At 39.3% G+C, this 144,179-nt stretch overlaps 1 protein-coding gene and 1 pseudogene across 2 annotated transcripts; one reads left to right on the top strand and one right to left on the bottom strand.

Annotated features, from left to right (window-relative positions):
* The first annotated feature begins 41,204 nt into the window (after positions 1–41,204).
* On the top strand, positions 41,205–74,888 carry Ctsc (cathepsin C). 2 transcript variants are annotated; one of them, XM_052712431.1, is made up of 7 exons: positions 41,213–41,467; positions 43,825–43,976; positions 59,481–59,647; positions 63,195–63,350; positions 66,271–66,386; positions 72,948–73,079; positions 73,989–74,888. In XM_052712431.1, the coding sequence occupies exons 1-7, from the start codon at positions 41,296–41,298 to the stop codon at positions 74,489–74,491; spliced, it is 1,398 nt and encodes a 465-aa protein (XP_052568391.1). In that variant the 5' UTR covers positions 41,213–41,295; the 3' UTR covers positions 74,492–74,888. The 2 variants fall into 2 exon arrangements, with proteins under 2 accessions (XP_052568392.1, XP_052568391.1); XM_052712432.1 differs by lacking the exons at positions 59,481–59,647; positions 63,195–63,350; positions 66,271–66,386; positions 72,948–73,079; positions 73,989–74,888 and adding exons at positions 49,132–49,216; positions 50,841–53,436 and having other exon boundaries at positions 41,205–41,467.
* A 64,410-nt stretch (positions 74,889–139,298) lies between these two features.
* LOC128123936 (charged multivesicular body protein 3-like) lies at positions 139,299–139,987 on the bottom strand (annotated as a pseudogene).
* Between the last annotated feature and the right edge of the window lie 4,192 nt (positions 139,988–144,179).

Below are 144,179 nucleotides of genomic sequence, written 5' to 3'. Positions count from 1 at the left end.
ACAGAAAGTAGTAGATGACACCCAGCACCATCTTCTGCTTTCCACGAACATGTATACATACATGCCTGCATGTACACATGAACATACTCTCACAGATATATACATATACACACATAGAAATTAATAGTCAATTAGTTAATTAAAATATAAAGAGTCCCATGAGATCCAGAGAAAGTGCATATTGAGCAGATGAGAAATTTAGGAAAGGCTTCCTGGAGATGGCAGAAGAATTGCAAAGCTTATTCCCTTATATCATTTGCAAAGCATCAGCAAACACCTTCTAGATACACTTCAGCCTGCACTGGTCTATGTGAAGTCCCTTCTGGCATCAACTAGAATTCAAGATCATGCAACAGCCTCACAGCTTTAGCTGGGTGAGTAGCCAGGTTCTGAGGCTTGTCCTCATTTACTCCTTCCATGCCTCGTTTAATGAGCGTTAATTGTTTTGTTTTTGTTTTCTTTGGGAGAAGGTAGCCTGGTATGAGACAGTACAGGAAAGGTCTGAAGCTGAAGAGCTTAGATTTTAAAGCTGCCTTCACCAGTTGTCTGGCCTGTGACCTTGGGCAATTAAAATAAGCATTTGTAGTTGCTTCCTTAATAAACTGAGAGTAAGTGCATCTTCCCAGCTACTTATGCCATAGAATTAAGCATCACGTAAGCTCAGATCGCTGTGATTTAAATGTTTCATAAGTGTTAGGTTTTTTTAATACAGGGTCTCATGGTGGAGCTCTGGCTAGTCTGGAACTCAGTGTAGAGGGGGATGACCTCAAACTCACAGAGCTCCATCTGCCTCTTGAGTTCATGTTTGAACTTTTTTTACTACAAAATGCATACTTTATCATTAAAATGGTAGATTTTTAATTTTGTCCAAAGAAATGACTGTATGATGTATATGATGCATAGTTCTTGGCAAATGATAAGTGACCAATCTATGTAAAGGTTATTTAGATATTATGATGGGAGAGGAGATCCCCAAGCCCTATAGACAGATTTTTCTTTGGGCTGCCAGCTCACAAAAAATGATATGGAGGCTTGTTAATAATTATGAAAGCTCAGCCTGTAGCTTAGGCTTGTCCCAGTAGCTCTTATAACTTAAATTAACCAATTTATGTTAATTTATTTTTTGTCTCATGGCTTTTTACCTCTCTTCCATCTTGCAGCTCCTATTTCCTCTCAGTCTTCTCTGGCATCTCTCTTATGCCTAGATTCATCTCTTCTTTTCTCTCTGCTCCGAAGTCCCACCTAACCTCTTCCTGGCTAGCTATTGACCACTCAGCTCTTTATTAAATCAATCAGAAGGCACCTTGGCAAAGACACATCTTCATAGAGTAGAAAAAGATTATTCCACAACAAAGCTCCATGCATAGCTTAAGAGATCTTCGAAACTGATAGCTACTGGGATAGGTAATCACTTTTCTTTGGGGGTTAGTCACTGGTAGGTTACACACTTCCAAGTGCATGACCCCATACCCACATACATATTGACCACATTATAATTGGATCCACTAGGTTATTTTTAAAAAGACAATATGAAATTTGGGGGGAGATGTGTGAGGAAAGGCCCCCAGGACTGTTGGAGGGAGGGATTGGGAGTTGGTACAATCAACATACATTATATACCTGTATGGAATTTTCAAAAGAAAAAAAAAAGATGGTGATTTTTTTTATACATTTTGGGGTTTTTATTAAAACTCGCTTTTTATTTATTTTTGTGTCTTTCACATCATGCATCTTGATCACATATGTAACCCTCCCTGAGGGTTACGTAAATAAAATTTAAGCGGCTCGGGGGGGGGGGGGGGGGGGGGGGGGGGAGATAGAAAAGAAAAAACTCTCATTATGGAAGCTGCAGTGTGATACAGTGAGTCACAAAGTAAATCCTTTTGTCCATAAATCTTTACTTGTAAGTGTTCATTGCAAAGAGGCATTGGTCTGGTTCAAGGCTATACTATTGATGCTGGTCCCTCATTGGGACTCCTCTTGGATATTCTGTTGTTGCCCTGTGTTGTAGAGATCCTGAAGCTGTGGGTCTGCAGGATCTGCCCCTTCATGTGCTCTGGCAGATCATGGATGAGGTGGATGTTGGGGTGGACCAACTCATGACCCTGGTTCTGGGCCTGGGTGGTTGGTTGCAGGGTTGGTCAACTCACCAGCTCTCTCCCATCCTCACCAGCAGAGTGAGCTCTCCAGCATTGTCCAAGCTAGTTCCCCCCTTGCAGCAATGAGCAAGGGGCAGGGCCAGTTCTCCTAGTTTCACACCTTCTGGGTCGACTCTCCCACACCTTACACCATCAGGGTCAGCTCTGCTGTGCTGCCCAGGCGAGGTGCAGGGCTCCCTACGCTGAGTGCTGCAGCTGGTAAAGGGGAGGGTCAGCTCCCTCACCCACCACAGGTGGCAGGGCAAGGGGGGAAGGGCATCTTGCCCTCGCCCTCACCAGATGGTGTTTCATTTTCACCATGAACTTGCTTGGATCTAGAATCATCCAGCAGATGCACCCCTCTACGCAAGTCTATTTGAGTGTTCCCAGAGAGCTTGAACTGAGGAAGAAGTCTCACTCTCCATGTTGGCAGTACCATATCATAGCTGGAGACCCCTGAACGAAGGGGGAAGGGAGACAACCATCAGAACCCATATGCCATTTCTCTCTCTCTGCTTCCTGACTGTGGACATGTCCCAACAGGCTACCCCACACTCCTCAGCACACTTTCTGCACCTAGATGGACGACATCCTCCCTACCTGAGAGCCCGGAATACACCCTGTCTTCCTTACATTGCTTCTGTCAGGTGATTTATCACAGTGATGAGAAAACGTAACTAACAAAGAAAGATGGTGACTTGAGAGATGGACTAAAGAGCTGAAAAAGTCATCATGAGGTCGAAGAAAAGAGAAACCTTTTCAGTTAGAGGGAATCAGAAACCTTCATGCATGAATACAATTTGTTTGTCAAGCAATAGAAGAGCATAAGGAAAAGAGAGATGGAGAAAAGTATTTCCCAAATGATGGCAAGTTGTCACTGGAACATAGTCGACAGATTCCAGAAACTCAATTGAAACTTAATTTTAAGCATAAAGCTTCAGGATTTACATAGAAAAGAGCATGATAGTATATTTGAATAGCCGAAGTCTAATGCTAAGACTTTGGAGAACTGTAATTATTTTGTCAAAATTATAAAATGACTTGAGAGCAGAAAAAAAGTAGAGCTTAGGGGGAAACTGCCAATCCACACAAACTACTAAAACACTCTTTTAAAAAGTTTTCATTCATTAAGTAAGCTTTTATCATGCCTCTCATGGTTCAGACTAGACATAAGTTAGCTAACCCTTGTTGACAATTTGTTTTTATGGCATATGCTAATTTTTGGGTGCGATTTTAAAAATAAAAGCAACCACACATACCTTACTTACTAAATATCATTCTCCACAAAATGAAAGAAGTGTTCACTAGAATAATGTCTGGCACTTGGTAGAACAAGAGAGCTCAGATTGGGTTAGAACACCTTTCTATAGCAGAATGAACTGTCTAAAGATTGATGGATCAAAAAGACACAAGGGACAGCTTTCAATATCCTCTTTGACAAAAATTCTGTATACCATCTATGGTGCACATGCGCTAGCTCAAACAGACATACACCAAATAAGTAAAGAGAATACAGCAGATTTTTTAAATTATATTAAAAGCTAAGGCCAGATCGGGAGAATGTACTTAAAATCTTAAAACCCAAGAGGCTGAGACAATGTCGTCAAGATTTCAAGGTCACCCAGGGATTTACAGTAAGCTTCAGTTATATTACCTCAGATACACAGCAAGACCTACCTCCAAGAAGGAAAAAGAAAAGGAGGGGGAAGGAAGCAAATAAAAAGATACACAGAGAGCTAAAAGTAGCATTTCTTTCACCCTAGAAGAGAGAGATTGAAAAGGAGAATGGTCTACCAAATTAAAGTTTTTATTTAAAGCTGTATGAGGCCAAAAAGCAAAAAAGTAATTGAATTCGAAAGACTGAAGGGTTGTTGCTGTGGGCCGCAGGAATATATCGTAAGAACTCAGGTGGTTATGGCAAAGTCACTACGTGGAGGGATAAGGGAATTCCTCCAGAGAAAGCCAGATTCCAAGGAGCTTTTGGTGTTATTTGGCTTGTTATATATCAGCTGTATTCTGTTAGGAAAATCATGTGTGCCTTCATAATTTTCCCAATTGACTTTTCCCTAAGAAGGTCTAACAGTGTGGACTGATCACTCTCTGGACATATAAATTCAAGGTATTTGGAGAATAGCCTCAGGAAAGGCTTTCTCAGGAATCAGATATCTCCCTTAGCCACTTTCAAGGACTAACAGTGATAACAGCCCACATACAAGTCTTCTGACTTAAGGTAAATTCCACAAGGAGACACCGCCTAGGTCAGGTGGACATTACACAATTTAACTCGGACCCTCCCTTCTTATACCGGGACTTCCAGGGCACAGGATAGCGAAGAGAAAAAGAGAATGGAAGAACTAGATGGGAAACTACTTGAGAGGAACAAACTGAGATGGCGAAGAACTAGATTGAAGGGCTAGAAGAGAGTATTAGAGGAACGATATGGAAGATGATGAAGAGCCAGATGGGGAAGAACAAGATGAGAAAGAACAAGATGAGAGAGAAAGGAGATGGGAGAGGAGCTGAGATGGGAAAGAACTAGATGGGTGAGAACCTAGAAGGGGCAGAACTAAGATGAAGAAATTAGGATAGAACCTAGAGGGGACAACAGATAAATGTAAAGAGAAACTGGGAAAGAAAGAAGCTTAAAATGAGAGAAGAGTATAAGCTTGTAGAGAGAGAACTGACAGAATAATAAAGTATATGGACTAAGGAATTTCATGTACATAGATTCATTTCTTTTCATCAAAGATTAATTATCAGCTGGTTGTAGATTCTTCCCGGACCCTGGGAGGGGACTATCGAGGGGCTGGACCCCCGTAGTCCCTGATAGGCTGTTTGCAGACATAGGATACATGGTCTTTGTTGCAGTGGTTACCATGTAGGAGGGTGAGAGAATCATCAGGAAAGCAGATAGCAAAGTACACCTGATCTTGTAGTCAGTTCTCGAAGGCTAACTACGTATTAACATGACAGTTTAATATTCCTTGGGGTCCCAATTACAGGGAAGTTCTACTCTCTGAGCAGCAATTTTCTATGAACATCTATCAGTTGATCAGGAGAAAGAATAGAGACAGGAGAAGAGAGAAAACTCCGACTCTCCCCTAAGCCTAATCCCTAGTAAGAAGCACAGGCCAGAGCATAAAGAGAAAATGCCAATATGACATGGGAGGGAATGTCCACAGATAGCAAAGGGTGGAACAAACGTGAATAGAAAACCACCAGTATTGTTAAGGTGTGCCTTAAGATGTGGTACTGAAATCTCATAAAAAGAGTTGGAGCTTTTCACACACTGAAGGCCACAAAAACTCCCCAAACCATCTGAGTTTGGTTCTCTTTTCCCAGTTTCTGAGATGTAAAGTTGTTGTTTATACACAAGCTCTTTCTCCTGTAATATTTATTCCTTTAAACTTCCTATATCATGCTGCATTCACTGCAGCACATTTGGTTTGGTGAATTGCGTTTCCTCTTAAACTATCTCAACATTATATACATATATGAGTGTATGGATTTGAACATATATGCACACACATATGCATGTATAGGTATGTAAATGTGTATAAATATATACCCATGTAAATACACACACATATACATATATATATGCATGCATGCTTCTGTGTGTGTGTACATGTGTGTATATGAACCAGCATGCAGGTGCCTGATGTCAGAAGAGAGGTCCAGATGCCCTCGAACATGAGTTGTAGGTAGTTGCAAGCTGCTCAACATAGAAACTAGGAGTTTTGTCCTTCAAGAAAAGCAACAACAGCTCTTAACAGCTCAGCCATTGTTCCAGCTTCTATATGTCAATTTTTTAAAAACTTGTTTTATTATCTAACTTGTGCCAAGGCTGGGAAAATGTTCTCGGAGCACACTTGAGTGTGTTTTTGCTATAGTTGGGTGGAATGTTCTAATTTGTCTGCTATTGTGGTCTTCACTGCAGTGTAGTTCAAATTTACTGTTTCTTTATTGATTTTTCTGTCTGGATGCTTAATCTGCTGTCAAAAGTAGGTACTGATGTCTTACATAATTTTGCTATCACTACTTCTTCCTTTAGAACTGAGAAAGTTGCCTTGTGTATGTAGGTGCAACAATGGCACGCTTAAATTTGCACTTCCATAGGTTAATGTTGAATAAGCCTTTTCTTTTAATGACATTCTTCATGTCTTACAACTGCCTTTGATTAAGCATAGTCAACTGTATTAATCTTTTTTTTACTGCTGTGACTAAATCCCTGTTAAGAAGCAATCTAAGAGGGGGTTTGTGTTAGATTACAATTTGAGGGATAGAGTCCATCATTGTGTCTGGGAGGTAGGTGTAGACGTAGTGGTATGAGGTGGGTGATTTCCGTATTTCTGAGGTCCAGAAGCAAAGAGTAGAGCAGGGCTAGAAATTTCAAGGCTAGCTTCAGGGACTCCCTTCCCCCAGGGCTCTGTCTCCTAAAGGTATCATATATTGTAAAACAATGGGAACCACATGTCCAAATACGTGATCTCCTGGGGTCATTTCACATGCAAACCATAGCAACACCTCTGTCCTTGTTAGTCACTGTTTCCTTGGTGTACCATAATCCATCTTGTCACCTTCAATTTACACGTCTTTAATTCAAAAATGAGCTTCTTGCCGGGTAGTGGTGGCACATACCTTTAATCCCAGCACTTAGATGACAGAGTCAAGAGAATCTCTGAATTCAAGGCCAACCTGATCTACAGAGCAGGTTCCAGGATAGCCAGGACTACATAGAGTAACCTTGCCTTCAAAAAAATAAGATAAAATAAAAAGTGAGCTTCTTGCAGGAATCATATACATTAAGCATTGTTTCTCTAGCTATTCAGCCATTCCATGCTCTCTGATTAGCAATTTTAATCTACTTTATCCCTACTGTTAGTTCATTAGCATAACTCTGAGATTCTCAGCATCCATCTTCAGGATTAGCATGAATATATTTTTAGGAATGGAACAAAAAGTTAGAAAGATTGCAAGGGCTATACATACTATTTTAAGAATCTTACAATGTAAGTAAAGTAGAATAAAACACATATTATATTGATAAAATGTGTATTACAAATCTTAGAGATAGCATTATGCAATAGCCATGTAAGTGTTTTTAAGCCCTATAGAAATGACTTACTGCCATCCTTTTGGCTCTCTGAGGACAGAACCCTAGTTTATAAAATACGAATTGTTTTACTTTGTTCATGCTGTGAACAAAATTGTGTCCTCCAAGATTCATATTGTGAATCCCTAAACTCTAATATAATACCACTTGATGATAGAGCCTTTGGGAAGTAATGAAGTTCAAGTTAGGTTTTGAGAGTGAGGCCTTGAAGATGAGATTGGCAATCAAATCTGCAGAGAAAGATTTCTGATCTAAAGATAGAAGTATCGCCCTCCCTGCCCGACTCTTTCTCCCCCCTTTTCCCTCCCTCTTTCCCCTCCAACCCTTCAGAGCATGCATATAGGTGATATATGATGCCACAGCTACATGGATAACTGTGTGAGACGAGAGAAGAAAAGCATGATATAAAACCCAGCTGACTAGAACCTTGACCTTGAGCTTTCCAGCTTCTAGAATCACGAGGAATGAAATTTTATTATGTGAATCACACAGTTCATGATATGTTGTTATTGTAGACTTTTACAAACACCAACAGAAATCTCCTTAAGTAGTTGGAATTTGACTCTGCAGGAACTCTCTCTATATTGCCAGACTGATTTCTGGTGAATTAAAAGGACTTTTAAAAATTACTTGACATTGACTACAGAAAATAATGAAGAATAAAATATTAATTGATACATGCTTGACATAATTCATAAAACTAAAAAGTATGTAAAATTTTGAAATGAGAAAGGAGATCAGTTAATGTAAATATAAACTTTAGGGCTTAGAGTTTGGGGACATGTACATTAAAATGGTTACAGAGTTATAAATGAAGTATTTTATCACAATTTTGTGGCAGAATGCATAGATAAAATCCCCTATTGGTACTTCATTTTGTTGAGACCTTGCAGGAATAAGATTTCATGATGTCATTTATAGTTAGAACAGCATTGTGTGTATTTTAATTGGTCATTAATATCTGATGATTTGATTTAATTTTTTTTTTGATTGAATGTTTCATTTCCCTATATCCCTATTATTAACAGAAATCAATATTTCATTTCACCTGGTTAATAACAATATCAGTATCATGGAAAAATAAAATGAACACAAATTTAGGATCAGAGAAGTTGAGATTCTATTATGAGATTGGGAACAATCATCGCTCCTTTTCGGATCTCTGTTTGGTTCTCAGAAATACAGTATGACTGCAAGGTGATCCTTCACTCTCATGCCTTCAATTCATTAATATTACACCAAATGATGAGCCATGAAAACATAAATGGGCAGTTTCTATTTATGTATTCAGGAATATATATTATTATATATAATAATTAATGAAAAAGTGGCCATAAATTTGAAAAAAAAAAAGCAAGCAAGGAAGGCTATATGAAAGAGTTTGTAGGAAGGAGAGAGAAGAGGTACATGATGTAATTGTGTTATACTCTCGAAAACTAAAAGAAATAATTTAAAACCAGTTTATGAATATCCGTCATTTTATTGCAGATACTGTGCACAGCACTAACAATAAATCCTTTCCTTCCTGAGACTGTGAAACTAGCTGCTTGCAATTCACCCCACTGCATCATCAGGAACCTCATCATGCTTTGATGCAGTTTACATCCGGAGCAAACATCAATCTCATGTCAGATCCCAAAGACTGTAAAGCTGAAAAGCCACATTTTGCCGATTCACTTAGAGAGAATGTTCTGAATATCTTTATGTTTCACCAATCAGATGTGCAAGCTGAAACCTGAATTTAAATGGGGTTCAGTGGAGGAGGGAAGCCAGGTGTGAGGCATCTGCTTTGCTAGTGAGAATGGCAGCAGAGCTGAGAGGTTATGGGACCTGCTGGATCAGCGGTTTGCTGTTCTGTCAACAGCTTCATGCTGGAAGCTGTGGCACCCGCTGAGACAGGGGCCTGTGATGTGGGCTTGTGAGTTGTTGCAAGCTGCACATAGATGCCTGCTTTTCCATTTTTTTTCTCCAACTTCTGTTTGCCATTTTACTCACATTGCCAAAGTTTTTCCACCAGTAGATTCAGTACTCTGTCACAAAACACTCAAAGCATTGTTAATAGCAGCAGAAATGCATTCAAAATGGTTTGAAAATAGCTTATCAAAATTTCCTAGACTCACCTAAAAATATTAGTGATCTAGGAAATGCCTACATAGTAATTTATATGAAAGAAATTTAAATTTAGCAAAATTTATCAATAATCTTAAGTGACTACTATATACAACAGTTTCTGAGTACATTTGACCAGGAAATTCACTGTTTATTTCATGGAAACCTATTATCAACTTAGAGACACAGACTAAGTTTGTGACATATTAGTCTGCATAGAATGCTTCTTAATCTCAGCCAATGGTCTTTGCTTTTGTCCCAAGTCTATTGTTCCAAACAACTTTTTAGGCTATTGGTTTTCTTATACTTCGTTGTCATGCTATTGTAGATCATTTTAATACAATGCTAATATCAAACCAACAGAAAAAATGGTACATTCCTATATCATAAGTTGGTGCCTTATTATTATTTGAACAAAGCAGTTCCTTTTCAGCTTGGCTAGGATGATGAAAATCGGCTGTAAAAGTGAACCCGTTTTATGAGTGCACATAAATCATGGTGAAGATGATGAGAACGCAAACAGCATTTTGATGCTATTTCCCAGTTTTGTACAGATTTGTGTGAGTTTGATGGTGGTAAAACTTTTATGAATCAGAAGGAAGCGAATGCCATTAAGATATGGTAATATTTAAATACAGCAAAATTCTAGGCACCGGAAACAACCTCAGCCATACAACATTAATGACAGTGTGATGCAAAAGCATGCTAAGTGATGGAATTTTCTCTAGTAAAGGGAGAAGTTAATTTAGCTAAGGTCGGCAAGGAAATGCAAAGCCAGAGATGTGTTGTCTAAGATCCAGAAGTTTGTTAGAGATGGCACCAGATAGAGTACAGTGGAATTTTAAACAAGATGATTAAGGGTGGGTCAGTATGATTATAAAGCAAGTTATAATTTATGCAGGTGTCACAGTGAGTTGAGCAACACATGACCAAGGCTCAGTACCTGCTTAGATACCATACTGTGAATTAAGCATTTAGGATAAGAAGATCATATCTGAGTGTCATTATTATGATTATCATGAATGAACTTGAACAGCATGCTTAGAATCATGAAATCTTTAAATGATATTTGGGACTGTATAATTCAAATTCCTATATCAATCTTTCCACCTACACTTTTACTCACTTTAACATTCTGTGACAGGAGTTGTAGATCTCCTGCCCACACTCTTCCCACCAACTAGGCCTGGCTTCTGCCCCTCCAGCTGCTTTGAGTATAGATTCTGTTTGCCATTCATAGCACCTCCTTTTGCTAAGCAATTCTCTAACTAATTGAGTCTCCCTTGCCTGAAGTCTAGCTAATTCCATGGTCTTTCCTTCTCTGAAGCTTATCCAATACAGCATATGAAGGACTAAATTGTCCTGCACCATTATTACAATTGGAGATGGGATTCAAAGTTTATGTTGCTTTTTATTTTCTTCAGAGATATCACAGAACCAGGAATACACTAGTATCCTGATGAATTAATGGTTTTTTTTTTTTTTTGGCTTTTTTTTTTTTTTACTTTAACCTTTTCCGTTTACTTTGTAATGAAATTCAACCTCAGACAACCAGGGACATTTCTATAGGGAGAAGGGGTTTGTGATCAGATATAAACGAGTGGGAACCAGTGAGAGCAAGAAGAAGGGAACAGGCTGTAGAACACTGCACTGTGCTCAAGACACAAAAATGCTGGTGGTACGCTGAGTGAAGAAGAAAGAGAGAAGTTGAGTCAGAGAAGTCAGGAGCCAGATCTCACACAACATTGTAGAGCACACTAAGATGTGTGGATTCCACTCCAGGCATGTTTGGAAGCCATCAGAGGTCTTACAACATGTATATCAGGTTGACCTCAAACTCAGAGAGACTCTCCTGCCTCTTCCTCCTGAGTGCTGGGATTGAAGGAATAGCAACCATGCCGGGGCATTATTTTAATCTCTTGACAACAGAGTCACTCTTTGGTGCTCTTGAGATTTGGATCATCATTTCAGAATGTTTCATTGACTATTCATGATTGTGTGTAAAAGAAATATAGAGATGGAAGTAAAATGTTCTTGTACCAGGAAAGGAGCGCATCCCTACTTCTGAGCTAAGTGATCAAATAAGTAATTAAGTAGAATGTGGTCGCTGTACTTACTATGATTGACCAAAGTGCACTATACATTTTCAGTTCCTCCAGTGATGGGATATGTCATTTTATGTTGTAAGTGGTTTTTTACTACTCAAATATTTAATTATTTATTTACTTTATCAATTCTCCTGTTCCACACCCAGTGTTCAACTGTCTGTACATTTCTATAAATCCTTATCATAGAAGGGAATCACTCTACAAGCCTTGCTTCATGCCAAGTTGTCAAATAATAATAATGATGAGATCATGAAAGTAGTCTGACAATACACTAAAAGTAGGAAATGTACAAATAAAATCTAAGATTGTGCCTGACAATTATTTATTGAACTCAGAGTTCCTTTTTTTTTTTATTCCTTTCTACTTAGGAGGTTAATCTTACACAAAGAAAGTATTTCTATGGCATCAATGCTGTGTGGAGAAATAGGTAAGGTCCTCTAATATCTCAGTTGAGGAGGAAGTAAGAGGAAGATTCACAGGACAAAGAGGCCCACAGTGCTATAAAGTCTAGGGCCTTACTTGTCATTCTGAAAATAAGTAATCACAGTTTTATCTTAATTCTGGCTTCCTTTGATCCTCTCAACACCTTTCACTTACATTAGGAGATAGAGTTCATATGTAAGACTTGATGATAGTTTTTTAAGAAGCAGTGGACACTTGGAGCACATCATTTTCCATGAGTTGACTCTGACTCAGGACTGATGTCTGCCACTTACAGTAACAGAGAGGGCACTTATTTCTTCTCCAACTGTATACTCTTAAAAATCTGATACATGACATTCTTGCTCCCTTTAAACTTATTCTTGCCCTGCAAAACAGCTCTAGATCTTTCAGCAAATCTCTTCCTGTTCTGCCAAGTCTACCTCTCTAATTATTCACTATTGTTTCTGGCTTAAGAACAGCATTAGGAATTCATCAGCAAGAGTTGTTAAATGATCTAGAGGACTGTAAAGGACAGAGAAAAATAACAACCGAAAAGACGTCTTCTCAACTTGCTTTAGATTTCAAACCTTTCTTCCTCTGAGTTTCCTTGTCCAAAGAAAGAACAGCAAAATATGATCAAGTGTCATATTTCAGGCATCTTTAACAATACACATAAAATTCTTGACAAAATAAAATAGAATAGAAAGGAAATAATATTGACTTACAGCTCCTTTATTTAACACTAAAGTTATCCCTAGTTCTAGTTCAGGGAAAAGATTACAGAATCATCAAACCAAATGTGTTTAATCCTGTAGAGATTGAGAAAGGACAGAGAACTAGGAGGCAACAAAGTCAGGCAATTTGGTATCAGTTTAGATACTATAAACCCTTTGATGCAATCTGAACCCAAGACTTAGTACAATTCTTCCTCTAATGGTCAAGGAAAATATCCTCCTAAGCTGAGATAATGTTTTCTTCAGGCACTCCTATGATCTAGCTAACTGGATTTCTGAAGAAATCAACATTTATCACTTGGTTTCTTTAACAAGTGCCTGCCAATGTAATTTGAGTTAAATGGAAATACTTCAGTCATCCTGTCTCCATCCAAACTTTCTTCATTCTAAACTTTTTAATGGCTCTCACTTCCAGAGAGATGGGAATACAAGTAGTTTTCTACCCTAGGAAGACGCAAAGTGGAGGATGTCTTCTCTGATTTAAGCATTTTCCTTCCTTCCCCCATGAAGACACAATCACTGAAATACTCTCAATAGTTTCCTGTTTTGCACTCTTAAGACCAAAGGCTCAATTTTACAAGATGGCCATCCAAGGTTAGTAGTTCACACCCCAGATTCATATTTTTCTCTATGTACACCAATGAAACCTCTACAGATACCACATCCTGGAAACAGTTATGCCTTTACTAAAAAAAAAAAAAAAAAAATCATTAGTTATCTTTACAAACTTGAAATCAAGAGGTAAGTGAGTCTATCAGTTTGTCCTAAAAAGAGCAACGTTTCCTTTTAGATGAAAGTACTGATTTCTTAGAGGGAAGAATAACCATCTCCAACACTTATTTTTAAGATTATGACTTTATGGGAAAAAAGATTGTTTCCATAACATATGCTATGGTACATATGCTTCTCTCAGACTTGAAAGACAAAGGAGACTGTCCCCATTCATCAGTTATGTTAGCAACCACTGATGACACACGTGATAAAGCCACATCCAACTCCTCACTAAACTGAAAATTGTGATGTTGAACTCTTTGGTTTCTTAAAATGCTCACTGGTTATTTCATAATCTCATATTTGACTCATTGGAAGTCATTTTGTTGAAGAAAAATATATTAAATATGTTCTTTGTACAAGATAGTATGCCAGATTTATTTTAAATAAGAATTTTTATAGAGATGATCAAATATAATTTGCACATATAGTAAAACATATAAAATATAACTGAAATTTTGAACAAAAGGAACCATTGCTGCCAGTTGAGGAGAAAAGAGAGCATGTCACAATTTAACTGGTCCGTGTGGGTAGGTAGAGCTGAAGGATGAACAGCTGGGATGATCTAACTAGAAAAGAGGAGTGAAAAAGTACATGGGCATGGTTCAAAGAACTGAGGCATATATTTATAGGAAAATATTGAAAGGTACGTTTGTGATGTAAGTTTGGGACCAGGAATTGTGAGCAAAGGCTTTTTACCCTCTGAGATCTGGAATCACTCTTTTTACTGAACAGCTTTACTCGGTAAGACGACTATGTCTGGAACACGGTCTGCTCGTCTGACCTTAGTTTCCTTTACATGAAATTCGTCATCATGATTCCATCTTTCCACTACGCTTGCTCTCCTGGACCCCCTTATTCTACTTAGGTCTGCCCATCCTTCAGGTATTAGCAGAAATACCACACCTTCAAGAAAGTATTCTTTAATCTATCTTGCCAAGTCAGAACTACATTTTTATAATTATTCAAAATATGCGCTATACCAAGTATAAAAATTTAAATATAACCCACTGTGTCATGATTTTGCTCGTTGATGGATGTAAAATTCCTGAGGGCTATATCCCCAGTGCCTACTCAACTCTCTGATTCCTGATGATTTTTCAATAAGTGTTTCTGTGTCAAATGAAAAAAATTAAATACATAAAGACAGTTACCAACATGATTAATGAAACCAAGGAAAACAAAAATTTTCAGCATTTATATAAAAAAATAAGAGTGATAAATATTACCTTACTCTCTGTAACCAGGCAGGGTTTAGAAGGGACATGCTTTATGAGGTATAGAGAATCTGCAAAAAGTATAATCAGTAAGTCTAGACTGTACATTTGAAGAAACAGTAGGACTGTAAGCAATAAGGTAACAGCTCCATACAGCAAAGGTTTACTGTGAGTTACACATGCATTACCTCACACAGAGATGAATAAAGTGTGACACCAGCCTGAGGAAGTCATCATGGAGAGGAAAATGGTAATGAGTGATGCAAATAATTAACTCTAATTTAATGTTGAAACATTATCACTAATTTAGGATAGAAGCAATTATAGGGAGTTTCAGAAAACAGAGCATGGGAAAAATTAGCTCTGCCTGGGGCATCCAGGAGGGATTTGAAGAGGTGACATTAGGCAAAGTCCTTGAGTTCAGCAGGAAGCTTTATAGAGGGGTAGAGTCAGGCTGTTCTTGAGTGGAGTGTATCAGAAGGCATTAACATGTGAGGGCTCTTGGTCTGTTTCAGGAATGAATAAGCACTGACGCAAGAGGTAAGAGAATGGATAAGTGGTTCAAGATGAGGATGGAAAGGTAAATTTAGGAGTTTGGACACCACAGTACTCCGTAAGCAGTGAGGAAAGCCCATACTCTGTAAAAAGTGTGTACGCTCCTAAAGGATTGTAAAGTGAGAAACTGAGTGAGATCCAAATTACTTTTCAACTTCCGTTTTACTTCATACTGTAAGATAGGTCTAGTGTGTAACCCAGAGTGTCCTTCAGCTTTTGGTTCTCCTACCTCAGCTTCACATGCCTGGTTTCCAATCCATATTTTAGAAATCATAAGACTTATGCTAAGCAAACGTTTTAAGAGGAAAATTCAGGGATAAAAGGCCATATTTAGTTAACAACTACCAGGAGTGTGTGTGCAGGGTGTGTACCTGGGACCCATGCTTTGAATGATGGCAGATTCTGTAATAATACTTCCAAGAATTTCTACATCAAGACTGCAGTCACCCTTGATAAAATTACTATCAAAACCCCTTTCTTCTTTAATTAGTATAGTTAGTGTTCCAATCTTCACAACTATTTATAAATTATCTTTTCTACCAAGTCTTAAAATCTTATATACGAAATACCAATTAATAGTTTCCTAATGTAGGTTTTTAAAAAAGACTTTCACCATTTTCCAAGCCAGTTGGAATTTGCTATTAGAGTGCCCAAGTAAATTAGTATGTGACCTCACATTAATGTGACAACACTATGACACTTTTCTTTACATATTGTCATACACTTTTGTGCATAGCCAAATATCTATATACGTGCTTGTTTTACCCTCTTTGAGAAATGTGTTTGAAAAATACGCATATTTTTAATGTATGATTCTATCTTAATTTAAATTATAATTGATAACTTTTCAAGTTAGCACCTGAAGATATGACACGTTTTTAAAAATTGTTTAAAATTACATAGTATAGGATCATTGACTTAACTTCATTTGATTAACAGATATTTAAGATATTATAATGGTTTATATTTTTTAACTCTTACAAATTTAAACTTTTCATTAGCCAAACATGGATACCTTTTAAAGTTTGTTTTTTTCAAAATTCCTTCCAAATGGCATCTATAACAAGGAAGCTAATGAATTGCCTGATTTCTGAGGTTGTAGTGGCCAACACAAGTGCCACTAGCCACATGTACTTAATTTAAAATAGATAGAATTGAAAATTCAGTGTTCAGGCACACTGGCAATATTGTAACTGGCCAACTGCCACACAGTGACTACCATAGTGGACACCAGAACTCCGCAGTGTTTTCACCCTCACAGAGAGTGCTCTGTCACACCACAACATCAGACTATGAACTATTACTGAATGTTATGCCTAATTTATATCTTGGCAATATGACAAATTCAGTAAGACATCATCATAGTTTTTATTTTTTATTCCAGGGGTGGGCCCTGTCAGCTATCTATTGATTGTTTCTATTTCTTCTTGAGTTCTTCTTTTTCTCTTTTCCTATAGAAGGGTGCTGTGGGATCGTCTGTATGTCAAATGTGTTGCTGATTGGTCAATGAATAAATCACTGATTGGTCAGTGGCCAGGCAGGAAGTATAGGCGGGACTAACAGAGAGGAGAATTGAGAGAACAGGAAGCTGGGTGAGGGAGACACTGCCAGCCGCCATCAGGACAAGGAAGATGTAAAGTACCGGTAAGCCACAAGCCATGTGGCAAGGTATAGATTAATAGAAATGGATTAATTTAAGCTGTAAGAACAGTTAGCAAGAAGCCTGCCACAGCCATACAGTTTGTAACCAATATAAGTCTCTGTGTTTACTTGGTCGGGTTTGAACGGCTGTGGGACTGGCAGGTGAGAGAGATTTGTCCTGACTGTGGGCCAGGCAGGAAAACTCTAGCTACAGAAGGGCTTGGAGTTTATTATTAATATGCAAGACAAATACTTAATGACTCAAAACATGTATGAGGTATCAGAGCAAAACACACTTAAATTGCATTATAATGACAATATTCTACTCATAAACAGGATTTTGAACCGGTAATAAACAAAAATAAGGAATTATGTTCAAAGAAATGCTTCACAGTAAATTAAAAATTATGTATTTATACATCAACATAATTTCCAAGTATCCTATATTGTCATCACTTGATTAGAAAGCCTGTGATTATAAACCACAACTATTTAAATGAACTTCTTGATAAAGAATCAAGTACAACTGCTTTGTCTTAATAAACCAACTTTATTCCCAGGTTTCCTTAAAGAGACTTTGCTGAACTAACAGACTGTATAAGCCTTCAAATGTTGGGAAACTACTTCACAAATAGGAAAAGCCTGTCTTTCAAATTGTCAGTAAAATTAGCTTTTTGCCTGCTCACCGTATAACATTATAAACAAAGTCAAGACATAAATGATGCTTTGGTGCTTTTAATTTCAATGATTATAACTTGGTGCTAAGAGTTTACTAACCACTGGCCAAAAGGCAGAAAGAATTACACTTTGACTCCCAAAGCACTTCATAATTTCACAAGAACATTCACAGAAACCACTCTTAGAGCAAAACAAAACAAAACACTAAAAAAATTTAAAGTTTACAGGAAGTCTAAAAATGTAAAGTTGCAAGGTTAATGGTTTAGGTTTCAGGAGGTAGAAAAATTAGGCTTGGACTCTGATTCTGGCCATTGACTCATTGGCCAGTTTGACTGTGAAGGTACTGACAGAAGGTTATTGTCACCATAATGTGTAAGACAAATTGCTAAACAGTCTTATAAATTAAAAACCCAAAGCCAGATATTGGGGTGAAAACTGAGAGATCAGAAAAGCAGAAAGAAGCCAGCCACATTCTTACTGCTAGGAAATCCTCAGCCCAAGAGAGAGCTACTTCCTGTATACTCACGCCTATACACCTTTCTGTGCCATGCCATCTTACTTCCTCTCTCCACCCAACTACATCACTTTCCTCTTTCTGCCCAGCTCTGTCACTTCCTGACTGTCTGTACAGACCTCCAGACCTCTGTGGTTAACTAGCAGGCCTGGATCTGTTCCCAGTGTGGCCTTGAATTCACAGAGATCCAGATGAATCTCAGCCTACTGAATGCTAGGATTAAAGGCATGTGCTACCACTGCCTGGCCTCTATGTTTAATATAGTGGCCGGCTTTTTCCTCTGATCTTCGTGCAAGCTTTATTTATTAGAGCACAAATAAAATATCACCACAAGAATGTCAAGGGGTAGCTTAGAAAGTGATGGAATCTGATGACTAATAAAAAGATGCAGACAACTGGTCGTATATTCTGGGGAAACAAAGGGAGGTGAGAATGTAAGGTATGAAAATAGTCCAAATCTAGGAGTCAAAAAGAATGGGTAGCATAATCTAACAAAAATTATAAAGGTTTTTTAAAGATCTGTTAATTTTCATTTTATACATATAAATGTTTTTGCTTGTAAGTGCACTGCCTGTGTGCCTGATACTTACAAAGGACAGAAGAAGGCACCGGATACCATGGAACTGGAGTTACAAATAGTAGTGCTGGGACTCAAACTTGGGTCCTCTGCAAGAGCATCATCTTAACTGCTGAGCCATCTCTTTAGCCCCTTGTGAAAGTCCTTATACCAGCAAGATGATGATGATGATGATGATGATGATGATGATGATGATGATGATAATGATAGGGTTGGCAGGAAAGACCAGGGATGCTAAGTAACATTTAATCTTCACAGCTATTTTCATTTCCACAAAACTGGTTCAGAAAGATGTCATACATTGCCCAAACCTGGGGAAGTCACGTATCTGAGGATCTACCGAAATTCTTAGGCACAGCTGACACATTTGACAAAACTACTCTTCAAGAAATGAGTGTTGTAAAGACAGACATTGTGGGGCAGCAGCTGTGAATGGCTTTTGATGCTCTGGATTTACGTGAGGAATATAAGCTTCAATTCTAGAGTGGTCTCCTCAGCATACAACGTTAAAGATACTATCTGTGCTCAGTTCCGCCATGAAACCCATCTTGTCACCTCTTTTGCTCTCTCACTTCACATTACTTGGGAGTTCCTGGTTCGTTGTTCTTCTCATCCCTCTGTTGTCAATCAAAATGGAAAGGGAAGTGTTGTGTAGATATGTTATTTTTTTCTAACCTAAGGAAGACTAAGGGTATCCAGTGTTTGATGGCAACAAGCAAGATCAGCTTCTGACACAGGGCCCTCCGTAGGTGCATAACGATGGGATAGGATCACTACATTGCCTGACACCCATACTGAGTGTGTAAATGCACTCTGTGATACGACTCACAAAAGCTTATTTTCTTTGAATTTCAGCACATATAAACACGTGATAAGAATATTTTATAACTCCGTTTTTCATTTCTGTGACTAAAGCACAGAGATAAGCAGCTTATAAAGGGGAAAGATTTATTTGGGATCCTTGTGGTTTCAGAAATTTCAGGCCATAGTCATTTGGCCCCATCACTCTGGGCCTGTGGCAAGACAGGATATCATGTTGGAAAGAAAGCTGCTCATGTCTTGCCATAGAGGAAGCAGAAGGAAAAAGAAAGGTTTGAGTCCCAGTATGCACTCAAGGGCATTATTCACCATGGCCCAAGGCCCTTCCTCTGAGCCCCACCGCACATTTTTTCCAAGACAGCTCACTCAGCACCACAGGCTTCAACAGACACTTAAGAATCCAATTGTAACAGATAAAGTTTCCTGAGAAACACTTCTTGGATGCCATTTCCAATTCCTTCTCTGAATTCCCAGTGAGATATGTAGATAACGTCTCAGCTGAAGCTTTGGTTGCTGTGTTAAAACACCATTGAACAAAAGCAACCTGGGAAGAAAAGGGTTTATTTCAGGTATTTATATCAGTTCCACAGCACAGTCTTTCACTCACAGAGTCAGAAGAGAAACAGGCAGGAACCAGAAGGAGCTAATGCAGATGCCACGGAGGGATGCTGATGAGTGACTTGCTCAGTCTGCTTTCTTATAGCACCCAGAACCACCAGTTGAGGGGTGAAACCACCCACAATAGACTGGGCAGTCCTGTAGCAATCACTAGTTAAGAAAATGCACTACACACTTGCCTACAGGCTAATCTTATGGGGGCATTTGTTTTTATTCAATTGAGAGTTCTTCTTCCCAAATGGCTCTAGTTCATGTCAAGTGGACACATAAATACTAAAAACTCATTAGATCCTATATCCATTTACTGAGAAGGTATGGAGCCCAGGGAAGGGGTATAGTCTGGGGTTATTGGGTGGGTTTGAAGGAGTATTAGCTGGTGGTAGGCAGTGTCTTACCTGGGGTTCCTAGATCATGCCTGGCCTCTGGTAGAGCCAAAGACTTCTTCTAAAGTCATAGGCCGGGATATGGATCCCAGGGGTGGGGGTGCATTCTGGGTTGTTGGGTGGGCTTAAAGCGGTTTTTTGTTTGTTTGCTTTGAGTTTTATTGATTCTTTGTGGATTTCCACCATGCATTCCGATGCCACTTATCTCCCCATCTGCTAGCATCCACCCTCTGCCCTTGCAACCTCCTCCTAAAACAAAAGCAAATTTAACAGAAAAACCAAAAACCAAACAAAACAAAGAAACAAAACAAAACAAAAAAACAAGAAAGAAAAGAAGAATCTTGTTGTGGAAGCTGTAGTGTGGCCTGTTGAGTCACACAGTTTAACCCTTTAGCCCTCTCATCTTTACTTGCAAGTGTTCACTGGCATGAGTCATTGGTGTGGCTAGAGGCCTCTGGTTTCTGCTACATCACCAAAGATAATGAACTCTCACTTGGGTTCCTCTTGGATATCCTGTTGCTGTCCTGTGTCAGGGAGATTCTACTGTTTTGGATCTGTAGGTTTATCCCCTTCACATGTTCTAACAGTTCATAGATTTAGTGGACTCTGGGATGGGCCAACTCACAGCCCTGGTTCTGGGCCTGGCTGGTAGCTGGGTTGGTCAGCTCACCGGCTTTTTCCCTCATCCTCACTACCCAGGTGAGCTCTCCAGCATTGCCTCTTTTAGCTCACCCAGTGCAGCCTACACCAAGGAGTGGGGTGGGGTGGGGTGGTGAGGGTTAGGGGGTGGGGGAGTGGAGGTTAGGGGGTGAGGGGGTAAGGGCAGTTCTCTTGCTTTTGGGCCCTCAGGTCCCAGCCCCCCTCACTCACATAGCCAGGGTCAACTCTACTATTTTGTCCAGGCAAAGTTCAGGGCCCTCTCTCCTGATTGTCCCGTCTGGCCCTGTGATCCTGTAGCCGCTTATAAAATAATCATTCAGAGGCTTATATTAATGACCAACTGCACGGCCTATGGCAGGCTTTTTGCTAGCTAGCTCTTTCATCTTAAATTAACCCATTTCTATTTATCTATGTATCACCGTGTGTTCCGTGGCTTTACATGCACCCCATTACATGTTGCTCCTTGGATGGCAGGTTGGCGTCTCCCCTTATCCTCTTTTCTCCTTTCACTATCTCTCCTAGATTTTCCCATGTGGCTCCATCCTGCCCTGCCATAGGCCAATGCAGCTTTATTTATCAACCAATCATAGCAACACATATTCACAGCCTACAGAAAGACATCCCGTCGCACCAGACATAGTCCTAGGAGGCAGCTCAGGCCCGGATGTCAACATGGCCCCAGGTGACAATGCAGGCCATCCAGATCGGCTTGCCCGGGAGCAGTGTGGCCCTTGGACACCAACATAAGGTTGGAGTTTTTACCTTAAAATTTCCTCTACATCTGGGCAAGGTGATCCAGTATGAGGAATAGGGTCCCAAAAGCCTGTGAAAGAGTTGAAGACGGCCCCTGTTCCCACTGTCAGGAGTCCAACGAGAGGACCAAGCTAAACAACTGTAACATAAATGCAGAGTACCTAGGTCAGTCTCATGCAGGCTCCCTGGTTGTCAGTTCAGTCTCTGTGAGCCCCTAAGAGCCTATGGGGAGGTGCTTAGTCTTACTGCAACTTGATATGCCATGTTTTGTTGATATTTACGTGAGACCTGCCCTTTCCTAAACAGAAACAGAGGAGGAGTGGATTGGGGGGTGGGAACAGAGGGGTTTATGGGGGAGGGACTGGAAGGAAAGGAGGGAGGGGAAACTGTGACCCAGATGTAAAACAAATAAATAAATTTATTTAAATAATTTTTCCCCTACAGAAGTTACTATGTAAAAATTAGGTAATAAAAATGATAGCACTGTGGAATATTAGAGATAGGTCTCCTTTGGAATGGTGAATTAGAGATAGTGTGGCTTTTTCCTCACCCTCACCCAAAGCAAACACTGTTTAGAGCTGTCAGGTTTTTTTTTATATATATATACACATAAAACACTAAAATATTTATTCATCAGGTCACACTTTTGTATCGTGCATCTTAGACATTTCCATCTGTGTCCGAGCTCTACTTTGATAGTCCCATATATATTCCATGTGTGCTGCATCCATATTACTCACCATTTATTCCCATAAGCAGTTATGCAATAAGCCTATTATCCATGGAATTGCAGCCACATGAACTTCAAGTCCTCACTGATATGCCAAATTACTCTTCAAGAGAGGGCATTTCCATTTCTCTTCCCATTAAAACGTATGACAATGTCTCTCATTTCCCCCGTCTCCACCCAAATTGAATGTGATCAGTATATTAATTTTTAATCAATTTTAAAGGTTAAATGCATATATTGCTTATTGAATTATTGATCAGAATTATAATATTTTTAATTCATTTAAACTACCCATTTATAACCTCAGCTCATTTTTCTCTTGGATTTTCCTTCATTATCAGTCAAGAACATCTATTTGTTCAAAGGGAAGATTGAAATGCAATTGCTAAAAAGCCTTACTAGATGGTATTCTTTTTCCTGGGAGTAATAAATCACTTACAACTCAACAGAGAAGAAAGGCCATGAGGGAAGCAGAGAGAGTAAGAATTTGAAATTGACAATTATAATTACAACAGCGTTTTGAGTCCTTCCCCGCTAGCAGAGAAATCCCCATTTATGTAAATGATAATTTAAGCCAAGCCATAGCTGAAGATTAGCTTGACAGCACTTCCAGTTTTCCACCAGGGCGAAAGCTTCCTCAAGCACTTCAGATATTCAGGTAAACGAAACAAAGATTCCTTCACACAGGTACCTGAACACAGCACTGCTCCAGGTGTGAACACAATTAAGTCTTTGTTCATTGCTGGCTGAGAGATGCGGGCAGGCAGAAGGATGGACATGTGAAGATGGGGAAATAGAGATGCACAGGCAGCTTAGGGAAATATACCCATGTAGGAGTAGACAGTGACGCAAGTGTGGTAGAGATGTGTTCTGGTTATCGTTTGGAAAGTGTAACACTAGCAAAACAGCTAGCATTTTTTTTTTTAACCTGGCCAACCTTTTTGTATTAGTGTGTACTCGTGTGCATTTACAGTGTATGGGCACAAATGGGTGCATGTGCACATGTGTGAGTGTGCATAAAGGCCCAAGGTTGACCTCAGGTGTCTTCCTCTGTCACCCTCCACCTTGCATATTGAGACATGGTCTCTTGTTGAAGCAGAGCACCTTGTTTTGGGGTTTTTTGGGGTTTTTTTTGGTTTTTTGGTTTTTTTTTTTTTTTTTTTTTTTTTTTTTTTTTTTTTTTTTTTGGTTTTTCAAGACAGGGTTTCTCTGTGTAGTTTTGGTGCCTGTCCTGAATCTTGCTCTGTAGACCAGACTGGCCTCGAACCCACAGAGATCCACCTGCCTCTGCCTCTGCCTCCCGAGTGCTGGGATTAAAGGCGTGTGCCACCACCACCCGGTGCACCTTGGTTTTGGCTAGTCTGGCTAGACAACTTTCTCCTGAGATTTCTGTCGCTGCTTCATTCCCATTGGGGTTACAGCCTGGCCATCTCCTTAGCAGCTTTCACAAGTACACAGCAAATGCTCTATCCACTGATCTATTTCCACAGTCCCACCTGGCTGACTTTTATTACACTTTACACAGCAAAATTTCCGGGTGAGTTTAGCATTTTTTCCTCTTTTCTGGCTAAGCTTTCTTCCACTTCAATGTACTCTCATGGGACATGTGAATGTTTGATCCAAAATGACAGAAACCAATTCCTCTCTCCATAGGGCCACCCTAGTATCAACTTTGCATTCCTTCAGTTCACAGCTGAACGTTCTGCATGCACTCGGCTCCCTCTGCCTACCACTGTACCCTCCCCTTTACAGTGCACTTGGGCAGTACTTGCTCTTACGTCACAATGCAAGATGTTACACAAGAGAGAGACCTTGTTTTGAGGTTTTGTGAGCTCTGCCAGATGGCTTCATTGTTTGAGAGGCAGGTGTCGAATCTGAATGAATGCTTCCTGAGGTGCTATTTCCACAAGGAACAATCAGCAGAGAACAAACAGGACCATGAAAACATTTGATTCAGACCTTGGGGTATAGAAACTTTGCCCTTTACTTTTATATAATAAAAAGTAGATGCAAAAGACATATTGCCCATTGAAAGCATGTAGAACTGGATCCAGGCTTGGATTTGGGTGTGGACACCATCATTTGTAAGCTGAGTAGTATCTGCAAAATCAGCAGAATGCACTGTGATATGCCTACCTCACATCTTTGCCAAGATTGTGCTTTCCTAGTATAATTCCAAATACATGAAATAGAACATATTTAAGAAAGGTGATTGTCTCTCTTTTATCCTGAAACACAAATAATAACATTTCAAATAGTTAGAATCTTGGTAATTATGCAAAGGTATTATAATTCCTAATTTCAAATGTATGCCTCTCTAAGATAATATACAATAATTAATTTTACATATCCTTATACAAAATAATCAGCTTAAACAATTAAAAATAATGTATTCATTGATAACCTAAAAGCTAAATTCAGTTTGTTGGTAAAGAATTTAACTTAAGAGCTCTATAATGTTTTTTATACTGGAGCCAGTTGGTGATGGTGCACACCTATAGGCAGTTACAAGTGGATCTCTGAGTTCAAGGCCAGCTTAGGCTATAGAATGAGTTCCAGGACAGCCAGGGCTACAAAAGAAACCCTGGCCGGGCGGTGGTGGCGCACGCCTTTAATCCCAGCACTCGGGAGGCAGAGGCAGGTGGATCTCTGTGAGTTCGAGGCCAGCCTGGTCTACAGCGCGAGATCCAGGAAAGGCGCAAAGCTACACAGAGAAACCCTGTCTCAAAAAACCAAAAAAAAAAAGAAACCCTGTCTTGAAAAAACTATGTGTGTGTGTGTGTGTGTGTGTGTGTGTGTGTGTGTGTGTGTATGTATGTATGTATATGTATATATATACATATATATATGTGTGTGTAGTATTATTTACAACAGAATCTTGACAATCTCAGTAACAAAACAATAGAGAAAGATTCTCCAGTGAATACTGATACTTATTTGGAAAGAGCAGAACAATGCAGAAAGAATATGGGGGCCACAACTTACTGGGGGCACATCCAGAGAGATTAAGACAAGGAGAAGAGATAAGAGGAAACTTTAAAATAATTAAAGTAAGAAAGACTGCATCAGTGGTTTTGAAACAATTCTTCTTGACCATATGATTAAAAATGAGAGTAGAATCCATCCAAGGCTGAATGGACAGTTCCTGGCACATCTTTACAGAAGTACTCCTTGTAGGTGACTAAGTTGACCTTGGTGGCTGTCTTATGTAACAGCTCATATAAAGTACTATACACAGGAACCCATTCTTCATTGCTTCCCAACTTTATTAAATGGGGAGGGAAGTAGGATTGACACAATCAACTCAGTTTGACCTTCTAACCTTTGTGTATTTCATAATATTGAAATATCAGTATACACACACACACACACACACACACACACACACACACACACACACACACGAGAAATCCCGATAACTATAAGGCACATTACCCGTCTGCACTTGTCTGAACATTTTGCTTCATCTACTCCTTAAAACAATTTCATACAATCTTTTTGGAAACCTTGGATATACAGGTCTTCCTGATTTTCTGGTTTTGCCTGTTATGCTTTTCTTCTCAAAATAACTACCAGTGTCTTGAAGACGGAGAGGGAAAATACTGGAAAGTAGTATTTGGAAAGGTCGAAGTTGTCTGTGGGGCTGTAGGGCTGCATTGCCCCTTTCCTCCTAGGTCGGCTGCAGGACAGCTCCTACAGTGAGGGCCCAGGACTCTCCCACGGCAATGCCTTCTCTTTAATCCATTTCACCATATCACTAAGGGATTGCATAAGAAATAGTACCATAACCAACTCTGAAGTCACAGTGGCTTTCATTTTTACTAGTGGACAGGTGATGATGTAGGTTCATTTATTATAGCTCTCAGAAGGATGCATATTAACCAAGGGCAGCTTGATTTATAAACACCAATTTAACCCCATTCCAAGCCTATATACTACAAGTTATAACACTTCTACAGCATGTCCACCACCTAGAAGTACGCTGAGGGAAATAGATAAATAAATAAATGAAATAAGTCACACAATTCAGACAGCAATGGAAGGAGGGAACTCTGTGAAGTAGCCACACACAAGATCATTTGAGTGTATGTGATCTATTAAAACGAGGACTTTCTCAATATCTCAGAGGAATTCATCATAAAAGTAAAATGAATTATTAGATACCATCAGTGATGAACTACTGGAAATCCCGATATTGAGACCTCCAATTAAATTTCATGTTTGCCACATTGAAACTTTAGTAAAGAGCAGTAGAACTTCCACATCTTTTCTTAATTTTGTCACTGTCCATCCTACCTGAAATGGACCCCCTCTCTCTTTCTCTCTTCTTCTCCATTCTCCTCTCTACCCCACTCTTTAGTAAAAATCTGTCTCTTTAAAAGACTTACATTACCATTCGAGGCCAGCCTGGTCTACAGAGTGAGATCCAGGAAAGGTGCAAAACTACACAGAGAAACCCTGTCTCGAGAAACCAAAAAAAAAAAAAAAAAAAAAAAAAAGACTATTATTACCTCCTCCTCACATTCAAGTCTCTGCCCCAATTACTCTTGCATGTTTAAGTTTCTGATTATTCTTATTTACTGAATTGTACTGATTTTTTCCTCAAGACTACAGCTCAGCCAAAAGCATTCAGTGTAATTAACATGTTCATAGAATCGAAGTATTTGAGTTTTACTTTAAAACATAGTTATAAGAGCCTTTGTATTCACAGAAAATTTACTAGGCCATTTCATTTGCTTACCTTGACTATAGGCTACTAATATAATGGTGACACAGTTCTTTTGAATAAAACAATTTGAATATTTGAGTCACTTATTTGTAGTCATTTTCCTCCTTACTTACATAAGGAGTAATTAATCATATAACTTAAGGTAGAGTTTAGACAGTAGTTGCTGACATGCCATTTAGTAGAAACTCAGAGCTGGAGAAGTTGCTGCATCTAATTAATGATAGAAATATCTCTAGATTTACTAGAGGTGGTGGGAGAGGACAATCTGAGCCACTTTGTAGCCAGACTTCAATTCTGATGCAATTGTGCTTTCATTATAGTAATCGTTGCTAAAATAACATTAGTAATTATTAGATAAAAGTAATTTAAAATAAAAAGAATTATGAAGAGATAACTCTCTTAATTTCTTCAGACCATGTTCCCAAGACAAAGAGCCTCTAAGAAGCTCTTAGAGTCTCTACAGGTCAAAAGACATACTTTTTGGTAACTGACTAATAAAGATGAGAGCTACTTCCTTTTTTCTACAGACGTTCCATGGGAGTAAGGTTAATTTCTACTTCCAGAGGAGGGTACGCAGGTTTACCAGAAAGCCTGAAAGATCAGGCACCCTCATCTGAGAGTTTCTGAGGTTTGAATCTACTTTCTGTTACTGTAACGGATACTTGAGACTACTAAGATGACTGGTGGGAAATGACTGCAGGAACACAGCTATTCGGATCATGACCTAAAAGGGAGTTTAACACTGCATGAGACATTAAGTCATGCTTTTCTTCTCTGGCTGCCATACATGAAATCAGATGCAGATGAGCCTTTCATCAGCCCTTGCAATTATGCAACACATCTGTTGCCTACAACATGTAAGTGGTCCAAAGCAAACCAATAAAGGCAGTCACTGTGCCACAATAGTTCCTTCTTATTCATCTTTATTCAAATTCTAAGCAACCAGAAAGTTTAGAGGGTTAATTCCTAAAGACAGGGAAGTGGTAAGTTCTTATCAGATTAATTTCAAAAGCATCCTGCTGTGCTTCACTGTGATACAATGGTTTAATGGAGCTTATCTGTTCTTCTCCATCTATGTGACAGAACCAAGGAATGAGAGCCAGTTCCCACTATGTCTTTTGGGGTGGCCACACTATGATGTCAGATGACCTCAAGCTCTCTAGATTTAGAAACTGTTAACTGAAGGTCTGTGTCCACTAAACTGAGAGTCTGCTTTGAGTCCAAGACACGTAGCACCAGCTTTGGAAGTGATCTTAGAGGTGGAAGCCAAAACTTTCTCTTACTTGCGTGGGTTTGGGGCTTGGTGGAAACACAAATTCACTCAATAAATTTTAGACTCAGAATTTCCTCTTCCATGCTTTCATCACACTAGTCTTTCTTTGGTGCAACACATTCCAGGACTTTTTTTCTTTCAAAACTCCCTTTAACGCTTATCTTTCAAATATTGTTGATTATTAATCTGTCTTTAGCCTTCTGCCTACTTTCCTCTTGCCTAATATGAGCATTCATTCTTTAAATTATTACCTTATTTTATGCATATGAGTGCTTTCCCCACATGTATGTCCATGCACTTCTTGCATGCCTGATACCCAAGGAAGCCTCCATGACCCCTTAAGTATTGCATACATACATACATACATACATATGTACATACAGACAGACAGACAGACAGACAGAGCAGCACTAAATGAAAACCAACATGAACTACTGTTGTCAGCTTGAGGGGTAGATGGGGCCTCTTGATCCACAGTTGTAGCAGCCTCCCTGTATAGGTGAACTGGTAAAAATAATCTCTGTAGGCAGTTGATTTTCCAAAGTACATTCCTGCCAATTGTACTGGTGCATACCAGTGAGATATGCTGACGGCAGGAAGTTCATGAGTTCAAGAAGACTACCACTACTAAGGCAGTCTTTTTTTTATGTGAATGGTTTCAAATGAATTGTCCATTTTAAATGCTGCGGGCCTCAATGGATAGGGTCAGGGACCAGCCCTATTATCCAACAAACTGCACTGTTGGGGAATATTATTTTAAGTTGTGTTACCTTTGTTTATGTTGAGTTTGTTTAACTCTGTGAAGCTGTGTTACTGTGCTTGTCTGAAACACCTGATGGTCTGATAAAGAGCTGAATGGCCAATAGTGAGGCAGGAGAAAGGGTAGGCAGGGCTGGCAGGCAGTGAGAATATTTAGAAGGAGAAACTTGGGAGGGAGAAAGAAGTAGCTAGAAAAGGAGGAGGACTCCAGGGAGCAGCCACCCAGCTACACAGCCAGCCACAGAGTAAGAGTGAAAGTAAGATTACAGAAGTAAGAAAAGGAAAACGCCCAGAGACAAAAGATAAATACCATGTTTTTAAAAATGTGCAATATATATGAGTATAGAAAGGGGAAAAAGAACATCCAAGGCTGACTTAAACTGCCCATCAGTTGTTCCTCTTAATTTTTACAATGCCGCAGTTTACTTTTCTTGGCCACCATATTAAAAACTCTCCTGGATTTAAAGAATAAAATAGATAAATATAGCAAATGGCATAGCGACTAAATGTATTAAAAGTAATTTGATAGACTCTAAAGTTGATTTGAAATTACACTGAAATATTTCAACCAGATTTTAAAGCTCTACTGACCAAAAAAAAACTAACAAACAAAGTTGTAGAAAGACAACACACTCATTGTGTAGTGCATTAATTTGAGGAGAAAAATATAACTTCTTTAAAGGTTTATCTTATAAACTGATAAATCAACTTGACCACCAAGAAAGTATTTGCAAAATTTAAAATGATACTTTATAGGCCGCATTCCAAAGCAGTCTGGTTTAATAAAAAAATGTTACTATTGGTTGTAGTATTAAGGCAACTCCATGTAGTTAAAAAGGTGGTTTATTTTGTGGGGTAACTTACAAGTAAAGGGATAGGTTACAGAGTCTGGGGAAGGTGTAGCACAGTCCAGCAGCATTCTCTGGAAAACTCTGCTCAATTTACCTCCAGCGTCCAGGATCCAGGAACCAAGAGAGCTGGCACATCTGGATCTCAGGTCTTAAAGGCTCCTGTCTCGCCCCGCCTTGTAGGCGTGACAGTTACCAAAGCTTCATTGGGGGTAGTACTTCCAGGTCAAAGCTGGAACAGTTACCCACTACAGGTTACACCAAAAATAACTTCATAAAATAAAAAACAAAGTCTCTTAAATAACATATAGAAGAAACAGATGCCATATATTCCTAAAATTACAAAAAATAGCACCTCACGTTTTAACTAAGGGATGAAGTTTTTCTCAAAAAAAAAAAAAATGTAGACCCTAATATGTCCTTATTACTAAACTATCCTATGAACAAATAAGAAAAAAATAACAGCCAGGCGGTGGTGGTACACACCTTTAATCCCAGCACTCGGGAGGCAGAGGCAGGCGGATATCTGTGAGTTCAAGGCCAACCTGGGCTACAGAGTGAGTTCCAGGAAAGGCGCAAAGCTACACAGAGAAACCCTATCTCGAAAAACCAAAAAAAAAAAAAAAAAAAAAAAAAAAAAAAAGAAAAAGAAAAAGAAAATATAACAGTAAAACAAGACAAATACAGTAAAAAGAAAAACATCACTATGAATAAAAGGTGGCCTTAGTTGATTAAATACCAGCAAAATAATTGGAAGTAGATCTATCCAAGAATTTTTTTTCTGAAATATTTTAAAATTAGTTTCACTGAATGCTTCATTAAGAAAAAAAAATAGAAAAAGACATTATTTTGACCCGTCCCTTGGTGCCGCCCTGTATCCTGACGTAAAAGCCTCTTTTTAAGGAAAAACTCTGCCCCTTCCTTTCTCTCTCTCCACTCCCATGAGGTGTGCACCCCTTGACCCCTCTCTCTCTCTTTTCTCTCCTTCTTTCCTATCTTCTCTTCATCTTTCTAGTATAATAAACCATTTCTACATGGATGCAGCGTCTGGGTTGTGGATGCCCACCCGCCACCCCAGTGCTTTGTCCGCATGCGTGGGTGCCCCACCCCATATCTGCCCAGCATGACAGCATGCATGGTTCCTTGCATGAGTGGGATACTTGGCCCAGCCACCTGGGGGTTTCTCATGCATGCATAATTCATAACAAAAGATTGGTCAAATATGTGCAATTTTGAACATGTTATTATTTTGAGAAAAAAAGTAGAGAGATCCTAAAATTCACAAAGATGGAAATGTCTGGAAAAATTATAAAAATATTGAATGAACTTACTTTTCATTTGAAGAGTAAAACAAAACAAGGTTAAATACTTCCTGAGGAACTTAATATATTTAAATTTGGCAATGAAATTTAGAAGTACAGTGAGGATTTTTAACAGAGTGCCAGAAGCACTAGCTAGTCAACATACAGGTGAACTCCTGCATCACACCACATATAAAAGAAGACCTTAGGTGAAATGTGGAAATGCACGGTTAAAGTTAAATAAATATGCATCTGAAATATTTCAAAGCACTTTTAAAAATCTGAAATGTTTACATTTAAACCAACTCAGAAAAATGAGATTTTCAGCAGGGAGCCTGGTGAGGATGCTAGAAGCTTCTGAACCCCCTGGAGGCAGCGGGCCTTGCTAGGGTTGTTCTGGGTAGAGATCAATGCTGATTTTTATCAATTAGTCTGTTGCTTTTCTATAGAAATAAAAGTACCTTGGTCTGACAGGATGACTTAGCAAGCAAGGCTTTTGTTAGCAAGCCTCATGTCCTGTGGTTACTTCCTGTAACCCATGTGGTAGGAGAGAATTGACTCCTCCAAGTTGTCCTCTGACCTCCACATGCGTGCTTTGGCATGTGCACACATTCACATATACACATATAAATAAATATAAAAAAGCATTTTTAAGAATTGTTTTTTTTTAAAAAAGTATTTTTAGGGCATATACATGTTCAAGAATTTTTATTATGACATTGCTTACAGTGGTGAAGAATGATTATGCTAAAATACTCAAAGATAACTCAATTGTCCATTAATAAGAAAATTGTTAAGTAGATTTATTATAGATATTTAGCACTGTGCAACTATATTCTGTAAATTAGTTCAATTGTTTGAAGTGATAAGATCTCTGTAATGTAATTTAAATAATGAAGATATTCTATTAAGAATGAAAATAATGGGAGAAGAGGGGGAGAGTATGGGGGAGGGATGGGGGGAGGAAGGAGCAAGGGGAAACTGATCAGGATAGGAAAAATTAATTAATCTATTTATTAATAATAAAAGAATGAAAATAAGATTGAGAGGCAATGTGTTGAGCATGTTACCATTTAATGGGCCTAACTGAAACATCCCTGTGTGTGTGTGTGTGTGTGTGTGTGTGTGTGTGTATCATCAAAACAATATTATTTCCAGTGTATAATCAATGGCAGTGTTGTTCTAAATATTTCACATAACAATTTATTCAAAACCTCAAGGTCTCTCACTGAACTTTATGCTCACCCATTTGACTAGGCTGAGTGGCCAAAGCACCCCAGGGATCTTCCTGTCTGTACCTGTTGTCCAGGGCTATAATAACAGCAGGTACCACAACTCCTGGCTTTCTACATGGGGAGGAGTGTGGGGTAGAACTCAGGAACTCATGCTCACATGGCAAGCACTTTGCTGACTAAGCCACCTCCCTGGCCCTTTTGTCAGACTTCGTAATCTTTAGTGTGGGCATTATGGTTCTTTCTATCTATCTATCTATCTATCTATCTATCTATCTATCTATCTATCTATCTATCTATCCATCCATCCATCCATCTATCTACGGACTCATTCACCTTGAGGATGTGGAGGAGGAACACATAATTGTCTCTGTCATTTAAATTATTATGCACATTAAATGTTTAAATTCACCCTGTCAGTAATTGAGGAAGGTATCTGATTCTGAAAAGGGAAGAACTTTCTCAGCTTGGAGAACATGATTGTCTTGACCTTCACTCCTGCCACTGTAGACCAGCTGCTGGCTTGGTTCTGATCTCCTCTTGGCAAGATGCAGTCCTGTTGTTTCAGAACTCACTCTGTTGAATTTATCTTTTCCTCCTGGCATGGCCTATAACAAAAAAGGAAGTCAACCTAAACTGCAAAGCTTTGAAAATAAAACGATGACACACAGTTTAGCCTTCCTGTTGCCCAATATGTGTTTTTAAGTTATTTCACTCAGGTCAAGTATTTGTTAAGTAGTTCGGGGTCAACTTTTACAACTTCTCTCTTATGCTGGATGAATGTGTCTGAAAATGAAGAGTACAGGGTAAGACACACCAAATTCATCACCCCTTAATGCAAGTATTCATCCAGTAAAAATCTGCTCCTGATAAACCTGATTCTTAAAGCTGGAGAGTAAAGCAGGGTATTGTAAGTCAACATTTAATAATACTTACTGAAAATCTCTTTTTGATGAGACAACCAAGCCTCGGTTAGCTTAGTGCTTCTGTTCCAGGAAAGCAGAAAGATTAATTACACATGGCTTTAAGAAATATTTGTAAATAAAGTAATAAAGTTGACCAGCAGTACTCTTTAAGCGCTGCCATTTAGGAGGAGCCTCTGAGGAGGTAACGGATTTACAAGAAAGAATTTCCCAAGTGGTGCAAATGAGCAGTCATTAAGAAAACCTCAGGTAGGGAGGTTAGAAAGTCACAAAGGTAATAAAGAGAAGAGGAATCTGGACAGCTTAATGGTCAAATGTTTCTTGGACAGTGAGCAATCAGAGGACCAATGAGTGAGTGAGGCCAGTCACACACGGCACATAGGATTTTGCCCAAAATGATAAAAAAAAAAAAAAAAAAAAAGTAGGTGTGTTTAACAGAGGGGTCACTTGATAAAGGAAAAAAAGCTCAGTGATAAGGGTTCCTAAGACACATTGCTGATCAAATGAGGAAGGGGCAGAGAGGGACAGGAGCTGGGAACATCAAGAGAGACCATTAGGCTCCTGTCTTGTGCCTAAGGAAAAGTACGTGAAAATAGAAGATAGTTGCCATGGGGAACAGCAAGAAGTAATGATGGTACATTGGACAAAGAGCACTGGCAGATGCTGAGCCAAGAAGGGTACAAACTTTAAGTTTGCTCCAGAGGGCTATTCCTATTCTGTGGCTCACGGGAAAATCTTACTTTTGGTGGAATAAATGCTTCTCTAAATTGTTGTTTCAAAAGCCTGGGCTGATGCAACACAAGTAGCTAGTAAAGTGGGAATTGGAATCATAGAGTAAAGATTAGCTGAGCAATTCACAGCTCAGCTGCTTCCAGTCTGGGCAGTTCACTTGTAAAACCTGTTTCTCTCCCTTTTGTATCTGACTGCATTCATCATTACAGAAGTCTCGCTTTCTTAGCTCCATTCTACCATTCAAATTTAAAACCTGATTTTCGCTTGGGTTTACAGTTGCCATCAGTGAACCCACAGAAAAACCACTTACCTTTCTAGTCTCCTGTTTCCTTATCTATCCACAGTAAAATCTGGGAGATTACCCTCAGGTTGACAGAAAAGATGGCTATATTATATACATGCCAGTAAGCTATTAAAGTATGAAAAATAATTCTCTTTCTAGTGTCATAAGCTCAGGATTCCATCAAATTTTAGGATATTCTATTATTTTTTTATTCATTATCTGAATAAAACTAGAGTATTCCCATACTTGATATTAAAAATGAAGACAGTGACTCACAGCTAACAGGCAGTGTGCTTTCAGTGGTCTTCCATTCTTAGATTCGTGGTGTGGTCATATAACCACTTTCTGGTCGCTTATCGCTGCTCTCTTGTGAGCAAGGCCACACATTTTTGAGATAGCTGTCCCTGACAGGATGCCAGGTAGAAAGTTATTCTAGCCAAGACGTTCTTAGAGTACATTATTCATGTATTTATGGGGTGTAAAAGAAATAAACACGGCTGCCAATCATGCAAAAACATGGATTATGAACCATACCACACATGCTATTTAGTAGTGATAGTAAATGTCTATCTTTTTTGCTTTTTTGAGATGAAGTATGATTTGCAGTCCAAGGTGGCTATGATCTCATGATCCTTTTGTCTCAGTCTCTCAAGGGCTGCCACTCTAGATCTGTAACAGTGTGATCAACACACTGCATTTCATCTTTAGTTATTATTTTAGAGAGTCATCCTTCTAATTATTAGAAATCAAGAATTACATATTAACATAATATATTAATCATGTTAACAGTGCAACAGCCTAATCCACCTTGTATCTACCATGTCTCTTCTTCGTAGCAAAAGACATTTCAGAGTCACTGGCCGAGATGATCTGGGTTTTTATGAGTATTCTCTATGATGTTTGCCAACCTCAGTGGCAAATGTCTCGGAGTGTATCTCTGCTGTGAGGAGACACGTGACTGGTTTTGAAAAAAGTATGTCACCTCTCACCTTCATTGTATTGTTACTTGTAGGAGGTTACTGCAATGGCTTTGAAAACTACATGCCTTCTCTCAGCATTTGAGGGGATCTTAGCTCTAGGGGATGGAGAGGCAGGTGGGGTCAGGTTTCTGGAAACTCCAACGCCACAAAAGCTACCCAGAGCCAGTCACTTTCGGGTGCTTGTCTCAATATTTTGAAGAATGAAATGGGACTGAGAAGGAAGTTCTCTAGTATAGATTCACAGGTGGGCGCAAAGGAGGGAGATGGAGAAGTGTGTGGTCCCCAGGAAATGGAGTATTTCTGAGCTGCTGGTTTGGGGTTTTTTTCAAGCGTTTATGAGAGAAACCGGGGTGAGGCATGGGGAGGGGGATGAGCTGGTCAGTCCAGTTGGCCCAACCAGGTGTTCAGGTGCCTTTTCTAGATTGCAGCCAGTAGTCACGTAGTCAGGTAGTTAAGTGCAGCCTCGAGGCAGCAGTGCTAGAGGAGATAATGAAGACACAGAAACCAGAACTCTCTTCTGGCCTCCAGCAAAGACATTCTCGGAGTTGGAGTTGATGCTTGGGGGATCCCTACCCTACAAGTCCAGTTCTAGCTCGTGTTATTGCCATTAGTGTTAATAAATAGGTTTTTTTTTTCCCTTTCAAAAACACTTTTCATTCATAGTAGAATAAGCTTTATCTTGGAGTCTTTATAACCTTCATGAAGCTAAGCATGGTGACACCGGTTTTGATACCAGAACTTGGGAAGCAGAGGCAGGCAAATCTCTATGAATAGAGGGTTACCTGGTTTTCACAGTGAGTTTGAGTTCCAGCCACCCAAGGGTACATAGTGAGATCTTTCTCTCCCTCCCTCCCCGCCCCCCACCCTCTCTCTCTCTCTCTCTCTCTCTCTCTCTCTCTCTCTCTCTCTCTCTCTCTCTCTCACACACACACACACACACACACACACACACACACACACACACACACACACACGGCCATTCCTTCTGCCTTCTTTCTGGCTTCTCTCCCTGCCTTCCTTGCTTTCATCCATTTTGTTGAGGATATGAACGGGGGTGGGGGGGGGAGATATTGACTGAGCTCTGTGATAAAGCTTGATGTACAGAATTAACACAGTCCTACAGTGGAAGAGCATGAAGTCTGGTAGAAAAGTCAATCACATCATTAGAATGAACCACAGGAATGCATCAGACTGAGGAGAGTTTTGGCCTGCTGAAGATAATTTGCAACACAAGTCTCCCCACCCATCATGGTCACCAGAGGGGCCGCACTAAGCCCTTTTCCTTTCAAAAGCTCCTGCTATGGTAATATTCACAGCAAGACTCCAGGATCCACCTCAGCATCCTAATCAGGTAAGCCACTGAAAGCTGCCAATAGATAAGTGCAGCTTCTAGGCCAGGGATTGGCCATTTCTGCCCTAGCTGCACTTATCTATTGGCAGCTGTGGTACCCAAACTCCTTGCTGGGCTAGCTATGATTACCTCAGACCTCTTTTTGAGGCTTCTTTTTCCAAATTCTCTTTCCCTTCTTCTTCACATGCCTTGTTTGCCTCTGTCTATAAGAAGGGGAAATAGATGAGATCTCCATGAGCAAACTGGGGGTGGGGGGAGGCAACGGAGGGTAGGGGATGGGGGATGAGAACATAAGGGAACAGGATGGTTGAGCTAGAACAGGGACAGAGTGGGAGAGCAAGGAAAGAGACACCATGATAAATGAAGTCATCATGGGAATAGGGAGAAACAGGGTGCTAGGGAAGTTCCCAGGAATCCACAAGAATGACCCCACCTTAGCCTACTAGCAATAGTGGAGAGGGTGCCTGAACTGGCCTACTCTGGTAACCAGATTGGTGAATACCCTAACTGTCATCATACAGCCTTCATCCAGTAACTGATGGAAGCAGATGCAGAGATCCACAGCCAAGCATCAGGCCAAGCTCTGGGAGTCCAGTCGAAGAGAGAGAAGAAGGATGCTATGAGCAAGGGGCATCAAGATCATGATGGGGAAATGTACAGAGAAGACCAAACCAAACTAGTGGGAATTCATGAACTGTGGACCAATAGCTGTGGAGCCTCCATGGAACTGGATTAGGCCCTCTGCATAGGCCAGATAGTTGTTTAGCTTGGCCTGCTTAAGGGGCCCCTGGCAGTGGGATCAGGATCTATCCCTAGTGCATGAACAGGCTTTTTGGAGCCCAGTGCCTATGGCGGGACACCTTACACAGCCTTGGTGCAGGGGGAGGGATTTGGACCTGCCTCAACTGAATGTACCAGGCTCTGCTGACTCCCCATGGGAGGTGTTGCTTTGGAGGAGGTGGAAATGGGGGTGGGTTGTTGGGGAAGGCTGGGGGCAGGAGGAAGGATGAGAGGGGGATCTGTATGTAAAATGAATAGATTTCCTGATAATAAAAAAATAAAATAAAAACAAAAAAAAGTTCCCTTCTCACTTTTTCTTTTATAGACATTAGTCTCAAGTAAGTCCTTTGAACCTCAGCTTTACTAAGAGCAAAGCTGAAAGACAGGTGGAATTCACACATCTTGAATTCCAGCACTCAGGAGGAAGAGGCAGGTAGAGCTCTGTGAGTTCGAGGCCAGCCTGATCCACAGATCTAGTTCTAGGACAGCTAGGACTGTTACACAGAGAAAGCTTGTCTCAGAAAAAAAAAAAAGGCAAATTACATAATAGCTGCCTTATAGATCTATGCCATACTTATTAAATAGGATAGTGTATGCTTATTGCCTTGGTATTATTTATTAAATAGGTAGATATGTGGCCTTGGTAAACATATAACACACTAACTAAAAAGAAGTATTTATAATATCAAATCTCATACCCAGAGTTGATATTTCTAGTGTTTCCTCTCCCTCTAAGGTCTTTTATTTTGATGTGAATTGCAGTACAGTGCATTTCACATTTATTCACAAGTCAGGGAATATAGAATCACGATGCCAAATATCATCATATTATTTATTCTTTTAACAAGTAAGTGGAGAAGCCGGGGCGGTGGTGGTGCACGCCTTTAATCCCAGCACTCGGGAGGCAGAGCCAGGCGGATCTCTGTGAGTTCGAGGCCAGCCTGGGCTACCAAGTGAGTTCCAGGAAAGGCGCAAAGCTACACAGAGAAACCCTGTCTCGAAAAAGACCAAAAAAAAAAAAAAAAAAAAAAAAAAAAAAAACAAGTAAGTGGAGAATTAATTGTGTGACAGGAATTATTTAGGACACTTAGGATTCTGAAGTCGAAGGAACAGGGAAAAGTTGTCTAATAGAAATATATATATATATATATATATATATATATATATATATATAGAGAGAGAGAGAGAGAGAGAGAGAGAGAGCAATAGGCTGATGAATGGCCCAGTGGGTAAAAGTGCTGGCCACAAACCTGAATACATAAGTTTGAGCCCTGGGCTGCATGTGGTGGAAGGATGGAACTTATTCCAACTTCTGTGTACATCCTTCTTACACAAAATAAATACATAAATGTAATAAAAAATGAAAACGAGAAGAAAATGGTTTTAAAAATATATGCAGTGATAAATGTCTGATATCTGAAGATATCTGCTAATGATTCACTTGGTCATTGTTAAACCAGGTGAGATAGATATAGGAGATATAATCATATACACATTATGGAATTTTTTTAAAAGCCCAAAGACAATAATAGATCTAAAACAGCTGTAGTACAGCCAGACTCCAAGCTTGACTCTCAGGGAATCCCTGAAGATGTGTCCTAAACCTCAAATTGAGCTCATATCCTCTAAAAGACTGCTAAAACACATTGTTGGAACTCACCTCAACATTGTCCATTGGGCAGGAATAGGATAGGACTCAGAGACTGGCATTTCTAGTAAATTCCAAGGAGATGCTGATGTTTGCTGGTCCTGGACTACATTTTCAGAACCATGTTAGGCAGAGCTGCCTCTGGAAACCTCCCTGTGGTTGTGGAAGTCTGGGGACAAGGGGTGCTCTGCTTAGAAACTCATTTTGTCTCATATCATTCAACATGCGCTGAACCTGGGGGCATGCAACATGCACCCATTTCTTGCTGATTCTCACTAACTGGCAATGACATTTAACAAGTGATTCAACTCTCTAACTAATCCATTTCCTAATAGCAGGATGAACTCACTAATCCAGAGAGCCCCACAGTCTTTATTTGTCACTGATGGCAGAAAGATTGCTTAACTTCTTTCACAACTAAACATTCTACTTCGATCATGTCCATCAAAGAAATCCCTAGATTCACTGTTTAGCTCTAAGATACAGACTATTTAGTAAAGTTTTTAATGTTTTAACAGTGGCAAACTTTGCAAAAATTTAGGAAGGTGATGTTAGTATGTAATGGTCCCTTTAAAAACACTACTTAATTATACAAGTTCAGTTCTTAATCCTAGAAAAGGCCTACAAAATGTAAAGGGTGTCAGCCTCTCCTCACTTAGCTGTTCTAGCTTAATCTCACATTAAAGAGCACTTTCACCCCTGAGTTTCCAAGAAATATCCCTACCAAAGTGTGCCTTCAAGCTCAGAAGCCTGAGTGTTTTTAAGGTAGAATCTGGAAACAGACGTGGTTTCTTCTTCAACCACTTTGCTTCCTTAGACTGCTCGTACTCAGTGGAAAAAGTCGGCATGCAAATATCTGTGATCTGTGAGATGGGGTAGAAAATGAACAAGCCTGATTGGGCAAAGAGGCACATCAAGTCTTCCTGGTCCATCACTATATCGTCAAGTTAGCTTAGAAGGGACATGAACCCTGCCAACAATGGCCAGGCAGCTCAGAACAGCTCTCAGAAGAAAGGAAGGGAGCTTCCCTAAATTGTAGGCAAGAAGATTGATAGAGGAACTAAGGTTCCAAAGACTACTCTCCCATCAGCCCATGGAACCCAGACCACTGCCATCAGCTCATCTTGGGCTGGCCACTTCCTCCTTCTCTATCTCTTGCTTTTCATTTTGAAAACAAAAGAACTTGAGCAATATGATCAATCGAGAGTCCTGTAACCTTCTCTACCCTCTCACCCAATTCAACTTAATCCTAGAGAGGAAAAAAAAAAACAAAAAAACGATGCACTGAACCTACAAATATGCACCACAATTGAAATCTGTTAAATAGGCACACAGGAAACCAAACAAAACCGAGAAGATAAAAAGGTAGAGTTGGGAAACGGAACAGAAGTTCTCAAACAACTCGAGTGGCTGACGTTAGCAAGTAAAGTTTTTCCACAGGCGACAAAAATGCAAGCAACTGGACCAAGGATTAAGAGAAGGAAAACAAGGGAAAGTCTAGGGTAGACTTAAGATCAACCCTGTCTTGGCCCCAGGCTAGGTTCTATTTTAATCACACCGGCATTACAAAACTCAGCAATCTGGCCAGAGTCCTCAGCTTCAGGGTCTGGCCAAAACCGGTGAAGGGCAGAGGTCCTCCCCCTCCAGTCCCCACCCAGCTCTTCCCACCTCGTCCGGCCTCACCTAGTCACACCCTGCCCCGCCCCTCATCCCAGCCTCTCCACCCGGGTTCTCGCAGCCTCGCCGCTCCTCCCCCACCTCATTCGGTTCTCAGCGCCCTGTAACCCCGCCCCCGGGTTTAGGGTTTCCGGGCTCGTGGGTATTTTAAGGCTCGAGCCACTAGGGTCGCCTGACTCCCATCGCGCGGTGCTCCAGTTCTTTTGCTGCCATCTGCTCCTGGGCGCCACCAGCCATGGGTCCCTGGCCCTACTTGGCGCGCGCCGCCCTGTTGCTGGTGTTCTTGGGAGTCTGCACCGTGCGTTCCGATACACCTGCCAACTGCACCTACCCTGACCTGCTGGGCACCTGGGTCTTCCAGGTGGGCCCCAGAGGTCCCCGAAGCCACGTTAACTGCTCGGTGATGGGTAAGCCGCGTCCCGGGATCCCGGGAGTCCTTCCCTTTCTGTCCCTGAGTCCCTGCCTCGGGGCGGGTGCTCGTGGGTGACTGGAGAGTTAAGAGGAGACGAACTGGTCTCTTGGGGGATCGGATCCAAAACCAGGGCCGCCAAGTTGAATTTGAGCGCCTGAGAACTTCACACTCAACTTTCTTGGTTTTTCTCACAACTCATATTTTCAAGAAAACTCCCCACTAATTTTTAATTATTTCGGTTGCTTTGAAGAGAGTGGAGAACTGCTTTTTTGATCTTCCACTGCTGTCTGGCATGTTTTGTTTTTTAATAAAGTCCTGTAGAGTTCAGACTGGGTAGAATGTAGCAAGTTGTTGTTAGTTTTTTTTGGGGGGGGAGGGGGGCGCCACCCGGTGAGGTTGTGGAACAGGACCTCTGTTACCTGCTACTTTCCTTGATATTTCAGGCTGTTCTGTTTAAAGATTGCAAGAGATATACAAAAGCTTTTTTCTGTTTCTTTTGTCACGCGTTACCCAGTAGTATTTGGAAATGCCCGGAACCAAGCACAATGCCTCGCTCGCTCGCTCGCTCGGGGAAGGCTCTCTGTGAGTATGTAGTGAGCGAACACCGGGGCATTCCACGTGCCTCGGATTAATTGCTTATCCCTAGGAAAATGCTAGGACAGACCAGAAGAGTGGCACTTCTGGTCTTTGTAAGTCTGACTTGCACAGAGTATTCAACTCTGGGCTGTGTAGTTAGTCTCCCTGTCAGTAGAATAAAGCCTGTCACATATCCCACCCCTTCCTCCCACCCCCACCTTGTGTGCAAAAAGGGACTCATTTAATTAATTCCAGGTGTCTATGGGTTTTGCTTAATCAGTGGTGTCTACCATTCTTTCTTTTCTAAAATTTAGCATGGAGATGAGACAGAAGGGAGAAAGAGTTGGCATTGCCTTATCTGACTCAGTCTCCCATTTAGGGTGTTCATTTCAAAGAAGGAAAGACTAAAGTGTGGGACTCTGCGGATAGACATAACTGACTGCTTTTCTGGGAGCCTCTGCCTATAAACCACCTTTTGACTCTAACCCAACAATTAAAGGCACACAAAGATCTGACCCCTGATCTTATGAAAGTTAAACATTAATAGCTATCAATGCAAACTAGTTTGATGTATTAGAAGCCTCATGTTTGCTGAGTCCTTCAGTAGGATTCAAACTGAGGTGTTCATTTCTACAGATGTTGAGGAGACAGGTATCTCAGCTCTTTGAATGCATTACTTTCTGTCTTAATGGGCTCAGCACATCCTTATGACTGGAAACAGTCCCCTCCCCATTCTTTACTAGGTCAACATTCTACCACTGAGATGCACACCTAGGCACTCTTTTTTGGGGGGGCCAGAGAGGGGTGCTTTTCAAGACAGGGTTTCTCTATGTAGTCCTGGCTATCCTGAAACTTGCTCAGTAGACCAGGCCTGCCTCTGCCTCTAGAGTGCTGAGTACTGGAATTAAAGGTGATGTGCACCACCACTGCTAAGCAATTTTATTTATTTATTGAGTTAGTTAGTTATAGGCATTGGTGTTTTGCCTCTGTATGTCTGTATGAGGATGTCAAGCACCCTGGAACTGGAATTACAGACAGTTGTGAGCTGCCACGTGGGTGCTGAGAATTGAACTCAAGTTCTCTGGAAGAGCAGCAAGCCAGTACTCTTAACCACTGAGCCATCTCTCCAACCTCTTCCCCATTCTTTACAAAGAAAGTATTTTTTTCTCTTTGTTTTCCTTTTCCTTTCTTTTTTCTTTTCTTTATTTGGAGATAGCACCTTGCTATGTAGCCCTGGTTTGCATGTAACTTGCTGTGTAGACCAGGCTGGCTTTGAACTCACAGAGATCCACCTACCTCTGACTCTGGACTGCTGAGATTAACATACCCAGCTAGAAAAATATTTTAAGTGTTTCGTTGCACGGTGGTCTCTCTGCCTCCCATGCTACCTGACACCTCGATGTTCTTCAGAAACCCCACTTCATAGGCTTTTTCCCAGATCCCTCCATCACAATACAGAGGGAACAAAGTTGAAATTTTTAAAAAAAAGTCTTTCTGGACAGAACCTCATTATGTAACCCTGTATAGCTTAGAACTCACTATGTAGTCCGGGCTAGTCTCCTAGAACTCTACTTGCCTCTGTATCCCCAGTGCTGAGGTTATAATTAAAGACTTGTGCTATGGGGTCCAGCAGAGACCAACTTTTTCATGAGCCAGACCGTGAATCCCAGTCAGTTTACAAGGTAGGAAAGTACCTTAACATGGAAATTTTTGGGGTTACTTGCTCCCCTGGGTGTTCACTTAACTTTCATGTGTTATCCATTTCATTTTCTTTAGAACCAACAGAAGAAAACGTACATGTTGTGGTACACCTTAAGAAGTTGGATACAGCATATGATGAGTTCGGCAATTCTGGACATTTCACCCTCATTTACAACCAAGGCTTCGAGATTGTGTTGAATGACTACAAATGGTTTGCCTTTTTCAAGGTTAGTTTGTGTTTCCAGTCATTTCTCATCTAAAATTTTTCCTAATTAGAGACCCCTTGGAGTGTTACTTTTAGACCAAGAACATAACCAGAATAGATGCTGATTTTCTAAGACAAGTTGCATATTGTACAATTGACATTAAAAATTAAAATTTGAGTAAGTTGTACATTTGAAAATGTATAGTCTTTTATATATATATTTATATATACATACACACACATATATACGTAAGTGTGAAGAATTCTTATTTCTTGCATCACTATACTTTTACTTTTAAATGTTTGCTTAGTCTCTGGCTTTGTAGTGAATCTGTAGGAAGGATAAGGAGATGATAAATTTCATTTTCTGAAGTTCATGCTATCCTAATAATGACCTGCTGGCTCTGAGAGATTGGCCTCAAGGACTCATTGGAGTATAAAAATGTATTATATATGGTAATGTGAATAATTTATTTGGCTAGAGCAGAAAATAGAATGCATAAAAGTCATTATGCTCCTTGGGCTGATTGAAGAAAAAGACATACATAGCTAGAATTTTACATCTCCCGACTAGTAAGGAACCATTGTGTGTTCCTATATTCAAACACACTGCTTCCAGGTACAGCATTCTCTGGGTTAAAGTGGGTGGAACTGTGGCTCGCCTGTGTTCTTAAGGAAGAGTTGAAACTTTTCCTATAGGCCTAGTATTCAATGATTCATGTAAACTGAAACTGAAGCAGCTGTTTCTCATTATACATGGAATATATATCAGAATTTTTCATGGACAGTCTTTGCAGCCGCTGAAGCATCTGGTAAGAATAGACCATTTATAGAGGCTTCTGGGAACTTGGGGAATGCATCTGTTAAAAGTGGTAACAGACAGCATAGGAATAGAGGCCTGACTTCTAAGTTTGATTTCTCATGTGACATGATTTATTGCCAACATATAGTATTCTGGACCAAATAAATTTCTTAGAATAATAACTTCCAGAAATATTTTAATACAGACTTCTCTTTGATATAAAATAAATAAAGAAAAGGGAGAGATCCAGAAGGATGTTTAATTCCTATCCAGGAACTATCTAGCTAGTAAGAATCAGTCTGGGAGTTGTTAGTTAGGAGCCTGTGTGACTAGTTATTAACTATTTTTAATAACAACTCTGAGCACTGTACTAAAATCCATCCTAGCAGTATCTGAATCTCTTGTTTCAGTTACGTGTTGGGTATATTCAATCTGAGTTTAGGTCTCATTTGAATGGGCCTAGGTTTTTTGTTTGTTTGTTTTTTTGAAATACATCATTTCCCCATTCTCTTTCCTCCTCCAAACCTTCCTATATACCTACCCTTTCTCCTTTTCAAATTCATGGCCTTTATTTTTCATTATTTCTTGTTACACACACACACACACACACACACACACACACACACACACGCTCCTAAGTACACAAGCATAACTTCTCAGGCTGAATAATGATATTTGGTATACTCTTCCCTGAGGAAGACTTTCTCCCTGTCTCAGAATTCTTCAGTTACCTGTAGTTCTTTGTGTAGGGTTGAAGCCTCATAGACTTTCCCTCGACCACTTTAGCATGTCCATTGATTGTTAGGCCTCGTGTGTAGCCACATTCCTTTCAGGGTCCTTTGCCTTCAGATCCGATTTGCCTGTGGACTTGGCAAACAAATGCACAAAAAAGATGTTTAGTTTTCATTATGAACCCTGAGATGTGCCATAACTTACTGTCCTTGTGGTTGTCTTCTTCTTCTATCTCTTATTGACATGCAAGAAATACTTAGTTCTATTTGCTAAAAAATGAAGAATGAATGGAATAGGTGAACTTGAACTTAGTTTGGAAATAAGTTGAGTAAGTTATTAAGAGGTTGGGAATGGCATATAAGTAGATAGATAAATAATGTATCCACTTGTTTTAGAAAACTACCCATTTATCGGTACTATAAAATACTGGTGGAGAAACTAGTAAAATCACCATTTAATTACCAGAAGCATCATAATCAGAAATAGACTAGGGCAGTTACCCACAGTGTTTATCATCAGAGACAGTGGGACTCTCTGGCAGCTGAAGAAGGAAATGGAGTACAACAGTGCCTTTTTTTTTTTTTTTTTTTTTCAAATCAATGTAGGCAGGTTGAATATTTTGCCAGAGCATGAGGGTATTAATCACGTTAGGTCAAAAGAACTAATTTTAAAGCCATATAAAGGTAAATGTGTTGTCAATGTATATGTAAATGTCTAGTCAGTGATTAACAGGTGCCCATACACCTCTCTGGATGGTATTAGACAGATGCTTATTCTCTTGGTAAGTACGAAGATGGTTCGTACCCAACTGAGTTTTTTATATATATGCATTTAAAGTGGCCATTTTCCAGAACCCTTAGTAGGGCCTGGTTTTCTTTCCCTGCAGAAAAACCAAGCACTGGGGTTAATTAGATCTGGTGATAAAGACAGTACTTTCAACAAGCAGGAATAACATATATAGGATTTTTGTTTCTAAAACCTGTTTTAATGTAATGAAGTAGTTCCAGATGAGCATAGCTTGCAAAGTTTGCCGCATAGACCTGATGACCTGAGGTAGAGCCCAGAAGCCGTGGGAAGATCAAGAGCCACAAAGTTGTCCTCTGACCTCCACATGTGTACCATGACAGAGTACACTCCTCTATCCTTATATAATAATAATATTAAATCAGTAAAAATTTAAAGCATTTTCAATAGCAAATACAGCAGCAATACTGGAGAAAGTGTTTAAAATTTTAAGAAAAATTGTAAAGTGGAGTGACTATATAAAAGGAAAGTCAAGTACTTTGGGTGACTTTGTTAACCCAAAGCTAGTTGGATTTTACCACAAGCATCAGGGAATTTCCTACAGTGCTGGGAAACCATACTTTGAGGAATGCGTGACTCAAGAATAAACCTGTTCGTTGACTAAAACACATGGACTTTTTCCTAATGGCACAGAAAATATTTTTTGAACTAGTATTTAAAAATTGGTCTTTCATTTGTTTTGTATTTTTGAGAGAAGCTCTTGATTTGTTGTCCAGGCTAACCTTGAACTTGAAATTCTGTCTTAGTCTTCTAAGTACTGGGATTACAGTTGTGTCCAACAGGCCTGGCTTAAAATGGATAAATAGTATCAATTTTAAATGTCATATATAAGGTCCATTTACTCAACCCAACTATTACATGAATATCTAACAAAAGTTTACTACATGTGCCTGCCATTGCAATTCTGTCCATTATTCTTCTACAAAACAGTTGGATTTCCAGATGTTTCCATTAACACACCTAAGACCATATCATGTGTTTCCCATTACATCTGTGAAATGTGCTTTTCTTAGATTTCTGACTGCTGTCCGGCCAGAGTTTATTGAGTAGGTAGTGTCTACGTACAGGATGTTCATCAGTTATTTCTTTTGTGTCCCACAGTACAACAGCAGATATGGCCTCCCCCCATCATTTTCTCAATTCCCACTAGGCTTGGGGTGACTAATGTCAGTCTCTTTGCTGGCACTTTGCATTATTCACATCTTATTCAGGCATTAGCTGAAACATTTCTCATAACAGCAAGATTCCTAAACAGTTTTTAAAAATGAAGAAAAATTTGGCTTTTAATTACTTAAAATACGTTAGGCTGAAATAGGACTGGTCTCTCTGTGGTTTTGCATATGCCTTCAAGCTTGAATAGTTCAAGTTGAACAGAAAACACTGACTTTGTGTTTTTAAAGGTTCTCTTTTTTTCTATTTCTTCAAGGCAGTCTCTGACCTGAACTCCCATCCAGGCAGGGACCTAAGCCTTTACAACCTCCTGTAAAACAAAATAGAGTCATTAGGCTTGTGATAGAATGGAAACTTCTTGGGAGTCACCTTTGAGGGCCCAGAAGTGAAGCTCCTCTCTGCAGGCATGTCCGACACTGTTGGACTGTAATGGCAGTTCTCCTTCGGCTCTCCAGGTCCCTGTGGCACGTTTACACCTCTGTGAGGTATCTGTAGATGACAAAGCAGCTGGCCTCCTATAAAAGAACAATGAAACAAAACCAGGCAAAATGTAAACAGCTGTGATCATGTCTGACTTTACGGCACTGGTGGTGGTGGCTCCTTTTCCTTCCCTTGTGTTTTTTTGCGCTTTCATCTGTTTTTATGACAAGCTATATAAAGCTCCATTGCATGACAACCCCAACCAAGCTGTCCAGAGGACATGTAAACAAACTGAGCCCCAAACAATGTCTTCAAGGAGAACAAGTTACTAACTCTTCAGTTTTCTCATTTTATCTTCTGTGAGGCAGTGGAGAAGAGAGGGGTAGGAAAAGAACCTCATCTTGTTTTGAAGACAGTTATTCAAAGGGTGGAAAAAAAATAGAGGGGAAAATAGATTTATCATGGCTAAATATTTTTGTTATTTCTTTATTTTGTTGGGGTTGTGGGTAGTAGTGGGGGTTGGGGAGGCAATTGTGGACCACAGCTCCTATGTAGTCAGAAGGCAACCTATGGAAGGAACCTGTGGTTCCTTCTGTCCACAATGGGGGTTCTGGGAATTGAACTCAGGTCTACAGGTTTGGTAGCAATCACCGTTACCCATTGAGCCATCTCACTGGACCCTTGTTATGGCTTTGCATGTTTTTTTGTGGTAGTCAAGCTAAACTTCCCAATTATTGAGTGCTTTCTTTTGCCCTCCAGTTTTAATTGAATTATATAATAACAAATAAATAATAATAATAAAAAAAGACCACCACCACTAGATTCATAAAGCAAGCTATTTCTTAAATCTAGGCCGACATATTGAGAAGCCCATGTTAGATTTCTAATTCCACAGTTTGTGTGCCAGAAATTTGCAGGTTTCAAACTATTCACCCCAACCAGAAATGTCGGGTGCCTTTCCATAATAAAGGATTTGAGAACTGTGTCCTAATTTTTTCACTGTGCCTTCTGGGTTTATTTCTAAGGTAAAACAACTTTAGAAGGATTATTTTTGCAGTCGATGTACTTTTAAAAATATATAAATTCTGTATATTAAACACAGGAGTTAATTTTTAAAACTTGAGATTCACTTTTAAGAGTTTTGATGAAGGGTTGGTATCATAAGCATCTTGATGCATGCCTCATGTGTATTTCCTTCTTGATGTGAACTTTTGTCATGACTCAGTTTACCAATGCAAACTCTTCGTAGGATGTCACTGATTTTATCAGTCAGTTGTTCATGCAGCTGGGAACTGTGGGAATATATGATTTGCCACATCTGAAGAACAAGCTGGGTGAGCACAATTGAAATATCTTTATCTTCATTGTTAAGCCAGCTTTCTCCTGCCCTATTGTCTTATGGAAATCAGTGCCTATTTATTCTTCAGAGAAAGGGAGAATGCACAGATTGTTGTTTTCTTGCGCTGCTTGCTTGAGCTTGCTTTTCTGCCACCTTTCACTTCTTAGCTGTTTTATGTAATTTTCCATTCTCCTGTGTTCTGACTGCACCATCAAATCCCAAGTGTCATAATTATGACCTTAGTAGATGTGAACCAAAAAAGGAGAAGACCAACTTGGCGAAGGTTGGCTAACATGCAGTTCACATTTGTAAAGTAACTAAGCTGCCTTAGCTTGTTTATTCTTTTCCCCAAAGACTCCCTCAAGGAAGAACCATGTGTAGTATATACCCTAGTACCAAGACATAGATTCAAGCAGCCTTAGGACTATAGTAGAATGAATGTATAGGAGACACAAGCTATGGGTCTGGAGTGAGGTCACGATTTTTTGTATCTATCTTTTAGAGAGAGGAAATGAATTGGCATGCTGGTCACTCATCACCAAGTTATCATTCATCTTTTTTAAAGTAGCTTCTGCTAAAAGCATAGAATGTTGACTGGGAAAAGAAAGATCCCTTTGACTAATTCACTTCATATTTTCAGAATAAGTATTTCAATCATTGTTCCCATCGGATTTGATGGGATAACGGATGATGAGCAAATAATGGAATGATTTACCCTTTCTTGTGTTTTAAAATAGTTTTGTTTCTCCTTGTCCTTCCTCCTTTTCAGGGTTACTTAGTCCTGAAAGCCAAATGGAAAAAGAGAAATAAGACCAGGTCTCGAAAATACCACCCTTACTCTGTAGCCACATTTCCCAGGCTTTGTAATGGGTCTGCAGCAGTCCGTATTACCAGAAAGGAACTGCTCTTAGAGTGTTCAGTCACTACATCTTCCTAAAATTTAGAGAATGTCGAGCATCCTCTAAAACCAGCTAAATGTGAGCACCACTGACAGAAATAAACTGTGCCTTCTCTCTTCTTCAGGAAACTGGATGAGTAGAGAATTATTAGTGTCCTTTAGTTTGGAACTACACAGAATTTTTAATATATTGCATGGTGGTACTTTAGGAGGAAGACTGAATGGGAAACCACTCCAAAGTGGATCCACTGGTTTCCTAATACAGTTTATGAAATTCTGCCCTAAATCTCTTCAACCTTCCTTCTGCTCCTGGGGAAGCATCAACCAGTAGAAAAGTTAAACCCTAACCTTTGTTTCATAAGTGGGGCATATACCCTGGTACTTATGCATACATCCAAGCAATGTTAGGACTATATTTAGATTTGTAGGAGACGCATGCTATGGGCCTAAGCTGCTAGGATTAATTTGTTGCTTTAGTATACTTTAAAATCACATTGGCTTTTTTTGAGAAGCAGTCATTTTCAGATGCATGTGCTTTGCAAGCATGTTGCCTGCATGCATAATACATGTTTTCTCAGTATTGAGCTCAATAGCTACCAACACCTAATATATTAGTGCTGGTATTGCTTTGCTCTTTTGACTTAACAAAGGCTACTGTGATAAAAGTGTTAAAAGATGGTGTGATCTTTGTTGGCTTGTAACCCTAGTTTTTGTTTTGTAGTTATTAAATAGATCGTCTGTTGAGAGGCTCTTTTAATACCGCAGCCAAGAACAGACTTTGGTTTAAGAGGCCAAAGACTTGGATCTACCTCTAGCAGCTAGCAGAGGCCATGGCAGCTACAGTCCCTTCTGGAATCTGTTTGCATGTAAAATGCAGAGGAGTCCTGGTGACCTACCTCCAAGGCAACTGCCATCCTGAACGTTTCCTTGGAAAACAGTAATCACCACTATGGAATGTGAACAACCAGAAACTGCACAGAATAAAGGAAAAGTACTGTGGAAGAGATGAAGTCTCAGGGGGCTTCAGCATTTAGCGTTTTCATAAGAGGAACGATTTCTTTCTTGTCTTAGTTGAATACCGTGATGTTGAAATGGTTTTTCCAAACTAGATAGTTTGGAGTTTGGGTTTGGGGACCTTTTTTTTCTATGTTTTATCACAGTGAAAATTTTACTCACAGTTAACTTGTCTCTTCCTGGGTGCCTTCACTTTCTTTAATTACCTTGAATAACTCCCAAACCTAATGTAGAGGGAAAGAAGGCTTTGAGATGACCTGAAATGGACAGATGTTAGCTATCGGAGGGAAGATGGTCCCATGGAAGCCACATAGAAGGCAGAAAAATGTTTTCTTAGCCCAATACTAAAAGGTATATCTTCTTGCAGACAGTGGACTGAAGCACCCTCAGCGAGAAAGATGATGTGGTTAATACTTTTTTTTTTCTCTTGACCTTTCTTTACTTCTTTTTCTCTTCTGTTTCTTCACTTTGTTTTTTAGATTAGGTGCTAGCTAAGTTGACATACTATGAATCTGAAACTCCCATAAAATTGATGGGACTAGTTTCCTTTTACAGAGAGCAATGGTTAACCTCTTAGAAAGCTTAAGCTCACATAGTTTCTGACTGTAAAATGATACTCCTAATCTCAAACCTAAGGCCTTCCCTGGGGTTAAAAAGTAAAAGGAAAGCCATCTTAACAAAGTAAATGGTATTTAAAACCACATTTGGGTAGTTTTTCTGGTGCATTCCAGCACATAAGCATCATGAAGTTAGTTTAATGGGGTGGAGTGTATATTGCATTAGCTGTTACTGGAGTCTTAGGAGAGTGAGTGCCTTTCTGGTTTAGGTTTCCTTACCACTGAGCCCCCTCACTTTCTTGCTTTAAACCAGAGTCTTTTCAGTCAGCAGGTAACACTAGCTTGTCTTTCCCCTCTGCAAGCTTTTAAACTGAAGTAGAAACCCCAAAGAAATCCCTTGTGAAACTGACTTTCCTTAATTGCACTATTGTTCAGCCTGATTGCTATCTTCTAGCTCTTTCCTGCTGAGCAGTGGAGTCATTTCCTTCTCACTTGGTTTAAAACTGACTTGGAAGATCTAAAAGGTGCACGTGTACATAGTCCATGTTATCTACCGGGCTTTTCTCCTGTGGCTCAGTAAGCTCAGAAGATTTGTGATCTGTGAGTCATCATGACAGTTTTATGCCATGTAAGATTTACTGGGTTGTTGATTTTTTTTCTCATCCTGCTTCTGGTCCCAGTAGTCTTCAACATCTAGAATGTGGTTGCCACTCCATTAGTGGGAGAGAGGCCATTAATGATTCCCTTTGTCCTCTCCAGGTACCTCTGGTTTGTACTTGTAGAGGAATGGTCTGGTGTCTATCTTCTGGGATGCACATCCGCTTTTCTCTCTTTTATCTTCAGAACCTAATGCAAATAGAACTTTATAGGTCTGGGGGAGTGAACTCACTTTTCTTTCTGCAGACTTTTTACAAGTAATATAAGCCTACAAAGTGTCAGCTACATTTTTATTGCTGTTATAAAAGACCATGACTAAGGAGACCCATAAAAGAAACTGTTTAATTTAGCTTACAGTTTCAGAGGGCTAGAGTCTGTGATGGTGGAGTGAAAGAATGGTTTAGAGCTCACATCTTAAGCCACAAACTCTAGGCAGAGAGAGCTAACTGGGAACTGGGGAGTCTTCTGAAACCTTAAAACCCACCTCTAGTGACACACCTCTTCTAACAAGGCCACATGTCCCAATCCTTCCCAAGCAGTTCAACTAAGTGGGGACAAAGTATTTACATAGATGAGCCTATGGATGGGGAGGGCATCCTCACTCAAACCAACACACAAAGCATCACTTTTCTTGGGTTCTGGAAACATTGGCCAGGGGTGGCACTATATCTTTAGTTCTCTGTTCTAGGAAATATTATCAAGTTTCCTGCCTCCAGAACCTTCAGAGAGTTCTATATTTTAAAGCTGATTTTCAAGGTCTATAAATATTGTTGGCTATACATACAGATGTACTTGCTATGGAAATTTATTTTTTATATTTCTCTGTGTAATTTGGTTTCTAAATGGTTATGGGAGCAAATTAGTGGGCACAAAATTGTAGATATGTGCCAAAGGGCTCACAGTACACTAATGCTTAGCATTGTTTGTCATAATTGCCTGTTTGTCTTCCCTTCTGCTCTGTAAGAGAAGGGATTATTGACTCTGTATTACAGAATACTGTATTCCCCGTGTATCATGCAATGTGTGTCAAATAGCATGAAAATAATGGGTTTAATAAATAATTCTTTAAGAAAGAAGCTTGAAAAAATACCTCATTGTGGTATTGTTTTTATTGATGTTTCCCAAATATTCTTACCTTTGTGCCCTTAGAGGTTATGGCAGGCCCTTGGGCCGTTTATTAAATGACTTAATAGAAAAGAGATCAGACTCACTTGTGTGTGTGTGTGTGTGTGTGTGTGTATGTGTATGCATTTACTTATGCCTTAAACTTCTTTGACTTACAAAGCCAAAAAGGGCTCTAAGGTTAAAATAGTAAAGTTCCAGCTTTTGGAGCTATGACTCAATTTGTGGCCTAGGAAAAGAGATTTTTATGTCTGTGGTGGTTTCTGTTTTAACTAGCCTGGAAAAGGCTAGGCTAGGCCCTACCTCTGCTGAGCACAGGAAGGAATTGGGACTAATTAACAGTTTAATGAGCTTTCATCTTTTCCTTCAACCCCATAGCTGAGATTTTGTGAACAAGGCACTGAGAATGAGCCCAAGGATGCTGACCACTTTGCTGAGTGTTAAATGGTAGTTTTCTTAGCTATTTCTAGATTTTTTTTTAAAGCTTAAATCGAGTGTCTTCAGCATAGGTAATAATCAAATTTAACATCTTCCATTCTTATATTTGAATCTAAATGCCAATATTTTCCATTTAAAATGTATCATCATTTGGTTGCAACTTCCTGGCAACTTTGCATTTGATTAAAATTCAACATCTTAAATAAACTGTTTAGTCTTGTTAATGGGCAGAAAGCCGATGCTTATTCTTGGAACAGAATTGGGGAAGTTGGCTTCTTTCCGAGAGAGCTATGGTAGTCTGGAGGGATTTAGCCAAACGTGGATTTGGTCAAATTAGCCTTGTTGTTTCTTAACCCTTTCTTCACACTGTGAACACAGCAGCAAATGAAGCGGTTTACTTTGCATTGATGTCACTGTCTACAAGGGAGGAAAAGAAAGGCAAAAAGTTGAGTAACCTTCCCTGGGTTTCAGTGTTGCTCACATGTCAGAAATCTCCATAAATATGTTTATCATTCAGTTCTCAAACATCTCCGAGGTACTGCTCTGTGAAGTAATAAATCAACATGGTAGATGAGACTTCTATGTCCAGATTTCTATTTATTTTACCATTTGTATAGACATCTTTTAAAACTGCATGAGTGGACCACTATAGTATTGTTATAATGCATATGAGATATTAAATGATTAAATGAGCAGTGTATATTGTAATAAGTTGTTTCAGATGATTTCATTAATAATGAAAGAAAGTCACTATCATAATCTTGTTCCCAAAAACAATGCTAGTGTGTTACTGCCTAAATTTGCGTTGCAGGAGCCTCTGGAGTTCTGTGACTTAGGTGTGCACCACTACAAGTCTTTTAAATAAAGAAACAGCTCAGTTGACAATTTGAAAGGAAGTAGAAGTTGTCTGAACTCATAGATAAAAGTGTTAAAGCACTTTTTACCTATATATCCACACAGCAATAGCAACAGATGATGTCTTAGTAACTTTTCTGTTGCCTTCACAATTGTTTACCCTGGCTTATATTGTTACTTTCAGGAAGCTTATTTTTAAACATGTAAAATTCTTTAAACTTCAGTGTTATTTTTAATCCTTCCTAGCAATCCAGCAAAGTAGAATCAGTCATGACTATCTTGCCCATTTTAGTTAAAAAACACAGAGAGAAGCCCCTAATTGTAACTTGCTCAAAGCTGTTTGAATGGTAACAGAACTAGAATTTAAAAAACAAAACTGTTGATTGTTGGTGTCTCTTGACCAGTGTACTGTGGGAAATAAGCATTCAAATATTTTCCGTAAAGTATATCCAGAGAAGCAATGGAAGGATATTTTAGTACCTTAAAAAAATTCTTTAAAGTATCAGAAAACAGTAAAGAAGTTATAGGGTAAATAGCTTAAGTTATATATCAGGTCAGTATTAACAGTATTAATCAGTTAACAGAGCTAGGAGAGTTGATGAAACCATGGTGGTGATGGTGCAGGCGGGGATTAGGAAGGATATTAGAGAATACATGACAATTTAATAGGAACTTTGAAGAAGAGGAGCTCCAGGATAGCAGTTCTCTGAACGTAAGTGCTACATGTTGGAAGGCCTTTGAATTGTAGCAAATTCTCTATTTGTTGCAGTAGGAATTGGCAAATGTGAGTGGAAACTTAAATTGTCTCATCCATGCAAGCCGGTCTTCAGAGACCAATGTTTATACAAATGAAAAAATTCTTTCAAGGGAGAAAATTGACTATACTTATTATGGGATAATGTGGCCAAAATTTCAGTCTCTTAATCCTCACAAACATTAAGGGTTCACTGTAGCTGGAAGAGACCCTGAGAACTTTCAAATCAAGGAAATAATAGAATCCCTCTGGGGAGGTCCCTCAGGTTAAGGTTTCTAGCGTTTGACTTTTGAGCTAACCTGATCAATGCCTCATTCCCACCTCTTTGGGCTGCACTGTACAGGCCTGCCCTGTCTGTGCCACCATGCCCTGCCTTTAACAGGGTGACCTCAGGTTAACAAAAGATTAAGAGCAGATTCCTCTAGCTACAGAATAATATAAAATACAGTTTTAAAGGCGGAAATGATTCCATGAATTTAATGCATCACAAGTGATTGCAAATGCCAGTTTTACTACATTTGGAGGATTTTAGTTATAATATCCAACTTGTAGGTTTTTAAAAAATTGGTCTTGAGTATATAAATTAAAGTGTCCACAGTAACAATTATTTGCCAGATTTTGCTAATTTTGTGTAGAACCACAGAAATGAGATTGTACAGGTCCTAAGGGAAGGTTTGAGACTTCTAGGTGAACCTGAATTTGTAGCATAGATAGACTTGGAGAGGAGAGTGGGCATTTCTGAAGACACTGTTTGCTTCTGGGCTCTTGGGTGACTTGCCATTACAACTCTGCTATTAATTATTAATTCCTTACCTTTTCTGGAATTTGTAAGTCCATGCTAAAATCAGTCTTTTTTTTTTTTTTTTTTTTTGGTTTTTCGAGACAGGGTTTCGCTGTGTAGCTTTGCGCCTTTCCTGGAACTCACTTGGTAGCCCAGGCTGGCCTCGAACTCACAGAGATCCGCCTGGCTCTGCCTCCCGAGTGCTGGGATTAAAGGCGTGCGCCACCACCGCCCAGCTTGAAATCAGTCTTAATAAGACTTGTTCTTTATCATTCATTCTTTTGCTTACTCATTCATTCAATAATTAATTGCTTTCTACTGCCACACAGCTTCCTAGATAGTAAATAAACAAAAATCTCATTTTCACAATGGAGAAGAATAGACAGAGGTTTCCTGAGGGAGAATACATAAACACAGTCTGTGGGATGGAATCTGTGACTATCAACCCCACTTTCCAGTGAAAGGACAGGTGAAAGACACTGACACAGGATCATACGGGCCCAAAGCAGCAGACCTGGATTCTCTCTAGACTTTCCAAGCCTCCAAGGTCTGAGGTACGTATCCTTCACCTCTGCTCTGCAGTAATAAGCCCTTGACAAGAACGGCAAAGAGTTGGAAATATTCATGGGCCACAGTGTGAAGCTCTGTTGAGTCAGCTAATTTGAAGTGTTTTCAGAGCATCCAGTGGATTCAAAAAACAAAAAAACAACAAATCAGCATTAGGTGTGACCTCTGCCTAGCCTCACTCTTTGCAGGATTCCCTTTACTACAGTGGAGAAATATTTCTCCTTATCTGTGTTGGGAAAACACAGATGGAAGAAACATTGGGAACTTAGCCTTTTTTCTGTACTTTCTGGCTTCTCTCCTCTGTGTCATTGGCCACTCTAGCTGTTTGTGAAAGAGCAGTCTATGAAGAAACACTGCTTGTTATAGGGAACAGTGTTTGGTTGTAGGAGTGGCTGGTGTTAAAATTTAGTTTAACAAACCTCTTAGATCTTTCATTTCTGCCCTCTGAGATATTATTTCTATATTGTCTTGGACCCCTAGGATGGATAAGGAATCTGTACAGTGTTTATAAAATAAGAGGGTTTCTACCTTTGTCATAAAAATAAAGCTGTATGCAATGAATTACTAGATGGCTATGCTTCCCAGGAGTCCAAGAAAACTGTCATATAGAAGGAGGCACATTTCCCAGTTTTCCCAAACCTTGGTTGGCTCACCTTTTCTCATAGTACTTATTAATCATACAAAATGTTATTAGTTAATAAAAATGTTCTCATTTTCTACATGTGAAACATTTTAGGCCTTCTCTCGTTCTACTTTTCTATTATACTGCAGTAAATGTTTACTGACGTACTGCTATAGAGGGAGATGGAGATAGAGAGCAGCGCTCTGCTGTAAGGAAAATTTCGAGGCTCTTAAGACATTTCAGGACATTCTTCAGTCAGCATTGGCCCTCCAAGACCTACCTGGCCTGTCTTAGCAAACGAGAGAAGACTAATGAATGTGACCACAAATAGTGCCCAAAAGAAATATCACTAAAGTCTAGGAAATTCAGGGTGTATTGTATAAGCTCACCAATATTTAGTCTACCAATAACAGAGTTTTATATAGTTCAGTATGGCTGTCTCTCAAGTTGGCTGAGATCTCGATAAACACATTGTGAATTAGAAACAGTTGTGTCAAAAATGTTTTTATTAAGCTCAGCCTGTCAAGCTGTGTGGCAGAGTCCAGCAGATACGATAAACTTTGACATTCTGTGTAGCCTAAAGTATTTGTGCTCGTCCGTTTGAGGACATGTTTATCAACTTACTCTGGATCCCTGACTCCCAGCGTTACACTTTTGGGTGTGATTTTTTTTTTTTTTTCTGGTGTCCTTGTTTTACAGATAAATATAACCTAATAGAATCTCTTTCGAATTTCTACAAGTTAAACCTATGCCGGTGCCTTTCTTCTTCCTGCCTGCCTCCCTCCTTGCTCATTCTGGTCATGCTCTCCTCTGGATGAGATGTCTTTACATGAAAGTAATGGGACTGTTAGAGCCAATGCGTCTGAATTAAAACCTGGGTCTGTCACTGCATAGTGTTCTTTTTGTTTTGTTTTGTTTTGTTTTGTTTTTTGTTTTTTAAGTCAGGGCTTCTCTGTGTAGCTTTGCGCCTTTCTTGGAACTCACTCTGTAGCCCAGGCCGGCCTAGAACTCACAGAAATCCACCTGCCGTGGCCTTCCTCCCGAGTGCTGGGATTAAAGGCATGCATATAAGGATTCTGTATGTAAGGATTCTGTATATTCGCAGCTGGGGTCTCATCTGGCGCCTTATTACATCATCAGCAGGCGACTGCGTCCCAGCCAAAAAGCCGGACATGCACCCCCAGGCTCTCTCTCTGCGCCTCTCCCGGTCTCTGTCTCTGTCTCTCTCTCCTTCTCCTAATAAAGCTCTAAAAGGTACCACTGGGTTCTGTCGTGACTGTGACCTTTCCACGTGGTAACCAGCGCCAGACACCAGCACCGTATACCCTTTCAGTGCGCCACCACCGCCCGGCTTGCACAGTGTTCTTTCAGTAGTGGTAGCATGGAACTATGCCAAGTTCCATATTACTGAAATAAAGTGGGGACAGTAATTAAGTGCCTCATAATGGGCATATTCTAATACACCAGGAGATTAACAGCAAAAGTGGATTTTGTTTAGCTACACAGGAAACATTTGTCATCTGTTCTAATAGTCTACTGATGGGAGCCTCTTCTGACAAAAAAGTAGTGGAGGAAAACCCTGTTCCTGCCATGTAACAGCCCTGTGGCCTTCAGGAGGAATGATGACTATCCCTGAATGGTCATCGGAAATAAAGGACTGTTTATTATTTCTTCCTAGACTGATTGTGAGAACTAAATGCAAACTGCCTAGGATATGATAATTGCTTTAAGTAGGTGAGCTTTTTCCATAGCCATTCTTTCCTTCCTAGAGTACATCTTGTTTGGTAGTCAGCAAATGCTAGTCTTAGAAAAACGGGTCTTTCTGCTTTCTAGAATAACTATTGGAACATCATCAGCTAAAGTAACGTTTTTATTTTGGCTGGCAGAGGGCCACAATGCATCTTTAGGGTAAATGGGAGCCAGGGAAAGAGCCCTGAGAGCCGAGCCCAGGTGTAACAACTGGTCTTTCATTTTTTTTTTTCACTTGGTTGCAGTATGAAGTCAAAGGCAGCACAGTCGTCAGTTACTGCCATGAGACCATGACGGGGTGGGTCCACGATGTGCTGGGCCGGAACTGGGCTTGCTTTGCTGGCAAGAAGGTGGGAAGTCCTTCAGAGAAGGCTAATGTGAATGTGGCATACCTTGGAAGTCTCCAGGAAAAGTGAGTTGTGGCAAGGGATACAGCCATTTAGCTTTGTTTTATGGTATGTATGGTATGAGTGTGTTCATTTGTAGACGTTGTAATTTTGGCTTATGAACTTAGCTGTGTCATATAAAACTGTACTGGAAATATATGCAGACTGATGGAATTGACAAAAAAAAAATAAGTAATATCCCAACACATTTCAAACCCAATGGAACAGGGAATGCTTAAAAATAAAAACATGATCAAAGGGACAAAACTGCAAATTACTAGTAAAGAAAAATTATTTCACTGGCTGTGGTATAGTAATGTCTTGAATAATATATGGCTATGATGATGCTACAATGAGTGTTCAGTTACAAACTCAACTGTGAACAAAGCAAGCAACTGCAATTAAAGTTCTTGGTATCTCTGCGGTGTGTTATTTGCTCAGGCTGTCACATAGAAGCACTGCACACTGGGTGGCCTAATGGAAAGTGTTTGCTGTGGGTTTTGAAGGCTAGAGCTTGGTTTCCTCCTCGCTTGCTTGCTGCTGGCTCCTCCCCTCACAGTCTGCTCACTTGGCCTTCTTTGCTGTATCCTAAACTTCTCCTCTCAGGACCCTAGGAAAGCTAGACCAGAGCCCACACCAGTGATCTCATTTAGCCTTCATTACTTCTTTAAAGACCTGTTTCCAAATCCAATCTCAGGCTGAGATATTGGAGGTAAGAGTTTTAAGCATGGCTTTTTACTTATTTAGTTATCTGAGATTATAATGTAATTGCAATATTTTTTCCTCCCCTTTCCAAGGGATAAAATTTAGCCTATAAAATGCAGTTACTATTTTCATTCAGGTGTCTGCTAACAAACAACAATTTTCAGACGTGATTAGTTTTGCAAGAGGGAGATCAAGTATTATTTCCTTTTCCATTTTGTTTAGCTGCAAAAGCCACTGAAACTACACATGAACCAAACTTTCAAAGCCAAGTGACCTCAGTGAGGAACACCTGTAGCAGAGAGGTCATGGAAGACTTGACTGGAGAGATGACTTACTCTTATTGCTCAGAGGGCTAAACCAAAATGGAAACTGATCCAGCCCTCCTTTTGAGTTCAAGGTTTAAGTAGATTTATGTCGCATGGTTCTTTTTTTTTTTTTAATCTTTTATATAAACCTTTTTTAGTTTTCTTCATTATTTTTAAATGTGTATTGATGTTTTTTCTGCATTTATATCAGTGTACCACATACATGCCTGAGCCCCTGGAGGCCAGAAGAAAACATTGGATCCCCTAAAGCTGGAGTTACAAATGATTGTGTGTTGCCATGTGGGTGCTGGGGATAGAACCCAGGTCTTCTGAAAGAGCAGCCTGTGCTCTTAACCACTGAGCCAGCTCTCCAGCTCTTGTGGCATGGTTCTTTAGCATCATAGTTTCCTATAAGCTGTTCACCTTGTATCCTTTCTGGTGTGCTGTGTACTGGTAGGCCTGATTAGATCTTTCAAAAACATTGCACTGTTTAGTGAAGACTCTCCCCTGCAATGCCTTATACTTAAATGGACATTTGAAATCAAATAACTTTAGGATCTCTTTCAGCTCTTAGTGATCTGTTACCTAATACTGGATACATTATTATATTTTATTTATATCTATCCTTTCAGAATTATATACATGTACATAGTGTATTTTTCTCATATCTACCCGCCATTCATCCACTCCAACTTTTTCCAGACCACCTTCCAATGATCCCTTCAAATTTCATATCCGTTTCTTTTTTTGTTGTTGTTCCATTGTAACTCACTGAGTCCAATTTGAGCTGCTTGTATACACATAGTTTCGCATCCTCCGCTGGAGCTGGGCCACACCCTTGAAGAAAACGGACCCTTCCTCCCCTCCAGCCATCAGCTGCCAGTAGCTCTCAGTTAAGGGTGTGGTCTCATGAGTCTCACCCATCCATACTGGAATGTTGACTGACTTGATCTTTTTTTAATCTCCTTGACTTGTAAGCACCAAAAATGGCATTTAAGTGCTATGATAGCACCCTGTCATTACTGTAATGCATCTATCAGTATATGAGGCTCTCCTAACTATTATGATTAAGTAAGAAAAGTAGGAATCAATGCTTCTCAAAAATTTAATAGTCTGGGAAAAATGGAAAATTTGGTGGAAAGTATTTTAAAATATTTCGCATACATTTTCAAATTTATTCTTGTCTCTAAAGAAATAAAAAACACTGTAGCTTCTTTTTACTGTTGGGTTAAGGTCAGAAATAAGGCTGGAGCAGCTTCATAGCTTATCAAATAGTTTCTTTGCAGTGTTCTCCGTTTCTTTGATTCTATCAAAGTACTCTCTTACAAATGTGAATGAAATGGGACAGAAAAGTTTATAGAGTGCCTAAATTGGGTGTCGCTTGGGTTGGGTGCATCTGATTTCATGTAATTGAGTTTTGGTGAAAGTCTTGAATGTTGAGTTACATTTGCTCAAACCATAGAGTGTTTTACCATGGGAGTAACAGTCACTTGCCTAATTGTTGTCCATTGACACACAGGTTTGACAAATGTTGGAATTCAGTGAATAATTAACATTAAAAAAACATGCTCTTTGTTTTTTTACGTCTGTGGCCAAGCATTTCACACAAAGTAGACAAATGATTCTCATATTAATGTTTCTATGACTCACATGGTGAACTTATTTCAGATTCTGATTTCAAGGACCTGAGTTCAGAATTGTCCACATTGCTTCAAAGTTCTCAGATATTGCTGCTGATCCCAGTTTTTAATATTAAGGGTATAAAACACCTATATGGAATAATATTTAAGGATGTATATTTATAAAATGTGTATATTACATATACTTTTTGTTCTCTTCTCTAGTTCATATAGCATGTTGTAAATGTGCATTTTGAAAGGGCACATGTAGGGGCTGAGGATCGGCTTGGCAGGTAGACTACCTGCCTAGCCCTGGATTCTGCACTTAGTGCTGCAAAAACCATGTATGGTACCACATGCCTATAATCCATCACTTAGGAAGTGGAGACTGGGGGAGCAGATGTACATAGCCATCTTTGGATATTTAATGATTTTGAGTTCAGAGCCTGTCTCAAAAAAATAAATAGGTAAATAAATAAATAAATGAGACATGCAGAAAAGATAATGTTTTCATGCCAACTACAAAGATAAATATGACTTTAAGGAGAATTTATATATACACTTTTATAAAAATTGATTAATTCTGTATAAACTTAACCTTTTAAAATTAATACACTGTAAATTCTCTTTATATCACTAAATAATCTTCTGTACATTTTCTTAGCATGAAATACAAATAAATAAAGTACCGTTTACATTAATAAGTTCCTTATTTTAGAACATAGATCTAGGTTGTTTCCAATCTATCACTAGTACATAAGTATTCTACTGAATATTGCCACACATCCTGCTTGGTTAATGGGAGACATAACAGCTTTCAGCTCTTCTCTGTTGCCAACTGTTGTGGTCCTAAAAGACTACACCCCTCCCCACCTTGTATCAGTTTTATTGGAGAGTACTTTTACTGGAAAGATAGATCTGAAACTATGTCCCTTTGTTGGCAGATACTCCAATAGGCTCTACAGTTATGACCACAGTTTCGTGAAGGCCATCAATAGTGTGCAGAAGTCTTGGACTGCAACCACATACAAGGAATATGAGAAAATGAGCCTAAGAGATCTGATCAGGAGAGGTGGTGGCCACAGCCAAAGGATCCCAAGGTAACAGTGTCACTCCCTGTCACCAGTAAGAACTTCAGTACTGAAGGTCACCCTCGCTCCACTCAAGCCCCCCAACCCCCATGGCCCATCTTTTAATTTATTGGGATTTTATTGTCTTTTTTTCCTCCACCTTCCTTCATATTTGTTCACATTTGTCCAAGTCATGTTTTGGGGTCTTTCCTGTGCTGCTGGTTTACATCCTGTCTCACTCCTTTTATTCCTGTGTCTTGTTTATCTCTTCTCCTTACTGTCATTTTTATCTGTTCTTTGAAATGTTGCCAGTTTCACTTCCCTGTCCCCAGCTACGGCTGTTACGGACCCCAATCTACTGACTAGACTCATCCTTGCTATCCCAGGCCATCTGACGAGGACCATAACTGTGTCTACTACATGACTTGCTTTCAAAAAACGATGATAAACATTCTTGAGAACTTTATTTTCATTTTACCTCCATTTTATGCCACCACTGCTGCTCCCTCAGATATCTCTCAGCTTCTAATAATAACTGTCAAGTTTGCCACTGAAAAAAATCTGAAAATTGAGGTGTTTTAAGGTTCAGGAAAAAAATAATAATTCTTATTTCTCCACCCACCCCCACCCCTTCCCCACCTCCATAGCCACAGCTTTGCTGCATTTGCCATCTTTTGTTTGGCTACCTCATCTTCCTGCCTTGAGAAATTATATATACTGTTCTGTTTTCTGTGAAAGAGAATGTGAGTATTCTGCATTCCCTTTCTAGAAGTGTGGCTGGGTCTAGGAGTATGGTTCCTTAGCATTTGTTAATCATCCGAGGCTATTCCTGTGATGCCAAACCTTTGTTCAGGAGAACCAACATGGCTAAAGACAAAGGAACTAGAGGCCAATAGGGAGCTTATGAGGTTGATAAGTTATTTGGGATGATTATTTTCTCTTAATATATGAAAATATTCTTCCATTCTCAGAGTATTCAAAGGCTAATTTCTGGATATTTATAGTCTGTGTTTTTGTTTTTTTTTTTAATAACTGAAATAAGCCACCAATGGTGCAGCTCTTTGAACTAGCTGAGATACACCTCTAACGTTTTTGTTTATGGACTAATGACCCACATTCAATGGAAAATTTCAACCATGAGACACTGTGGACTTTTTCTTATCCAACTAATGACAGCCTTCCCATATTCTGCCCCTTTCTCAAAGACTGTTCTATAATATTTCTCAAAGCCTATTCTAGGGGCTTCTAGTGTATGAGCTATTCTGGTTGGTGAAATTGGAACAAGGAATGTATTGTAGTATCTATCCCCTTCCAGGATTCTCTAAGCAGAGTCCTAATGTGTCTGTGAGAAAACATTGAGACTTCAGCAGTGGAGACAGGAGCTTGCTCCGTCTGAGAGTGTGAGCCTCCATCTAGTTTTGTCACGTGTTACACGCTGTGTTTTAGCAGGATCATTTTTTTTTTTTAACTAGGCAAAGAATTTTATTAACCTTTTTCCAAACTTTCTTCCCAGGCTTCTTCAGCTTAATTTGCTGCAAAGAATGAATTGTGTTTAAACAAAAACTGAAAGAACTGCGGTGTCCAAGGGCTCGGGCTTAAAAATACTAGCGATCTAGATTTTATCAGATCCATAAACAAAAGAATTTTAAAAAGCAGTCATGATAAAAAGCAGCTCCTATAACTTCTGCAGGTGTCACCTTCTTCAGAAGTCGCCTCAGTTTAGTTTGCCTCCTTCTTAGACGCCATTTTTTTCTCTTAGACTATGTCAACATACTAACCTTTGTTTTGTGAAAAGTTATTACCCCTAGAGAGCCATAGAATGTTTAAGATAAAGACAGAAGTCATATGGAGATGAAAATATTAAAGCAAATATGGAAGTCTGACTGCTTAGTTTCCAGTAGAATTTTTATATGTAAGTTGATTCTGCTGTAAATATGTAGTTGTGTAGTAGAAAGTCTCAAATATTATTAAGCTGAGACTTAAGAATCCAGGGAACTGCTGCAATCACACACAAATGTTATCACTTCTAAGCAGCTCTCTGATACGGAGATTTCACTGGATATAGACATTCATTCTGACACAGACATTTCCCTGGAGCCCTAAAACATTGCGGTCCAAGGCATTAAGACCAGATAATGGCTGGTATCTGTAAAGTGTTTCTAGTTCTCATGTTAGTATCCCTAAACTTCTCCTTCTTTTTCTGTTCGTGCCCATATTACATTGCTTCCCAACTTTGAGTTTTTTTAGTATGTATGTGTTGTGGCCAAATGCTCTTCCTTATGGGGTGGAAGATAAAAGTTAGCAATTCAATGTAAAGTTTGTGCCAGAAAATTGTTTCACACCACCAGTATCTGATTTAGTACTCATAGTGACATGTATGATGGTGTAGTCGTTACCATAGCTACCATTTCTAAGTATGTCTTCATTTTTGAGTTATTATTATTATTATTCTTTGAATTTTTCTAAAAATTCTTTGAAATAGGTACGAGTATATCTATTTTCTTAAGGATAAACAGTAGTTTGTGACGTTAAAGTTCCTTGCAGAATGTCACATAGTAAGTGTGAAGCCATCACTACCTCTTGAGTCAAACACCAGTTAGTCCAGTGTTTTCTCTGGACCCTGCAATGAACACCTTTAACTTGTATCTCCTTTTTTGACCAACAGATCCCAAAAGTAAGAGAATGTAACCGTTCAAGCATACTAAAAGTAGCTTTCACTGTACAAGGAAAATGACTAGATCCTGAAAATCTGCAGTAACTGAAAGCTATTTATGCAGCTGGGTTATGTAACTGACACACTGTGTAATGGCCACTCATGGGGCTAGTGTTCTTTGGGCCTCAAAGAAGACACTAGCTACTCTGGTGGCTTAAATCTTGGAATCAGAGGTTGGAAGATAATCTTCTCAGGAAAGACTTTATGTTGGTATTAAATACATATTTTCCATTCTAGGCCTAAACCTGCCCCGATGACTGATGAAATACAGAAACAGATTTTAAATTTGCCAGAATCCTGGGACTGGAGAAATGTTCGTGGTGTCAATTTTGTTAGCCCTGTTCGAAACCAAGGTAAAACTAACAAAAGACTGAGTTTCATCAAGTTATCTCAAGCTGTTGGTAATTGAATACTCATCGTGTATTCGGCTCTAGGATGGATTTAGGGATACAGGAAAGGGATGGTCATGGTCTTTCTACTTCAGTAAACAGATGGAGGCCAAGTGTGGTAGCATATGTCATGGAGGCTGAGGAGGGAGGACTGCCAATTGGTAGATAGCCTACACTGTAGAGTGTGATCCTGGTTTAAAATAAAAAATGTAGCCTTTGTATTCTTATTCCCTTCCTTTGCATAAATGACCAAATTCACTAAAAATAATCTCTTTAGCTGAGTTCAACATTTCTCAATATAGATTTCACTGGAGTGGTAAGTAGGAGTCATTTACCTGGCTGCTAGGAGACACTTCTGTGGGAAGAAATAATTGTATGCAGTTAAACTGGTCTTCTCTCCAGTGGAAGATAAACTGGTTTGTTGAATCTCTTCTGCTATCTGCCCTTACGTTTCTCCCATTGTGTGATCTTTAATTACTGCACAAGCTTAGATTTCTTGAGCTGTATATGGACCTTTAATTCACTTTATATGAAAACATGGCTTCTGATGGATTGGATTAACTCAGCTTCCTAAGTCGTGAGTCGATTTAGCTTTGCAATTGTAAAACTTCCTTTAACTGCACATGATAACAGAAAACCTTACTTTCCTAAATTTTACTCAACCGTTGCATAGAGACTCATTAATACAGGTTATGTAACCAATCTGAAATGTTCCAAACATAAAGCTTTTTGAAAGGTTTTGTGATGTTAAAATAAGTTTCAAAGTTTGTTAACATGTTAGATTGCAGGTTTGCTAAATTAAGGACACTCAGCAGGTAAAAGAATGCACATGTTCACTTTGAAGATAATTTACTTGTTAGTTACTATGAAATATAAGACATCAACAACATCAAAATGGTTTTGTCTGTAGATGTTACAAGTTTATTAAAGGAGAATGACTAACTCTACATACACCCTCAAAAATTTGAAGAAATATTCTTCCGTATTTTTCAACTTAGAAAATAAATTATCCATAGTTTTTTTCAAATGAAGATCATAATTACACATGTATGATTTTGAAAGATAAATTCTTCCTCTTTTCTACAAATATATTGACATCTTCCACATCTTACCATTAATTGCATGCACTTCAAGTTTCATCCTCATTGAAGGGGTTTTGAGTGTACAAAGTTTTGATCAGGTCTGGCTTCACCCAGACCAAAAGACTTCCATCCTTTATTTGATGTCAGGGGTGTTCTCCCTTAACCTCTCTGGGGCTCACTGCCTCTAGAGAAGGGGTGCATCCAGAAATCCTTTACTTTTGCCATTTCCTAGAGAGGAAAATGACAAGTAATTGATCAATCAACTTTTTGACACATAAAAAAGGCCTTGTCCCCCAAATAAAAAGAGAATAGTTCATTCTGAGCTAAATATGTGACTATGGCCTGGGAACATGAATTCAGGTTTCTCTGAATGACACATTCTATGGTAGGGGGGCCATTCCATTTCAGACACAATATTTTATAGTCACAGAACAAGACAAAGTTATAAATGATTGAATTTGCCAAATGTGTTGATGGGAGCACCAAGTAGGTGGGTTACAGCGAAATTCAGATGCTCTCTGGTGATATTCTTGGGTCTGGGGTTAATGGAAGTTAGTGATTTGCTATTAACTAGTTAATTAATACATTCCAAAGAGGTTACCTCATAACCAAATATTAGGTCAGATTACAGCAGGAGTATATAAATAACCACTGGCGCCACTAATGATAGCCCAAGAGATCGTGGACTCTCAAACAATTCCCTAGAATCATGAATGTTCTGCTGAAGAGGCTTAAAACTTACCTGATCATCAAATAGATCTGGTGCTGGCTAGTTTTGTGTCAACTTGACACAAACTAGAGTCTTTTGAAGAGGGAGCCTTAGTTGAAAAAACAAAACAAACAAACAAACAAACAAACACAAAAAAAACGCCTCCACCAGCTTGTAGGCAAGCCTGTAGGGCATTTTCTTGATTGATGATTGATGTGGGAGGGTCCAGATCACTGTGGGAGGTACCACCCATGAGCTTGGTGGGCCTGGGTACTATAAGAAAAGCTGAACAAGACATAAAAAGCAAGCCAGTTAAGCAGACCTCTTCAATGGCTTCTATATCAGTTCCTGCCTTGAGTTGCTGCCCTGATTTACCTTTATAATAGACCATTTCCTGGAAGTGTAAGATGAAATAAACCCCTTCTTCTCCAAATTGCTTTTGGTTGTAGTGTTGTACCACGGGAGTAGAACCCTAAGAGAGAGTCTCTGTGCCTACTTGAGAGATTACGGAAATAAGGAATGTCCTGTGCTGACTTCATTATTGACATCCTGGTGCATAGCAACTGGCAAATAATGTGAGCTGCTAGTGCTTTGATGCTGCATCTCTCATTGCTTATAGTGGTTTATTCTATGTTTGGAAACTATTGTATAAGTACGTGTGTGATGTATGTACATGTATGTGTGTGTGTGGTTGAATTCACCTGTGTGTGTGGAGACCACAGGTTGCTGAGGGTGTCTTTCTCATCACATTTCACCTTATTGTTTGAAACACCATCTCTCACCAACCCCGGTGCTCACCATTTTGACCAGGCTGGCTGCCTAGAAAGCCTCCTACCTGATTCCATCAACCCAGTTCTGTGGTTACAGACTTGTGTTGCCACATCCACCTTTCTTGTGGGTCCTGGCAGTCTGAACTCAGGTTCTTGTGTTTGCATAAAAAGCACTTTACCCACTAAGCCCCCTCTCTATCCCCTAAGAAGCCTTTTAATAATAGAGTATTTAAATATTAACAGCTCTCATACCCTAGAGTTATAGTATAGAAGGCTAGACAAGCAAAACATTAAAGTACAACATGATAATCACATTAATACGGGAATTGTGGAATTTCGGGGCGGGGGGAGGGTAGAGTTTACCCCACATGTGTGGCTAACAGGTGAGGTGGGACAGTCAGTAATCCAGGGGAAAGAAATGAGACATTTTGAAGAAAGTTCTTTGACATTGCTTTCCTGGGAGATTGGTAAGAGCTCTTACTGTCCCCAAATCTCCCCATTCTTTGTGTGCTGTAAATATGATTTGTACCAACACAGGACCGTTTCAAGACACACGTCATTTGTGGGTTGATTGCTTTAAACCAGCCTCTCACCTGCACTGTCACAGCGGGTGCCAGAGGGAAAAAACGCACTTAGAAGATCCTCTTCTACTTTTTGATCTTTTTCTCATACTTCAGAGTGGCAAAGACGAAGTTTTTTCCTCTTCCTATTAATTGAGATAACTTGGAAATGTCCCACTTTCATAATACCAGTGTTTTATGTAACACAGAATTCCAAATTGGCCATAGTTAAAGGAATCCACAACTCTTCTTTAGTCTGTGAACAAATTAAGATTAAAGAAAAAAGCAATATTGGAAAGACAAATGAAGTTTTACATTTATACTTTAAAACAGCTTTAAAAAGGCCTAATGCCTAGATTAACTTTGAGGTGGGAGTGGGGAGAGAAGAGAGGAAACTGAGCGAGACAGGTTTCCTTTGTTTCCCACGAGGTCTTATTGTATCTGGGAGAGTGAGGGTGGCTCTCTGGGGTCAATTAGGTAATGTGAAGGGTTTTCCTAGTATTTGGAATCCACTCTATTTAAGTCTTGGTTATGAATGTTCATTAGAGCAGGAAGACAAGGCCCTTAAATTGTTCTCTCTACCGAATCTATCTTTGCACTAAAACGAAAAAATGCCAGAGGCTAAGTGACTTGCTCTGGGTCACATGGCTAATGAGGAACACAGCTAGAGAGGCGCGAACTGTGACTCTTCGGTGCTACTGCAGGGTGTTACCCACTGTGGGAGGATGCACGCTCTGTGGTTACCATGTTTGGTCTCTTTGTAGAAGTGGGGTCACAGGCAGAGCTCGTAGAAGTGGGGTCACATGCAGAGCTTTCTGAGAGTAAGTTGATAATCTTCCCAGAAAGTCAGGGACCTGAAGGAGATTTTCACATTCCCGTGATTTCAAAACCAAGCACTTTCTGGGCCATGAGCTGTTCTTGTGGCCTGTGCCTCCTCTCTTAGCGGATGATCAGATAATGTGAGTTTAATGATTAATACTTACAGACTTTGTCTCTATGGCTCTTACAAGCTGGGGAAGCTGGATGGCTTATAGGACTTAGGTGTCTCCAGCAAGCAATAGTGACTTTGGTTATTTGGTCACACATCTGTTCGTTGAGATCCCCTTGTTTAAAGGAAGAGTCCCAAGGAAGTATTTTCTAGATGATTTGGAAACCACAAAGTTGAAGTTAATCTTCTATGTAGTGATTATGTGACAAGGAAAGAAAATCTGAAACAGACTTTAAAAAAAAAAAAAAGCCAAATGAGAAAAGAAAATATGTGATTTTCTTTGTAGTTCTGTGGATAATGTAAATAAAAGACAGTCTCTCCCCTTACAGAGCTTATCCTCTGTTCATGAATAAACAAAATGGTGATTCAAAAGTACGGTGATTTTAAAAAAAAATGCAAAGGTCACTAGCCCAGCATGAAGAGAAAACAAAGTACTAACATCTGCTATTGGTTAGCACAGTGGTTCTCAACCTTCCTAGCACTGTAGCCTTTAATACAGCTCCTCATGGTGTGGTGAGCCCCAACCACAAAATTATTTTTGTTGCTACTTCATAACTGTAATTTTGCTACTATTATGAATCATACTGTAAATATCCGTGTTTTCCAGTGGTCTTAGGATACCACTGTGAAAGGGTTCTTGGACCCCCCCAAAGAGGGTACAACTTACAGGTTGAGAACCACTAGTTTAGCTGATGGACTCAGGTCATTGCTGCAGTTTCTAGGCCTCAGTTATCAAGTGAGTAGATTGTATAGTAGTGTATTCTAAGTCAACATTACAGCTGTTTATTTTGTCATCTTCATAATTTAGATGGTCCCTCAGCAGCAAGAGCAGTGTGCAACACGGACAAATATGAGACCTTTAGAAGGGAGAATTTGTGGGAACATCAGACATGGCAGTAGTTAGGAAGAAATGAAGCTCTTGGTAGATTGGATTCAAGGTCTTGTGGCACTGTGACCTGTGTAAGGAGACTCATGTTAGGACCCAAAGTTCTGCTTCCTCTAGAGCTTAGAATTAAGTGGTTGATAGTTTGCCTTGAATTTACTTCATTTCTGGGCTGCAAAAAATGTGCCTACTTGTTATCTCTTGACTCATTCTTTCCACAAACATGCACTTAAGCTCCTTTCCGGTGTCACGTGGCAAGATAAAGAGCACTTGAGGAGATACCAAGTTTAGTGCAAGGAAAAACAAGCTAAGTATTTCAAACAGCGTTTATGATGGTGGAGTTTGAACAGTGTCCTGGCTTTTCCTTGCCTCCAGTGGGTTCATAAATCATTACCTGGAGAAGGAAAAACAGTATTCCTGCTAACATTTAAAAGCATAATAGTTTTCATAGCGCTTTTCCGTAAAGAATGTAGTTACTAAATTATTAATAATCAAATTTATTAAAGATACCTCTATATGCAAAATTAGTTAAATTGACTTCATAAATCTTTAGATTCATCTCTTAGCACTTTAATAGTTTTATGAAACTAATATAATAAATTGAATGATATACATCTTGTGCAGAACTGGTTTTATCATGGATTTGGTATAGGCATATTTCCATGTAATCTTTGTAGCAATGGTGGAGATGAGAGAGGCTGTGTGACAACAGAAATATAAAGCTATATTCACTTGTTTAAAAATTATAACAAGAGGAAGTCCAGTTTTACAATGTTTTGTTATATATGTTTGTTTCCTTTACCCATGCAATTTGAAGAAACACAGAAAAATAACATTGTTCATGTACATTATCTTATAATACAGCTGTTCTCCTTTTCTTTTCTTTTTTTTTTTTTTTTTTTTTTTGGTTTTTTTCGAGACAGGGTTTCTCTGTGTAGCTTTGCGCCTTTCCTGGAACTCGCTTTGGAGACCAGGCTGGCCTCAAACTCACAGAGATCCGCCTAGCTCTGCCTCCCGAGTGCTGGGATTAAAGGCGTGCGCCACCACCGCCCGGCAGCTGTTCTCCTTTTCTTGCAATGGCAGCTGTCTTCAAAGCAGATGCTTCTAATAAATTCATTTGGCCCTAACCAATAAGTTACGAAACATCTTTTTACAGGACACTAATCACATTCATGAGCACTCTTCCCAACTCCTAGAACCAGAGCTTGGAATTTGAGCATAATTTTTGTGTGAACTCAAACTTTCTAATGCATTAGAGATTTTTTTTTTTTTAGTTTAGCTCATATGTGTCCTACCATATTTCTCTCAGTCTGTTGGCTAAACTATTATAGACATAAATCCACTCTTTACTGTCAAGAAGTATCTCAGGTTTGGTGCTTGTGAATTGAGTCTTATATATTGTACTGATATTTATGAAAAGCTTTTACTATAAATCCTATATTAAGGTGTCTCATTTGCTCAGGTTTTTGTGTTTCTTTGTGAGATTACAAATAAGTAATATGCATATATATATTATTTTTTCTTCATCTACAGAATCTTGTGGAAGCTGCTACTCATTTGCCTCTATGGGTATGCTAGAAGCAAGAATCCGTATATTAACCAACAATACTCAGACCCCAATCCTGAGTCCTCAGGAGGTTGTATCTTGTAGCAAGTATGCCCAAGGTAAATGCTGTATGTCAGAGCTATGTTATGAGCTATTTGACTGCATGTCAGCAACCATCACTGGCAAAAGTAGAGGGGCGGCATAACAGAAAGTACAGGGTCTATAGTTAGAGAGCCCTGGTGGGAATCGGGTCCCATCAATTATCAATGGACAGTTTATCATGGAATCTACTGCATCCTATAGCAAGATGTCAATATATCAAGTGAGTACTGCTTCTTCCAACATCACCTACCAGTGCACAAAACTGTAAAAAGCAGGCACAGACCTTATTCAAAAGCAGAAAATGAGTATGAGCAAATTTTCTTAGGAAAATCCTACAGCTTTTAAGCATTGCAGATTTAGGTTCCAATCGTGGTCTCTTCCCACAATCCAGTTCCTAAAGCTATAGTATCTGTTTTAAGAGAATTTAGCAGTCTACACTTAGCCTTTCAGAACAGGCTATATAAAGGATTCAGATAGGATTTAGAAAGAAATACTATTTAAACTACTTCCACTTTCAAGTTTTCTGATGCCAGCCTAGATGTGGCCACTGGGAAGTTTCTAGGTCATCAGTCAAACTGCTGGTGAATGACTCTCAGTGAGCCTTTCATGTATGTATGAAATCCTGCATACCACATGGTGAAGTCTAGGCACTGGAGGGTGTAGGATATCAAAACTCTCCTTATGCTCATGAAGTTTACAATTAGGCAACAGAAACAAAAGTTAAATAATTATATTGATGAGAGGTATAAGGCTATTAATATGTGTAATAGGTCCAGGGTGAGGATGGAGATGGGAGAGATTTGCTTGAGAAGGAGTATGTGTGTATGTCTGTGTGTGTGTGTGTGTGTGTGTGTGTGTGTGTGTGTGTGTGTGTGTCTGCCTTCTGCCAGCAGAAGTGTAATAACCATGTGTGTTTTCATCCTTAGGTTGTGATGGTGGGTTCCCATACCTCATTGCAGGAAAGTATGCCCAAGATTTTGGGGTGGTGGAGGAAAACTGCTTCCCCTACACAGCCACAGATGCTCCATGCAAACCAAAGGACGACTGCCTCCGCTACTACACTTCTGAGTACTACTACGTGGGTGGTTTCTATGGTGGCTGCAATGAAGCCCTAATGAAGCTTGAGCTGGTCCAACACGGGCCCATGGCAGTTGCCTTTGAAGTCCATGATGACTTCCTGCACTACCACAGTGGAGTCTATCACCACACCGGGCTGAGGGACCCTTTCAACCCCTTTGAGCTGACAAATCATGCTGTTCTGCTTGTGGGCTATGGACGCGATCCAGACACTGGTCTAGAATATTGGATTGTGAAGAACAGCTGGGGCATTCAATGGGGTGAGAGTGGCTACTTCCGGATCCGCAGAGGAACTGATGAGTGTGCAATTGAGAGTATAGCCGTAGCTGCCATACCGATTCCTAAATTGTAGGGCAGAGCTCCCGGTCTTTCCTATGGGTCTTCGCTATTCACAGTGATTTGGTCACAGGCTTGAGACTTCTACAAGAGCAATTTCAGAAGCATACCACTAGGTTTCCATGAAGATGTTCGCCTTTGAATTGAAAACTACTCTTGTTTGTTTTTAGTATTCTCTGTACCAACCACTGAACTACTTTTTAAACGATTTGATTAAGTAAGACTTTGGTGAGCAATGGTTAAGTTGTCAAATAATTATTTTTGCTGGTCATCTACAATGCAACCAGATGTTTCATTTAAAAAAAAAACTATGTAAAAGTACAGGCTTGTTTTTAAAATGACAAAATCACATGAAAACATGACGATAGTTAATTTTTTTTTCAAGGATTTTTAAATAAATGTTCTTTCAGTCAGTCCTATGGAATTTCTGTGTGTTTAAGAGAATTTTTGTCACTGACTCTTAGTAGCATTCATGTCCCATGGAAGTACTTCTTGAAGGAGGAAAGACATTGAAAATATTTCATGTAGAGAACAAGCTGGGGAGCAGGGAAGACGGGTCAGCTGCAAAAGCGCTTGCTGTGCGGGTGTGAGGGCCTGAGGTCAGTGTGCAGGATCCATGTCAGAAAAACAAGCCGGACATGCTGACACATTTGTAATCACAGCACAGGGGAGGCAGAAACAGGTGGATCCCTGGAGTTCCCTGGTCAACCAGCATAGTTAAGTGGACAAGTTCCAGGTCACTGAATGACCCATGTCAAAATGGAGTTAGTATTCCTGAGAAGCTATAGACAAGGTTGAACTCTCACCTCTGGCTTCTGCACATGCTTGTGCTTCTGCACACACGTGAACACACAAATAAAACTAAAGCAAAACAAAAACTTTTAAACTTATGACAAGGAATATCTTTTGAGGATACCCAGTAAATCCTGAAAATCCATACAGGAAATAACGAAGGTATTTTGATAATCCCTGCATGTTTAAACTATTTCTTGTGGTGTGTCTTATACATTTGGAAACGTTGGTGGGCCTTTTCTGGTCAATAATAGTAGCTTAATGACTGAAATATTAACTGTTTAGATTTGAGTAGCTCTTTGGGACCTCTGTGGATGTTCCACAGTGATGTGAAATTGCTATGCTAAGTAAACAGTTGATGTCTATTGAAAGTAATGTGACAGGCAAATAAGGCAATCGGAGCTCTACAACAATGTCACTAACCAGAAACCTTTTGAGGTTCAAAAAGACCACAGCACTCATAACACCTAAGTTCCTTACACAGATAAAGACTAATTTAGACAAAAGTCAAGAGGTGCCGTACTGAGTCTTGCAGCTAATAAGTGATACAGTCTTGATACAGTCATGGCTCTACTCCAGAGCACCTTAGAGCACCACCAGTGTCTAATCACCTGGGATGTTAGCTGCATATGCAGCTTATCTTGGCATTCTGAGTCCTAAGACTTTTATTGTTAAACCTATTATTGTTTTGAGACAGGGTCTCTGTATATAGTCCTGGCTGGCATGGAACTTACTATGTAGACCAGGCTAGCCTTAAACTCACAGTGATCTGCCTGCCTCTGCCACCCAGGTATCATTTTTTTAAATTTCAGTTGACTAAAATGACATTTTCTCTACCCTTGAAGAAAAATAACACCAGAAACATGCACTGTGGATTCACCTTTTGTTACTTACGTTGTTGAGATTTTTTTGTTTGCTTGTTGGGTTTTTGGTGTTTTAGACAGGGCCTAGCTTTTGACATATAATCTTGACTGTGCCTCCTGTGTCCCAGGATTACAGATTTTCTTTACCAAGCCCAGCTGTACATGTTTAAGCTTCTTGAACTTCCTAGAGTTTGCCAAAGGTCTTTGACTTTCTCATGCTGATAAGGAAGCAGATATTCTGCCATGGACAGCTTAAATCATTGCTTTGTAGGCCTCCAACAAGACACAGTTTTTGAAATTGTTACCGAATATAATTTTATTCTTAGATAATGCCTTGCCTTTCTCCTTTGTGAGGGCTGTGTGAAGTCTAAAGTATAATCGCTGACATTCGTTAAATACTTTAGGATATTTTGGAAGGCATATTATAGATTTGAATTTAACTGGCTATGGGCACTACTTCTTACAGTCATGCTGAGTTAAGAGCAATGATTTGAAGAGATCCTAACTTTTCAGGCAACCAGAGGAAGAATCAAGAACAAGAGCTCAAGTACTTGTACAAGTATTCTGGACTCAAAGTTAAGATTAATCTATACTGGGGACAGGGAGAGCAGCTTTTCCTATAAGGCAGAAAGCATCTCCCTCCATTGTGGTTGATGGAATTCAGCAAAGACAGCTCTTAAGTGGCATACCATCTTTCCAGACTACTGAGCCATGCAGCAAAGAAGGTTCATTGTATATACTTTGTCTATAGTAGCACCGAAAACCACACCATCATAGTCTGCAGACACTAGGCTCTGGAAAAGCCAGACTGAGGTCTCTGGTAAACCTTCCCAAATACATGCCCAGAAAATCCACAGAAGATGGCCATGGGACAAAAGGAAAAAAATTGAATTGGGCCTTGTAATTCTGGCACAGCCCAGAGCCAATAATGTCCAGAATCTTCCTGGTTTTGGCTGATAATTTGCTAAATCCTAGGAAGTTTCCTTACCTTGTCTATATACATTAGTGTTTGCATCTGTGAAATGGATAATTCTTTCTTAAAATTATTTTTTATTTAAAATTTTTTTCATTTTACATACTAACCAGAGTTCCCCCTCCCATCCCTCCTCCCATTTGTGCCCCCTGCCTCTCCTCCTCTGACCCATCCCCTCATCCACTCCTCCAAAAGCGTAAGGCCACCCATGGGGAGTCAACAAAGCCTGGTACATTCAGTTGAGACAAGACCAAGCCCCTCCCCTCTGCCTGAAGACTGAGCAAGGCATCCTACCATAGAGAATGGGCTCCAAAAAGCCAGCTCGTGCACCTGATCCCACTGCTAGGGGCCCCTCAAACAGAACAAGCTACACAACTATCTCTTACAGGCAGAGGGGCCAAGTAGGCTCCACAGCTGTTGGTCTAGAGTTTGTGAGTTCCCACGAGCTTGGTTCAGTTGTCTCTGTAAATTTCCCCATCATGATCTTGAACCACCTTGCTCATATAATCCCTCCTTACTCAGGAGTTCAGCCTGGTACATGGTTGTGGATCTCTGCATCTCTGCTTCCATCAGTTACTGGATAAATGCTCTATGATGACAGTTAGGGTATTCACCAATCTGATTACCAGAGGAGGCCAGTTCAGGCGCCCTCTCCACTATTGCTAATAGTCTTAACTGGGGTCATCCTTGTGGATTCCTGGGAATTTCTCTAGCACAAGGTTTGTCCCTAGCCCCATAATGGCTCCCTTTATCAAGATATCTCTTTCATTGCTCTCCCACTCCATCCGTTTCCCTGCTCGACCTTTTCTTTCATGTTCTCATCCCCTCCCTTCTATCATCCCCCCACCTCTGTTCCCAGTTTACCCAGAAGCTCTCACCTATTTCCCCTTCCCAGGGTGATCCATGCCTCCCTCTTAGGGTGTTCCTTGTTACCTAGAGCTGTGGGTTGTAGTTTGGTTATCCTTTACTTTACATCTAGTATCTACTTATGAGTGAGTACATACCATGTTTGTCTTTTGAGTCTGGGTTACCTCACTCAGGATGATATTCATTATTTTACTTTTTATTCTTAATACATTTTTAATTACAATAGATTACACCATTTCCTCCTTTCTTACCTCCAGCCCCTTCCAATTCTTTCCCACCCCCTCCTTCCCATGCTCCCCATTCTCAAATTGATAACCCCATTTTCTTTGATCATTACTGTTACATATATATGCATAATATATAAATACAACTTGAGTCCATTTTTGTTGTCTCTGTGTATATGGTTTGGGGCTAACCACATTGTATTGTATAACCAATTTTGAGTCTCAACCCTGAGAGAGGTTAATTCCCCTTCTCTCAACAGTCATTAGTTACCTGTAGTTCCTTATCTAGAGGCGGGACCCTATGAGTGAGATAGAGATTTCCCCAATTCCTGGTTGGCACGTCTTTTGATACTGCCATTGTTCAGTCTTGTTTCTGCACACATTGCTATGGCAGAATTTCACAGCTATCTCCCTGTGTTTCCACCCGCTCCTGTGCATGTTCCCTGAGAGAGATGCAGGAAAGGTGATGATTGTTACTGTGAGTTCTCTGTTTCTAGGGTCTTAAGCTAGGGCATGGAAAGGTGTCCATTTGCCTTTTAAGTTAGACTTGTGTGGTGGCACATGCCTTTAATCCCAGCACTCCTGAGGCAAAAGCAGGCAGATTCTCTGAGTCTGAGGCCAGCCTGGTCTTCACAGTGAGTTCCAGGCCAGCTAAGGTTATGTAGTGAGACCCTAACTCAAAAAATAACCCAATAAACAATAAATTGATTAAAATTAGACTTGCTACTTTGCTACTTAAATCCTTGGTCTTTCACCTAAGACTATTTCACTGACGTAGACATAAATAATTCAGTTTTTCTGGATATCCAAAGTTGCTCATGGAACCCTATCTGACCTCTCACCACTGAACTCAGATTTGATTGCAAAAGAAATAGGTGCCTGCTTCAGACAGAACTCTGAAGATCAAATGCCTTCTTCAGTATACACAAAATGTCCAAGAGAATCTACAGCTTTCAGGTATGCTGTTAAGTTGCTAGTATGAGATCTTTACATTTTCTTAATGTAGGCACTTAGTCCTATAAACTTTCCTCATAATCCTGCTTTCATTGTGTCCCATAAGTTTGGGTATACTGTGCAATCATTTTCATTGAATTCTAGGAAGTCTTTAATTTCCTTTTTTATTTCTGTCTTGACTTAGTTCTCATTCAGTAGAGAGTTGTTCATTTTCCATGAGTGTGTAATCTTTCCCTTGTTCCTGTTGTTTTTGACAACCAACTTTAATTCATAGTGATTTGAAAAGATGCAGGCTCTATTTCAATTTTCCTGTATATAGTGAGTCTTGTTTTACCAATTTTGGAGAAAGATCTATGAGGTGCTGAGAAAAAGGCATGTTCTTTTATGTTTGGATGGAATGTTCTGTAGATATCTCTTAGGTCCATTTGGTTCCTCACATCTGTTCACTCCATTATTTCTCTGCTTAGTTTTTGTCTGGGTGACCTGCTCATTGGTGAGAGTGGGGTATTGAAGTCTCCCACTATTAATGTGTGATGTTCATGATGTGTGACTTAAGAGTTAGTAATGTTTCTTTTACAAATGTGTGTGCCCTTGTGTTTGGGGCATAGATGCTGAGAATTGAGATGTCCTCTTGTTGGATTTTTTCTTTGATGAGTATGAAATGTCCTTTTCCATCTCTTTTGATTTATTTGGGTTTGAAGTCTCTTTCGTTAAATATTAGAATGACTACATCAGCTTGCTTCTTAGGTCTATTTCTTTGGAAAATCTTTTCCCAACCCTTTACATTATGGTGATGCCTATCTTTGATGTTGAGATGTGTTTCTTGTAAGCAACAGAAGGATGGGTTTTGTTTTCACATCCATTCTGTTAGTTTGTGTCCATTGATATTGAGAGATATTAAAGACCAATGACAGTAATTCTTGATATTTTGTTGTCGGTGGTGATGGTGGTTGTGGTGTGTGTGTGTGTGTGTGTGTGTGTGTGTGTGTGTGTGTGTGTATACACTTCCCTTCTTTTGGCTTTGCTGGTATGAGATTATTTATTTCCTTTGTTCTTATGGGTGCAGTTAACCTGCTTGGGTTGGAGTTTTCTTTCTCATATCTTCTGTAGGGCTAGATTTATAGATAGATAATGTTTAAATTTGACTTTGTCATGGGAGAATCTATGGTGATTGAAAGTTTTGCTGGGTATAATAGTCTCAGCTGGCATCTGTGGTCTCTTACAATCTGCAACAAGTCTGTTCCGGCTGTCTGGTTTTTAGATTATCCATTGAAAAGTTAGGTATAATTCTAATAGGTCTGCCTTTATATGTTACTTGGCCTGTAGTGGGTAGCCATTCTAGCTTTGATCTGGAAGTTCCAACCCCCATTGAGGCTTCAGTAACTGTCACGCCTACAAGGCAGGGCCAAGGGAGGATCCTGAAGACCTGAGATCCAGATGGGCGGCTCTCTTGGTTCCTGGACCCTGGACACTGGAGGTAGACCTAGCAGAGTTCTCCAGAGAGCACTACCGAACTGCGCCACACCTTTCCCAGACCCTGTAAACCATCCCTTCACTTGTAAGTTACCCTACAAAATAAACCTCCCTTTTAACTACGTGGAGTGGCCTTAATAATTTCACCAATATTGGCCTTTTGTACTTGCAGCTTTTTGTAGTCTTCTTTGTTTTGTATGTTTAGTGATTTGATTATTATGTGGTACTTGGACTTTATTTTCTGGTCTGATCTATTTGGTGTTCTGTATGCCTCCTGTATCTGTATCTTTAGGTTTATTTTTCTTTAGGTCATAAAAATTTTCTATGATTTTATTGAAAATGTTTTCTGCGCTTTTGAGCTGGGATTCTTCTCCTTCTTCTATTCCTGTTATCCTTAAATTTGGTCTTCTCATAGTGTCCCAGATTTCCTGGATGTTTTGTGTCAGGAACCTTTTAGATTTAACATTTTCTTTGACTGGTGTATCTATTTCTTTCATCGTATCTTCAATGCCTAAGATTTTCTCTTCCATCTCTCCTATTCTGTTGGTGATGCTTGCATCTGTGGTTCCTGTTCACTTACCTAGATTTTTCTATTCCCAGAATTCCCTCAGTTTGTGTTTTCTTTATTGCTTTTATTTCCATTTTTTTCCTTTAACTATCTTTTTGTTTTGTTCTTGGTTTTGTTGGCTTTCTTTAAGGGATTTATTCATTTCCTCCTTTTTTTTTCTTATCTTGTCCTAGATTTCTTTAAAAGATTTATTCATTTCCTCTTTAAGGACCTCTATCATCTTCATAAATTGGTTTTAAGGTCTTTTGCTCATTCTTGAGTTGTGTTGGAATATTCAGGGCTTTCTGTAGTAGGGTATCTGGGCTCTGCTGGTGACATAGTACCTTGGCTGTTGTTGATTGTGTTCTTATGCTGGCATCTAGGCATCTGGGTTTGTGGTGATTATATGTCTAGATGCTGATTTCTGGGTTTGTCTTTGTTGGATGTGTATGTTGTTCCATGGTTTCAGTTTCCTCTCTGGTTTTCTTGCTTATGTGGCCTGTGGTTGAGCAGACAGTCCCCAGCTGAGTTGAGGGCAGGAGTTCTGGCAGGCTGCTTGGCTTTTGATCAAGCAGGAAGTCTCTGCCTAAGTTAGAGGCTAGAGTTCTGGTAGCTGGTATGGCCTCTGGTACAGCAGGGAGTGTCCTTCCAAGTTTGGGGCTGGGATATGATGATTAAGAGGGAACAGGGAACTGGGGATAAGGTGGGTCATCTACCTGGTCTTCTAGCAGATGTGGCCTGTGGTTAGGCAGGGGTGTCTGCCTGAAGGATTGGAAAGAATGTGGGGGCATCAGTGGGTGGCATGCTTGCCTGTTATGGCAGGCAGGGCCTGTGGTTGGAGGTGCATGCTGGAGAGGGAATCCAGAGAATGGAGAAGGTCCACAGGTTGCATGAGGCAACAGAAGTGGGGGGGGGGGGGCGCTCCATGGGTGGTGTGCCTACCTGTTCTACTGGGAGGCAGTGCCTGTGCTTGAGTGGGTTTGTTTGCTGGAGGGAACCGAGAGTTTATTGGGTTTTTAAAATTGTATTTAAGAATCCCCAAAGAAACAATGAAGGGAAACTCACATAAAAACCTTCAAAATCTGTTGACTTGGGGAGATGCTTTTGATTTGAGTTGGTCTGAGTTAGTTTTTGTGGTGTTTTTTTGAGGCTTTTACATTTTCTGCCCATTGCATCTGCTGCCACCCATGGGGACAGAGTGGGTGTGGAGGTGAAGGAGATTTGGAAACTGGTGGCAGTGTTGCAGAGCAAGGCTGAAGCAGAGCAAGTAAGATTGATCTAAGATTTTCATCATTTCCATTCTTCTTAGGTCCCAAACAGCATGAAGTGGGCTCTAAGAAGCTCAAAGATGACTGTGCTGTCATGTTTTCTAGCTCACCTTCCTCTTTAAGAATGGCTTTATGGGAGATGAATAACAGGCCTGAGGAAGTCTTTGATAGTAAAGACATCTAGACCTCAGTATATTCAGAACTTTATCATGTTTTTTGTAATCCTTGCTCTGTAAACTTATTTCTAAAATCCTTTCTAGCTCTCACAATTCATATTTTGTTTGAGGCAAAGTGCTTCAAGTATATTAAACCCATGGATGATTGTTGGGAGGCTTTAATTGAATGGTTTTTTTTCAAATATACTGGTGTGAATGTTTATATCTTTTAACCCTATAAAGATGAAACTTCCTGGGCAACATTGCAGGGTTTATGGACAGGGAAATGTCACAGGGTGTAAATTGCTTGCTTCACAGGCTGAGAACCAGAGTTGAATCTCTGGAGCCCACATAAAATCCTGATGTGGTGGCATTCATCTACAACCTCAGCATTCCTGGAGAGAGGTGGGAGGCAGAGACAGGAGAATTAGCTGGAAGATCTTTGCTGGCTATTCTAGAGTACTACCCAACAGAGTAGCAGAGGAGACAAGAGAGATCCTATCCCAGTAAGATGAGAATCAATGTCTGACTTCCACACATTTGCCATGGCACAGGCATGCCTGCACACATAGTTAGATGATAGACAGATGGTAGATCAATGATAGATAGAAAGAGAGATAGACAGACAGATGACAGATAGATGATAGAGAGATAGACAGACAGATAAAAGATAGTGTAAAAACTAAAACTGAAGATATATCTATGTCTTTCAATATATACATTTCAAGTGCATATGACCTTGAAATTGAGGGTTGATGACTGAGCAGCCACTGAACCTAATGAAATATTAGCTGTAATAGAATGACCTCATTGAATAATAATTCTGATTCAAAATACATGTTTGCCTGAAATTTTCTGGACTATACCATGATTGAACCTCAGCCAACCTTCTGGTCAGTCAAGCCACACTTTTTGGTTGGTGACAGCATCAAACCACAGAAGATATACTAGTCCTTGGACAGAAAATGCAACATATGGTTTGGTCTGTATCTTTTATTTTTTTTCCTTCAAGAACATATTTATCAAAATCCCTTCTCCTCAGTGACATTTAAAAGTAAGTAGAAGAACTAACTTAACCTCTCCCTCTCCAGCTGAGTCTGTCATGCGCACACACACACACTTCTTAGATTTTTGAACTTTATGTCTTAAAAGAAAACTTGTTTGTAAAAATTCTATTCCATAGGTGTGTGTGGGGGGTGTTAAAAATTTCAAACTCCATAAATTGAGAAAAAATAGCAGGCCTATCCCTTCCTCTAATGCAAAAGTTCTAAATTGATTGAAATTCTGGCAATCAATACAAAAGAAATAAGTTGGAGAAATAGCCTTCCCAGAGGTAATGAAGGAAAAGCCATGAAGTTCAAGCTGCACATTAAAAGTAATCATACAGAATTTCTTTTCTGAAATGTATTTTCTGAACCTTCAAATACATTAAACAGTCTTGTTGTAGCTTAAGATGAAGGATAAAAATGAATGTTTTAGTATCAGATTTTTATACCCCTATTCTGTTTGGCAGGGGATGGGACCCAGAGAGTTAAAATAAAAGCTGTGATTTTCCTTGAAATTGATCCCTGAGCCATCCTGAGAAACTGATGCTGTTCCCAAGAGAATGCAGACACAATCCTAGTTCTTCAGTCTGAGATCCATTTGGAGAAAAAGGATAAATAAACAGGAAGAAAGTGAGCAAAGACAGCATCATGCCCTGGAAATGTCATGACCGCGGGAATCAGATCATCCTGATTCTGAGGGTTGGCTCCTCTGATGTTTCTTAGTTGGGCTTTGTTCAGTCATTGAAGAAAAATATCTTGTTGTCAGTGTCTTCACCTATTAAAGGAAACACTAAAATCTACTTTAAAGGGTTGATTAAGGGTTTGAAAATGAATGGTGATAGATATGTGTATGTACTTGGTATATGTGTATGGTATTGGTATTGATATGTACATGTATGTTGGAATAAGTGAATCTAAGAGAAGGATAGAAAGATATGATTAAACTAAGAAAGTTTCCACAGACTCACATCACATCTAGAAGTCACTCTTCCTCAGTGCTTCCCAGCTAGAGACAGTCTTATCCCTTGGGACCATTTGATAATGTATGTAGACATTGGAGACTGTCACATTTGGGAGAGAGGAGCATGCTATGGCACACTCAGCTGTCAGAGGCCAGGTAGATAGGAGAGCATGGGACAAGGAGAGGACATTCTTCCACATGGAGAATTATGTAAACAAAATGCCAACAGTGCAGTGTTGAAAAGTTAAGTCAGCAACCTGGTGACTTCCTTTCACGCTTTCCCAGCAGCAAATAATTGTTGTGGACTTTGGAAGCGGTGGTTAAAATTATATCAGAAACAGAGGCTGGAGATGGTTCAGTGGTTAAGAGCACTGGATGTTCTTCCAGAGGACCTGGATTCCAGTCTCTGGGCCCACAAGGTAGCTTACAACTCCTGTGACTCCATTTTTAGGGGATCTGTCTCCTCTTCTGGCCTCTGTGGGTATCAGAAATGCATGTAGTTCACAGACATACATGCAGGAAAAACACCCACATAATATAAAATAATAAAACAAAATTTAAAATGAAAAAGGAAATAAAGCTATAGTAGAAACTTTCAATAAGAATAAAGAACTGAAGCTAAGTTTGGACCTCAAAAGGAATAGTGAGATGCAAACAAGGAAAAGGAGTGGGTGAATGCAGAAGCAAGAACTAACAGGCATGTTCTTTCAGATTCAAGGTGGTAGACTGAGCTCTTAGTCTATAGGAGTCTCCAGCCAACATGAATGAACTGACATTTTAAAAGTTTGTACAAGTTATTAAATACACAGCTATAATGTATAAGAATGAGAGTCATTACTAGGCCAGAAATGGCAATAAATCCTCTGTGTGTGTGTGTGTGTGTGTGTGTGTGCAGCAAGTAGGTATAAGGAAAATTGGAGGCCCATGTGTGAAGGAAAAATTCTTCTATAGGAGATAAACACACCATTCATCTCATCATATTTGATTGACAGAAGGATTAGAAGGACAATTAGGTCTGGGAAGATAGTTCAGTGAATAAAGTGTTTGCCTCACACGCATGAGGATCTGAGATCAATCTTCAGCACCTGTATAAAAATTCAGGCATGGTGGAAATTGCTTCTTATCCCAGAGCTGTGGAGACAGAGATAGTCACACTTCTGGGACTCACTGACCAGCCAGCATAGCCTAATTAGGAAGGTTTATGTCCCAGTGAGAGACTTTGTTGCAAAAAACAAAATGAATGGCTCCTTGGGAATAACACTGAAGTTGATTTCTTGCCTCTACATACACATGAAAACACACACACACACACACACACACACACACACACACACACACACACACACACGCTCACACAGAAACAAAAGCAGAAAATGTGTGCATGCAAACAGAAGAAGCAGCAGCAGAAAAACTACAATATTTTTTTACTTAAAGGAACATTTGATTAAGAATACTGGCTGCTCAATCTCTTGCTCATAGAATCCCTCTTCTCTCTCATAAGATGGGACTCCTAGAGCTCTGCCTGGGACTCAGCCGTGGATTTCCGCATCTGCTTCCTTCAGTCACTGGATGAGGATCTTTATGATGACAGTTAGGGTATTCAGCCATCTGATCACCAGAGTAGGCCAGCTCAGGTACCCTCTTGACCATTGCCAGTAGTCTATGGTGGAGTCATCCTTGTGGATTCCTGGGAACCTCGCTAACACTCTGCTTCTCCCTATTCCCATGGTGCCTTCATTTATCATGGTATCTCTTTCCTTACTCTCCCACTCTGTTCCCGTTCCAGCTCAAACCTCCCACTCCTCTAAGTTTTCATCCCCCATTCCTTGCCCTCCATTAACCCCCTTCACTCCCAGTTTGCTCATGTAGATCTCATGCATTTCTTCATCATTGGGCGATTCATGCACCCTTCCTAGGGTCCTCCTTACTAGCTAGCCTCCCTGAAGCTATGGGTTGCAGTCTGGGATTCTATGAGCAAGAGATATTGAGACCATGATTGGAAAAGTACAGAGACAACTAGCCAAACTAGTGGAAACACATGAACTGTGGACCAATAGCTGAGGAGCCCCCATGGTATTGGACTAGACCCTCTGGATAAGTGAGACAATTGTTCAGCTTGAACTGTTTAGGAAGCCCCCAGGCAGTGGGATCAGGACCTGTCCCTAGTGCATGAGCCGGCTTTTTGGAGCCTAGTGCCTATGGTGAGACACTTTGTGCAGCTTTGGTGAAGGGAGGAGGGGCTTCAAAGTGCCTCAACTGAATTTGCCAGGCTCTGCTGGCTCCTCATGGGAGGTCTTGCCTTGGAGGAGGTGGGAATAGAGGGTGGGTTGGGGGGGAATGCTGGGACCAGGAGGTGGGAGGACAGGGGAATTGTGGTTGGCATGTAAATTGAATAGAAAATATCTTAATTAAAAAAAATTTAGAAAAAGAATATTGGCTGCTCTTAAAGGATGCAAGGTTCAATTTCTGGTACCCCCACAGTGGCTCAAAATCAGTACAACTATAATTACAGGGTACCCAACACCATCTTCAGGCTTCTGTGGTTACCAAGCATGCATGTGGTGTACAATCATACCTACAGGCAAAACAACCACACACACACAAAAAAAAAATTAAAAATAAGGAACACTTTTTAGACTATAGAAAACTATAGGTCATCCCCCTAGAGAAATGGATATATTTTTCTACATTTTGAACACAACTTCAGGAGACTCCTGGAAACATGAGCCTGAGTGCCATGAACTTCTGTAAAAACAGGTAACTTTTCTCTACCCGGTAGCCAACCCAAGGCTCAGAATTTTCATTGTTATAGGCAGAAAGGAACCATCAGTGTGGTGTGAGTTAGCCAGCGACATACAGGAAGCTGTAGTTGGAGGACTCATCTTTAAATGAAAATTCCACTGGACATCACTTGTGTGCAGACTGAGCTCCCTATTGATTTCTTAGGTCTTAGGAGATCTCTCAGTCTCCATTCTTTCTTATTTTCTCTGAGATCAGGGTACACTTCTGCTAGATTCAAAGCTAACCAGTAAAGCTGCACCAGGTTCACCATGCCAATAGGACCAGTTGGGAAGCCATTCTCATCCTCCCCCACTTTGGACTTAGTCATTTTGTGCTATGCTTGGACTACTCATCACGTTTACTGTTTTTAACCACAGGAGCCACACTGCTGCCTTTCTGAAGCCTCCCCCTGAAGGGTGCTATGGCTTACACTGACAGCCTTGCAGCAGCTTCATCCAGTGAATACTTGCAAATGATAAATTATATTTGATTTTTTGAAGCAACTAGTTCTGTCTTTATAGCCAGTATTGACAGCTGCCATTCACAGAAGTCTCACTTGAACCAATCATGTAAATAAGTCCCATCTACATACAATGTCATTCCACATGAAGTTCTTCTATAGATAAGAAATAAGACCAGTTCAGTAACTGTCTTAAATGAGTGAACTCATACATTTGCGTGGGATTTGAATTCAGCCCAAGGCTGAAAAGCAAACCTGTTAACTACCCTAATTTATTTTTTTTTAATATTTTTATTTATTCTTTGGGAATTTCACATCATGCACTCCATCACACTCATTTCCCAGTCCTTTCATGTCCATTCGCACTCTTGTGACCTCCCCCCCCAAACAATTAAAATTTAAAAATTTAAAATGTCTGATTTCTGTTATTAATATACTTACTGAAGCATGGGGAAACTCTCAGTGGCCAGCCCCTTAAATAGAACTGAATTGCTCCCCTCTCACACCCCTGCCAGAAGCCATCAACTATGGAGGGCTAACTTCAGCATCGTTACCACACTTTTTAAGAGTTCTCTTTAATGCCTTTCTGTTTAGGCTGCTACTTTTTGGGGGGGTGGGCACTGGGGTGGGGGTAGGGGCTGTGACAGAAGCATTCCATGTATGTAACTGCAATCATTGATTCCTTGCTCTTTACAGTCAGTGGGAGCATGAATCATGGGTTTCCACATGGTTTCTTTTATACTTCTATAAGCTGTGAGGGGTGAAAGGATACCTTTAGCACAGGGCAGTGGTGGTGCACGCCTTTAATACCAGCACTCGGGAGGCAGAGGCAGGCAGATCTCTCTCTGTGAGTTCGAGGCCAGCCTGGTCTACAAAGTGAGTTCCAGGATGGGAGCAAAGCTACACAGAAAAACCCTGTCTCGAAAAACCAAAAAAAAAAAAAATAAAAAAAATAAAAAAAAAATAAAAAAAAAAAGAAAAAGAAAAAGAAAAAAGAGATACCTTTAGCATCATAAACCAGGATTAATTTTTAAAAGCTAATGAAAAGATTGGCTTTTAAAAATTAAATCATCCAGTCTCAGATATCCTATCTGAGGAAAAATTTTTGAGACTGCATGTTTTGTAAATCTTAGATTATGGTAAGCCCCTTATGTGATTTCATCTCTGGGTGGAAACTGGGAAGGAAGGAAGTGCACCAGAAGGTACAAAAGAGAGGTAGACTTACTTTGTAACCATTCACGTCTTTGGTAACAGATGCAGTCCCATCCAGGTATTTCTGCATGAGGGCTCTGCTATGATTCAAAATCCACCAGCTTAGCACCACCTCCCAAGGCCAAGCATCAACATGAATTTTTGGGAAACACAAACCAGATCTAACCCATAGCAGATGGTCAAAGGGGATCTAGTGAAAAAGTGATGTATAGCTTTTGAACAAACATGGAACATTTCAGCAGACCACTACAAAAGCAGAAAAATCATTTCCTTTCAACAAGCATTTACCAGAAACGTGAGGATGATTTGGCAGATCTGATGTTTGAGCAGATGTGCACCAACTGCTGTGAACTTGAACGGAAGATATTTTCTTGCTGTGTACTCAGACCTCCTAGGGGGTTATATGACTCACCATGCAATAGCAGGGGAAGTATTGAGGGCAATGCTTCTTCTGATACAGTTAATATGCACACAAAATTTGAGAGATGATGGAGAGTCTCTCTGTTGTGTTTCACACTCCTCAGGGTCTTGGTTGGAAGACAGCAGCCAAGAGCAGTCTCCAAAAAACACAGGGTACATAAGACTTAAAGTCAGTCTGGGTAAGTCACAATCGACCTTCTGTTCATTTGAAGCAGTCACCTGCTGTCTGGGGTAATAAAATAATAGCACAAAGGAGCCCTAGAAAATTTTTGCATGCATTCATATTTAAGTCACTTCAGAGCTCTTTAGCACAGAGTGCTGGCTTTGAAAGGCATCCGTGAAGCTTCTCCCAAGGGAAGCTTCTCTGGTTTTGTTTGGAGAAAGTTTGTACAATTAACTCAGTCATATTTACAGTTACAAAAATGTTGAAACAACCTAGACTCCCAACAAGTACAAAATGAGTTGTTTATAGTATATAAATTTGACAATATGTAATATTAAAAATAATTATGCTGCTAATATAACGACATTAAGAACTGTTTACATTATATATGGGGAGAAATGATACTGAGTTTCGTTATGTAAGATGCAAATGGACTTGTAAATGCCTTCAAAAGGGCAGGAGGATTATGAATGACTAGGTTATTTTTTTTTTCTTTTTGGTTTTGTGTTTTAAATGACTGCATTATAAATAACAGAAAAAGTAATCTAAATTTGCATGGCCAAAGGCCTTTGTCACATTAGTGTGCAAGTTTTTCTTCCTACACAGAGTCACTCACTTCTACAAATATCACCTAAGTCTTTGCCTCTGTCAAGGGCTATCCCTCTTCAAGGAAGATCCTTTGCTTTCTCACTTTGATTTGACTCCTCAGACTACTGAAATCTGCCTGCCTCCAGGTCATTGCTTTGAAACTGTTCACATTAAAGTAGGCAAAATCCACCTTGTTGCTATAAACAGTTTTTGAGTTTTATCTCAGTATTTGATATTCCCCAGCCTTGCAGCCAGTCCTCTCTTTCATCCCATGTTCCTGGTCCTCCTCCACCTATTCCTAAAACGTGCTCTTCCTTTATTTTCCACACCATTTTCACTTTCTATCTCTTCATATTGTCCCTCAGGGAGACCACACATACCATTTATGTGCTGATGAGTCCCAAATACAGCCTCCATCTCTAAAGCATTTGTAATAATTATCTATTGTGGCATAATACATTTCTCACAATTTCTAGTGGTTTAAATCAGCATCTATTTGTTGCCTTGCAATTTCTGTGGGTTAGGAATTTTGGTATAGCTGTCAGGGGATTCTTGGCTTTCTGCCTATCACAAAGCTGCAGATAAAGTGTGAAATCCTGCTCTGCAGTCTCATTGAAGACTCAGCTATGAAAGCCTCTCTCAGATTGAAGAACCAATCCAGTCCTTTGTAGGTAGTTGAACTGAACAAGTACCTTGCTGATATATTAGCTTTCTGTTGCTGGTTCAAAATACAAGAGGAAGTCATCTCAAACAAGGACAGATTTATTCTGGCCTCTGGTTTCAGTTCATAGTCATTTGGCTCTGTTGTTTCTGGGCCCTGGTGAGGTAGAATTATTATGCCAGGGAGCATGTGGTGAGTAAGGCTGCTTACCTAATAATGGTGGCTTGGAAGCAGTGATGGGAGACAGCACGAAGATATAGTTGCCAAGTGCATTCTACCAAGAACCCTCTTCATTTCCTTCAACTGGGTCTCACTGCCTAAGTTTCTGTCACTGCCTAGGATCCCATCAAATTATGAAGGCAACAATAGATTAATTTTCTGTTAAGGTCAGAGCTGTCAAGAGTGAATCAGTTTTCTAAAGTCCCACCCCTGAAAATAGTTGCACTAACAGTTAAGGCTTCAGCAAATAAGCATCTAGGAACTTTTCATTAATTGGTTAATTGATTGATTGATGATTGATTTTTGAGACACACTCTCGTTATGCAGCCCAGGCTCACCTTCTGAGTATATTACAGGCATGCACCACCACAGCTGTTTTAGGAGACATTTTTGGTGAAAACCACAGCACTAGTTTCTGCAGGAGACCACCTGCCAGGCCTTGCTGTGTGGGCCTCTCCACCCAATGAAGTCAGCAACATTTGACCTGTAGGAGCTGCGAGAAACACAGAGAGCACCTACATAACAAGGTAGGTTTCCTAATTTTTTTTTTTTTTATTTTGCAATACAATTCAGCTCTACATATCAGCCACGGATTCCCTTGTTCTCCCCCCTTCCGTCCCCCTCACCTTCCCCCCAGGTCCCCCCCCCCCATTCCCATCTCCTCCAGGGCAAAGCCTTCCCCACAGACTGAGGTCAACCTGGTAGACTCAGTCCAGGTAGGTCTAGTCCCCTCCTCCCAGGCCGAGCCAAGCAATCCTGCATAGGCCCCAGGTTTCAAACAGCCAACTCATGCAATGAGCACAGGACCCGGTCCCACTGCCTGGATGCCTCCCAAACAGATCAAGCTAATCAACTGTCTCATCCATTCGGAGGGCCTGATCCAGTGGGGACCCCTCAGCCATTGGTTCATAGTTCATGTGTTTCCATTCATTTGGCTATTTGTCCCTGTGCTTTATCCAACCTTGGTCTCAACAATTCTCGCTCATATAAACCCTCCTCATTCTCACTAATTGGACTCCCAGAGATCCACCCAGGGCCTAGTCATGGATCTCTGCATCCAGATCCCTCAGTAGTTGGATGAGGTTTCTAGCACGACAATTAGGGTGTTTGGCTATCCCATCACCAGAGTAGGTCAGTTCGGGCTGTCTCTCGACCATTGCCAGCAGTCTGTTGTGTGGGTATCTTTGTGGATTTCTGTGGGCCTCTCTAGGACTTTGCTTCTTCCTATTCTCATGTGGTCTTCATTTACCATGGTCTCCTATTCCTTGTTCTCCCTCTCTGTTGTTGATCCAGCTGGGATCTCCCGCTCCCCCAAGCTCTCTTTCCTAATCTTATGCGACCAGATTATAGAAGAGACAGCTCAACATTTTCTTATTCTCTTGGTCAGAAGCAAATTACTCAGGCAGATTTCCAGGAAGGGAGGAATACTGGGTTATTCCAGAGAAGGCTGCCTTCTACAACTATAAATCAGATGTCATAGTTTTCACTTCATCAGAGAGATATAAGTCCCATTAGCAGGAGCTAAAGACAGGGCTTACTGGTTAAGAGCACTGGTCACTCTTCCAGAGGACCCAGGTTCAATGCCCAGCATTCATATGGCAGCAAACAAACCATCTATAATTCCGTTCCAGGGAAACTGATTCTTTCTTCTGGCCTCCTCAGGTACCAGACACATATGTGGTGCACAGACATGCATGCAGGCAAAATACCCATATACATAAAAGAAATATTAAAAAATAAAAATTTTAAAATGTGCCATTAGCAAATGTAAACTATGAAAATATGAGCACATCTATCTCCCATCTCCCATAAAAGTTCCTTTACATCTCTCTAGTGTAAAGGCACCATCATGCAACAGTTTTTGTAATCGGAAACATAGATACAAAATAAAAGTGGGAAGGGGACCTGAGGATAGAGCAATGAATTTCACCTTGTGGTTCATGACCCCTTTGGCAAACCTCTGTTTCAGAAACTATTATATTATGATTCAAAAAAAGTAACAAAGTCACAGTTACATAGTAGCAGCAAAAATAATTTTATGGTTGGGGTCACCACAATGTGAGAAACTAGATTGAAGAGTATTGAAGAGTCCAACCATTCAGGTAGGTTGAGAACCACTGTGATAGAGGAAGGGGACTAAAGCAAGTGAGAAAGAGAGTGCAGTGAAGGAAACAAAAGATGAACATCACATGAATTCATATAGAACTCAATACACACACACACACACACACACACACACACACACACACACACACACAGAGGACATGAAAGATGAGGGTGGGACATTTGGAAAAAAGAGAGGGACCAATAGGAGAAGGAAAAGGAGACAAGAGAAGATCATGGGGAGTGAATGTGGACAAAGGATGATGATAAGATGAGTTTGAGAATGGTCTCTAACATAGTGCAACATTAATTTCATAGGCTAACTTTGAAAAGTTTCAAGAAACAGATGCCTTCTTTTCTTACAGATGTATTATTTTCTTTTTACATCTAGTTAATCATGTCCTCTTAATACTTAAAACTTTCTAATATCTGTTAGAGTTTTCTCTCCACATCTCCATCTTTAGCTCTCCAGTCTGTAAACTGTGTTCCTGCTGTGGCCTCCAGCATACCTCCTACTTGGGAACCTTGCCTTTTACCAATCCGACAGCAGTAATAATAGCACATTTCTATTTAAAATTCTTCACCACTTTTTAATATGTCAGGCATATTTTCAGTTGAACAGGAACTCCTGGCCATAAAAATTCAACAAACTTGTGGTTTTTATAATGTAAACTGCAGACAAGCTAAGTCTTCTCAACTGGGATAAACTCATGTTAAATATCAAATATCCTGATGTGTTTAATTCTCTATTTAAAACATATCAAAACTCCTTAATAAGGTGTAGGAGGAAGTTGCTTGTAGTGGAACTTTGGCTATGGGGAAAAATAAAACAGTTGTTTCTGTTGTTGTAACTGATACCAATTATTTTCAAAAACATTACCTTTGGGGGAGGTCAAATCCCTTGAAGACAAATATCTGTGCCCTGTTACATAACTTCCCAGGTATTATCAGCTATTAAAAGTTTCATACCAGTTCTTAGACATTCAGAACTATTTGCTGTAATATTGCCACACTGCAGGGGTTCTGCTAACCCACAGGGTACCCATGGAAAAAGAGAAGAATGGATGCTACAGAGATAACTCAGCCAGTAAAGTGCAGTCAATCATGAAAACCTGAGTGTGATCCTCAGAACCCAAATAAAAAAAGATCCTGCCTCAAAACAACCCAAAGAACAAGGTGGATGGGAACCTGAAGAACACCGCATGAAGCTGGCCTTTGCTTTCCACACCTACAACACATGGAAACACACACACACACATACACACACACACACACACACACACACACACACACACACACACACACACACACACACACACACACACACAGGCAGCGGGCAGAATTGATGTTTCTTTTCGGCAGTTCACAACTTGAATTTCTCCCCAAATCATATGAGACTCCAGTTGCTTACAACGTGAAGATACTGTGGTTTGCTTTTAACAATCCCACTTTCTTTCTCTGGCTTAGTCCTGGGGTGAAGACGGCTAAGAATGCAGATGACATTTTCGATCAACTGTGGCATAGTTGGCGGTCAACTGTGTCAAACAGCACACTAGAAGGGGCGTTTCTAGTTTTACATTGGCTGTCTGTGAGGCAGCTGCCTACACATCAGCAGACCTAGGCTCGCCAACTCTAAAGTGGAAGTCACTGCCTGGACTGATTTCATTCTATTGCCCATGATTTGAAGGCATGAATTCCTGGATTCCCTGAAAATGTTCCCAATCCTTAAATTCATTTTCACTGGGTCAAGCTCCCAGGCTCAGGAAACAGTTCATACTTATAATTTTGACAGCTCCCATTAAAACTGGTTTATGAAAAATGACCTTTCATGAGGACATACGGGAAAGAATGATAAAAACCCTTAAGATTTGGTTTGGCAGAAACAATCTCCCATTCAGTCATTTGTAGTGTATCTGGCACTTAACTGTGGTACTTTGAGGCTGGCAGCTGAGTTACCTTGGCCAAAGACCAAAACTCTAGCATTAAAAACTGATCTTTAAAATCTCCTCTTTAGTTAAAGAGAAATTTAAAACACTTAACAACCATTTACATGTCAAAAATAAGATATTATGTTAACCTGATTTTAGTCAGATTATACCTGTCCAAATGACCATAATAATGGATGAAATAATCACTTTTTCTTTTTTGAGATAAAGCTTTTCTGTGTAGTCCTGGCTGTCCTGGAAACTGCTTTGAGACCAGGCTGGCCTTGAACTCAGAGAGCTGCTTGCCTTTTAAATGCTGGAATTAAAGGTGTGTGCCACCCACTCCCAGGTGAAATAATCACCTTTTGAATAATGGTATTTCATTTACATTCTCTTCAAGACAGCCTTTGAGAGAGTTGGGGTAAGTTAATTTTTTATTTTATTTTATTTTTATTATTATTTGTGTGTGTGTGTGTGTGTGTGTGTGTGTGTGTGTGTGTATGTGTGTGTGTGTGTCTGTCTGTCTGTGTGTGTGGGTATGTGCATGTGAGTACAGGTGCACGCAGGGGCCAGAAGGTATCAGATCCCCTGGAGTGGAGTTAACAGGAAGTTATGATTTGGGTGCTAGGAACTGAAGTAGGATCCTCTGCAAGAATAGTCCCTGATCTTAGTCATTGAACCATCACTCTGGTACCATAGAGCAGACTTCTAAATCAAATTTTGCAGATATAAAAACCAAAGTGAGACAAAGAGCCTGGCTTAGGGTATTCAGAAAAATTAGTTCACAAGATTCCAGCTCTAGACAAAAGATGAAGCGGAGTCTCTTTTCACTGTAACACATGATGTTCAGTGTATATTTTCTGAGATCCAGTGCCGTAGGTCTTGAGTTGGTAGTTCTTCCTTTAAGTGCATCTGATAGCAAATAATAGAACTGTTAGCCAGTGATGACTTAGCGAATTATTCATGCCTTCTTAGCATCAACATTTTATGATCTTCTTGAAACGTTATTTTTTTAAATAAAGTTTTATTCTTGTGCATATGTGTATATATGCCAAGTACATTGGGTATCCATGATGGTCAGAAGAGGGTGTTAGATCCCTCTGCACTGAAATTGCAGACAGTTAGCAGTAAGCTGCCTAACCTGGGTTCTAGGAACTGAACCCTGGTCCTCTGGAAGAGCAGCAAGCACACCTAACTGCTGAGCCATTTCCGCAGCCCTGGAGTAATCTCTTATTCATGGCTAACTTATTATAACAGAGGTGGCTCTAGTTGTCTACAAATATACCTATAATTAGGAATTTCCTGGTACTTCAAAGAAGTATTATTGGGCTACGGCACCGAGTCACAGGATAAAGCACATGCTCTGTAAGCCATGAGGACTGGAGTTCAGATCCCAGAATTCAGGCGAAGCCTGATGTAGTAGTGTAGAACTGTAATCCAGCATACTTAACATGAGATGAACTGTGGAGACAGAAAAATTCTCTGAAATTCACATGCCACAAACACAGAGACCCTGCTTCAAAACAGGTAGAAGTCAAGGACCTAAGTGCCAGGCTATTCTCTGGCCTCCACAGGGCACTATGCCATTTACATAGGAATACTCACACATATATGAACAGACACACACACATAGGTATGTCATATACATCATACTCATATACACCTATTTTTTATTTTAAGAAATTAGAATTATTTACATTATTCTTTTCTCTAAAAATCCATGTTAAGCAGGCTCTATAAATTAATTTAGAACCTTGTATTATTTCATTACAATAATTCAATCTTGATCATAATGTTTCCTATCTCCCTTCATTTTTTTTTTTTTTCTTGCAGAATGGACATTAGAAGTCAGTGAGGCAGGAATCAGTCATGGTGCAATAAACCAAAGCTTGAGAAGGAATCTAGGTCTACAGAATGAACAAGAGAAGTAACTGTTCCATATGTAGCATCTAGCAAAACATGGAAACATGAACCAGGATCGCAGATTTTATTTGACAGTTCCATATGTATATATATATATTGTGATTCTATTCACCTATGCAACTCTGTTATTCCTTTCCATCTCCTCTGAACCTTTTCTCCACAACCAGTTCCTCAGTAGTATATCACAGAAATCATTGGCATGCCCTCCCAGGGCAACAATTAAGAGTCAAAGATCCTCAGGAAAGAGCGGATTCTCATGGACACCTCCTCTAACCATGAGAGAACACCAAAGGGTCCAATCTTGTGCAGGTGTCCTCTGAATGTGTGTGCTCATGCTTTTAAAAAAACCAATACAGATATTTCAAAGTGGATGTCCTGAACAGTGATGGAATAGCAACAAACAGGGGCAGGAACATGGTTTTCAATTTTTGAAGACATTTTCAGTAAGGTAGTACATGAGTGAGGTGGGTAGGCAGAGAGGAGGGCCCATTGAAGTAAATGTGTTATTTAGCTGAGAAAATGAGTCATAGCTGGTGGTAGTGGGGTGGGGACAGACACTGGAATATGTGGGGGATGTTCTGGTAATGGGGAGAAAGAGGCTTTGGGTTCGAGTTTCTCTCCACACATCATATTTTTAAACACAATAAATTAGACCTGCTTGCTGGCCAGGGTGGGGTCACAATGAAAAACTTTGTGAAGGGAAATAAGAGTCAGACTATTTCTTTTGTAATATGATCTCCTGTGAAGGGAATTTTGAGCAGAAAGGCAAGGCTAGAAACAGATCCATTAGGATACAGTTACATCTTCAGAGAACTAAATCTCACTTTCATCCTTATTAGATCTCTTGTTCAAAATTCCTGATCTTTGACATTTATCTCTATTTGTGTCATGCTTTCTTAATGAGATTGTCAAGCTTAAGGAATTTGGTAAACTTAGTATTGTTTCATAACACTAAGTCAGTAATAAATGGTTAGAAAAATACATTGATTCTTTTCAGTGAAAACGGGAAAATAAGGGACTGAATAGAAACAAGGTCTGAAATGCTGAGTTCAGTGATTAGCCATGTCAAAAGTAGAAAGGCTTTCCAATATTCATAGACAGCAAGATGCCATCAGGTGGGCCACCTTCTGCATCACAAGTCTTATTTGGCTTCTTTTGCTAATAGGGAAGATGTGTGTGTGTGTGTGTGTGTGTGTGTGTGTGTGTGTGTGTGTGTGTGTGTGTGTGTGTGTATGTGTGCATGTGCACGTGCATGCCAAGGACCTCATATATCCTGTGTGAGCACACTGCTACCAAGCAACATCCTCAGCAGCTGAACGGAGACTTGGAGTGCTGGAGGGTGTTTGTGCAGTTCTATGCACTCAGAGAAGTCCTGTGCACCTGTCACTTGAGAGAAATGATTTCTCCTCATCCTCCAGTGATAGAATGCCTTTTTCAGGACTCCTTGTGCAGGCAAGACTTAACTCAGTTATCTTACCCTCACCATCCAATAGAGGAAACCCTGCATACTTGAGTCATTTTGTTTTCTCTTTTCTGTCCTCAGTCTTTCTCAAGATATGGCAAGGAAAGTCAAGACAAAAAGTTAGGAGTGGATGGGGCAATGTTTGTGCTTCACCTTTTAAAAGCTAACCTCATGTGTAATATCTTCCTCGCTTTCCCACTGAGCTGCCACAGGGGACTCCTCTCTCTTCTCACAGTGGATTGGTGCTCAGTTTGTATTTTCTTCACTCAAGAAGTCTGTGAATGTGCTTATTCTCCAACTCAACTTCTTTATTAGAGAGGAAGCAACATTCTCTTTTGACATTCTGTATTTTACAAAAAGTAGAACTTGGATAACATGTTTTCACACCTAACACAGTTTCCAGTGTGTAATTGGTGCTCAATAATATTTTCAGTAAACTAATACAAATAGCTCTATCTATCAATTATATCCTTTTAATTATAGTTTCGTTCCATCTGAAGTTAAACTTAGTACTGAGGGAAGCAGTGAAATAGATTTCTCAAGAGGTCACCCTATCATGCTATTACTAGCACATACAAATAAAGAGGAAATGAATTGTGTTTCCATTTATTATTATTGTGAGTACTTGTGTTTGTGAGTGTGGGGAGGCACCTGTGTGGAGGTCAGAGGATAGCTGTGGGGTAGGTTCCTTCCTTCCAGCTTGACATGGGTTCCAAGGATCAAACCCATGCCTCCAGCTATGCACTGAAAATGGGCCTTTGGCTCATGGGCCGTCTTACCAAGCTGAAAAAGAAAGATTATGGAGTGTTGTGAACAAGGGTAAAGAAGACATAGGCCTTCTACAGAAGGCCTTCTGCAGGACTTTGTCCGAATCCTGACACTCTAGGATGACCTGTTTTGAAAATGACTACAAAAATCTAATAAAGAACAGAAATGCTGGAATCTCCTTAGCTCTTTTGTGATGAATGATAAACCTCTTTACTTTACCCACAGATTCTTGCTTTACACACCTCCTTTGATTATGTTTTACTTCTGGGTCTTGGTAGAGAATCTGTGAGGAACAATTTCTATGTAAACCTCATATCACAGTGGGCTCTGGTATTCTTAAGTATGAAGGAGAGAATACCTTTAGAGGTCATTTGGAGGTTATATAATGGAGTGATGTTGCACTAATAACACCTGGAAGTACAATCAAGGAGGTAGCAAGGCTATAATTAGTCTATCTAGGCCATTAGCCTTTTTGCCTCTGAAAAATAGTCTGGTTATCAAGAGGAAAAGATGGACTCTTTTTTCCCCCCTTGTGATTAGAATAATAACCTCTTCATGTCTTATAGAGCAAAGATACAGTAAAGTGTCATAAAGCCAACTTGGATTATTAAAAATAGTCTACTCTTTTTCTTGGCTTGAATCTACCTCTTACAGAGGCAGAGCTGAGCAAACCTTGGAGGTATATAGAACATAAAATGTAATTACAAGGACCTGAAGGGAACTCTGAGATACATCCAAGGGCACAAAAGTTATCATGAGACTGATTTGCTTAAAAATACAATATATCAAAGTTCTAATCACTGAAATATACATATATGTATATGCATGTATGAGAGCCATATCTTGTGCATATGTGTATGTAGTGAGTAAAAATCTGAGAGAGAAGAGGTATAGAAGTTAATTGTTATCAAACATTTGACATTTTTCGATAACCCACACATGAAAACTGGGATTATAATTATTTTTTACTTTTAAACTTTTATTTATTTTTATTCTGTGTATAGGTGTTTTTTTTTTTTTTTTTTTTTTTTTTTTTTTTCTGTTCACCCGCATTCATGCAAGGCCAGAAGAGGGCCTCAGATCTCCTAGGACTGGAGTTGTAGATGGTTGTGAGCTGTTATGTGGGTGCTGGGAATTGGATCCTGGTTTTGTGGAAGAACAGCAGGTGTTCTTAACCACTGAGACATCCTTCCAGTCCACAGAGAATCTGGATTGAGATGACAGATTTTGAGTTCATTGAGCTTCCTCCCATTTGCAGTCACGTGTGTGGAATCTGCAGCTCATGTCTGAGACCTTTGACTGATACATCTAATCTCAGGCCTCATTTATCCCTCCCAGTTTGCGTGAGCCTCAGGCTGTTTCCTCCCAAGGCTTGGTATGCTGTCAGCAAAGATCACAAGTCTAGTCCTGCCAGATTTTGTCTCATGTGAATAAAAGAGAGAGGACTGCAGTTTCATGCAGGGTAATAGTGAACTTCTTCTAAATGATCAAATGGTTTCAGGGCTGCTGTAATCTCTGGATGTCTTTAAGCAATACACATTTCAAATTGGTTGGCCATGGTTATTCTTATTAATTTCTCTAGCAGTAGAGCTAAGCTTGGTGCCATGAAATATTCTCTATTTTTATCATCTGAATGACCTTTATAAAACTCTAATGCATCTAAAATTATTTCTGAGCTGCATGTATTTAAACCTTTAAGAGATTACTACAACCATTAAATTGAAATCCAACCTGCGAAGTCAGTGTAACAGAGTCAGACCTACAAGTAGTAATGTACCCTAAGCCTGTTGCATTTTAGTTTATTGGCCTGGAAAATGAGGATAATGATATCATGAAGCTATTGAGAGTATTTAAGAAGATGATTTACTCAAAGCCATTCAAAAAGTTTCCAGCCACAGTATTTAATGCTAACTAATATAATATTGATACAATAGGCAGGGTCGTCTGCAGTGGGGCCTTTATTTGACTTTTAAATTAATATGCCTGGAATTCTGTTGGATTTCATCCAAGATGACTTGTCTGATTTACACATAAAGCCTATAGTGTTGTCATGCCAGTTTTTGGGCACAGGGGGTACATCATCTTACAACCATCACCACCCAATTCTCCATCTTGTGCTACTCTCCAACTGTGTAAAGAAAGTTGTTCTTTAATGTGGCCCAGAGTAATTTAGATATAGAGCATCAGTCTAGACCAGCGGTTCTCAACCTTCCTATGCCGCGGTCCTTTAATACAGTTCCTGATGTTGTGGTGACTTTAACTGTAAAATTATTTTCATCGCTACTCTGTAACTGTAATTTGCTATTGTTATGAATGGTAACATAAATATCTGTGTTTTCCTGAAAGTCTTTTTGAGATTGCAACTCACAAGTTGAGAATCGCTGATCTAAAAAGTAATACAGACAGACAGGTGGACAGACGAATGGATGGATAACAGGGAGAAAGGATTGAAGGAAGGAAGGAAGGGAGGGAGGGAAAGAGAGAGAGAGAAAGGAAGGAAGGAAGGAAGGGAGGGAGGGAGGGAGGGAAAGAGAGAGAGAGAGAGAAAGGAAGGAAGGAAGGAAGGAAGGAAGGAAGGAAGGAAGGAAGGAAGAAAGAAAGAAAGATAGATTGGAGAAAAGTTCTAGCCCTTGGCCCCAATATGCTGGCAGCAAGACTAAAATTTCTTTGAATTTTCCCAAAATCCTTAATAATGAAAGCCTCTTTTGGCTAAAGATACCCTTTCTTTTCAAGTTAAAAAGACCTAACTTGTGCTCTACTGCAGGTAGCTTTCAAGAAGAGTACAGAGAACTAACGTCTGCATCTCCTTCAGGGAGGACGTGCTACAAGGTTGCTGAACAAAAGAACTAGGTACATTGGAAGGATAAGTGGCAGAGACTGATCTGTGTATAAAAGATTATAAAGGTGACCTATTCTGAATCTCAAGGAATTTCCATCCTTACCTAAATTCAATAGATATTTGGTCACTGTCCTGGCTAGTTTTATATCTACTTGAAAGAAGCTAGAGTCATCTGAGAAGAGAGAACTTCAACTGGGAAAATGTCTCCATAAGATCCAGCTATAGGTAGATAAGCCTAACAGGTATTTTTCTTAATCAGTTACTGATGGGGAGGGTACAGTCCATGTGGGTTGGGGACTCCCCTGGGCTGGTCGTCCTGGGTTCTGTAAGAAAGTATACTGAGCAAGCCATGAGGAGCAAGACAGTAAGCAGCACTCCTTCATGGCTTCTGCATCAGCTCCTGTCTTCAGGTTCCTACCCAGTTTGAGCTTCTGCCCTAACAGCTTTGAATGACGAACTGTGATATGGAAGTGTAAGGGAAATAAACCTTTTCTTCTCTAGGTGGCTTTTGGTCATGGTGCTTCATCCTAGCAATAGTAACCCTAACAAAGACAGTCACTTTATAACTATGTATCTAGAAATTGCTACTAAAAGGACATCACCCATAATACTGAATGTTTGTGACATAGATTTGAAGCCTCCACTTCTAAATATAATTTTTCCCATTTTCCTGAATGTATTGCTTTATAGACAATTCATGGTAGATAGGCCCCATGTTGCCCATGAGATAAATGCTGACATGGATACACAAGATTGACAAGGTCTCAGATAGAATCATAGTAATGCTAAGACATATTTGGGGTATTTAGGGAATTCAGGCTGTTTGGGTACTGACAGGGGTAATTCACATCACAATTATGAGCTTTGTTAACACTGCCTACCAAATTCACATTCCCACACTCCTCACCTGTGGGTCCTCATCATCTGCTTTTGCTTCTGCTGAGTCTCATAGTCAGAAAAGAGTTGAAGTCTGGACTTCATCATGAAAAGTCACATTCTGTAGCTGTTTACTGGCTTCTTCTATGGTTGTTAGTGACTCAAAACAGCCTTGTTTTGTCCTTTCTGTTTCATATCATGCCTCTCATTTTGCTTCCTCTCTTGCTTTGTTATAACATACTTTCCATGTGTACAATATATATACAAAGTACATGTGATTAAAAAGAATACATTTGTACTAAACATTTTCTCATTTGACACTGTTAGTCTTTTCATAACTACATAATCAAGTACCCCATCTATTTCAGTATCTTGAGGTTCAAATTTTAATATTTCACATTGGAAATTGAGAATTTATTTGGATTAATTATGTTCATTTGGAGTTTTAGGATCTCTATGACGGTGATGCTTTGATTTTTCTTAAAAAATTGATGCATAATTTTGATTCAACTAATTGCATATATATGAGGCATGAAATTCAATAAAGTTAACCAAGCCAAGTTCATGAAAACTTCACTGTCAAGATAATGAACACAGACTCTGTCTCAAGAGTTTACATTGGGCCATTCACAATGTTGCTCCCTGCTGTTATCTGTCGGCACCCTACTCCATTGCTGGGTTGCCCTATGCTCCTTGCTCCAATCCATGCTGGCTCACCTCTGAACCTATTCTTCCCTTAAAGCTTGTTAGCTAGACAAGTGCATATGCATATATTGGATGTGCAAATAGAGTAAATCATCAAGTTTGGTTAAAAGGGGGCAGCAACAATTACATCAATGATATTATCAAGAAAAATATGTATTTTTCCCTAAACCTTTCCTTCTGGGAGCCCAGAGGAAACTATTATGGAATGTTCAGCATTCTAAAGCCTATGTTTGTTTTCAGCACATTTAAAGTGAAATATTTTTTATCCTTCCGAATAGAGCAGACAAAGGCTTTAATTAAACAAATGTCACATGGGAACTCTTGCCCTCCAAGCCTTTATTGGTCCTAATTAGCAGATGCAGCTGTAGACTCTATCAATATTAGATGGTCTGTTTATTATGTCCATTTATATCACAGCCATCAGGGAGCATGTGGAAGGCACCCCAGAATTATCAGCTTTAATTAAAAGTAGCCCGAGTGGTGAGGAAAATATTCCATGCAAAATGGCCCATGTAATAGAAGGAGATGAAGATATATCATATTTGGAATATTCCTAGGCCTTCTTTGGAAAAAGCAAAGGAGATTTTGTTATTCTTCTTGTCATCAAGTGCCTGAGAGAAACAGACATGTCAGGAAGAGGCTGAGTTACAAAAATATATTCCAACCAAATTCAAGCATTCACTTTCCTGCCCAGAGTTCCTAAGCGATTGCCAAGGTGTCACCAGGTTCCTTACTAAGTAAATGGGGCAATGGCACAATCATTTCATTCAAATGCTATATAATTTATTATCAGAAGCTCATAGAAATTTGTTTTATAGATAATGGATAAATAGCTAGACAGGCAGAAGTATGGTTGATAGATGGTAAGTAATACTTGGCATTTTCTGGATAAAATGTACAAGGTTCAAAATATTAAATCCTGGGGATGGCGAGAATGCTCAACGGTTAAGAACACTTACCAGTTTTCCAATGGACTCGAGTTTGATTCACAGAACCCACATGGCAGCACTCAGCTATCTGTAACTGCAGTCCCTATAGACCCACGGCAAATATGCAATGCATAGACACACATAGGAGCAAAATGTCATATGCATAAAATAACAAGAATAAATAAATCTTGGAAAAATGGATTAAAAACATTAAATCCTTTTCAGTTGTCTTTAAGTGAATGAGTGTGAGCATCTGTCTGATTCTGAATCCCAAACACCTTTACATACTCTCTATATGTCAAAAGAAGGGAACATATCATCCGGTGGCTCCTTTTCAGAAAAATGTTTGCCCTTTTTTATGCATACAGGTGTTCTGCGTGCGTGTGCGTGTGCATGTGTGTGTGTGTGTGTGTGTGTGTGTGTGTGTGTGTGTGTGTGTATGTATCTGTGTACCATGTGATTGCCTGGTGCCTGCAGAGGCCAGAAGAGGGCATCAGAACACCCTGAGACTAGAGTTACATAGAGTTACAAATGGCTGTAGGACACCAGGCAGGTTCTGGGACTAGAACCTGAGTCCTCTGGAAGAGTATCCATTGCTATTGACCACTGAGCCAACTCCCCAGTCCTGCTCAATGACTTCTTGACAAAAATATCTGAAGATGTCAACTTCTGATTTTAATCTTTTTACCATTTTTCTAATTTCTCTTACTTTTTTATTTCTCATTCATAAAATCAGGATAATAGATACTTCTCAAAATTGGATTGTATAAGATAAGATAGGTGAAAAGATTTTGGCTTTTGAAAAATGATAGTGCACGTCCCATTCTCACTTTCTACCATGGCCTTGTTTTACAAGCTATATTGAGACAGAGGATTTGTGAGCTCTCTGTGGCGGATGAGGTCACTAATTCATGTTGTAAAGCTGTATTGAAGGATAAACTCAAGCAGAAGCTGCCCTTCATGTTCTACAGAAACACAAACCAGCACCATTTGTTCTGTTTTCTAGGGATATAATTACAAGGGATGCTTGCAAAGTGCTAAAGGTAAGAAAATTGAAAGAAATCATGACCATCGCATAATAGGAATGCTGTAGTAATTTAGGGGATACATCTGAAAGATTTTTATTGAAATTTCCTTGAAGGCACAACAGAAAAAACTTGTGGTTTGAAACATCTACAGCAAGCATAAAACTAATGTAAGTGTCCTTAGTTTTATACTGAAAATAGTCCAGTTCTATGCTTCATTAAACACACACACTTCTAAAACTTAAAATTCACTAAACTGTCTCTCTCCCCACCCCCAATGACTGAAATTACCTGGACATGTACATTCTCCAGAAAGTGTGCCCTTTTCTTTTTTTTTTTTTTTTTTGGTTTTTCGAGACAGGGTTTCTCTGTGTAGCTTTGCGCCTTTCCTGGAACTCGCTTTGGAGACCAGGCTGGCCTCGAACTCACAGATATCCGCCTGGCTCTGCCTCCCGAGTGCTGGGATTAAAGGCGTGCGCCACCACCGCCCGGCAGTGTGCCCTTTTCATTCATGGGTCTGTGAAATAGCCCTAAAAATCCCCAGGGAGATACAGTATATAATCTAAGGCATAAAAATTTGGAATGCATTTCAACTCAGGTGGAACCAGCCTTTCAGAAATTATTTCTAAGGTGATTGCCATGACTGTGTTTTGTCACCAAGCATAACATTCTGATATATTAGCGATTCATAGGAAGTCAATTATTTTCAGACGAGGATGACGGAGGCTAGAGAAAATAATTTACCTTCCATACAAATGGTTTGTGTTTCTCCGAATGCCACTGTTTATATATCAGAACACTCAACATTAAAGTCTTCAGTTTACTTACTGTTCAAAATGAAGGAGGATTTGGTGAAAAGTTAGGAGAACCCATGGCCTTAAATTTTCTGATTTTACAGCTTGTTCCATTCAGCATGAATTGTTAAGGCGAATGTCCCAGGAAATTGCTCAGACCCCTCCATTCACACTGGGGTATATTTCCTGGTTTCCCCAGCAGCAGGAGTTTGTTGACTAGTTATAGCTCTCAGCTTGGCCCCTCTCTGGGAATTGTCCTTCAGGAACTAAATCTGACAAAGGGTTATGACTAGCTCCTACAATATAATCTAGAACACTCCTGGAGAGCCATGAAGATCCATGCTCCAGAGGAGATGAGCTCTGCAATCACTGCAGCACAAGACACAGTTTCTTCTCCTTCTTCCTCTTTATTTGCCTCACCCCCTTGTAGGTGCTGCCATTTCTACCTACAAGTATCTACCTTAGAGTCTTTTTACTAGGGAGCCCAGCCTGGGACAGATTCTCACGCTAATGAGTTAACTGCCTTTCACTCTTGCCATAGGGTGGTTATATTAGATTTCCTCTGTAAACCAGATGTGACAATAAAAGAGCTATGTGAATCTGGGCCAGCATTGGGATGAAAAGTAAGTGAAGTGGTCGTTTCCAATTCGACCGGCTTTAGTATAAGCATTCACAGTGCTTCAGGCATAGTTTAATACCTTGTAAAAGTTAACAGCATTTGAACTCAAGTCCCCTTTCCTCAAGTCTAGTAGGTCTAGTTTGAACCTTGGTGCTGACCACTTCTTTTTCAACTGAGCATGAGGCAGAACATCGCCGGCCTCCTAATAATGGCTATCACACTTGCTTCGTCTACTTCCATGGAATTAGAAAAGCTTGTTCTCTTCTGCTACATTTTCCTTCCTTGCAGCAAGAAGCGAGAGTGCTACAGAGGATGGAAGTATGGTGATATTTTATTTGTACTGAAATGCGATTTTATTTGTATGTTAATAAATAAAGTTGCCTGGGGGTCAGAGCTAATAGCAAGCCATAGCAGAAGCCGGGTGGTGGTGGTGCACACCTTTAATCCAGATCACATGACAGACAGATCTCTGTGTGTTCAAGGATACAGCCAGCATGGAGACACACGCCTTTAATCTCGATACCAACCATAGAAGACCTGGAGGTCTGTATAGACAGGCAGTGACGAGGAGGTCATGTGGGTGGGTTTACAACCAATGAGAAGGCAGAACAGAAAGTCAATAAAAAGACAGATACACAGGAAGTAGGTCTCTTGTTGAAGAGAAGGACATCAGTGGCAGTGAAGGGTAAGAAAGGGTTTTTAGCTCTTAGCTATTGCTCTGACCTCTTGGGCTTTTAACTCTGCAATTGGCTCTGTGTTTCTTATTTAATAAGACTGTTACATCTACATGGAAGCCTTGCTAAACTGGGTCCCCAACATAGCACATAACCCCCAGGATAGCTCAAGATAGACCTGGAGAAAAAGAAAAGGAATCTTAATTGTTTTATGTCCCAACTATGCCAGGACTGCTTGTTACCACAGTATAACCTACCTAACCTGATTGACACATAAATTTTAACTAATAAACAGATTAGTTTCTTAACTGAAGCTGTACCAGTAGAGAATTATAATCTTTCTGCTAGAACTGAACTATCATTAACACCTGAATGTATTTTAAATTGTAATATAATTCACAGAATTTGTGTTTGCAATCAAGTGGATATAATTTGATTTGAATATCCAAGCTGTAACATGTAGTTTAATACCCTGGCTTTAACATTTGTTTCTCAGCCCCCATTTACTACTCATTAGATGAAGCTAATACTTATGTTACAGCATTGACATAATAGTTGGATAGTTCAACAAAATAAGGCTATTTAACAAGGTACCTGACAGTACCAAAAAGTGTTTTACTAAGTGTGGTTATCTGCCTTTGCCCCTAAATGGATGGGGAGGGGTGCTGTAAAATGTTGGCTTATGGAAGTGACATGGCTACTGTACTCTTGAATTCACAACAGCTGTGGTTACCTGCACAAGACTAAGCCAGTCAATATTCCAGAATGGATAGGGGAAGGGATACAAGGATCTACCCGTAACTGAAGAATTATTGGTGGTTAATAGCTACTTAGGGGAGAGGGTGGCATTCCTTGGGCATGTGACCACTGGTAGGCTGCTGCTGCCCCTCCCCACTCATGCACATAAGGCCAGCACTAATTGCACTCACTGGGCTTTAAAAAAGGACATGCAGGCAACAAGGGGTTATGTTGTTGGGGATCCAAGAAGTGTTGGAGAAGGGAAATGGAGTGTGGGTGTGGATGTATTATATTGAATATATGTGTGAAATTCTCAAAGAACAATTTTTTAAAATCTTTCATAACTGTCTTAATGGAAGGCAGATGAATTTTCATATTTCTTTCTGCCCTAGCTCTGCAGAGGTGCGTGATAGCACCCAGTAACCTCTGGAAAACCATTGTACGAGTATGAGAATAAAGATCCAGCAATGTGCTATTCACAAACAATTAATATGAGAAAATGGATCACGGTTTAAAATACAGATTCTCTAGGCTCATCACAACCAACAGATTAGAATTTTAGAATGTGAGGTGTATTTTTAGAAAATCCCTTTGACAACCCTTCTCTGAGATGGTAAAGTTATTGTAAAGAACAAATGTTAAATACTTCTTTCCTATATGCACACATAAAAACGGCTGAGGCAGCCAAAGAGCTTTCAATGGGGTTCTTGAAATAATCTTCATACCATCAAGGGAAGATCACTCACTTGACTGTGGCTGCCTCAAAGGAGACTTGACAGAGAGTGAAAAGGAATGTGATTCACACTTCAAAGCAATACATCTAACAGGAAAATCTTTGTGAATTATTTGTGTCTCTGACTGTCATATGAACTGTAGTCTGACTAAGGTGAAGTTAAATGGTGAGGATCAAGGATCAGGGCTCTGGTTCTTGAAGTCTGAACAACATCAGATACCTATGAAATGAGGGCAGATATTTCAAACAGGTACTCATACAAGTGAGTTATTATTATTATTATTATTATTATTATTATTATTATTATTATAATGGGAGTATTCCTATGATGCCCAGTTAGTCAGATACTCCCAGGTTCATTTGTTTCTCTCTTACCATCCTCCCAAGCAACTGGGACATATGGTTTGTGCCACCATACTGGGTCTCCTTACAGTGAGTGTTTTCAGTAGTGGCGAGTGATTTTTCAAGCTTTCTGTCACTTTATAGTACCCTTTACACCAAGTCACTTTCTGTTACTTCTTATTGGGAGTTAATAATTCAACAACAGGGGGTTGAAAACAGCCAGGGGTGACTCTAATTCCAATGAAGTCATTGAGCTTTCTTCTTTGAGAAAAAGAAAGCAAAAATCACTTTTGGCTTTTAGTTTTGGGTTAAAGTGGGTAAGAACCCATACCTGATGGGATTCTAGAGTAAAGGGCAAGAGGAATATAGGTAAGACTGGTCATTATGGCCTGAGGAAATTGTGTGAAGGACTGAGGCTGATCCACCTTTGAAGGCTAGAAGTCCTTGCATGAGCACTAACCAAGGAGACTCAATCCCAGTTTTGAGATGCAGTGGCAGGAGAAGCATAGGCTTTCACATCCAGAAAGAGCAAGAATAATCAGGAAAAGTGCACAGTGATCTCTCTGTCTTTCTTGTTGTGAATTTTGTTGCTTCGGAACTACCACTTCATAACTTTTTCCCCATCATTCTCTTGTCCTGCCAGCATTCTTACATCACACGGGAAGTCAGAAAGGAAGCTACAGCAAATGTCTTCCAAGAAGCTTGATGTTGGATTTCTCACAAATTTGGGTGGGTGAGGTGTCTTTAAAAATCTTAAACAAAACTGAGAATCTGTAACAAATGTGGTGCTGCTGGCACTTGGATTATTGAGAAATTTGGACTTATGCTCCATCCCGCACCCTTGCTCCAGTTAAACTGGGGCTGCTGGCAGACTCCCACATTTGATTTCTGTTAGAACAGAACATGCCTGCAAGGCAAGGATGTAGTATATTCTGAATTAGCACTGGCCTGAGGAATAGAATTGTTACAATTTCTCTAGTCACATGAGAAGGCAGGATAGAGATGATTGCCACTCAGATTTTCCCTCACTTCCTTCTAATGTCTTGGAGCCAAATCTGAAATTTGATGAGCCTTCCATTACTTGCATCACTCTGATGGATTTAAACTGACTAGAATTACATCTGGTCATTATCAATATTTTGACAGTATGGACTGTTCATCATGAGACACCAACAGTTGGCTCCAATCATCACGCTATTCTTCTGTGGCATTCTACTTCTTAGGACATATTTCTCACCTACAAGTATTTTCTAGGATATCAGGCACCAGAATGCCAGCAATGCCAAGAGTCAATGTACCAAGAATCAGTCTTCAATGAAAGAGTTATGGCAATTAGTAGATTAAAATATACCTTCCTTCCTGTGGGGACAGAGGGATGAATAACTAACTTGATGGCATTTCTTGCATTGTCTCTGAGTTTCCCATCCATACTGAGCCCTATTTACCTTTAATCTTAACTAACTTGCTTGATATTCTTGTCACCATTTTCCCATTCGTGTTTTCTGTGAACAACTCCCAAATATGTGGTTTGCACACATATAATACCTCAGGCGTTGCTTCAGGAAGACATCAACTAAACTTGTCATCTTAAGGTGGGAAAGGATGCAATGAATTCTTAGTGGATTACTAGGATGTGGGCTTAAAATGATCCATTGTAGCAACAAAGTGATGGCAAATTATCCCATGAAAGAAAGATGCTAGCTAACTCCCATGGGTATCCCCAATATCTTCCACAGCCTTGGTGGTTTTATTTGCCATAACTGGAAGCTTTGCTAATTTTCTCAGTAAAACAAGAGCAGGCCTATCTCTTAGGCAGTGTCATATAGAGTAAGTTCACAGAATTGAGATATAAAACTGAAATATCAGCTTATGAATTTTTTTTGTTTGTTTGTTTTTGTTTTTTGAGACAGGGTTTCTCTGTGCAGCTTTGCACCTTTCCTGGATCTCTCTCTGTAGACCAGGCTGGCCTCGAACTCACAAAGATCCTCCTGGCTCTGCCTCCCAAGTGCTGGGAATAAAACTGAAATATCAGTTTATGAATTTGACAGAATAAATAATGACCAAAGGGACTGAAATACTCATTCTTCATGTGACATCTGCATATGTTGCTAGAGGGTAACCTAATATGATTCCAAATAAGAATAAGAGGTTTTGTGAATACCATGGACTCCAAACAATGGACAAGCATCCAGGGTCTAAGGGCACTGGTCTCAGCTTGATACCTAAATCTGAATGTACTAAAACTCTTCCACACAAAATCTTTCTCCAATCTTTCCACGTTGGGGTTCCTCCTTGAATAATACTTATAAATTGTTGGCAAAATTTGAATACCCACTAGAAAATTATTAAAGGAGGAATGCCTCTGCCATTCTCAACTCCTTTTAGTCTCTCTGTAAATGTTAACTAATTCAGTTCAATGCAAACCAGTTCTGCTGGACTGGAAAGTATTCGGATGTTTACTATGATTTCTGCATATGCAAGATCTGTTTTCACTTCCAAGAATGAAACTCATTTCCTAATTGTTTAGTTTGGAGAGGGTTAATGCACTACAAATACTAATCTTAGTTACTAATTCACCCCTTTTCATAGATAAATACCTGAGCTGGATCTCAGTCTCCTATTCACAGGAAAATAGCTTCTCTGAATTTCAAGCATGGTTTGTTTGTGTCTCTAACTCCTATTCTCTCTCCTTTGCCATGCTGCTACCCAAAGGCTACAGTACCAATTCTCTATGTTAGAGCTGATTTGAGAAAGGCTTTCACCACTACAACAAAGTTTGACAACTCCTAAAGATCTACCTAGCTTCTTAGAGTATATAATTTCCTAATGTTCCTGACCAGGCTACATGTCAGAATTAAGATTTTTTTTTAAAATAATTCTGACAAAAATGATTGCTCTTGGGTATTCAGGGATGTGAAACCATGTCTGAGTTCTCTTCTTTATTGTCTTGCTTTTTCACTTCACTGACTCTAGGATCATGTTATAACTCACGATGTCTCCTCACTAATGCATATTGCATCTGATATTGATGGTTCAAGAGGAACAAGTAGAACTTTCTGAAAACTGTAAAACATCTAATTACCTGTAATGACCCTGCTCAGAAGCAACCACAAACAACATGGTAATTAACTGAATTTGCCTATAAATGGGAAACGTGGGAGAGTTTTATTATGAAGAACTAAAAACAGGCTGACTACGCTGATGAGTAGCTTATTCAGCACTGTGGCATTTGCTCAATCCTCTAGAACTTTCATTGTTTCTTCTCTTTCCTTCTTCTACCCTCTCTGATTACAAATGCTGTTTTCCCAGTGGGAAATCAAATACATGACTGTCAAAGAAAGTTTTAGAAAATGCAAGAAGATTTGTCCAAAAACAATTTTTGCAGAGAGGCCTGTATCTCTGTGAGTTTGAGGCCAGCATGGTCTACATACATATTAAGTTCCAGGACAGCCATGGCTACATAGAGAGACTCTGTCTCAAAAACAAAACAAAAGAACAACAATAACAAAGAAGGTCAATTTTCTCCTAATTAAAAAGTAACCCTGTTAATCTGGTCGTGCAGCTTCCTTTTTGTTACACACACATAGCATAAGCTAGTTTTTGATTGCTTGCTTTAAACAACATCGGCATAGTGATTCTTCGGGAACACCGCCTACTTTGCAAGCTCCTTTTCTTAGAAGAGAGGAATTTAGACTACATCAGGAGGAGAGAGCCAGGTAAAGAAGTACAAGCACCATGCACACAGTGCCAGAGTTGTGAACAAAGAGGGTGAGGCAAAAGCCAAGGAGTACAGTTGGTTCTACTGTGAGATGCTGGGAAAGGTGTGCTCATGAGGTGAGCAAGGCCAATAAACATGGACCGGGATCACCACACTGAGAGGCATAGACTCTAACTAGATGACCACAGGGAAGTGTTTACTTAGTGACTTGACCAGAGTTATAGGACAGGGTCTGGCTCATCATTAGATCTCAGTAATATCTAATGAGTACATGGAACAAATGGCAGCTATATAGAAAATGAGACATAACAATTATCTAGAGACAATAAAACCATCGGGAAAAAACTTTGGTTTTCTGTTATTGTGTGGAATACATTTCTAGAAATACAAATAACAGAGGTACAATGGGATACATGAAAATTAAATCAAGTTCTCTCAGCTGACTGCCCCCTTGTCAGATGATCAGGCCACTTTCTCTTGGTGCCCCATACCACTCTGCATGAGCCTCTATCATAGAAATGGACTGTTTGCTTTAATTGATTATACAGATTGATTAACCCACAGGAAGTGTGACTTTAATGCAGATAGCCATAAGATCAGTATCTGTGCTCTGTGTATTCAATCTAGTTAATTCCTGGAGTGCCCAGTCATCTACCAGGGCCACTCATAGGCAATCGAAGATTTAAAACTCAAGCCAGCTAAGATTTACTCCTTGTTTAATAAAAGACTTTAAAAATTAACTTTAAATCTTTCAGTCCTGAATGTTATTTTATCCTTGTGATTATTTTAAATCTAGTCAGTGAAAGAACTGTGAACAAGGCACAAGGCCAGAAGTACAAGATATAGTTGGCAATACACAGCATTATTCAAAAGAAGACTTGCAATTGTCCAACTGGTATGTGAAGATGTTCAATATCACCAATCGTCAGGAAAATGGAAGCTATAACAGATACCAACTTTCAGATCCTAAGTCACACTCATGAGAATGGCCACTATCAGAACAACAAAAGACTACAAGTGCAGATGACTATATGGAAAAGATAATGCATTTGCCTATTGTGATCTAGCTACAGCACTACTGGGAATATAACCAAAGGGAATGAAATCACTATATGAAACAGATACCTGCACTCTTACATTAATTGCACTACAAATTACAATAGGAAAAACAGAGTCAACATATGTGTGCCCCAGTGGGTAAGTGGGCTAAAGAAGATGTGGTATGCATACATACAATATTATAGTACTCAACCAAAGAAAAGGAAAGTGACAGCATTTGTGACAGCATCTGTACTAACTAGTTTTATGTCAACTTGATATAAGCTAGAGTCCTTTTAGAAGAAGGAATCTCAACTGAGAAACTGCCTCCACCAGACTGACCTTTAGACAAGCCTATAGTGCACTTTCTTGATTGATGTGGAAGGGCCTAGATCACTGTGGGAGGTATTACCCTGAGCTGATGGTCCTGGGTGCTCTAAGCAAGCTGAGCAAGACAGGAGGAACAAATCAGTAAGCAGCCCTCCTCCACAGCCTCTGCATCAGCTCCTGATTACACATTGCTGCGTTGCTTGTGTTCTTGCCCTAACTTTCCTCAGTGATGGACTGTGATGTGGAACTGTACACTGAAATAAACCCTTTTCTCACCAAATTGCTTATGATCATAGCAATTTACAATTACAATGAACACCCTAACTATCTTACCATCAATGATCCTAGAAGATACTATGATCAGAAAATTATGTCAGGCACAGAAATACAATTACCATATGAATTCACTCCAATGTGGAGTCTAACAAGGTAAAATTCAGAGAAATAGAAAGAAAAACATGTTGATTTTCAGTGTCTTGAGAGATTAGAGATTAAGGATTAGAAGGTGTTCCCTAAGAATATTATAATTATAGTTAGATAGGAATATTTTTAAATGTCCATGATAGGCAAATATTTAAGGACATAAAAACAGTTAACTTATTGTTGGGTTTGTGGAAAGGAGGTAAGAAGATGGGATGATTGAGGGGAGAAATAGAGGATAACTACTAAGTTATGGAGATTGTTCTCTGGGTGATGAAAATATTCTAAAATTGATGGTGATGAAGAACAAAATAAAATCCACTGAATTAACTGAAATATCTACTTTAAATGGGTAGATTGTATGAAACATGAATTACGCCTTAGTAAAGTTGTCTTAATAAAATAGATATTTGACTGTTTGTGGTGTGTGTATGTGTGTGTGTGTGTGTGTGTGTGTGTATGTGTGTGTGTGTGTGTGTGTGTGTGTGTGTGTGTGAGAGAGAGAGAGAGAGAGAGAAGGGGGAGGATGTCAGGGCTCTAGATACTGAGAATGCAAGGAAAAGGAAAAGTTCTCTTTCAAATCTATCAGGGGCCAGGGAGTAGAAAGAAAGGCTTCTCACTTTTTCAAAATTCAAGATCGTTTTTTAACTACTCTAGTCTCTTTAAGGCTCTCCTTTAATGTCTTAAATTGTAACTGTATTTAGAAGACAAGAGAAAAGAGGATATAGATGAATACATAAATAGATCAACATATACATATTGCCTAGGCTCTCCTAAAATAGTCATTGTGGCAGTAATAGGTTTGTGTGTGTTTGTCTTGTCTTGTTCATTTGTGATATTAGAAAATTAAGGGTAAAGCAAAGGGTCTTCCATAAGCCCCAATTATGAAGTTTTATCAATTTTTCTTTAAAAAGAACAATGAAAAAAATTCCAGAACAAACCAATGGCACCAGCTGCTGGCTACTTCCCTCTGCTATTCTTTGACAATACAAGTTCTTCTCAAAGCCCTAGGACTACCTCTCCAGTTGGATAGACGTTATGACAGTCTGATATCATTCATAATTTCCAGGCAACATCTCATTGTCATGACACCCCTCTTCTTAATTTGATGCTATTAAGTCAGTAGCTAGTATATCAGAATTCAGAGCATCTTTGAGATGAACGGCATCCAGCTCAGCAGCTCAGTCTCCTGTGGGCATAAACTTCATCAGATAGGAAGGGCCCTTCTTTAGCATGATCATGACAGAGCTTGAGACTTTCTCACTAGCCTATAATATCTAGGCTTTCTTGTCAAAAACAAGAACACAGTTCTTATTGCTTCAGATGCTGGCTCTTGCTTGGTGAGATGAAGTCTATTATTTGAAACGAAGACATTCTCATAGGCAGAATTTGCTGCCCAAAATGATACATTTTACTATGTTATTTTAGGTTACCCCCAAATATAAAAAAGCTTGGCATGATTTCTTCTTTCTTTATCTCCCAAAGGGAAACAATCACACATGTCATATATGTATAAATACAATATTCATATACATAGATCTGTAATATTTGTATACGGCAGAAAGGAATGGTACAGATTTATATCACACTTTCCACATTTATATTAATCAAATAATGTCCATAACAAGTAAATACTTCATTATTGTCTATATTTTAATGGTATTAGATTCTCAAATACTTTAACAATATAGAATGTTGCTAATAAAAACTGAAAGCATTGGCTTCCTTTGGATATCTTCTTTTATGTATGCAGTAAGAAGTTTTCTTTTCTTTCCTTTTTGGAAAATGATAAGTGAGCTTTCACATTCAATTTAAAAATGATGACTCTTAAGGACTCTGGGGCCTTCTTGAGGCCTTGATTCTTCTGACCTTTTGAATCCCACAGTCCTAGAAAGTCTCCTTTGCTCCACTCTCTGGCGTCACCAAAGTTAAATCAAATCATTGTTCATTTCTTTTGCCCTTTCAGCCGGGAGGCTGTGTTTGAATTGTGAATAATAAAGTTCTCAGTAGATTTTTCTTTTAAATGAAGATTCTGTATATCTAATTCATCCTTATTTGTGAGTAGTTCAATCCAAAATGTCTGCTAAACATTACACATACATTTGTTAACTGACTCAAACAGTTTGCAAGAGCAGGCCAACCTCTTCAGCTGTGGCAACTAAGAGATCATTTTGCTTTAGCATTTCTTTATGTGTAAATGTATTGTGGGGGGGGGGTGAAGACACATAGAAACAGCTCTTAGATATGGGTGCATGTGTCAGAGATTATTCTAGAATATATGCACATATGTGTGTATGTGTACATATCCTGTTGTAATAAATATGTATCAGACCATTTCATGGTGTTGTGTTTTATTTTCTCTATGCCATTCTAAAACAAAGACTTTGCAGAGCAGGATGCTATAGAAAAAGGCCTAAGAGAACTGAAGGGATAGAGAAGTGACCTATAGTAACCTGCCATGATCGTTCATCATGTAGCCTCTTCTTCTCACATTCCCACACCTCTCTATGCATAGGCACCACAGAAGCAGAGGGTGCCCTCCCTGCAAACCCACAACCTTCTTGGAAGCAGGATGGACAGGAAACTTGTCCTGACCACAGACTCTGTCAGAGGAAAAGTTCCAGACAGTCTTGACCGCACAGCCAATCTACCCAAAGCTGAAGCACACAAGTGACATGAGACCCCTTTGATGGTTTAGGAAGAAGAAACCTAGATGCTTTGCTTTCATGCTCACTGTGGGCATGTTGAAGTCCACTTCCTCTAGATTAGGGTATGTGACTCCAGACAGTAAGCCAATTAATGTTCTTCCACTATGGTTTGTTATGCCATAGAGAAGACTGGGCAGGGATTGTTACTTCTTTTAGTTAAGCTGTCCATTTTTTTTTCCATTCATAACCCCTGGGAATGGGGGGGAGTCATTACCTTAAATACAAAGACTTGGGGCAACTGAGGCTCTAGGGAGTGGCTTCTGCTTTCCAGTGTCTCAATGTGTGATCTTGGGTAGCCAGGTCCTACCACAGACTTCTCTGCTGTGGCAATGAAAAGGTTGGATTGTCATTGTCCTTCTTCCAACAGTAGCCTCCTGTGAATATGAGGGAGTAATTTTGGATCTTAATAGCCTTAGATTTAATTGGGTTCCACCTAGTGGCCTGGACTCACATTGCGGCTATAAATTCTATAGAATTTTCTTAGACTTTCAGAAAAGTGCCCTGGATGCTTTTGAAATCAATAGGATAGAGAAAAATGAAAGGAATAAAAAGGAAGCAGGACAAGTATTTATTCTGAGGCCAATGTTATTAAAAGTCTCTATAAACTATTTTCTCTAATTTGAGGTATTCTGCACAGCTATGGAGACCGACTGAATTTTAGGCAATAACTAGTTAAAGGTAAACATTAAAAATATACTTAAATATGTCACCATGTGTCAGCATTTATTCATTTAGAAAAGTCTTAAATTATTTCTTCTGATAAGTTCCATATTTAGAGAAATGCCATTGTTTTCATTCAGCAAAGTGTTGTACACAGCTCTGCATTACCTAAGAAAAAAATTCTTAGATGAAGTAGAAAAATCATTGAAAAAACAGTAACAATATAAAAAAAGTGTTTTTTGTATAGTGATGATCATATTTTCACTGGGTGTCTTTTCTGAGATTACTCAGGTAAGCACTTGGAATAGAAAGATGCAGGAGGCTGCTTCCTATTATCGCCAAGGGACTGATAACACAGTAGGCGAGGCAGATGTTTATAAGCATAGTTAGAGCTCTCTATGTAAATATGGGAGCTATAATAGAGACCTTACAAATGCGCTTGCAGTGCTAATACAACAGAGAGGTTTGTTTATTGGGACAGGTAAGCTATTCTTCACGGAGCAGAAATCCCAGAAGAATAAAACCGAAGGAAACCATTGGCAGAGTAGGCGATTTAAGAATCACTCAGTCTTCTAATAGGATGTGGGTGAGCTCTGCATAGAAATTCAAAAGCATAAAAAGACACATGTCAAGTAGAAAATGATTCAAACAGTCCTGATGTCAAAAGCTAGGTACTGAGAAGCAGGGGAAGTGCATTTACCATTTTTATATTTCTGCTTTTTATTTTCCTTGAATGAAGCTGTTATTGTATGCATTTCTTTCTGGGGCTACAATTGGACTAGTCACAACTACTGTGTATGTCTGACGCCAGTACTGAGAGGTTGTAAAGGATGTGGGCATTTCCAGCTGCATATTGTATTTCCAGTCTTGGCTCTCACTTACTAGATAGTAACCATGTGCAGCTTCTTAGTTCTTTCAGATTTATTTTCTTCTTTATTAGGTTGGGAAAATTATAATAATATCTGTTATATGGCATTGTTATAAGATTAAGGGTTAGCCCAAGTAATATCAGAATTAAAAGTGATGGTATTATTTTTAAGTTTTAGAGAAATTAAAGTGAATAATAAAAATAAAATTAAAATGATATTATTAGATTATAAAATCCTGATGAAATGGGTAGGTCATTTAATTGTGAGTTATTAAAACACATACAAAAATATAATATAAATTTAATAATTTATTAAATAAATTATTTATTATAAATAAATATTTTATATTTTATTTTATTTTGATATTATAACAAATTAATAATTATCAAATAAATTTAATAATATCCAGTAAAGAAATATGTTTGGAAGTAATATTCTTTCAACAAAGGACACTCCAAGCACAGGTGAGTGTAGTATGAAAATATTAAAGGAAAAATTGCACCAAACTTGACTATACTCTTTGAAAGAACAGAAAAACGCTATATGCTCAGTTATATATATATATATATATATATATATATATATATATATATATATATATATATATATATATATATATATATATTATGCATATTATCATATACTATCTGATATAGATATATCTGATAGTATATGATATATTATCTGATATATATATCAGATAGTATATGATAATAAAAGTAAGCAAGTACTTTATAGAACAGAAATATGTTGACATCTCTAATAAACAGTTATGCAGACCTCCTCAATATTAGCTGATAACTTAAGCAAATCTGAATTAATTCCAGAGTATTTCAACCAGAAACCAATATAATTCACTATATTAAGAAAATCACATGGTTGTCTCCATTTGTGGTAACAGAACACTGTAGGCATTGCTCAGTGTTAAGGTGCATACTTGGTGTTAGCATACCCCTGAGTTTGATTTTCAGTGCCATAAATTAATAATAATAATAATAATAATAATAATAATAATAATAATAAATGTACAGCTGTAGAGCAAAGACACATCATGATGCTCATTGTTCATTTACATCATAAATTTTCATCAAATAATTAACAGAAACTCTCTTAAATAGTTATCTACAAGTTCCTATTTGTCTAGTTGATACATAGTGGTAAATTCTTTGGCATTTGTAACACAAGATTAGGAAAGAGAGTATGCTCAATATTTCCTCTTCTACTTACCATTTTACTGGAAATATTGTTGATTAAGACTAACTCCAGCACTGAAGAGGAGGAAATAACTCATTATTTGCCAGAGGTAACATAGCTGTTGAGTTGAAGAACTAAATGACTCTCCAAGAAAATAAAAATGTTACAAACAAATTTACTTAATTCAGCATAAAATTAATTAGTATTTTATCTGCAAGAAAATATAATTAGAAAATCTTTGCATAAATTTATAGACAATGAATAATGTCCAAGACATCCCCTGCATTAATAGTGTATGATATTATTGAGAGATTTTAAATACATTCAGCTAAAACCCAAACACAAAATATTTCCAGGATTACTCATAAAATGTCAGCATTAATTGTACACCAACTTCAGTGTGAATGAGAGAAGTTATTGACTGCTCTTAATAGGATAGAGGTCAGGAAATATTCTTATGAAAACTTCCATTGACTTCAAAGCTTTGATCATGTCTAGCAGGAAAAGCTGTGGGATGTCTTGTGAAAGGTTGGAGCCTGAGAGCTACTAAAGCAGACACCAGTCTTCAAACTACAGATGTGGGAGGTTGGGGAACTGAATCTGGTTAATGGGATAAAAAGATTTATATGTGTGCATTTATCACAGAAATAAAAAAAAAACAAATAGGTCATATGACTTGATTTTTCAGTGATTACTGACACATTTTTACAATAGTTTCTGTATCTTGATTTTATGCTAATATATACTTAACTATAACTTATTGAATAGTAGAAGTCATTACAGTCAGTTCTTTGCCTTAATTCAATATGAAAATTAATCTGGTAAGAAACCTCAGGGCAATGTTACTCAAAGCATGGAGGAATTTTCTGTGTCTATTGCTAGGTTTGTAAATTTATTTGGCAACTAGAGAGGCCATGCTTGCCAGAAGACCAGATCCCTGGCCTCCCCTCCACACCTAGTCAATGTGTCCCAGTCCCAACTCATGCAGACACCCCTTGTTCAAACAAAGGACATGCCTGCCATTAGACCAGGTAGGAAGCCTGAAGACCTTCTCCACTCTCTCTGTTTCCCTAGACTCAATGGTCAGTGTTACCCCATCACTGCAACAGAACACCAGTGTAGCCTCTCCTTCCCCTTATCACTGTGTCCTACTTTTCTGCTCTCTCTGTTCCCCTCTTGACCCAATCTTTAGAGTCATCCTTAGAACTACAATAATCTCCCCTTGGGCTCCACTTGCCCCAGCCTCCAGCAAAAGTAAGCATTCCCCATGAACACACCAGCTGGGCAGTCAGTAAAACAGGCAACACACAGAAAACACACACTCAGAAAATCCAGAAAGGAACTAGAAACTAAGGAACAAAACACCCACCAAAGAAAAACAAACCCAGAAATCAGCAACTAGACTTCTAATCACTCCAAACCCAGATGCCTAGACACCATAAGAAAACAATCAATAACAGCCAGTACAGTATGTTTCCTCTAGAGCCTAGCTATCCTACTACAGCAGACTCTGAATATTCCAACATATCTGAAGCACAAGAAATAGACCTTAAAACCAACTATGTGAAAATGATAGAGGTCCTTATAGAGGAAATGAATAAATCCCTTAAAGAAAGCAAAGGAAGAGCAAACAGTTGAAGGAAACAATAAAACTATTCAAGACCTGAAAATGGAAATAGAAGCAATAAAGAAAACAAAAACTGATGGAATTCTGGAAATGAAAAATTTAGGGATGGGAACAGGAAATATAGATGCAAGCATCAGCAACAGAATATAAGAGATATGTATATGAAAGAAACTATCTCAGGATTTGAAGACACAATAGAAGAAATAGATACATTGATGAAAGAAAATGTTAAGTCTAAAAATTTCCTGACACAAAACATCGAGAAAATCTGGGACACCATGTAAAGATGAAACCTAAGAATAATAGGACTAGAGGAAGGAGAAAAATCCCAGCTCAAAGACCCAGAAAATATTATCAAGAAAATCATAGAATAAAACTTTCCTAACTTAAAGAAGGAGATGTTTATAAAGATAGATACAGACAACAAATAGATTGGCTCAGAAAAGAGAGTTCCCTTGCCACATAATAATCAAAACACTAAACATGCAGACAAAGAAAGAATATTAAAACCTCCAAGGTAAAGAGTAACATATTAAGGCAGAACTATTATACCTGAATTCTCAGTGGAGACACTAAAAGCCAGAAGGGCTTGGACTGATATGCTGTAGATTCTAAGAGACCATAGATGTTGAATCAGATTACTATACCCAACAAAATTTTCTATCACCATAGATGGAGAAAACAAGATCTACCTACAAATCCAGTCCTATACATAGTAGGAGAAGGAAACTCCACCCCAAGGAAGTTAACTACATCCATGAAAACACAGAAAATAAATCATTTCACATCACCAAAAGAAGGTAAACACACACACACACACACACACACACACACACACACACACACACACACCTCTCACACACACCACCACCACCACCACCAAAAACCAGAATAATAGGAATAAACAATCGTTGATCATTGATACCTCTCAATATCAATGAACTCAATTCCCAAATTAAAAGACACAGACTAACAAAATGGGTATGAAAACAGGTTCCATCCTTCTGTTGCATACAAGAAACATACCTCAACATCAAGGATAGGCATTACCTCAAGGTAAAAGGTTGGAAAAAGATTTTCCAAGCAAATGGACCTAAGAAGCAAGTTGGTGTAGCCATTTTAATATCTAACAAAATAGACTTCAAACCAACATTAATCAAAAGAGATGAGGAAGCTCACTACATATTCATCAAAGAAAAAATTCACCAAGATGACATTTCAGTTCTTAACATTTATGCCCCACACAGAAGAGCACCTACTTTTGTAAAAGAAAGACTACTACAGCTTAAACCACATATTAACCCTCATACATTCAATTTGGGAGACTTCAATATCTCACCCTTACCAATGGTTAGGTCATTCAGACAAAAACTAAATAGAGAAATGCTAGCACTAACTGACATTATAAACTAAATGAACCTAACAGATATTTACAGAACATCCCACCCAAATATAAAATAATATACCATGACAGTAATGTACTGAACCTTTGAAAGTGTAAGCCAGCCCCAATTAAATGTTTTCTTTATGAGTTGCCCTAGTCATGGTGTCTCTTTACAGCAACAGAAACCCTAAGAAACCAACCTATTCACAAAACCTTTGATCTACAGTCTGTCCCACCTGCAAGATGTGGTAGGGCAATGGTGGCACAGAACTTGGGGGAGTGGCCAATCAACATTTGGTTTAACTTGAGGACCACAGGAGGAGAAGGAAATTGTACCCAACATTGCCTGAATGGCCAGGAACCAGAGACCTGATAGCCCAGAGGTCTAAGGCAGAAATAAATATAACTGGAAAAAAAAGTCAATGAAATGATTCCTAATGATATTCTGCTATACTCAAAGATTGGTGGTGTGCCAAGTTCTCACCAGAGAGGCTCCTTGATGCAATATAAGGGAAAAGGTGCAGAGACACACAGCAGAGACTCCACAGAGACCCTCTGTGGAGAGAGAGTCTAAATTGGAGGTATCCTTTGAGTCCCTGCTTTGGAGATCAGGAAACTCCATAGAAGAGGGAGAAAAAAGATTGTAGGAGCCAGAGAGGATGGAAGACACCAGGAGAACATCGCCCACTGAATCAACCAAGCAAGGCTCATATGAGCTCACAGAGACTGGAACAGCAAGCATGAGCCTGTATGGGGCTGCACAGGTCCTCTACATATATATTATGGCTGTTAACTTGGTGGTTTTGTGAGACTCCTAGCAGCAGGAGGGAATGTATTGCTGCCTCTTTTGCCTGCTCTTGGGACTCTTTTCCTCCTATTGGGTTACCTTGTCCAGCCTCAGTATAAGGGTTTTTGACTTGTCTTATATCTTATTTTGTTATTTTGCTTTGCTGCTGTCTCTTGGAGGCCTGCTCTTTTCTGAAGGGAAACAGAGGGGGAATGGATCTGGGGCAGAGATGGGGAGGCAGTTGGGAGGAGTTGGGGGAGGGGAAACTGTGGTCAGGATGTACTGTATGAGAGAAAAATCTGTTTTCAATTAAAAAAATAATAAGCACTGCCATGAACACTTAAAATTTATTTGGCAACTGTATATCACATTGTGTGGAAGTATTTTGATTGATAATATATAATGTTAGATTATATTTTTCCTTTCTTAAAGAGTTTAAGATCAATTCACCCTATAGATAGATAAAAATTAAGAATCAATAATTAAGTTTTGAGCTCAAACCCAAGTAACTATTAGGACACTGTACCACAGTACTTAAACTTGATATGTGTGACAAAGTTTGTGTGACTCTTCACTGTAGCTTGAGTTTTCCTGCCTGGCCCACAGTCAGGACAAATCTCTCTCACCTGCCAGTCCCACAGCTGCTCAAACCCAACCAAGTAAACACAGAGACTTATATTGCTTACAAACTGTATGGCCGTGGCAGGCTTCTTGCTAACTGTTCTTATAGCTTAAATTAATCCATTTCCATTAATCTATACCTTGTCACATGGCTCATGGCTTACCGGCATCTTCACATGGTGTTTGTCATCATGGCGGCTGGCAGTGTCTCTCTGACTCAGACTTCCACTTCCCAGCTTTATTCTCCTCCTTGTCCCACCTACACTTCCTGCCTAGCCAATGGCCAATCAGTGTTTTATTTATTGACCAATCAGAGCAACACATTTGCCATACAGAACATCCCACAGCACTTCACTACTATTTAATGAGTTTCATTACAATTGTTGCAATTGCATCTCTCTCTCCCTCCCTCCTATTCTGCACTCGAGCCTCTCTTTTCTAATAGGAATTGCTTTTTCCTGCCAGCACAGAGAATGGCTTTCCTTAAACTCAGTGGTTTACAACACAAAAGAGAGAGACATAAACATGGGAAAGAGACTTGTAGGGTGAGGTAAAGATGTGACAGAGGTAATAAAAGAGGGTGGTGGGGGGGCAAGCAATGCATTGTATATATGTGTGGGAATGTCAAATAATATATTCATTTTTTTAAATTGGAAAATTTGTAAAAATAACGTAGCACACTTTAGAGAATTTGTTGATCTATCCTTTCAAAAAGTGTTCCACAGCAAGCTGATGCTCCACAAAGGTAGCTCTGGCTGGAAGTTTGCAGCTTCTGTAGAGACGCCCACTTTAAGTCTGTACATTTCCTCTGCAACAAACTCTTAAAAAAATGGTGACTTTTAGAAATGTTACTCTGAAACTTGGAAAATGGTTTATCATTGCAGTGTATTAGTGCTCTGAAAAAGCCTTAAATTAACATAAAAATTTTTGTGAAAGGTCCTGAAAGAATCATCAAAACCTGCTAGTAAGTCAAGTCTTACCTCTTGTTGGATTAAATTTGAATGGTTAATGGATCTGAATTAAAGTTTTTTTTTCTTTCTGGTAACTGTTTAAGCCAATTAGAGATAATTACTTCCTCACACGTGTATGAACTTTAGAATTATTCCTGAATAGATACATTTTTTTCTTTGGTTTTTTGAGACACGGTTTCTCTGTGTTGTTTTGGTGCCTGTCCTGGATCTCGCTCTGTAGACCAGGCTGGCCTGGAACTCGCAGAGATCTGTCTGGCTCTGCCTCCCGAGTGCTGAGATTAAAGGTGTGTACCACCACCGCCTGTTGAATAGATGCATCTTAAAAGGCAGAATGGTAATGGGAAATCATAATTACAGTGTTAAAATCTTTGTATATATTAGAGTCCTTGATATGAGTAAATATGAAAGTGTTTCAAATTAAAAACAAGAGCAAGGAAGTAAGTTCTCTGATATTGATTAAGGGTATGTGTCAGATTTGTACATTAGTATTGTACAAACAGGAAATTTAATCATGAATTTAACTCTGTAATTACATGGTTTTGCAGGCAAACATTTTGTTTTCCACACTTTTCATTTCTCCCTGATCCATTCCTATATATCTTCATGCTCAGTTCAGCATTAGAAGCATTTGAAGATCTTTTCATCTATAATGCTATAATCTTTGTTTTGTGGTTATCTGTATACATTTTCTGTATAATTATCATTTTCAACACTGGAATATATGTGCTTAACTTGGAGTCCATAACTGTTTTAAAGCTTACTTTTATAAGTAAAAGGAGACTCATCCAGCTCCTTCCATCAGTCTTTAGCTAATATTTAATTATTGAATGAATAAAAATAACAGCAAAATTATTTTGAGAAAAATGCAATAAAAATAGAAACTGAAAAATAAACAGTCTTATATTCTTATTGAGAGTATTACTTTTTCTGTTTCTCATTCTGAAGAGAGATCAACAGATACAAAAAAAGTCACTTGAGATTTACATATGATAATAGGAGTAGAAAGCAATGTTTCTGATTTACCAATTATTTTCTAGGAAAGAAGGCACATTTTTACTTAAAAATACATTTTAGAAAATGGCATATTTCTACGACTCTAAATGTGACTTATCTATGACAAATATTTAACCTTCAGCTGACATTTTTTTCTAGTGACACCAGATATTTCAAGTAAAAAACCCTCAACTCTATTAACTACCAGTTTAACTTGTGAGAATGTAACATTTTCTTCAAGCTTAAGGAACATAAGTATATCATGCTTATTCCTTTCTGCATCCATTTCATCTCCCACAACCCAACAGGCACTTTAATTTAAATCTTTCCCTTAAATCTGGTACACTTTTAAGAACTCAGTTAATACAGAATACAGGTGGCTATTGTGCTGATATTTACCATTATCCTAAATGCCATGTTTATATCTAAAAATTGCCACCAGCAGTATTGTTTGCATATCCCACCATCACCACAAAATCAGGGCTAGAGTATATAAAGTTAAGTTTAGTTTCTGCTTAGAGTGACTGATGATGACTTTATCATAATGCATAATGCACATAATTGTTAATATTCAGAAGAATTTTATAGACATGTAATTAAGCAATAGTTATCAAATAATTAGCTCTAGCTCCTATCAGAATCAAGAGCAAATCACATTTACAGGATTGAACCTGTAAAGGTTTATCTTGAGGCCATGTTGCCATGCACACAGGGTCAAGTCATTTGCTAAGTGGTTTGAGGTAGTACAGGCTTCGTAACAGTGATTCAGTCATATTGGTTCTCTGTTACAGCTCCAGGATCTCTCAGTCCTTTACTTTTAGCAACAATGTCAGGAAGAAGTTAGAGGGAGAGACACTGAAGTGGCTTATAGCCAGGCTAGTGTACTGGTAGTCCATCTTCATGCCATACTGTTCATACCCAAGTTGTATGACCCAGGACTTAACTTCAAAGGAAGCCAGAAAATCACTGTTCTTGTATTTTCTGGAGAAAAGAGGTTTGGTGAGCACCTTGCTTGTCTCTGCAAAGCTATTAAAAGAAACATAGCATGTGCTCTACATTGACTCCTTTTAAACTGTTTCTTTTCTGCTTGTCAGGGGACCAGTGTAGGGGTTCATCCCCAACCTATCAAAGGGTCCCTTGAAGCGGGGAGTGAGGAACTGAGAAGTAATAGGAAGAAATACAGACGTAGATGGAGAGAAAGACAGAGACACAGGATAGCTTCAGGAGGGCCCTGAGTCAATCAATGCCCAGCAGCTGCCTCGAGTTTATTTCTAATGGGCTTTTTATACACTAGCAAGGGGAGAGGCAAAAGACTCCCCCCCTTTCAAGATCAAAGCACAACATACAACCAAGTGTAGAGCCTTCAAAACACCTGGTAACCCATGGCAAAGCATCTTGTGATTAGGCCTTGAAGACACCTGGTAACCACGCCTTTGCACTTATTATGCCGCCTTGGAGAGCAACATAAACTCTGACTCTCTGACCTTGAGTCAAACCACAAGTTGGAATCTTTGTGGGCTCCCACACATGCTCTGCCTCAAAACAGTCTAATCACAACTGTACCAATCACTCCAAAGAAATAAAACATTGTGTTAATTCCAAGAGCCATCTCAGAATAATAGCTATTTCTATTTTTGAACATATTCTTTTTGAAAAATTACACTATCATTTGAGACTGAAGGTGTCTTTTTATTCTAGCTTATACTCCACTTTGTTGAGAAGCCAGTTATGGGGCAGGGAGATTGATGAGTTTCTTCTACTAGCTGTAATCCTGAGCTTTTCAGAATTGAGGTAAGTGATATAAAAACTTCAGATTACAAAAATACCATGTTCAAGCTCTGTAGCTGAGATCTGTAGCCAGTGCTCTGCTGGCATGATAAATGTTCAGTGATTATTCTTTCTCTCTTGGACACATTGTAGATTCATTGGAAGCTTTCCAACCAAGTACATTGGATTTCTACAATGTTCAAATATATTCCTAATGTTTTCCTTTAGGCTCTGTATACACAACCCCCACTCCTTTCTTTACAGACCTGATAACCTGTTTGTGGGCTAACTCTTGAGCTGGGTCTCTTTGAAAACTAGATGCAGGCCAGCTTCTGGCTACATGATCTATATTGAGTCTTTGAAAAATAATACATAGTCTTCCCTATTAATCTGTGGACTGTGGAAACTAAGCTGGCTTTTAATGTAGATTCACTCTGGTACTAGACCGTTTTCAGTAGCAGCATTTAAAATTTACATTTCTTCAGCATTAATTCCAAAAGTATTTTTAACGTACATTAGGCCATCTCCGTTGTTAGGAAAACCTTCTCAGTTGACTTGAGGAAAAGAAAACGCATCTTCATTGTTGTTTGGAAACAAGTGGTAGAGACAGATCATAAAACTTTCCGCTATTTTCCTTAAAAAAAAAAAAAACCCTTCATTCTTTAATGTAATTTAGGGAGATGGATATTTAGTCACGTTCTTTGAAACCTGTGTTAGAAGTGTAGAATCTCTTTGGGAATTGGGCAGGAGTTAGGACTAGCACTGTGGTGGTTGAATGATGATGGCCCTCATAAACCTCATATATTTGAAGGCTAGTTGGTGGGATTGTTTTGAAAAGAATTGGGAGGTGTGACTTTGTTGGAGGAGGTATGCCACTAGGAGGGGACTTTGGGGGTGGGCTTTGAGCCCAGTCTCTCTCTCTCTCTCTCTCTCTCTCTCTCTCTCTCTCTCTCTCTCTCTCTCTCTCTCTCTCTTTCTGCTTCCCACTTGTGGATGAGATGCATGCAAGCTGGGCTATGGTAGAACTTGTCTTTAATCCCAGCACTTGGGAGGCAGAGTCAGGACAGCCAAGTTCCAGGACAGCCAAGGTTACACAGAGAAACCCTGTCTCAAAAAATCAAAAGAAGAAGAAAAAACAAACAAACAAACAAGAAAGAAAGAAAGAGAGAGATGTATGCTTTTGGCTCTAGTGCCATGCCTGCATACCTGCTACTGTGCTCCCTGCTGTAAAGGTTATGGAACTGTAAACAAGCCCTCAATTAATTACTTTCTCTTCTGAATGGCCCCAGTCACAGTGTCTCCTCACAACAATAGAACAATAGCTAAGCAAGCACTGTACTTGTTTTGTTTTAGCTATGGAATTGCCTTTAACTAGTACTGAGAATATTATTAGTATTAATATGCTGTTAACTAAAGTCAAAATTTTCAAGAAACGGTATACTTAAAACAGAAGGGTAAATTAGCTCAATACCATGACTTATTTATTTGCTTTCTGACTAAGTGAAAATGTGGAAGAGCTGGAGCTCAATGCATCAAGACTCACTGCAGCATGTAGGTATGTTTATGAGATTATTTTGAGTGTAGAAAAATCATCAATCCTTTACATCTCTTCAGAACTGAATGTTGAATGCACATCCTGAACAGACATAAACATTACATACCACACTGTGTCTTTAACAGCATGATCATCCCACACATGGGTGCTGGATTTAACATTAAATATGAAACCTTAGGGCTATTTAACAATGTGAAATTACCTACTGTGTTGTTAATGTGAGAGAGCTGTGTGATTTGTAGCATGGGAGGGGGTCATTGGCTACTTAAATAAATTCACAACAAAGAAAATAAATACCAGAAGAGGACAATTATCAACAAAAGTTATCATACAGTGTTAGAGAAGACAATTCACCAAGAACATAAACTCATTCTAAATTCCAAGATTTAGAATGGGAGCTTATTGGGTCTTTGTGTCTTTGAAGGGACAAGACTGCAATTTCACATATAACTCCTCAGTCCTACACCTCAGACATTGAGTACCTTGTCTTGAGGAGGAGAATAATTTAATGTTAATCTCCTTCTTCTGGTCTTAGATGCACTCTAGCCGTCTGAGACTAACGGAGTGCTAATTTTCTCTTACAAAAACTTTTACAGAACTCCAGCTCTGCTCATGCCCAGGCTTCTTGAGGTTCCAGTATATCAGTCATACATGATTGTCAAAATGCCTCCTACATCTCATCCCCTAACCTGAACCTCAGCCTAGTTTCAGAATGGAAAAATGCTTCTTTTCAAAAAGAAAGGTGATTTGAGACCAAAAACTGCTTTTTCAGGGGGCACTCCTATATTGGTAACTTTTCTCACTGCTGAGAGAAAATACCTGACAAATGCAGCATTTGGATCTATTTTCATTGAGTTTGAGAATATAGTCTCTCCTGGCATAGACAGCATGGTGGCAGCTGGTTACACTGTATCCCCAATCAGGAAGCAGAGAGCTATGCAATTTATGCAATTTCTCTCTCTCTCTCTCTCTCTCTCTCTCTCTCTCTCTCTCTCTCTCCCCCCCCCCCTTTCTCTCTTTCTCTCTCTCTCTTAGTTGGGGACCACAGCCTAGGGAATGGTACTGCCCATATTTAGAGTGGGTCCTCCCACTTCAACTAACCCAATCTAGAAAGTCACACACAGGTACACCAAGAAGCTTGTTTTTTTTTTTTTTTTTTTTTTTAGGAGATTCTGGATGCTGTGAAGTTCAAAGTATTAACCATGATAACTCCCTTCTCTGAAATTTCAGTCTAGCCTTCATAGTCTCTCAATGCACTTAAAATCAGAATTAGTATTGTGGTGATATTTATTTGTGCTGAAATGTGGTGATATTTTATTTGTGCTTTAATAAATAAAGCTTGCCTGGAGATCACAGGGAATAGCAAGCCATTTTAAGTAAACAAAGAAGTGAGGCAGTGGTAGCACACACCCTTAATCCTATCCATTAGCAGACAGGATCTCTGTGTGTTCAAGGCCACACTAGGGAACAGAGCCAATTGTGGTGACACATGCCTTTATTCCCAGTACCAACCACAGAGGTCTGGGGATCTGTACAGACAGATAGAAAGTGACAGAGCTGTGTAGGAAGAGGAAGTGAGGTAGCTGGACTAAGAGCCAATGAGAGGGCAGAAAAGCAAGGCATCTAAAGGCATGGGTAGACAGGAAGTAGCTCACATTTGGAAATCGCATTTGGAAGCTGTGGAGTTGATGAGGTGAGGTTGGCTGGTGACTTTCCCTATTTCCCTCATCTCTCTAAGGCTTTTGCCCCTATATTTGACTCTGTTTTTTATTTAATAAGACCATTTAGAAATTCGTACATAGTATATTTTATCTAACTTTCCCTGGGATTGTAACTCATCCCCTGAAAGCACAGGTATGACCTACTCCACCACATTTGAAAGTGACAATCTCTGCTCCACTGTTGTTATTATTATTATTTATTATTGTTATTTTAAAAGGTCCTTGTTTTACAGCCCTCAGAGTCATGACCCTCCTGCCTCAGCAGCAGAAAGGCTGGGATTACAGGGAAAACCACAATGGCCAGATGTGGTATTCATATTTTAAAAGTAATTAGCAGAGAATAATTGGTTTCATTAGCCGCACGCGCACACGCACGCGCACACGCACGCGCACACACACACACACACACACACACGCACGCGCACACGCATGCACACACACACACACACACACACACGCACACACACGCACACACGCGCACACACACGGACATTTGTGTCTTGTTCTTATTTGCCCCTATCTCATCACTATCTTTCCTCTAAATTTCAAGGGTTAGACACCCAAATCCAAGTGATCCAAGCCACTCACTGCTCAAAGATTAAACTCCATGTACCTAACTCTCCTCCTTATTTTTATGAAGCTATTCTTCATTTATAATACAGAGGTAAAGGGACAATCTGGGAAACAATGGCTTCCCTTTAAACTAACACCTTTTTGAAGACAATTTCAAAAAGAGGTAAAAAAAAAATAATTTGTTTGGTAGCCACCTTTACTAAATTATTTTCATGTAAAATATCTAATTAATTTCTCATAAATAATTTCAGATATAGTATATCCTCCACTATAGAAATCAGGAGATTCAAAACATAGAAAAAGGGAGGGAGCAGTCAGGCCTGTTGGTACACGTGTGTGGTTCTTGCTAATCCAGAGACTGAGGTGGATCTCTTGAGCCTAAGTGTTCAAAGCCAGTTTATATATCAGAGCAAGTCCTAGTCTTAAGAGAAAATGTGAGAGACTTGAGGCTTCGAAGGCTTAGCATTCTTACAAATGCACTCAGAGAAGACTGAGGAGCAAGCGTCTTGACCTCCCAAGGTGAGTATAGTCTAGGCTCTGAGACATACAAAGACCTTTTAAATGCTTTTGTTCTTAGTGTGAAGAAAAAGTGAGATTGTAATGAAAGGTTTTCTTTGATGTATTCTGGTATTCGTACCCCATAAAATACATTTCAAAAGTTGCATAAAGTCTTCGGTGGTAATCACATGGCCACATAATCTCCTTGGCCTAGATGTTTAAAAATAATCTTGGAAGCCTCCATGTGGAGTGATCTTTCCTCTCAAACGCCAAATTTATATTAAATGTTGGATTATATTGCTACAAAAGCGATAGAGGGAGAAAGGGGTCTGTGCAAAAGTTTGTTTTGAGGAGATGCAGTGACTGTTTAGAAAGAGTGTTAGCAAAGGGGAGGACTTTGCAGGCTGGACAGGAATTCTGGAAGGCATAGTGCAAAGGTTCTGAAAGTTGAAGCCCGTCAGGGAAGAGAAATCTGAGGCCTTGAAAGATGAGATCAGATTAGATCATTAGAGGATGCTGACCTCTGAGTGTCAAGAGTCCAGGAGTCTAGAGCTTCTGCAGGCGACTGTGAGGGGCAGCTAGCTGTCCAGGCACAATGCCATTAGTTCTGAAAGACATCAAGGCAGGTGGTGCTAATAGAGCTGCAAATGTTGGGTGGAAGAAGGATTGAATGCTAGGTAAGAACTGGAAATAAGCAGAAAAAAAGTAGGTTTCTGATTAGCCAGCTTTTGTATCACTGTGAACACCTGAAATAACAATGTAGGGAAAGAGAATTATTTTATCTCAAAGTTGTAGAGGCTTATATTCATGGCTTAGTTCCATTGACTCCTCACTTGTGTTGAGGTAAATAGCTGTTGATGGGAGTATATGACAGAGGCTTACTTCCTGGTAAACAGGAAGCAGAAGATTAAGAAAGGACTATGGAAGCCAAGAGTGATGGTATATACCTTTAATCCCAGCACTTGGGAGGCAGAGGCAGGTGGATCTCTGTGAGTTCGAGGCCAGCCTAGTTTACAGAGTGAGATCCAGGACAGCTAGGGCTACACAGAGAAACCTTGTTTTTTTTTCTTTATTAAGAATTTTTTTTATTCACTTTTGCATATGAACCACAAGTCCCCCTCTCTTTCCTCCTCCCATTGCCCCCTATTCCTCCCCACAAAGCACCCTCCAGTCCCTCCTCTGAAAAGGTAAGGCCTACCATGGGAAGTCAGCAAAGCCTGATACATTCAGCTGAGGCATGTCCAAGTCCTTCCCCCTGCATCAAGGCTGCAATGTGTCCCACTATAGTTAATAGGCTCCAAAAAGCCAGCTCAAGAACCAGGAATAGATCCTGATCCTACTGCCAGGGGGCCTTTTAAGCAGACCAAGCTATACAATTGTCTCACTTATGCAGAGGGCCTAGTCCGGTCCCATGGAGACTCCGCATCTGTTGGTCTAAAGTTCATGAGTTTCCACTAGCTTGGTTCAGTTTTTTCTGTAGGTTTCTTCATCATGATCTTGCAGATTCAAGATCCACAGCCAAGCACCAGGCCAACCTCCAGGAGTCCAGTTGAAGACAGGGAAGACGGATTCTATGAGCAAGGGGTGGGGGATCAAGATCATCACAGGGAAACTCTGAGAAGAAAAGATGAAGAAGGAGAAGGAAAAAGAGAAGTAAGAAGAGGAGGAGGAGGAGGAGGAGGAAGAAGAAACTAGGGAGCAAGGATAGCCACAGAAAGTACATCTACCAGTGACCTACTTTCTTCCGCCATTCCTCAGCCCCTAAAATTATTATCTCCCAAAATAGCATCATCAGCTGGGGACTAAGTGGTCAGAATGTGAGCTGGTGGGCAGCTTTTCATGTCCAAAGCCTAACACTTTTCTTTGGGGAAAACTCTTAAGTGTCTGATGATAGGACATTCACAGAAAGGTAGTAAGGCAGGCTCAGGAAGACAGCAAGCATCTCCTGCTGACTTGTGCAAAAGCCTGCATGAGCAATGCTTCGTTTTTTTCAGCCAAGAACTCTATCACTTAAAGCCCTGAAGCATAGCAAAATTCTGCAAATTTTTCAGTGTAGCAAAATTTTTCAGTTGTTAAAGCCAAAGAAATACCCCTGGCTGTCACATGCTTAATTAACTACAATGCTTCCTGTGTGTTAGTTTTTAGGAAATCCCTCTTTTTCTCTACCAGATGTTTATGAAAAGCAATTCATCTGAGCCAGGGGATGGTGGCACCTGCCTTTAATCCCAGTACTCAAGAGGCAGGTGGATCTCTGAGTTGAAGGTCACCCTGGTCTACAGAGTGAGTTCCAGGACAGCCAGGGCTACACAGAGAATTCCTGTCTCAAAAAGTTAAAAAAAAAATCCTGTGTTCTAGTGCAGCCAATTCGAAACTTTGTTGAATCATGTGGAGGGCTCTAAATCAAGGACTAAATTATTACAACACTAGTCTAATGTTCGGTGGTGAGTTACTGTCTAGATATATTTCTTGTATATTTTTAATCAAAAATAAATGGCCATGTGCCAAAAATAGAATAAGACTAAGTATGAACTCACTAGTTCTCATAGATCTACAAAAATCTTTCCCTCCAAACATATATAGGTTGAATATCTAAATCAATGACTTATTTTGTTAAAATTGACATAGTAATTAATGATGTGATTGAAGCAATATTAAATGTAGTAACTTCTCCTTCACCTGAAATAAAAATACACATTTCATTATCTTTTTTTGCTAATTTTCTTTTCTTGAAAATAGATTTTTTCATGAAATATATTCTGATTATTGTTCCCCCTCTCCAACTCCTCTGAGCTCCTCCCCACCTCCCCTCCATCGGAATTCATACCCTTTCTGTCTCTTGTTAGAAAACAAACAGGCATCTAAATAAGGGAAACAAAATAAAATAAAAACCAAACAAGTCAGAATCGAACAAAACAAACACGTGAAAGAAAAAGAGAAAAAAAATCACAAAAAGCACGAGAAACACAGAGAGACACAGAGACACACAGATCTGCACCCTTGGCCTCGGTATCTTTACATTTATTCTTCATGTACTCTTTGTTTTAAACTATTTCATCTCTTTTGTTCTTGTAAACTGTCCCATCTCTTTGGATAGTTTTCATTATTTATTTATTTATTTATTTGGTTTTTTGAGACAGGGTTTCTCTGTGTAGCTTTGCGCCTTTCCTGGAACTCGCTTTGGAGACCAGGCTGGCCTCGAACTCACAGAGATCCGCCTGGCTCTGCCTCCCGAGTGCTGGGATTAAAGGCGTGCACCACCACCGCCCGGCTTATTTATTTTTTGTAATTACCAAACATCATTTTAATAGAGCAACTGAGGTAATGGTACACTGGAAAATGTAAAGGTTAAACATTCTTTCCTTTTGTATTTACTGCTCTGTATCCTGCTGAGGAACGTGTACATGTTGGTAAGTACAAATAAAGGACCGGGTCCATATATTTGCTGGCAACCTGAACCAACTTTCTGGCCCTGATTGGTTTGAGTTCAGTATACCTCAATTAATATGATGCTATAAAAAATTCTAGATAGCATCAAACTGACTGTATGTTCAAAAGCAAATCATGACACAGAAATCAATGGCAAAATGATTTTTAATTTAGTTCTGTAGCGACTCATCAACTCCTGTGTTCCATCTTCCAGAGTTAAAAGATCTTTCCTCTTCACAAAGGAAATGTTTAGGAAGTCTTCCTTGGAAGTGATGCCTCCCATTAAGAGAACTTGTAAATCTTAGTCATTATTCAAAAACACACTTCATGCTCAAGAAGTCATTTTACAGAATCAGGTATGTAATATGATCACATTTGCCACTACATATTCCACTTATGACGGAGACAATGCTGGAAGGTTTGCTCACTGTACCAACTTTTCCTGTTTTACCAAATATTCCAAACACTCTTGATTCATATAGTCAGCCAAATTTTGTCCATCCCTGTTTTGCTCTCGAGTTTTTAAATAGCTTGTAAACAATCTGAGAAAATTTTATAACGTGAAGTTGTATAAGACTTCTGATTAGTGATATTGTTATTAAGGAATTCGAAAAGACATTGAAATATTGTAAATGATTGATGGCCACATTAGCAATTGTGTCACTAAAGTATTATGTTAGTCATTTTCTGACTATCCTTACCCTAAGCTGTAGTATTCTGTTCTCTTCTATTTTCCTGCTGTAGTCTCTCTGCTTGGCCACTATGGCCAGAGCCTACATAAGACTGCATAGCACCTCTTCAAATTACAGTACACTCGTTACTCCTTTGGGTAAATGAAGTCCACCTGATTGTGTGGTTTAGTAAGAAAGAAGTTCACTGGTTTGGGACCCATGACTATTCCCCTAATTGGGTGTCCAGGTTCAAGTTAAAACCCACACAATTATCTATAGTGGCCTTGGCCATGGCTCATTCAGACACTGTTGCATGGATAAATTTATACTACTCAAATGCAAGGAAACAGCTATTAATTGGGACTTTTAAAGAACAAAAATATCTTTCTTCTATGTAAGCCACTAAAGTTACACTCTCCACCACTGGACTCTAATAACAAAACAATCTTAGCCATACAGGCTAATATTAAAAAAAAATAAAATCAGACAATCTTGAAACCAATGCTAGTAAGACATTGTATTAGCTGGGTTATAATAAACAAACATGAATGAATAGTAATATGAACTTATTTATAATTCACATAACATCCAGGATTATTTTTAATTTCATTGCAGTCAAAGACATAAGATCATTATTTTTTATAATGATCAGTTTTATGGACGTATAATTGACAGAAAATATATTATACTACTCTGAAAGATACAAACAGATAAGAAAGAACATTGTACCATCTGTAAATTATCTTTCTATGCTTGGTAACCTTCCTCCAAGAACTTTTCCTTCTGCTCTGTTCTCAAGCTGCCATTCTTCTGCTTTCTGTTATGATGTGACAGTTTTTATTGTTCAGAGTTTCACAGGCATAACTTTGCACAGGACAAAGTCTACTGGTCTTCTTCAGAGAATAATTACTTTGAGATAAATACACATTATTGCATGTACCTGTAATTATTCCTTATTGCTAAGTAAAACCCATTATACAAATACTTTAAAAGTATTTGATGGTTAACTAATATATGGGTTGTTTCCAATGTAGGAGATCAGAAATAAATTGAACATATATATTCATATATGTTTTATAGGCATATGCTTTCAATTCTTTTTTTTTTTTTTTTTTTTTTTTTTTAAAGATTTATTTATTTATTTTGTATACAGCATGTATGACCAGAAGAGGGCACCAGATCTCATTACAGATGGTTGTGAGCCACCATGTGGTTGCTGGGAGTTGAACTCAGGACCTCTGGAAGAGCAGTCAGTGCTCTTAACCTCTGAGCCATCTCTCCAGCCCTGCTTTCAATTCTTATAGGTGAACACTTAGGAACAGAATAGCTGCATCATATGCTTGGTGTCTTTTTAACTTTTTAAGAAAATTACAAGATAATTTTCCAATTAGGTTCTCTATTTTATATTATCTTTAAATGCTTTGTTTTTACATTTCTTTTAAGTTGGTCTTATTATCTTTATCTCACTAATTTCCTGACAAGTTGGTTATTACTATAACCTAGTGATTTTCTTAATTTTAATCATTATAGTTTTCATATTTAAGACATTTTCAATACGTTATAATAACTCTCAATATATGGAGCACAGTTAGTGTAATTACTAATTTCTTTGTCTAGTATTTCTATGATCTGTGTTGCTCCTGTGAGGGTTTTCAGTGCAACAGTTTCCCTTTTTATTGTGGACAGTATTTTCCTGCTTCTTTGATTCTCTGGACATTTTTACTGGATGTCAAATATTGTAGTTCATTGAGGTTTGATATATGCTAGATATTGTTGTAACCCTGCAAACATCATTTATAGCTGTTCTGGGGATAGTTCTGGCAGGTAGAAGCACTCTTACTCTTTTTTTTTTTTTTAAGTAGAAGTTTATTGACATCCACTTATGTAGTATTTTACATATACCCACCAGTAGAGAGTCCTCAACATTCAATAAACTCTTCTAAGAATGGCTTCATGCGAAAATGGGTTTCTTTGCCCTCCTCCAAGAAAGATACTTCTGCTGTTTATGCTCTTGATAATAATGCATTTGATTACACCACCTTCATAAAAACAGTCCTTAAGACCTCTGCAAACAGTGAAGATATACTAGCATAGAACCCTCTCCAAAATGCAATACTTCACAACAGAGGTGTAGTGCAAGAGATACAGGAAAGGGGATTCCCCAGAGGTTGTATCCACACCTAGAGGAAGGCACCATAGAGCTGAGGCCCCTATCTTCGGAATGTGGCCAGCTGGGACTGCAAGACCTCCAGGTCCTCTTCATTCTCCTCATCCTCCTCATCCTCTCCCTCTTCTGAGGCAGCCATTGCTCCTGAAGATTCAGGCTCAGGAAGGGTGTCGGTTACTTCTGGGTGTTTTGCTCAAGGCTCCTGCTGTGATTTCAAAGAGGATTCTGTCCATCTCCTCTTCTGCTGCTTCTTCCATTTCTTCCTGATCATCCATGCTTTCAAATGTATCCTCTAACATCTCTGTGATTCCACCCTTCATCATCTCTTTGGACAGCTCACGCAAGGTGTCTTGGATTTCTGGGATCTTCACAAGACTCTGTACAGCCTCCATCACTTCTGTGCTCTTTTGCAGGGAACCAGCTACTCTTAGAACCACAAGCTGGTTCTTCATCCCCATGAGCACAGAGTTCATGTGTGCTTTGGATGTATAGAGCTTGCTCACAGCCTTCCTTGAACTGATCATCTTCTTGGCCAGACCTACACAATCATCTTTTTGGCCCTTCTTGGTTGCATCTTTCACAGACCATTTTACTTCCCCTTCTTCTCTTTGGATATCTCTTATTTGCCTGTCAACAACTCTCATTTCCTTTCTGATTTTCAATGACCATTCATTGACCAACTCTTTGGGAGGCTTCTCCTGGGTTTTTCCAAACAGCCCCATGATGAACTGGACTCCCTTACCCTTTCTTGCATTCTTATTCTTTAACACTTGTTTTTATTATTCAATGGGCAGGACTAGATAAAGTAATCTTACTTCACTACAGGGACAAGATCTTCCTGAAAACTATACTACCCCATGAACTATGACACTTATTGACTACCTGGTAGAAAGAAACACCAGTTTCTTGCCTTGGTGCTTCTGGTATTCCTCTTCTTAGATTTCTAATTTTCCAAGCTCAGACAGTTTCCTCACATATGCTTGCTGGTCAGTGTTTTGTTGACTACCAGGAGATGCATTCATATGTATCTTGTGCATAGCTTCTAAACTATCAGTATAAATCTACCTTTTCTGTTATTCTAGCCTGTGACCTCTACTTCTCTTTATTCCTCTAACTCACACCTCTGACTCATTAGAGAATGTTATAGGTTCTACTTTGACTTCTTCTCCCTGAATTAGGTCTTGAAGTGGGCAGTAAACTAGAATGAATCAGGGCTTACCTTACTGTATTGCTGTCCTTCATTGCTTAATACCAGTGCCCAGTATTTAGGAAGATGATGCTTTAAGTATTTCATTTGGTTTATTTGTTATTTAAAGAAGATGGGTAAATTTAGATCCTTTCTTCCATCCATCTTATCCCATACCCAAGCTTCTTGAATTCTTTGGCATTGTTAATGTACAAGTCTTAATCTTCTCTATCTCTGAGTTCAGACCATGAAAGATCATCTGGGGGTCATTTTTGTGAGTTGTATCTGAAAACAGTCACCCAGTTAATATCCCACAGGTGCATTTGCTTAAAAGGTCAATAGGGAACAGTAGCCAGTCTGTACCCCAGTCCATAGCACACTGCACATTTATGGGTGCCAAATGCCTATATTACTTCCCCTCTCATACAATAGAGAGTACCATTCCATGTTAAGGGAAACAGTATGAAGTCTATCACTTATGATCTTCTCCATTGGGTCTGGATGTTGTTTTTAATTAACTCTTAGAATTTGAGACTTAAAAATAAGTAAAGACCTTTCTTATGTCCACACAACAACAACAACAAAAATCAGAAAACAGAAGGAAGGCCTTTAATTAAAACTTTCATTTAGACAAAGAAAATAGTAGAATACTACTTCATTTTTTGGCTCACAGTGTTGATAAAAATTCTGCCAGTCAAGAACTGTCAAGTCCCAGGGTTAACTAGAATGATGCCACATGCCTGTAATCCCAGTGATAAGGAAGCTAAGACAGGATGATCAGAAGTTCAAGGTCAGGCTCTGCCATGTGATAAGATAAGGCTACATGGGTTACATGCAATAAAGGATACCTAATCTTAAAAAGAAAACAGATGGGCCTGGAGAGATGGCTCAGTGGTTAAGAGCACTTCATGTTCTTGCAGATGACCAGAGTTTGGGTTCTAATACCCACAGAGTGGCTTACAACTGTCTGTAACTCTCAGTTTCATGGACCTGATCTGATGCCTTCTTTTGACTTCCATGAACACCAGATGTTAAGGAAGAAAATGGTGACAAAATACATGTCACATGAGAGTAGAAGAGAAAACCTATTGGGGGGCAATCAGAACTATGGGGGCACAGGAAAGGGGAGAGTGGTAGGAAAGGAGGGTGAATATGGATGAAATACAATGAAACATATATGCAAAATTAACAAAAGGGAACCTATTACTGTGCATGTCATGAGAACTTTAAAAATTAATTAGAAGAAGAAGAAAACAAATTGAAGTAAATTGATACTAAAAAATGTATATTTCCTCTATTTGACTATGAAGTTATTAACTCCTAAAGATAAGATTCTGTAATTATGGGATTAACCATGAAAATACCTAAAGTAAACCAACAAAAGAAAGAAAAAGAAATCAAATCAAGTCAATGAAGCCATCAGCTCAGAACTGATATAAAGGGAAGAAAGGAACAAATGGATTACAAAAATGAAAAATGAAAATCAATGAATCAAATGGCACTAGCAAATCCTTACCTATTAATAATTACTTCATGCTGTGGGATGGTGTTTTCTGTACACTGTGAATATGGGTTGCTACCATTGGTTAATAAAGCAGTAAAGAAGCTGCTCTGGCCTATGGCAAGGCAGAATAGAGCCAGGGGAGGGGGACTCCAAGCAGAGAGACAAACAAAAGAAAGAAGGCAGAATCAGAGGAGATGCTGAGCACTGCTGGGAGCAAGATGTAATGAAACACAGGTAACACCACGAAGCCACGTTGCAAAATATAGATTAATAGAAGTGAGTTAAATTAAGTTGTAACAGGTAGTTAATGATAAGCCTGAGCCATAGACCAAACAGTTTGTAGTTCATATAAGCCTCTGTGTGTTTACTTGGGACCAAGAGGCTCTGGGAAACAGGAAAACTGCCTATAATTGGCACCCAGACATGGTGGCAAGAGTTTCCACCTAAAACCTGAGAAAACTTAAGAAGAGATTATAGAATGGAGCTAAGAGCAGCTTCCTAGTTCTTGTCTCTCATGTGGGCTGGGCCGCAGTACAGAGATGCCATGGCATTCAAGCTTGAACACAGCATGACAGATTACTGCCACAGGACACAGAGGCATCTCTAAGTCGCACAGCATGCTGGCAGATTTAGCTTTTGCTATAAGATATCTGCGCTGCATGCTGCTTGGTGAAGGCATAGACCCGCTGCTTCCCAGAGTTGATGGTGAGCATGGCTCCCAGAGCTGGAGGTGAACATACCTCTGCCATGTTGAAAAACTGAGCAGTCTGGAGTCATCAGCCAAAACCATAGCTTCAGTCCTAGCCACGCAGTTTAACAGTTTAAAAAATCTCCTGGTCAAAAAAGGATTATAGTTACACAATAGGACAGATTCAGATTTAGATGGAAAAAACCTCTAAATGGTTTACAGTATATATATATATATATATATATATATATATATATATATATATATATATATATATATATATATATATATATATATAAAATGTACATAGACTTGGGAAAGAGAGGGAAAAAAGTATAGGCAAAGAAATAATAGTTTTTAAAAATAAAGTCTTTAAAGAAACAATGAAAGTAATATAAAAGAAACAGCCACATAAAGATGGAAAATACACAGAGAGTCAGGATTACATATATTATTGTATTTTCTTTGACTTTTTTGACTGTTAATGAGCTAGCTGCAGAAACACTTTTAGTTGTAAAGGCTGCTAAGTTAAACCAACATATATATTACAAAGGTATTTTGACTTCAAAATTTGAGTCTAAGGATATGTTGCTTTGGAAAAAAAAGTTCTGCTTTTGTTTCCACAGAAGATGAGAACCCATAGATTCCTTCTTGGTTAATATGATTTGATTGAGCAAGACCTCCTGAAAAATCTCCAATGGGAACAGGTGGCCCAGATGATTCAAAGTTTCAGAGCACCTGTGTTGCAGTTTCCACTGAGTTCTGCATCCAGAAAAGCTTTCAGGTTGCTGGCTGAGATGATTCAGCCTCACAGACTACTCCAGTCAGGACTTGACCATAATCCTAAATTTTCTTTGGGTCCCTATAACATTACCAGTGCCCCCAGTCAGCAGGATGTAGTCTAGAGAACTATGCTCACATTTCCCAAAATAAGTTACGGATATTTGTCATTTGTTTAGGGGAGTTGGCTACAAGTTGTTATGATTAATGGTCAGAAAAAAGCTGAACAAGGAGATTAGATTCAGGGATCTCATTCTGAAAAGAAAAGGGGATATAGAAATGATAGAATAAAAGTGTTGAATGTTGAATCTACTTTAATCTAAAAAACAACTATTAATCTTACCTATTTTACATTAGTTTGGATTTTGGGTTTATTAATACAAATTTAAAGGTTTTTTATACTGTATATATATTTCTATTCTTGTTTAAGATATTATGTTTATGAAACTCATTTAAAATTGTAATATATAATTAAGAAATACAGATTAATAGTCATCTATGATAATCAAATTTATAGTCATGTTAGTTAAGTTTTCTAGGTACACATAGGTATGTTTCAGTTCAAAGACCTACAGAATATGGCATTTAAAATGTTTTAAGAACTTAGACTCTTCTGGACATTGAGACATATCTGCTCCTGGCAGCACCAATCTACTTCAGAGAAGATGATGGGCATTGAAGAAACTCCATATAGAGTTTGCTTTCTTTGTGGTAAAAGTTAGCCATTTGGACAAGAAACTACTCTTTCCTGGACTGCTTGACAGTA

Source organism: Peromyscus californicus, unplaced genomic scaffold (genome assembly GCF_007827085.1).
Source record: "Peromyscus californicus insignis strain IS unplaced genomic scaffold, ASM782708v3 Scaffold_4__1_contigs__length_199733344, whole genome shotgun sequence".
Taxonomy (NCBI): domain Eukaryota; kingdom Metazoa; phylum Chordata; class Mammalia; order Rodentia; family Cricetidae; genus Peromyscus; species Peromyscus californicus.
Note: the sequence above shows the minus strand (reverse complement) of the source record. Positions and strands in the feature narration are given on the sequence as shown.

Coding starts and splice junctions, on each gene's coding strand:
- Ctsc (XM_052712431.1), top strand. CDS start 41,296: ATGGGTCCCTGGCCCTACTTGGCGCGCGCCGCCCTGTTGCTGGTGTTC. Junction 43,977..59,480: donor AATGGTTTGCCTTTTTCAAG/GTTAGTTTGTGT, acceptor ACTTGGTTGCAG/TATGAAGTCAAAGGCAGCAC. Junction 63,351..66,270: donor CACAGCCAAAGGATCCCAAG/GTAACAGTGTCA, acceptor TTTCCATTCTAG/GCCTAAACCTGCCCCGATGA.